This window comes from Coffea eugenioides, chromosome 1 (assembly GCF_003713205.1).
Source record: "Coffea eugenioides isolate CCC68of chromosome 1, Ceug_1.0, whole genome shotgun sequence".
In the NCBI taxonomy this organism is placed as follows: domain Eukaryota; kingdom Viridiplantae; phylum Streptophyta; class Magnoliopsida; order Gentianales; family Rubiaceae; genus Coffea; species Coffea eugenioides.
The window spans coordinates 38,076,433-38,219,296 of NC_040035.1; the positions used below are offsets into that span (position 1 = coordinate 38,076,433).

The window sequence follows — 142,864 nt, forward strand, 5'->3', positions numbered from 1 at the left end:
ATTTGGTATTGTCTTGTGGAATTGGCATTACTTTAGATGTGTTCAATAACCCAAATTAGATTGCATTTAGCATTTCTTTATAATGTTGAATTATTTTGAGTAGACTTTTCAATATCTACATTTTGAATAGATATAATTCAATTAGAATTTATATTTATTACTATTCACATTAACATTTCAACTTATATTTGACAAATTAACTTAAGATTTAATTATTTCTATTCGAGTTTTCAACCTTATCATTAAATAATTAATGTGCTTATTATTGGACTTAAAGTGTATGTTGACAATAATCAAATTATATATAGTTGGTTTCACAGTACATTGATGGTAGGTAAGGAAAATATACATAGACATGATCAATAAAGAGTATCAATAATCTATGAAGGATTATAGTATCAACAATAAAGAGTTCTGTGAAATTTTTTTTTTTTTTTTCATAAAACCAAATGTTTACTAGAGAGTAAGGCATGGTAGTGGTATTTAGTTGCCAACCTGGTTGGATAGGAATAGGATGGTTTCAATTGCGAGATAGATACTAGTGGTGATCTGTGTTTATGGACTTGTGAAGTTCATCATGCATAACTGCTGCATGGCATTATAGGTGCGTGACTTTCACACTTGATTTGCAAAGGTCGAATGCTTCCACACTTGATCTGCAAACATTTTCTAGTCAAAACTTCCTCCAACTCTCCTATGGGAAATAGATAAGATTTTTTTGTAATCTTTTTCCGTAAGGAGCCTTTTGTATAATTTCTTTTTGTTTGTGTGAATAAAATATCTTCTAGTCTTAATAATAATTTCTTTTCTCCTAGGGTTATCTAGTGAGAGTTTTCTTCTCTCCTAAACCTTTTTAGTGAGAATTTTCTTCTCTCCTAGGAATTCCTAGTGAGAGTTTTACATATTTTTAAAAATTTTCTTTTATTAGATTTAAGTTTTTTCAAATTTTAATCATCAGATCAAGAATTAGGTCTATTTGACAGATCTCATCATAATATCTAGACTTGAAGCTATCAAGCAGCAATGGTGATTGAAAATATACATAGATTTTCTTGGAATTACAATTATTTTATCTCATTTTAAAATATTTTTGGAGCTTTACAATATAATTTTTATATGTTCTTCAAATTTGTAGTATCTATTTTTCAGATTTGTTTTTTGATCTGTAGAATCCATTCTACATGTTCTTTGATATCTGTGCATGTTTGATGATATAACTTTTGCCATTAGTATAAACTTTAATGAAATTATGATGTTTTATATAAAAAAAATGCTAAGCAAACAAATAAAGCATAATGTACAAGTGAAAAAGTATGAGTAAATCTTATATATATTGGCAGTACCCTATATATCATCGATCCATAATACATTTGCAAAAATTGGAGTTTAAATTCAAAATTTGCATAGTTGTTATTCATTCAAAATTGACAGCACTATCAATGTAGAAAAGATTAATTTAAAAAGTATAAGTGGCAATAAAACATAACGTTATCTACAAGAGAAGAGATATCCACAATGAACTATCAACTAAATATTGTATGATAAACTCCTTGAGCTGCTATCTCCATCTTGGTAGAGGTTGGCGCCGACCGATCTCTAGTCAGCTAAATATTGTATCAACTAGGAGATGTTCACCGTGCTCGCGCACGGTGGTAAGTTGTAGGTATGCCCAGGTTGAGAGTACAGTAAATATTTATTTTAGAAGAGATTTGTTGTACAGAGAACTTATTAAGCTTGGTTGGAATTTTTTTTAATTCTATAGGTTATTTTATATTTAAAGAGATAGAACATTTAAAATTCCTTGCTTTCCTGGTGTACGCTTAAGTATGCAAAGAAAATGAATATGCTATACTTTAAAATGTACACACGAGAAGTTAATGCTATTCCAATGTAATGCATTCAGTTTCAGTTGGATTGATACAAATTTTTCTTCTTCCCCAAAAACAAAGACACCATAGTGAGTCTACAGGGAGGAGAAACTCTAAAGCATCATCCACTCAATTAAGCTAATAGCAAAAGCTGCTACATATTGACCCAGAGAATCCAGTATAAGCAGCCTGACATCCTATACCCAATTGCAACAGAAGGAAAAAGAACAAGGCAAAGAATCATAAATGCAAGAAACACAACTAAATAGCAACCTAGGCAAGAAGTAAATTATCAAAAGGACACCAAAGCTTTCATAGTACCCTTTAATTTTCCAGTTTTGTGTGTGCATGTGAGAGAGAGGCAATAATTAATAAAAACATTACAATGCAAGTTCCAAATCACCGTGGTAAAGAAAAATTACATAATCAAAATACATTTTCGTTTTCTTATTCTATAACCTGTGATATGCACTCTGGCTGCTTTTTAGCAGTGAGTGCAGAGGCATAGAGGCTAGAAAAACAAAATGTTTGCAGACAACTTTTTCGGTAGGAGAGTTTTTCATTTGTTAAGTTTAAGCTAGTAAAGAAAAAGGAGTTATAGAAGATGGAATGATACATGAGCAAAAATAGTCCTTATACTAAACGTTGAAAAAAGAAACATGGCGCAGGGAAATTTCTTATTTTGATAGATCTAAATTCACTCATTTTTCATGATGGAGTACACATGGAAACTATGATACCACGAGAACTGCTTTTCGACACCATACTCATAAAAAATTAGAACATTGTAGGTGTAAGCTGATTCAGGAAGGAAAGCTAAAATTTCATCCAGTTCCAGTTGATGCTCAGCAGCAAAGACGTCCCAGAGATTATCCTTCTTTTCCTGTGGCACCAATGAAGTAAATAATTCACACACTCCCAAACACAAGTTAGCTATCAGCCAAAAAACGCCAGAACAGCAGCAAGACATGAAGGTGATATATATGGCTACTCTCATACCACATAACATCTATAGTAGACAAACTATCCAAGCAAACTAACAGAAACAAGACCAACAAGAAAGGAATAGCAAATGATAGCAGAAAAAGTAGGAAAACTTGCAAAATAAAAACAGAAGAGGCTAAACGAATTTACCAAAAAAGAATGAATGAGCAAGGAGGTTTAACAATAAAAGTCACATAGTTCGAAGAGTAGAAAGTGGCTACAACTCCAGGAGATGCACATACAATCTGCATGTAAGAAAGGGAAGCAGCACATCTAGTGCAGCAACACTGCGAAACCAAGGAAAAAGGAGCAAACATCTAGTGCAGAGCAGCTAACATAAATTGAAAAGGCATAAATACGTTTTCATTGCTCAACTAACAGCAAATGAGACAAATAACATAAAACACTAACGATTTATATCTATAAAAGCGAGTCCCAGTGAACAAAACACACAACATTTCCTGAAAGAAGCAAGAGAAATAACAAAGAACAGTTCAAAGAGCAACGACATATGCAACGAGCAAATAGAATATCAAGCTAGACGCACCGGAGGAACAACAGTCAGTCAGTCACTCAAAAACATTAGCATATAAAATAAGAGCGTCACGGAGAAACGAAAAAACAAGTCATGAGTTTACAAACGCAATGCATACTATATAACCAGCTAAGCAGTTGACAACCAGCTAATGCAAACCATTTAAAAGCAGTTACCATGGCAAATCAATATAATAATAGCCACTAATCTATTAAGGAAAACTGTTAATTAATAAACAAGTCAAGCTGAATGCAGATTGGTAGAAGAACAACCTCATTGAGCTTTAGAACCTGGATAGCCAAGAAACAAGAAATATAATTTGATTAAAAGAAGTCTAAAGTAGAAACAGGAGGAACACCTCTTCCACCTCATGGCAACAAGGAGTATACCGATGCTGATGCCAAGAGCCAGAAAAAAGGAGCACACGCCTCCAAAGCAAAAGGATCACCAAGAGGAACAGGGACGCCGCAGCCAATAGCTACAGGATTAAAAAAAAGATCAAAACTTCAGCATGCACAGAAGAACAGAAACAAGGCAGAAAAACACGGGCAAAAAGTAAGAAGAAGGAAAGCAGGTCACAGAAGGCACTAACAAGCATTACAGCAAACAAATAAAGCGCAAAAAAAAGGATCCGAAAGAAAGCTGAGGAATGAGCAAAAAAATAAATAAATAAGCAAGAGAAAATGAGAGAAAATCGAAAGAGAAGGAAAAAAACATCTGGAAGCAAAAGAAACGTGAACATGCACAGCATAAGTGCAGGCAACAGGAGACCATCTCACTACAAAAAAACAGAGCGAAAAAAGATTAAGAATCCGGACGCGGGTTCACGGAAAATGGCAATGCAGCAGTAGACTAAAAAGCTAACAAAAGCGGCTAACGAAGAGGTGAAATGAGCTAAAAATCAAGAGAAAAGGTAGGAAAATCTTTGGAAGCAAAAGAAACAGGAACATGCAGAACATCAATGCATCGTAACAAAGCAGAGGAAGAAAGATTAAGAACACGCACCTGTGGTTATGGAAGGCGGCAATGCAACACTGGCCACCTATAAAGCTAACAACCAGAAACAAAAAGAATATAGGATAAACAAAGGTAAAAGACACAACAAAAAAAATGAAAACCAGAAGCAAGCATGAGGATAGACCACACTAACCATAAGCACAGCAAACAGCAAACAAGCGATAGCAGAAACCAGCGAGCAGGAGGCAGAATGAAGAGAAGCAGCCCGAACGGAACCCAAAAAGGAAAATTGTCCAACAGAAAATCGAGGGAATTGTCCAACGGTTACGAGAGATCCTGCCATAGCCGTACAGAGATGAGCTGCTGAACTGTAAAAAAACTGAAAGTCTCAGACAGCGGAAATTTGGCGGCAAAGGTAATTTTACATAGATGGACACACCCCTGCAAAATATTACCAACGAATACAAAAAAACAAAACAAGTCAAAAAAATAAATCTTGGTGGGGAAAGCGTAATTTCACCATTGACCAACAAGTTTGCTATCCCAAAAAAATGACTAACTGATGACTGATGACTAATGACTATGACTAATGACAAACAAAAACGACGACAGCATCACAATTGTCTCTGAGGAAAACAAAAACAAAAGAGGCCCATGAGAAAAAAAAAAAAAAAAAAAACTACCTGGCAGCACCACCGGCCAATTCCCAGTTGCCACATGGGCGGACGACCATCTTAGGTGGCAGGAGGCTTCCCCTCTTTATCTATATGTTTAATAATGAACTCTTTGACAGTGGCATCTATCCCCTAGAGATTAGCATTGACCGATCTCTAATGGGTCCCGTGACATTGCTGCTTGCCAAGGCATTGCGTCATGGTGCTGGTCTCCAAGTTATCTTGTTGGTCACAAGACCCATATAGTGTACGCAAGACCCATGACACTGTAGGATGGTTCATGGAGAGCTAAGTACAATCTCTCATTTTTAAGAATTTTTTACTTAGGATTAATCCAATGCTTACAGTTGTTAGCTTCTACGTTCCATACAAATCTTCAGAAAAATATTTTAGGTTGCAGTACCAACAAAAGTATTGATATGTAAGTGACAAAATTTTGGTATGAACACTTCAAGTGGTAGTAATGTATATAGACACAAGAACTGTCCATTTTGATTTTTTTATTTTCTTTTTACACTTTGATTCCATTGTACAGTAGTAAGGAAGAATTTTAAAATGTGTTTTCATCCTCCAATACTCTCCCCTTTAACACATTAACACATATGTTAGTTTTGTGACTAACCTTGCAGGCATACAAAGACTTTACAAACGGGACCTTTGAGATCTATTTTTTTTTTTTCCAAAATAGAATTAGCAGTTTCTATTGTTAATTCTTTTTTGTGTTCTCAACATACTACATTTTTCTTAGTATCTTTTGAAATTTATAGTACTACAAAATGTTTGACCTCAAATAACGAAAAAAAGAAAGGAATTACGTAAACAATCAACAAAATTTCGTATCAATAAAATTTTCTTGGTAAAGTTTTATCAATAAATATTTTTAAAGCACTTTGTCAAAGTTTACATGCCAAAAGATGATTTTAATTGAAATATAAACATTAAATTAATGATTATGTGGTTTAAATTGAACTGAAAAAACATTTATATGTTCCTAATGCTTAAAGTATTTACTTTGGAATAAGAAATAATGTACTTTTATAACGCAAATTACTCACCAACTGTAACAAAACATGCTATCACACAATTAGCAATTCAATCTAGACATTAGTTATTATTTTCTAACCTTTTATTGAAGTAACAATTATATATAGTAGAAAAAGTTTATTCCTTTGTTGAATTATGAGCATAATTGTTACCAAATTTTAGAGTTTTTCCGGTTAAAACCTCTTATGAAGTTTATGATATTATGATTTTTTTCATCATAACATTTTAGTAGGGAGGCAAAGTTTTTATATCCAAAGTTAAGAGTGATAAGACATGATTATCCCCTAAATTCAGGGGGCAAAGTGTAATCAACCCTTCAAATAACATGGGCAAAGCCCATGGGTTCAAAGCACGACCCGTCAAAAGATGAAAAATCCGGCTAAATGAAACCGGTTGCCCGGGTTATTTAATAAAGAAAACGAAAAAACCTTTCTTAAACCCAGACCTCAAAATTTTCCCATCCCTAATTTCACCATTTCTTCAGTCTTCCCCAGAAACGCCGGCGAATCTACTAATCATCGCCGTCCACTTGAAAATCCGCAGACTTCACCGGAGTAAGCCCCCTGTTATCCCTCTTTTCTTCTGCAATTCTTCTCCCGCCGCTGCTACTTGCTTCTTTATTTATTTATTTATTTTATTTGTAGTGCTTTTCAGAGAAATGAAATTTCTGTTGTTAGAAACTCAAGGTTCAAATTTTTTTTTTTGCAGTTATTGCTTGAATTCTCTGAAGATATTTGTTTAGTGAATTTAAATTTTGTCCTTTCTACAAAATTGGTCTGATTTAAATTTTTTTTTTAATTAAACAGAGGCTTATTCAATTGCTTTCGGCAAATTTAGAAGCTTTTCTTTGCATGCTTAGTTGGGCTGAATCAAATATAGCTTCTTTAGATAAAGATGAATTTTGGTTCTCTCTAAAGTTTACGTTTGCAGTCGTTTAGCTGTATCTGTGTAATTGTTTTGTCTCTGCTGAAGTTGATAAATTTGAATATGTACTTATCACTTCTTTGAAATTGCTAAATTTAGAAGCTTTTCTCTTTTAAGTTCAGAAACTTTTGCTTTTCGTTTGCTCATTTTTACCTTTAAGTCAATGTGTTACATACAATCAACATTGAAACATTGTTTGTGGTAATCAGAAACGTGGTTAATTTGTTTTGTCTGATTTTGGGTTTAATTGTAAATTGAAACGTGATTGTTTTTTATCTATAGGTATGTCAGTTTTATGCCACAAAATTCACTAAACGGAGGATTCGAAGTTAATTTCATCTCGGTAATAGGGATTAGTCACTGTGGATACATGTTTCAGGCTTTCATTGTAGGAAATTTGCTGAAAGTCATTCTTTTTTAGTTCATTGAATTTCTTTAAAGCATTTTGAATTAAAACATGCAGATTGGCATTTAGCAAATTTGTGTTGTTTTCTATATACTTTCATTTGCTTACTTTCCTGATGCTTTCTTGTTGTTTTGTTATTTATAGCTGCTAAGGCGTGCCCTTATTTGTCCCTCATCTCAGCATACGACTGTCTGTGACTGTGATACTCCATCTCCGTTGTATATATATTTTTATAGCCTGATCCAAAACGTTTTGTTGTTTGTTTGCATTGAATTAATTTTTTCCCAGTATTACTCTTTTTTTTAATTTTCTTTTTAGCAACTAGGAAATAGATTCATATTTTATTAGGTGATCAATTTTTTGTCTGTCCAGTAATTAGGCCTGGATTTTTTTTCTGTGAGAAAGGAATGCAAAATATTGCTAGTCATTAAACATGTAGGGGAATTAAGTTCTGAAATCATTTAATTCAGCATCTCAGTGCTGAATATTTTTCAAAAAATCAATAAATAGTACTAATTCCTGAGTTTTGCAGACAACAATTAATGTTTTGGGAATACTGGAAATGTTATTTAGGTTTCTACCATTGAAAGGCTTTGTAAATGAGCAAATATTCTGAAATAACATCAAAATGTCGGTAGTAGTTACATATCAATGAATAATCTTTTCTATGTTGTAAACAAACCATTGTCCCTTTTCATGGAAGGTTTGATTATGGGATTGTAGTATGAAAATGTTTTTTTTTTCCAATGCAATTTTGTGGAGGGATTTATAGTTTATGATTTTTATATTCAAAAATTGCAGCAAGTAATTGGTCACAAATGCTGAGTTAGAGACATATCCAGATAACAAATGGAAATAGTTGAATCCATTTTTGACATTCCTGTGCAAAGTCCTCCTGGGGAAGAATTTTCAGCAGCTGATTTAGATTGGACCAAGTTTGGAACTATAGAACGTCATGATGATGTAGCGCTTATACCTTATGCCCGAGTTGATGCATTTATTATTGGAGAATGCCTGAATGTAGAATGCCCAACTCGGTTTCACATTGAGAGGGGTCGCAAACGAGCAAGAGGCAGTTTACAGGAGTACAAAGATGACGAATATCTGGAGTATAGGCTGTAAGGTTTTTAGTTCTCTCACGATCTTGATTCTTTCTAGCTGAATGATGAAGTTGCACTATTGTATTCCTGTACCTGATAATTTTTTCTAGAACACGAAACATCATCTTAGCCTGGATTAGATGATCTATAGATCTTAGTGCAGTGTTTTGTTCAGGAAAAGAGTATAAAGGTTGAAAAACATGTCTTAACCTCTTTTGTGATTATGGTCATGGCTACAAGCAGATTAGATGATCTATAGATCTCAGTGCAAAGCTTTGTTCAGAAAAATAGTTTAAAGGTTAAACAACGTGTTTAACCGCTTTTTTGATTATGGTCATTGCTAAGCTAGTAAGGTGAATTATTGTCATCCATAACAATCTTTTTGTATTGTCTATCTGCGAATTCTTTACATTTTATTGTCAACAATGTTTTAAATCATGCTTAACTAAGCAATTTTCTTTATTTGGAAAATGGGAAACACTTGATTGTGGCTCACTTGCATCCTGGCTGCATAAGCTTTACAAGATCTAATGAATGTTATACTTTTAAAGCTGCCGTTTTTGGTTCACTCTGGATTTATGCTTTTGCCTTTCTTTCCTTAACCCTCCAGCTCCCCTAAGAACTTTAAGGTCTAATAAAAAAGTGAAAGCAAATACATGGAAAGGTTACACTTGAAAGGGGAAGAAAAGAAGGATGGGGACTATCAATCATCATGATACATGTTTTCTGTAGGTATTGGTGTTCTTTTGGACCAGAAAACTATGGGGAAGGTGGGGGTATATTACCTAGTCGCAGATATCGGCTCAACACTCGAAACCGTGCTGCTAGACCCCAATCCATGAGGGGTTGTACGTGCCATTTTGTAGTAAAGCGCCTCTATGCCCGTCCATCTCTTGCACTTCTCATATATAACAATAGGCGACATGTAAACAAGTCTGGTTCTATCTGTCATGGCCCACTTGACCGAGATGCTATTGGTCCTGGTGCCAAGAAAATCCCATATATATGCAATGAGATTCAACAGCAGACTATGTCTATGATCTATCTTGGTATTCCCGAGGAAAATGTACTAGAGAAGCACATAGAGGGCATTCAGCGCTACTGTGGTTCTAATGCAAAAGTTAACAGCCTTGCTTCTCAATATGTTCACAAACTTGGCCTGATAATCAAGCGTTCCACTCATGAATTGGATCTAGACGACCAAGCTAGTGTTAAATTGTGGGTTGAACGCAACAAAAAATCTGTTTTCTTTTATCAGGACACATCAGAAACAGATCCTTTCATTTTGGGGATCCAAACCGATTGGCAATTACAACAAATGATTAGGTTTGGGCACCGCAGCATTGTTGCAGCAGATTCAACATTTGGGATAAAGAAACTGAAGGTAATATATTCTATTTGTGTGAATGGTCCGAAATGAAAGCTCATTTGATTTATGATTGTTATATGAAATGCAGTATCCCTTGTGCACGCTGCTTGTGTTTGATTCCCGGAAACATGCACTTCCAGTTGCATGGGTAATTACACGTACTGTAGTTAAATCAGATGTGGCTAAATGGATGAAAGCTCTAGTTGATCGAGTTCATACAGTTGATTTAGGATGGAAGGTCAACGCGTTTTTGGTTGATGACGCAGCAGCAGAGATTGATCCAATAAGGCAGAATTCTTTGCTTTGCTTGCCTTTCTGTTTCAGTGTATATATTACTGGTCTGAACACGGTGCTTATGTTTATTGTTGGATTTCAGGGAGATTTTTTCTTGCCCTGTCCTATTTTCGCTGTGGCGTATTCGCAGATCGTGGCTGCGGAATATTTTGAAGAAATGCAATAACATCGAAGTCCAGCGGGAGATATTTAAACGGCTGGGGGAAATTGTCTACAGCATTTGGGGTGGAGTTGATTACATGGTTCCTTTGGAAAAATTTACTCAAGATTTTGTTGATCAAACTGCCTTCCTAAATTATTTCAGAGCTACTTGGCTCCCAAAGATCGGTTGGATAACTTTCCCTTGTTTGTTTTCTCTTATATGTTTCGGTAATTTTTGTTAATCTGTTTGTATGTTTGGAATAGAAATGTGGCTTACCAGTATGAGAACTCTTCCGCTAGCAAGCCAGGAGTCCTCTGGTGCAATTGAAGCATATCATGTGAAGCTGAAAGTTAAACTTTACGATGATTCACATCTTGGTGCATTTCAGCGAGTTGATTGGTTGGTGCACAAGTTGACAACGGAGCTGCATTCTTCCTATTGGCTTGATCGATTTGCAGATGAGAGTGATTCATTTCAAAATGTGAAAGAGGAGTATCTTGCTTCTACATCATGGCATCGGGCATTGCAAATTCCTGATACTGCTGTTACCTTGGATGATAAAGACCATCCTTTTGCAAAGGTTTTGAGCCAAAGAGAAAGCACAAGAACACGAATAGTGTGGAATCCTGGATCTGAATTCTCTCTTTGTGATTGTGAGTGGTCGATGCAGGGAAACCTATGCAAGCATGCTATTAAGGTCAACATGATCTGTGAGAACCTTCGCTCCTACCAACCAACCTTATCATTTCAGTCATTTCAAGACATCTTAATGAACCTACAAGAGAAACCGTTGGATGATTCAATTGCGCTAGATTTATCAACAGCCTGGGCGCACCAGATGCTTGATCAAATTCAGAAGCTTGTTGAGCTTAACAGTTCTGGTGACATTAGTACTGTTGTAAACAACATGCCCTTGAGATGGACTACCAAGAAAGGCAGAACGTCATGTGGCAAGCCATTGACTACTCTTGCTCTGCCTTCAAGTTCTAAGAATGATGCGGCATCACGTAAAAGGAGTAGGAAAAGGAAAAGATTGTCACGAATAAGATGATTTTGCATCATCTGGTGCTTAATCACATTTGAAATTGCTGAAAGAAAGAGTAGTTTGATTTAGCATATCGAGCTATCACAGAGGATACTCAAGTATCTCGATCACATCTTAATCAAGGATAGCTTGTTCAAAAGCTCAGCTTATGACCAGACACCCATCCTGTACAAAAGTGGTATCATTTGTTCCCAATTACTTATATCGCATTTGCAGCTGATGTTTCTATATTGGTGTACAGAACTAAGTTTGGTCTACCTGCCATTTTTTGTGATTCTACCTGCTTTCCTATTTTGTGGATGCTGGTTGATTTGACCAGCAGGTGGAGGGCTGCATCCTTTTGCATTTTTTTTAATGGATATTAACTGTGGCATAGTTCTCGTTTAAGAAATGCATCTGAAGAAATTGTAAATATACTTGATTTTATTTGCAACAGGTGAAGATGCCATCTCTAATAATGAGCATTGTTAACTGATCGTAGAAATGGAAACTTCTTCCAACTAGGTGTATAACTTGTCTATTTCTAGCATCCTGTTCTGCGTTCCCTTTGTTGTTGATTCTTGCTACAGGTTCATGTAACCTTGTTAAAAGAATTCTATTTGACTTGAGTGACATTACAATTGGATTAACGTGCACACAAAATTTTCCTTGTGCTTAAATTTTTATCTCAAACAAGGTTCTTCATTTTTCTTCTATGCTTGTTAATTGCAGAAATAGAAAACTTCTTCCAACTAGATTAAAAACTACTAGTATTCAGCTCTGAGTTCCCTTTCGTTGTTGATTCTTGTTACAGGTTCATGTAACCTTTTTATAAGTACTTTATTTGACTCGGGTGATATCACAATCAGATTAACATGCACAAAATTCATAAAGCTATTGTTTCCTTGTGCTGCTGGAATACTTATCTGACGCAAGTTTCTTGTTCTTCTTCTTTCCTGCTATGTTTTTAAATCACCAAAAGCTCTAAGACTAACATGGCCCGTATCCTACTCATTTAGTACATTTCACTTCTTTAGACAGATCAGTGATTTCATTAGTAGCATAGATTAGACTTTGAAAAGTGGAATACATAGAGAACTTCCAGAATACCATTTAGCCATTTATTCGGTGACTTTAATGTGACCATTTGACAAGTGGCACATATTTGAGAAACTGCATTTCTTTAAAAGATTCTATAGAATTAAAAGTTTGGGTTTTTATGTGCACTTTGGTGACTGGATGAAGGACTTCTGTTCTTTTCTTCTTAGCAATACTGGATAAGTAACTTGATTCTGAAATTTTAAAATCCCATTTAGGCAAGTGCTCACTACTACACATATAACCAATTAGATTGTTTCAGAAAAAACAAAGAACAGCAATTCTTGCTAAAAGTGTTTAGAAAATGTTTGAAGCAACAATGATCAATCCCGTTTGGATTGGAGTTTTTAGGAGTTTATTATACAAAAATATATTGTAATGACGTATACGAGTTAAACATGTAATAGAAAAAATGTGTCTAGAGAATATTCTAAAATTTTTTTCTAGAAAACCCGCAATCCAAACTATATATCTTCCAACTGTTGCGCTGTAACTGTATTTGTATAGGTTCTTGTTCCTCCTTCATACTCTGTTTTATTCTCTTTGATGATGTTTGAGAATCTTCTGTTGTTCTAAGCTCACACCAAAGATTATTCATGTTCCACATTTCCCCTATATTAGTTGCATTCGATATATCAACTTTTCTCCCCTTTTTTATTTTAGAAGCCTACAATTTCTAAGAACTGTAATCGGAGAAGAGACATGCAAAATATGACAAACATAAGTTGATTCCTCCAATTCATTATTGCAGAGTTCAAGTGCCACGTTAAGAATTCGACCTCATAAGATATTCTAAGCTGCCTATCGTTCCTTCCAATTCCTTTTGGACATCTAAGTAGTAGCTTTTAACAATGCTATCAATCCTCAAGTATTCCCTTAAAAGGCAATTAACATTTACCAAAATCCTTTAACAATAATGATCCAAACACTCATAAATTATTGCATTAACAAGGAAAAGGAATGAAGAATAATTCCAATGATGAGATCACAAATAGTCACGAGTTCAAGATAAGAGTCTCAAATGCCAGGGACCCTGCTGGTCTATACTTCCAACTTCCAAAGGGGTTGCTCTTCAAAAGTTATTAATACATCATAATGCAGCAAAGTACATTTTTCACATCTACAAGTGACACAGACGTCACTGACTTGATGGAACACTTCCCGAAGGCTGTTGTGTACACATATCCAAGGGCCCTGCCATACAGGAGTCTTGAATGGGATATGTGTTCAGATGATGCTGAGCTTTGTGCTGGTTTAACTTATCGTAAATCTGCCTAATCTTCTGGAAGTAGAAAAGAAAGCCACAGTAAGGGAAACTGAAATGTTGCTATACACTGCAAAGATGAAAATAGAATATCTAGCCTTGTTAAAGGTGCCCATTGAATAGTTATGCAGCTGCTGTGGGATAATATTCCGCAAGGTGCTACTACAAAAAGAACAACAGGAAGCAGTAGGTGACTAAAGGAGTCAAATGCTACTCTTGGACGAAACCAGAAGGCCTTTGACAGTATTCTTTGGTAAAAAAGAAATGTAAATCTGAACATATTAATAGACTCAACAAGCATATTTAGCTCAGAACCCTAATAGGGTGCCTTTAGTTATTGTCATTCAATAACATGGTACACTATCAAAGCATATAAATGGATATGCCTGATAAAGATTAACTTTACAGGTCTCAAATTGGTGTGTCCATATCTAAGCTCATTGCTTTGCAATGGATACAAAAAATGTTCAAGTTACATGACAGAGAAAACATTAGTTATTCAGAAAAGTGCTAAGAGACCAACCTTTAAAATAGTACCAATTCAATATGGAACTCAATTGATTCTCTATTTCTATGCATTTTCAAAGTTCTTCTGTACTATTATCAATTTCTTATGTGAAAATATTGCTCAAAAGTCACTTCTAGAAATGACATGCTCATATGCTAATGCTTTTTGTACTATTCTCATGCTTGGCCCAAAAAAAAAATTAATAAAATTATTATACCCAAAAGTGCAGATTTGAGCGAACCTCCAATTAGGTCTGAGAATGAACTCTGGAGACCACTTTTCATTGCAAGACTTTCTGCTGCCTACGAACCCATTTATCATAATCTTGCAGCAGTTGTTGTACATGCAACGGTACTAGTCTGTCCACTAGGGCTTGCATCATTCTGCATGCCATATAATTTAATTTTAGGCTTATGTGCAAATAAAGCTGTCTTTGGTAGTTGAGAACAAAGTTTCCATGTGCCCAAAACTAGAGAAATGCAAAACGAGGGACTACAATTTAAGGCAAAATTCTTTGTCTCTACTGACAAAGTCAAGCAGAGATGCTTTGTGAGGTTGGCAAACCTAAAGAAATTCCGTTGACAGATGAAATCATAAGGCAGAGACAGCACAAATAATCATGCTTTAAAATTAACAAAATATTGCAATATTGCTTGTAAAGAAGTAAAAAAACATTTACACAGTATTACTTGTTTATAAGTTAATTGAAAATATTAGTTCTACAAAATTAAGTGCACCATTTGATCAGGCTTTCAAGTAGTGGCCCTTTGGCTCTGGCCTTGTTGAAAGGTTGGTGTCCAAGAGAAGTTTAATAACAATGTCATAATAGTTTATAAATGAATGAACAATACAAAATTTTAGTACGTTACAACAATTTACCAGAGATGTCAAGTAGATGCTATAACATAAGGTAGGTACAGAATATTTCACTAAAACCTTTGATCTTGTTATAACATTGTTTTGCCTGAAGAAAATAAATGAAAAAATACAAACAAAAAAAAACAGAGAAGAAAAAGAATATAAAAAATGGCCTTTTAGATAACATCATATAAGGAGATAGGACAGCCAGTTTGGAAGATTCAAAGTTGCATCGTTTGGAAGATCTATAACGAAGTAAAGAACCAGACCATTATATTGAATATACACATTGTCTTCCTTTATCTTTTCTTTCACAGAAAATCTTTGCCCCTATCAAAATCCTAGTTGCACTCTTTTGGAAGTCTTCTTCACGTTATTGATACAGAAACAAAAGTGGCAATAAGGAGATAGAAGCGCCATTTTGGAAAATCCAGAGTTACATCTTTTTTCTTGTTTTTTCTTGTTTTATACCATTACCACTTGTACATTTTACACTATGTTTTCTCTAACATGCGCAAGGATCTAAGTCTGTATCACTGATACTATTTTGCGTACAACAGTATGAAAATAAAAAAAATAAATTAAACCATTCGATAGTCCAATGCAAGTTCTTAGTCATTCTATCAAGCAAACAATTTCCAAGGATAACATTAGTAACATTTGCAAAGAATTGTGGATTCTAGGATAAAGGAAAACCAAGCACATAGCATGCACAATCGAATAGTTCATCACAAGAATGTGAAGCTCATCGACAGTGAGTGACACTTCAGATGAAAGTGGAGAACTTCACAAAAAGAACAGTTGTAGGATGAACTACTCCAGTTCCCACCAACAACCCCCTTCCCAATGCAAAACTAACAAATTGCCTCCCCTTGCTCAAATTTAGAATTTCATATCCATGATGTCAATAAAGTATATTAGATTGGTGCTTACAAATTTCCTGGACCCTCAACAGTTGATTCTGGAAGCAATATGAATGGGTAAGTATAGATCTGCATTAAAATGGCAGTTTGTCAGTTGCACTCTTGGGATGCAAATGCCGATTATTCTTCAACTCCATCGAATGTCATCAGCAAAAGAGCCAAAACAGAAGTTGCTTAAAACATGACAATAGTAAAGTGGCCAGTCATTTCTACTAAACTTAAAAAGGCTCGAACCAAAGTTTGTCATTTCATCCAGTAGAATTAGAGAGAAACTTCATAACATGTGTGATCCAGCCGTAGAATCACTATCCATGTACAGGCTTAATACATTAGCACATCTTGATTAAATGCACAAAAAGTTACATAACACGTACAAAGTGACTCAGGAGCTTCCACTTATTTGCTGATATAAATATGGGCTAATAAACCAAAAATTCAACATATTCTCCCTCTCCTTTCTTGGGGAAGTCAATATGAAAGTGAATTCCACGTAGTTAGTTCCTTATTGACCAGAGATCAAAACCAAATGTGCCCTAAACCAGAGAAATAAAATCAAAATGTGCCCTAAACCAGAGAAATAAAAACAAAATGTGCCCTAAACCAGAGAGACAAAGTATTAAAGAAGTAAAGCAAGTATAAAGATATGACAACACGTTCACTAGTATGACAGATATCAGAATTGCTAAATATGAGTAGCACCAGCTACAGTTAAATTTCAGCCTTTGATTCAGCTTAGCCCAGACAGTGTTTTGGCCACTGAAAAGGACATAAGCTGGAGCAAGACAAAGCTCACTGAGAAATTTTTCTTGTATAAAAACACTTCATCATACATTTAAGGTACTAAAATTCTTTTTTTCTTTTCAGTTCTAAAAGAGGCAAAAAGAATTTGTATGACCTAAGTCTTAGAAATGAAACTCCCAGGACACTAATATTTCTTCAACATAAGAAAATTAATGGGTCAAATAGACCAAATCTGTGACTACAGACATTGCCTTGTCCATAATTATACTAATGGAAGACTATCTTTAGTCAATAGTCAGAGGCCACATCTTATCAATTAAGAGGATTTTGAAAATGATAAGCCAAAACAAGAAAGCATTCCACTTACAAGTCATTTAAAATTCCAATTAATTACAATTTCAATGCTTCAAAGTACTCAATGTATTAGATTCACCTTTTTACGTCACAACCACCACAAGCCAGGGTCGGTGCCTTCCAGGAAAGTCTTGAAGGATACTTTTAGGTCAGTGCTACCTATTCTTTCATTCCTAGATATGATCCTCTGACTAAAATTTGTCATTTAAAGTAGCGATTAAAACTTTCTGGCATGACACACTAAAATTGTGCTTCCTTTTCAATTGGCAATACAGTTAAGGCAACAATAGCTAACTCAAAAAACATGAACACATTATAGCATTTATCCAAGACTTTAAAAGATGTTGAGGAGGAGAAGTGACCTCAAGAGAGATATTCAACTTCACATCAACATCCAGAAAGGACTTGGAATCCACTGTTTCCCAGGTTATGTGATTTCTCATAGATGCTGCAAGTTACAACAAAGAAAAGTAAAAATTGTTTAGGCACCTTTCTTATTTAAATATAAAAATTTCCTTTAAAAAAAAAAGGAATTTATCCTTTGCAGGCATATATGATATAAGCATCAAAGATCACTTTGGTGCAGTAAATTAGTAGATTAATTGCGCCCATATTACTGGAAGAATATCAAACAAGCCAAACCACAAGTTGTGCCTAAAATGCTTGAACATTATTGATTTAGAAAAGCATTTCAAATCACATGTTGTAACATCTCAGTGAGTGTAGCTAACATGAACATCATGCTTCTCTTACTAGGGCTACATAATTTGTTGGTTTACCTAATTTTGAGCCAAATAAGCATGAGACAATTGGACTTCAACTAATAGTCAAAGATACCTGAAAAGCGATCATTCTGCCTCTCCAAAAGTTCTGAGCCTTCAAACTGCAATTAGTATTAAGTGTATGTCAATGACTAAAATTGAATAAACTATGCATGTAAGACCAAAGATACTCAAAGTTCAATGTCTGCAAGCATGATATTAGAATGTTTACCAACATATGCTGTTCTGGGAAGTGACAAATATACACATGGAACATTTAGAATAGTAAAAAGATGTAGTAAATTATGAGATGTTCTGATAAGACAGAAGAGAACATGGTGAGATACGAAAATCTTAGGTTAGATTTCTTCATTTACAGGAAAAAAGATTTTAACGTGTGCACAAGAAAAAGGAAAGATCTCTAACTTTGCACTTAATAAATTTTAAGATATTGTTTTAGATTCTTTAAACAATCTGCTGAAAGTAACTGTTTGTTTGCTCTGGCTCTAGTTATTAGGTATAGTTTATGCTATTTAAACTCTATTTGGAGTTTAAATTTTCAGACCGTCCAGCAATGACTTGATAAAAAATGAATGACTTCAGTGTGAGAGTGCTTAATGACAAGCACGAGATCAAGCAGACAGAGAGTTCAGAGGCCTGTAACTTTAGCACTCATTTAGCTCCCTAAGAGTAAGATTACACATTCCAAAGCATGTTCCTTGAAAAAGCATAAAAGAACTCAACCAATGGAACAGTCTACTAGGAGTTGTTTTGAGTCTATCTTCAATACCTATCTTGGTCACAACTACAACTTATCTTAGGCTGCAGCAAAGTAGTCTTCAATTTGACTCTTCTGTTCCAATATTTTGTGAATTCAACAGAACAGTGAATAAAACAAAATTTAAGAGTAAGTAAACTATAGATGAAATATGCATCTTTCTCATTCAGAAAGAGTAGAGATCAAAATTTGTCGTGACTCAAACTTAAATCCTGTTTCAAAAACCACAAAAAGATGTCACCTTGATGTACAGAAAGGAATACACCTTGAACAGGCTTTACCAACATTTTTCTCAAAAGAGGAGCACCCAAGACCACCTTGTCACTAACCTCTTGGCTTTAGTGCAACAACTTATACAAAAGATGTTCTACAGCTTAACTATTTTTCAGTAGCGATTCCCAGAAGAATATTTTTGGAATTAATTGTGAAAAAAAAGAAGATGTTACATTCTAATTAAAAAAAGAAAGCAAAAAATTCAGCTACATCAATGGAGCAGGATTCACACAAATATGCTAATTTAAGAAATGTTATCTAGACATCCATGTACTGTTTACATTCTGAAAAGGAATTCTTATTGCCAATATCATAAACATGTTTTCTCAGTTCCACAAACATATTCATCCAATTGTATTTTGTGTTTTCCAAGGAAGCCTAATCTTTTCACTCTTGTGAGATCCTTATCTTCAAATTAATATTACCTTGCAGGACAACAGTTCAACCATGCAATCTTCTTCAGTTGACCTCACTAGTAAGTCCAGCACAGGGGCAACCTCAAAGTTCAGAAGTTGAATTTGTGGCAGGATGCACCTTCAAGGAGTGAGAAATTTTGTCTTAGACGATTGGTTTGCCACTGTTTACGCAATAAAGCACCATATAAAACATCTTGCAGGAAAGGCAGAAGTGGGTATTGCCCCATAGCAGCTGACCCTCAGTTAAGTTAAACATAGTCTTTAAACAACAACATTCAATGAAATACAGAGACAGTCCTATAGATGCTTAATATGGTGCCAAACTACACTTCTAAGTACAGCTCATTTTCTCAGGACATGTTATGCAGTAAGCTAAATTCTAACAAAACTATTAGGAAAAAATTTTTTTGGAAGGTATCTTGGAAGTGTTATTTCAGCAACCAAAAAGAAAAAGAGAAAAAGTAATGGACGTTTATTTTAAGGAAATTCAACGTAACATGTAAAGGAGGACCAAGCCCTACATCCATGCTGACAAGAAAACAAAGGAAAATAGTTGCAATGGGAGCAGAACAAGAGACAATAAAAAGAAAGTGCCATTTCCACTAAAAGTAATATGGTATGCTAGTACATGACAGATGCATTACTGTGAGAAGTTTAAAGGACTTCATCAGGCATTCATAGAAGAAATGGTTAAGTAGACATTCATTTTGGAAAGAAACAATGAGCAGCAACCATGGCATTGAGGAGTTATGTAGTTCTACTGAGGCTGCAGAGAGGAATGGCAACATAGATAAACTTTTTGTGCTGGAGGCAATTGGAATAAATACTAGATATTAGGAGGTATCAATTGGTGCTAGAACCTCTAAAAGGGAATCACCTAATCTTTTAGAATTGCCAGGCTACCGGAGTTATGGCTGGAAGCACGAGGAGAAACAACAGTGGTCTGACATGCAAATGAACTCAACATTTTTTAGGAATTTATGCAGAACTGTGATGGAAGTGATATTATTAATTAAGTTTAAAGTGTCATTGGCATTTTTTCTGTTAAATCCTTCTTTGGCCATCCTTTGAAAGCATCTCTCTAGTCAAAATGTAATTTCTCTTCAACAGGATGCCAAGAACTCACACACCAAAAAGGTGCAGTTATTCTTTGCTTTGGCATGCTTTTAGCAAAAGCATCAGAAGAGGTGACTGCCTCAAAATAACGTGGAGACTGTGAACCATCTACTTGTATGTTGGGAACTCACAACATGTATATAAATTTTGCAATTTGGTATTTGCGCTGCCCAAGTGCTGATGCCTAAAGAAAAGTGCAACCAGCCCAAAATAAAGTGTTTTATGTCTTGTTTATCCAAAATATTTGCTGGGTAGGACAGAGATCTCCTTGGCATTTGCTATGAAGTTTAACAATCACATGTTTCAACTGCACATTCACCAAAAGGAACGTCTTTGACATCAAAGGAGTCCATTAGATCAAGAAGGATCTAGAGATAAATCCAGAAATCCCCAGGTCAAGCCACACTTCCACCCATAGGACATCGTGGCCACCAAAAAAAAGAGAAGAAATGAAGAGCAAAAAAAAAGGTGGATGAGAAGAGCAAAGCCAAGGATTACATTTTACACAATGCCAACGCCTGCCATACAATATAAGCCTTAGACTTGGTAAGAATATAAAATTGAGCCCTATTACGACACGTTCTACTTTGTAAATGAAGATATCGAAGCAAACCTGCAGATGTTAAGTAAATACCAAAAATTATGTATCACTCAGGAACAAGAAGAGGAATTAAGCCAACCTGTACAAATTTGAATCAAGGGATTGAAAACTTTGCAAGGACCTTGTATTCAGTATTGCTTCAACACCAGAAGGATGATTCAGAAATTCACTTATATGGCCCGCACCTATCTTGCTATAACTTGGCACTAGAATCCTTTCTTTCTTTCTGGCAGATAGATTTGCTTTCCTGGCATTTGATTCTGACAACTTTGCTCTACTTGCTCTGACAACTCCAGTTCTCCTACTAAACAAAATCCATTCTTTAAAACAGCTATACCACTAGGAATGACAAATCGAATAGTTTTGTTTTCTGTAAATTCAAAAATTAAACAAAAATCTGAGAACCGTTTTTCTGTTCTGGATTAAAGACTACAAATTTATTGCTATTACAAGTAAAGAAAACAAATTTAAGTTGAATTAGACATCTAACCAACACAATAGCACTTGAGCAAAGCTGCGGAAATTCTCTATACCATCCCGTGAAAAATTCAAGGGATTTATATCCCTTAACCAGCATTGACAAAGCAATGGTTTTTAAACTCTAAACACAGCATTTTGGCCTTATGTATTATCAAACAAGGCCCAAACACAAATATACACAGATAGAATAGATAAAAAAGAATAATCAAATCAACCCAGAAAAGATGATTGCTGCAGAAAGATAGGAGCATAGCACAGTTGAATTGCTAAAGAAGAAAAATGTGAAAGAAATTCTTAAAGGAAGTGGGGAAACCCACAAGAAAAATCAAGTTTATATGGCATGATTTACCTGGAGATAAGGGATTGATGGGGAAAAATGGATGGAAATGAGGATAGTAAAGCTTTTGCTGCAGTCATTGCTGTAGAATAAGTTTATGTGGCCCAAGAAGAACTAAAGTTGGTTGCTTGTAATACAAATTTAAAGAACATGGCTTTCATATCTTGTTGCATGTTAGTTACTAACAACGGTTTCCAGCAAAGATTTTATTGTATTGATTTGTACATTAAAGTGTTCATCACCACAAAAAAGAGAAGATTAGTTAACTGTCTCTATGATATTTGTCCATATACTCTGCCTAATTCCTCTTATTTGTAAAATTACCAAAAATCCCTCTATAAACATAAATAACATATTGCCTATTGTTTTCTCTACTTGACAATTGGGGTGGGACGGTTCAAAAAAAATACACCATGAATTGTTTTTGAAAAAAAAGTATTTGAAAATTTGAAATTCAAAAGAACGTCATTTTATTTTATTTTTTATTTTCTGTAATAGAATTTTGTTAGTAATTTATTTCAAAAAGATTTTTAGTAATTTTGTTATAGTAATTTTATTTATTTTAAGCCCTAAAGAAATAATCAGTAAAAGCATGACAATTAATTAATGAGACAAAACTTTGGTTTAGGCATTAATGACATAACCTATTCAAATTGTTTAAAATTTGAATTGGGTCGAGAATCTGAATTTAAATATCTTTTAGATTTTCAAATTACACATTTTAATTTTTCTAACGTTAAACTATAGTAGCAATTGGAGATCGGTAAATATTGAATTGCATTGAAAAATAAAAAAGAGAGACAACATATTATGTAGGACAAAAAAAAACAAGAATATTGACATTACATAGCTTTATATTGCAAACAAATGATGATTTGCAAATTACACAAACTTTATTGAAAAGGAAATAAAAGAATGCTAAAGCCATAATAATCAAGAACTGAAATGCATGACCAAATGCAATCCTTGCTCAATTCCACAATTTCCATCTTCTGCAGCTTCTTATTCTTTATCCTCAATTGATGTCTTCTGTCCGAGGAGTGGATCAATAGCCTTGTCTTCAGCTTCAGAATTCTTTGAATCTGACTTGTACTTGTACCATGAAGACCAGTAGAGATAGTTAGCAAAGTTGAGAAAACTTAGGATGGCAAGAAACCAGTAGAAAAGCTCCAACTTATTCTGGTTCAGATATGGTGCCTCTAACCAGCCTTGTTTGCTTGGAGTGACCCTCTTGGTAACAGCATTAACAATGCTGACAAAGGCAGTACTCAAGAAATATCCAAATGAGAGAGATAACAATGCAAAAGAAGTAGCAAGAGATCTCATCCCATTGGGAGCTTCCTTGTAAAAGAATTCCATCAGTCCAACCATTGCAAACATGTCTGCAATTCCGAAAACACCATACTGGAAAGCAAGCCAGAAAAGGCTCATTTTCTTAGGCGGAACCAGCAGTGCTTGATCCCTTCTTTTGACCTCAATAACTCCAGCTATTCCCATTGAGATAATTGAGAGCACAAGGCCAACGCCTGCACGCTGAAGTTGTGTGATACCTGATGGATGGCCTGTGATTTTTCGTGCGAGTGGGACGATTAAGAACTCGTAGAGTGGTATAAGAATAGCCATGAAAAGAAGTGGGATCACTGGAATTGAAGCTGTAGGGATCTGTATGGATCCTATATGAGCATCCATGTCGTATCCTTGAAGAACTGAAAATGTCTGCAACTGAGCCAAGCATGTATTCATTATAACTGTGCTCAAAAGTATTGGGAGCATTCTTGTCAGTATTTTTACTTCTTCCACTTGTGTCACTGTGCATACTTTCCAAGGCTGTGGAGACATCTCGTCTTTAAGGACGGCAGCCTTGTCTAAAATCCTGTTAAACAAATGATCTTATTCAAAGAAATTGCCAATGCAATTGAGTTACTTACAGTGTCTAATTAGCGCAGAGCCCATATACTAATTCCAACTGTTTCAACTGAGTGATGAACTACCTGAATTGGCTAGTGTGTGCAATCGCTTCTTCAGATGCATCTCTTTCTTTGTCATCAATCTCATATAACTCATTGGAATTTTCTGGTACTGATAATTTTCTGTTTCGAATGGCTGCAACAATAACCTGGAACACCATGTCATAATGGAGGACAACAATGAGTCAATAAAACGTTAAACTCAAGTATTCAAAGGAGATATGCATAATGCATGTATGGTGGAAAGTAACAGCAAATTAACCTGAGATATCTTTATCAGAGGGCTTGTGGCTAGAGGTTGGTAACAGTAGAAAGGCTTTCCAAGTGCAAGAACTACAAAACCGACAAATGCACCAACCAAACCAATGAAAAATCCCCAGTACCAAGCTTTGTTCATTGCTACCCAGACCACAGCAGTAACACCTATTATTGATCCAATGTTTACACTGAACTGATAATAGTTGAAATAGCTTGCAAGTCCCTTAGCTCCCTTTGGATCTTTTGAATCAAATTGATCAGCACCAAGTGCTGCAACTGATCCCTTAACTCCACCACCACCAAGAGCTAATAGACTAATGGATGCGTAAAACATGACAGCTTGACCACCTTTCACACAAGTTGATTTTTGGCAAGGATCAGGCTGGAACTTATCAGAATACGCTTGGATGGTGAGCAAAACCAACCCCTGAAGCAAAGAACATCATAAGATCAGTGCGAAAAAGGGAGTGAGGAAATGCTCATCAGCTAGCCAGATTTCATGTTTATGTAATTTACCAGGATTTCCAAGAATCCAAACAGTAAGCATGTGTAGAGTCTGTTCAAGTAAGTGTCTGATATGAAACCTCCCAATATTGTGAGCAAGAAAGTTGATCCCAAGAAATTTGTGAGGGTGTTTGCAGAAGTGGATAGATTAAATTGCATCACCAAATGAAAGTAGAGAACAATTGTCGACATGTTGGCGACGAATCCAATATTTTCCAGAGTTGCCAAAACTAACAAGAAGACAGCAAAAAATAGATATTATTTTCATCCATGAGATAAACTTATTCCCCAGTTGTATAAACATGCATTTGAGGAGCAACTTCACACACACACACATGTATATTTTAGTTTGAATTTGGAAGGGTCAAAATCTGAGTTTTATCCTAGCATTGCAAGAAAGATAAACTTTCTAGTCAAGGAAAATATGATGAATTTTTAAGTCTTAGAAGTGACAGGAAAAATCTTAAAAATCTTAAAAGTGTCATGTTACATTACATGCTACTGTCACGTAGTATACCCTGACTCTCTAATATTTCTGTGCAATTGTCTTTCCATTGATACATCATACATCAGCTATTGATAAAAAGGCCTACAAATTTAAACTTACAAACTCACCAAATACAAATATGCAAGCCCTGAATCCACCTTTTTTCTTGTTCCCTGAACTCATTGAAGATTGGATGGTCTTTCCATCCTGCCAAAAAAAAAAAAAACCACTTGATGTCAATGAATAGTAAGTATTTGTTTGCTTTCCTAGTATTAAGCATCATACCATCTTTCTATGGCTCAAATGCACTCCACCTTAATTGTGAAATGCTGAATATACTTCAAATGCTTGATGGAAAAAGACCTCATGGGATTGCCTATTTATGCGTTCAAATTCAGTACCTCATCCAACTCTAGAGAATGATTATCATATTCTCAATTTTGTGCCTTTATGCATCCCTTCATTGCTTGCCTGACTTCTAAAACTAGACGAATTTACGTGAGTCCAAATAAAAGTATAGTTTTCTTCATTCGGTCAGACTGACAAAATATCAGCACAGACATCAATTGATAAATGTCCAAGGCTACTAGAATCAAGCAACAAAATACTTATGTTTCTTAATTGTTTAATGTTTTTGGGTCTTTGTAATATGGTGCAGTTTGATGAAATATATATATATACATATATATATATATATATATATGTATATATATAGGATAGTGTACAAAGGGATTTCCAACTAGATGAAACTTCTTTTATACAAACTACAAAACAAATTAGTGCATCCTCGGTCAAAAAGAAGTACATTGGACTAACAAATTAGCTGGGAATTAACCTTTTTTTTTAATGTATGTTGCATTACCAAATACCAAGATATCACTCCAGTCGCAGTTGGAAACATTGTTCCATTTCGTTGGTTTCAATTCTATCCTTCAAAGAGAGATTTTTTTTAACACTTTTTGTGTGCAATTTTTTTTTAACACTTTGTTTTTACTGTAATTCTATCCTTCAAAGAAAGATTAATTAGCAGCATCTTTTATATATAACTTCAACACTTTTATTTATGATTTAGTATATTTTGCAATTTCTTTAGATAGCTTTCAATTTACTTTGAGATGTTATCTTTTTTTAAAATTTCTTGCATGTATTTCCTAAGTGGAAATTTCGTTTCTAATATGATTTAAATATTTCAAAAAAAAAAACTGCCAATGTTTAAAAGAATTTTTCAAAATATCAAATTTTCTAAACAGTATTGAGAAATGATACAAGTAAGAATGTCCCACTATCTTTAGCATTTGCAGGTAGTGTGTAAACAATAATATGAATCTCCCAATTAATTAAATTAGCTTGTCAATACTTTGAAGCAAAAAACTAGCAATAGTGGTAATTTGTTTTGCCTTTTGTTTTGGCCAAACAGAAGTATGCCTACAAGGAATGGCCTGGCTTCATGAGAAAATACAACAAAAAGGGTTTGGGAGGAATTAGAATTTTTTTAATGAAATTTATCCTGGAAGTCATTTGGAATTCTTCAAAATTGTCAGGTATTTTATGCTAAATCACAATCATCTGCTAATTATGGCTTTTAATTACTCGTCTTATGGCGAAGATTCCATTCTCCTTACCTATTGTTCCTTTCACTTTGTATTTTCCTTCTTCAAAAAAAAAAAAAAAAAAAGATTATGTGCTCATGTTTAGTGTTTATATATGGAAGCATAATAATATTGACCAAAAAAAACTTTTTATCCATCAAAATTAACGTCATTTTTCCGTATCACACTTGAACTTCTTTGCAAACTAAATAAATATATATATTTTCTTGCATAAAAAAAAGGACAAACTCTCATGTATTTCAAAATTTGTCCCACAACAATCTAATATTTTTCAAAAGTATATCTAAAACTTGGGGTCCAATTAAAAAATTCTCATAGAAAGAGAGTATTGAGCCAATTCGGTTTAGGTGTATTGGTTATCAAATAAAGGGTTAATTCCACTTTGTCCCCCCAAACTTTGGATGATTACCCACTTCAGTCCTTAAACTTCAAAATGGGACACTTAAATCCCTAAACTTATAAAATGGGACACTTAAATCCCTAAATCCTTATAAAATGGGACACTTCGACCACCAATGGCATTCAGGATTTGTTAACAATTTTTCTTAAGTGGGAGGTATTTATAAGTTTAAGAACTGAAGTGGGTAATCATCCTCCTTTGAAATGCAGACACTTTGCTGTAGAAAATTTAAAATTTTACCTACAACTAAACACGAGATCCACCTCATTTCCTGTATCGTTAGTGCATAGACAAGAAGAACCCTTCAAAATTATGTATGTAGTGCTTACTACCTAGAGGGACAAAATTATCATGAGATTTTTTATAATATCACTTAGCCTTATTGAGATTTCAAAACTATCACTGATCTCCCTCAGTTTTGCAAAATGATTACACATGCCCTCACTTAAGACTTTATTCACATAACAAATAAACGGACCTCAAAAAACTAAAGGAAAAAATAAACAAAAGTCACTTCTTTATATTCCCCATCTCCCCAACGTTCCCTCTCAATCAATTTTGAATGATTAAGATATATCTTTAGTGATAGTGGCAGTTTAGTCAATTCTATTTTTTATATTAGCGATTGTACTGGATATCTATGTAATCTCTTTGGTGATTTTGTTAGATTTCTTAATTAAGTTTGTTCAACTTGAAGGTTCGAGTCATGGGTTAGGAAGAAAAAGAGAGTTTATGAGGAATTGGTTTTGGACATATAAATTTGGGTTGCTGTTAGCGTATTTATCTACAAACACATTTTTTTTTCAAATAAAGCTATAATTTCCTTTGAAAAAATGTAATGCCTTCCTACATTATAGTTTAGGATTTTCATTTAAAATTTATATTATTCTTAAGCTTTTGTAAGACAAACAATAAAAATAAAGGATGTATGTGATATTTTTAAAATCTCAAGAGTTTAAAGTGATGCTATCGAAAAATTTAGGGGAAGTCTATAAAACTAATTCTTTGTAGGAAGGTAACTTTTTGACAATTTAAGTACTCGCCTAGTTATAAGTCTCTTGTGGGACCTCAAAGGATATCGGCTTTTGGGGTTCCCTCGGGGTTTAGGTTTGTACAAATTGACGTAAGCTCTTTGGGCTTCGAAAGAAAAAAAAAAGTACTCACCTAGTCCCAGATAGGGCCATGCTATGCACACAACTCTTTGCGATGTTTATACAAATACAACATACGAGATATTCATTAGTGCAGCTTCATTGGATTGAATTTACTTTGTTGTTTATTAGGGGGAAAAAAATTAACAAACGATTATCCATGCTGTTAAATATGTCCAAATCAAAGGTTGTCAGAACCATTTTAAATACTTATTAAGTCCTTTAAAATCTGTATTTATGTCAATTGAGCCCAACAAAAACCAATTTCATCAAATCTTAATCGGAATTATTGTTCCATTGTTGCCTCTTGGCTTATAAATTTGTATGAATTTCATCCATAGTAAGTGAAACAAATTTAATATTTGGGGGGCAAATAGCATTAATTATTGTTAAAAAAGTAAAATTAAATAGTGAATGAAAGTTAATAAATTAAAAAGGAATGACCACTAAAATGAGCTAAATTTAGCTCTATTCCACGAGAATTTAAGACATAAACTAGAAGATACTCAAAGTCAGGTATCCAATCCAATTTGATTATACTAGAAATGTAATGAAAATCAGCAATCTTGAAAACATTTGAGACCGGATTCTATATATATTCCTACTCTTATTTCAAAAAGTTGAGTTTACAATTCATAGCAACTCAAAAACTAATCATGGGCTATGCAATAGCATTTTTGGGGAGTGTGAATATTAGGCCTTGCGCAGTAGCCTCCATCAGGGTATCCTCTTTTATCACAAATCTGGAAACTGAGAGCATAAACCTTGTTATATCAGCCTTATGACGTTTGTTTCATCTGCCACAACAATTGCTGTAGTACAAACACATGAGAAAAGAAAATATCAGTAACAAATTTTGGACATACAATTAACAATAAACTCCATGAATACTGTTGGTAGCAATTATTTTGGCCCAAAAAAAAAAGAAAGAAAGAAAGATTTTGTTTAATGAAGCCCTCGTTAAGACAGGTTTCAAATACTTAATTTTTCGAAATAGTGAAGTTAAACGGTAAAGCGTTCAAATGCGAGGGAGGGGTAATGTATGTGCATTCAAATGATAAGTTTAGTGTAAATTAAATGTACTAAGTACTAACGAGTGCATATTGGCGGTCAAGAACTTTTTAAACAGAAAGGAAAAAGAAAAACTCTTTGAAAAATGTCTAATTCTATTTTTCATGTTCCCTTGTCGCTTAATATGGATGAATTTTCACCTGAACTTGAAAGGAGATGAAACAAAGCATTCCCACTAGGGTGAATGCTCTAATAACAATGGAGATGGCACTCACAGCCTTTTCTTTTCTTTTTTTTTTTTATAAATGCTCTAATAGATATTAGAAGAGATGAGATGTTATTGTTTGTTAATTGGAAATGATGTTGCTCTAACGCCTACTTATAGGGCATCAAGCATTTGAAATTTAGAGAAGGTCATAAATTCGTGACTATTGCTGTTCATGTTGTTATGGAATGTGTTTAGTCTAAATATTGCGTTTTTCTGTTTTAGCCAAACACTTGAATAAAACAGGCTTGAAAAGGAAACTATCCAGAAAAGGAAAAAAAATCTAGGATCCTAACACGAAAAAATCAGTAATATTAATAGGACAGGTTTATAAGGATATGGTATAGGCTGGAGATATTGTCAAAGCAATAAGCTTTCTCCTACAGCAAATTTTACTCAAATGTCCAAAATTTCCTCCACCAGTCAATTCCGTATATTTTTCTTGATTTTCCTAAGTCCATTAAGCACTGACTCATTCTTCTCGTCAATCGTTTTTATTACCTTCTTCTCTATCTGTCTCTTTCTGTCATTAATTCATCAATTATTTTTATGATTTACTAACTTGGCTTTGGCTTTAATATTTTTTCATATGCTAATTCCATCTCTCTCCAATTAAGTTTTTTCCTATTCTTTTTTTTTCCTTCTTCTCTATCTCTCTATCTCTCTCACACTACACAGATTAATTCACCAACTATTTTCATGATCCCAACTGAACCGAGAGAACCGACGGGGACTGAATCACCGTCGGATCATACGGGTGCACCACACACTAGTATGGATTGAGAAGAAGCTACGTGGTGACACATTGATGGGAGGTAAGGTTTGAACTCTTGATATCTCATCCCACAATACATGTGGTGGTAACTCCTCTAAAGGAAGTTGGTTAATTATTTTCATGATTTACTAACTTGGTTTTGCGTTTAAGGTTTTTTTATAGGGTTTTCACTTAACACATCTAATATTCACATAACATATCATGTATATATATATATATTTATATAATAATTATTATTACTTTTTCTTGCATTTATATACTTTTTCTATTTAATTTTACCTACTCTTCCTTATATTTATTTATTTTTTTAATTAATCTTATATTCCTAAAAATATAACACCTAAGTACCCGTTAGACGGACCGTTTTCCATGTAGGAAAGGTCAAAGGTCTTTTACCCTAATCGGTGAGTGACCATTTTCCTTAAGGGATAATTGCAGAAACCTCCCTTGAGATTTCTGACATTTGCACTGACCTCCCCTCTAGGTTTAGAAATTGCATTCACCTCCCCTGAACAGTAACAATTCGTTGCAGAAACCTCCTTGACAGCTTTTGTAGAAGTGAGATAAGAATTTTCTTCCAATTTTACCCTTACTTGCTTGACAATTATTATTTCCTTGACAATTGCTTAACTAATTATCTAATTAGTTAATAGTTAAACTAATTATCTAATTATCTAATTAACTATTAACTAATTAACTAATTATCTAATTAACTTATTAACTAATTAACTAATTAACTAAAGCTGTTGTCTGTCCGAAACTAACTAACTATTTGCATGTTAAACTAATTAACTGCTTAACTAATTATCTAATTAATTAATTAACTAATTTTTGTTTATCTAATTAACTAATTATCTAATTAACTAATTAACTAAAACTGTTGTCTATCCGAAACTAACAAACTATTTGCATGTTAAACTAATTAACTAATTAACTAACTAACTAATTAACAAACTATTTGCAAAAATGGCTATCGTTTCCCTTCCCTAAGGATGATCTCTAATTTAATTGCACAAGAATATCCAAATCAACAAATCAAAACATAGTTTAAAAAGTATGCAAAATTAAATTTTCATCCGCTAAAGTTGTATCAAAATAAAAAATTTGCAATTCAGTAGAATAAAATAAAGGGGTGATATTTGTATGTCGCACAGGGCTTATCTAGTGCGTTTTACCCTCTCCGTGTGGTTGGCGGGCTATTGTACAAGATGAAATTTACCGAATGCACATTCTCGAGTAGCGGCTGTGGGTTTGCTTGTCAACAAAATAAATAAATAAATAAATAAAAGGGATGACATAGTAAAATAAATTGCTATTATTCATCAAAATAAGGTTATACATTCCATAGTAACTCAGAATCATCACACGAAGATCACACAATTCCAAGGCTTCTTATTATTCAATGGGCTATGCAATAGCAATTAACGTAGGGTGAATCAATAGAAGGCCTTCTGCAAACGCCTCCATCAGGGTATTTTTCTTTCTTACAAGTTGCAATACACTCTGCAATTGTTGTGCATAGACCCTGGTATATCAGCCATGTCTCATTTGTTACATCGGCCATGACAATTGCTACAAAGTACAAGGAAAAAGAGAAAAGAAATTATCAGATTGTCCAAAAAAAAAAAATCACTTGTGGTAATAGTTGTCATTAAATCTTTTGGAAAAATGTCTAATTTTAACTTTTATATTGAGTTTGTCCTTTAATTTTGAATTGATGAAAAATAAAAAGAAAAGCAGATTAGTAATTCGTTTAAGGTACACTTTTACTTAATTACATTTTTTGTTTTGCATATAACCTTAATCAAAAGGAAAAAGGGTCCTTACCTGGACCAGAAAGCAAACCATAACAAAGCAATCCCATGAGAATGGATGCTCTAAAGATGATACCCATAGCCATTCTTGCAGTTGTTTGGCATGTGAATGCCAGGCAATAGAGCCGAAGAAGAGAAGAATTGTGCTTTTGAGTCCTATTTATGGCAGATGCAGGATTTGAGAGATTCCAATGTCCATAATTACATTTATTGCTATGGTCCATTTCCTTATGGAATTTGTTTATAGACATAATAGATATTAAAGGCATTGATTAACTTTTCAAATTGGAATATCTTGTACTAATGTCTTAATTTATTTTAATTGTGTCATGTACAGATCTTATGATTTTCTTTTTATACTTAATTACCTTCCCAAACCTCTTGTTCAATTGTTAGAAACAGATTTAGGTTGATATATTTTTGGCTATTTTCCGTTGATAAGTCTTCTTTATTGTCCACTCCAAAAGGTCTACCTTTAAGCAATTGTTTTCTTACCAATTAGCACTTCAAAATTTTTATATATACCCAATTTAATTAAAGTTATTATTTATTATTATAAAGAAAATACTATTTGTTACTTTTCTTTCTTGAAAGGCTAAGAAGTTGTCCTTTTTAGTCAATGTTTTACTCGTGAATTTATTTAGGTCCATTTTTTTTTGTATGTGAGATTGAAAGTTTTAATTTCTTTTAGCTTCTTTAAAAGTAGATTGAGCCATCCATCAATAGCATGAATTTTGTTTAGTTCGTCTTGCACTGAGTAATTTCTTAAGATTGGAGACCAAATTAGTTTTAATCAAATCATAAAGAGCCAAATTAATTCATTTCGCTTCCCATCTCTATGGATTGGAGCCTCCCTTGAATAAAAATAAAGAAACGAAAAAATAATTCATTCTCAAGCAACAGCAAGTTAAATTTATTTGACGAAACAATCTCCACCAAATATACAATGCAATTTGAAAAAAAAAAATTTATTTTACTTCTATATTATCTACTTTTCCCCTATAGAGGACATTCTTGAAAATCCGATGAAAAATATAGGAAAGTGAAGGAAAGTTAATTATTTTTTCCCTTTGTGGTTGTCTTGTTAGTAGGAAAGTCAGAAAATTTTCTGTCTTTTTCTCCATTAGATTTTGTAGGAAAATAGTTAGTTAGACACATTACTCAAAATAACTATCACTAATTTTCAAAACTTTCCATTTTCTCTTAATAAAGTGATTTATTAAGTATCACATTCTTACTTATTAGTTTTTTTCTTACTAATGTCATTTAGTTTAGCTAATTTTTCCCTTATTACAACATAAAATAGGGTTCCAAAACTAGGCCTATCATTAGGCTGGGCTTGCCCGAGCCAACCCGCTTGGCCCTAAATTTACTAGGTTAAGATTTATGTAATGTGCGTTGAGTTGGATTTGTGCTAAAATATTTTCTCCAATTTGAACGTGAGTTGCGTTTGGACTGCACTAAGCTTAACCCATTTAAAACTCGACTTGACTAATACATGTGATTAGGCCTGTCAACGGTCCAGGTTTAGACCCGGACCCGGACCGGATCCGTGAAATTTTTGCGGGTACAGGTAAGGATTTAATTCTGTTACCCGGATCCGGATCCGGATCTGTTTTGTCAAACAAAAAAAAAGGTCGGATACAGAATATAGTATTCCGGCCCATATTAGACCCGGATCCGGATATAAATGGATTAATAATTTAAAAAATATATATTTATCAATATAATTAGATTAAGGTGATGTATTTGAGTAAAGTCAATTTGATTTCTTTTCTTATTTGTTTTTTTTTTGTATTAGTTAGAAATTAGTTTACAAATATATTTTTTTCTCATTTTTATTAGAAATTGTAAGTTTTGATAATTTTTCCGGTAGGCCCGACTCGGATCCGAGACCCGTCGGATCCGGATCCGGAACATAGAGTAGAAGACCCGTCGGGTAAACGGGTCGGATCCGGGTCCGATATGATATACAGGGTCCGGGTCCGGAATAATGAATTTCAGCCCGGATCCGGCCCGTTGACAAGCCTACATGTGATGAGACTACTAAAGTACTAAAATGACTGTATTTTAGATGGCTAATTTTATAGTAAATTGGTTTTCCCCATCTCTAGTCAATAAGTTTATGGATGTTATGATAAGTTGTAATACTTCACCTCATGAAATTCAAACTTCTTTTTGATGTTGCAACCTTTTTATTTATATATTATAGAATGTTTATGGGTTTGTTAATAGTTTCGTTTAACTAGATTTCGTTAATGTGAAAAATATATCACTTGAGTTTGGGCCTATCCGAATTAAACTCATTACCCGATCTTTTTTGTGAGCGAGCATGAATTACAAACTTGTGAACCTAATTGAGCTGAAATTAGACTCAAAAGAATGGCAGTTTATATGACTTGAGTTTGAACACGTCAAATCCAACTCACTCACTTGATAGGCCTATTCAAAACATACAGCTTTCAGCTTTTGTGTGATTCAAAATACATTTGAAGGTGTATTTTTTATTGAGTAAATCTTATATACATTGACAGTTCATACACTGTCACCGTTGAATCCATGACACATATGCAAAAATTAAATTTTAAATTCAAATTTTGCATAGTTGTCATTCATCTAACGCTGACAGTGTAGGAAATATTAATCCTTTTTTATTTGGTAGAAATCACAAAATTTAATCACAACTACCATTTGGTATACGTTGAAACGCCACAGTATAGAGCAATAAAAGATTAAAAATGACTAACAGAGCTACAAGGAAATGACCCCATTCCCTTTTTTTTTTCCTTCTATTTTCTCCATTTGATAAAAATCCGAAGCCCCTGATACATGCAAACAGATCTTCCATTCTTTACTAGTTGTTTTAGCAATATACTGTCCTATGGATAAAACAGTATATTGCTTTTTGGAAGCCATCTGAATACGAGCGTTTTAAACTTGATCGTTGTTTTGGTTGTTAAGTGCGCATTTGATGCAGACTATGAATAAACATTTACCATAGAAATATTAATAGTTTGACTACAAATCTTAATACCAACAAATTATGGCATACGACATAACTGCAGTAAAATGTTTGCCAGATAATAGCTATTATGTTCTAGTATCAGGATTGCCATTGTTAGTGTAATTATTAATGCGACAAGGGAGTTTAGTGTAATTTTCGAAACCTGAAAGGAGACCAGTGAAATAGTCAAAAACCTCACGGGAGGTTTCTAAAATTATCCCAAAAGAAAAACATAACTATTTTCTCATTGATACGTGACAATAATAGGTTACATTGTTATTTACCCAAAGAAATTTGCTGTTTGGTTTTGCCAATTGGTATTATGAAACTTCCCCTTTTAGCAGTCTTTAACCACGAGGAAAAAAGCAATTCCATTCTCTGATTTTAGTTGATTAGCTAGTGGCAAGACTTGGAAACTTGAACTAAATTGTTATCGTCCAGTCTTGATCATAAATTACGAGAACAAAGAGAGGGGAAGGAAATTCATTTTGTCATATTTCCATTGGATCACCAAAATGGAAGTGAGCAGAAAACTTGCGATAAGGAAATGCATGTTTAGGCATCATAACTATTCCCTACCCAATTGAGTCACAGATTGCTATTAGGTCGTTTGATGAGTTCTTGTTTTGTACATTGGGTTTTTTTGGCATGCCATTTTTAATTTTTTTTCCCTAACGATTGCTAAAATGGAGAAGTTAGAATCTTGTAGCAGTAAATTTTTTTGTGAAAATATAGAAAAATTACTTGTGGTAAGTGAAGATCATTTAATCATAATTTTGGATGTACCGGCACTACAAAATATTTGGTGCTGTCATGTTCGCTTGATTTGAAGAAGCATTTGTAATTGGGTTTTCAACACACACACACACACACATAAATATGCCTTATGGGCACATGTTAAGATATATTTCATGTGTTATATTTTTAAAAATATAAGATTTATTAGGAAAAGTAAATAAATAGTAATTGTTAAGATTAATTAGGTAAGATTAAATAGGAAAAGTATATAAATACACGAGATAATAATAATTATTAGTATGTGTATACATATAATAGTTTAAATGAATATTAGGCAGAAAAACCTATTTATATGTATATCTGTGTACGCGCGCACGCACACACCGCACACATACACACACACACACATATATATATTCCGACATTTCTCTGAGCTGACTTTAAGTCGAAATACCGTAGTTGATTAAGGTTAATATAAAAAAAAAAAGAAAAAACAAAATACTCCCTAAATTCTTGTTCTCAAACTTATTATTCAGCCATTCCTCCGAGTTGACTTTAAGTCAAAATACCCTTGTTGATTAAGGTTAATATGCAAAAAAAAAAGGAGAAAACAAAATACTCCCTAAATTCTTGTTCTCAAACTTTCAATAATTTGGTATTCCTAAATTCCTAGTCACGGAGCTCATTTTCAATTGTAGAACCCCACCCCGCCTAGTAAAGTCGTTTGTCCAATTAAGCGACGTCCGTATAATGAGAACAACGCCAACCATTCAAGCCACCTCCATTACCTATTACGTACAAAACCAGTCCTCCGAGCATTATCACATGGCATCGAAATCCGCAGCTGTATGCCACCGACAGACAAGTGACACAACCTTTCTTTTTCATAACATCACATAAAATGTAGTAACTCCTTCAAAATTAATCTCAACTCCTCTTGAAAGTGCAAAAATTACAACTTTGATCCTCCAATTTGTTAAACTAATTTCAATTAATTGAAGATAAATTCTTCATCTGCTGTGTTTCTCTTGTTTACAGTCGGTTTATATTGTCTACGTCTATCATTTTAGTCCCCCGCCGACTGCGCATTTAATTCCTTGTGAAATTTGCAATTTTATTACGTTCTCCAAAAGTTGCAGGACCCAAGTAATCTTTGGTAAAACTAAAATTTTTTTTTCAATGGGGATGTGATATGAAAGTATTGAAAATTGAAGGACAAATTGTGGTAAGATTGAAACCTAGGAGACTATATTCAAACTATTTTAGGATGTGACGGACTAAAAATAAAATCTATCTTTTACTCTAATAATTTGGAAGTCATAAACTCCAGCAATTTAACTTCTAATGATCTTCATTATATTGAGAGTGGAGCCATGATACAATCAAATCAAACCCATGTGGAAATTTTCCTTTTATACGTAGGAATACTAAAGACATGCACACTAGAATTGCCCATCATAAAAGTCTGTCACTCTTAATATTTTCTTTTCTTTGGAGCGCAATTGGTTGACATGGTTTCTAATCATTGCCATTTTCCTGCATTACATTTGTTAATAATCTTAGGCTGAGTTTGATAAAAGTAAAGTTTGAAATCGAAAATTTGAAATCGAAAATCTAAATTCGTATAATTATTAAATTGTTAAGTACTAAATTTGATATATTTGAGTATATGTCACATTAAATAATAAGTGAGCAGATTATTATTTATTTTTGGGAGCAATTTTGTTTAGAAAATTTAGTGCCACTTAATTAATGTGGATGTTCAATTTTTAGTTATCAAACACGTTTGAACATGTTAAAATATGAATCCATTAACTTTAAATGTTGAATTAGGTTATCAAATAGAACCTTAGTCTAAGTGACCTGTTAAGGCAAAAAAATAAAAAATAAAAAAGTAGTGTATAACCATTCCCTCCCACAAATGTCTTGGATATAAGATTATTTAGAAAAATTATTTGGAATAATACTATACTACTTTTTCTACAATGTTGTATGTAAAATAAAAAAAGTGATTGAAATTATGTTTATGATATAAGCAGAATAATATTTGTAAACTTTTTTCTCAAATTATATTATCCAAATGAATCCGTTATAACTTCTTGTAAACTGTCTCCGTTTGGATTAGCTATTTTTAAAAAATTTTACTGTAGCAGTGTATATGAAAAATTTTTACTATAAAATTTTTTTGAAATATTTGATATATTGTATAAATGAGATGTTTTTTAAATATTGTGTATTACTGTAGAATTATATTTGAAAATTTTGTTTTTGAAAAAATGGCCAATCTAAACAGATCAATGTTCATTGACATTGAGTACCTTTGACACATATGGTTGATAATCAATCGAGAGAGTATAGATTTGATGGAGGGTATCTTCAATCTTGAGAAGGTTTGGATTAAATATTATTGCTTTTTGATATATTTTTATTTAATGAAACAATTTTTTTATAAGAATTCTGAAGCATCTAAAACATATATCAGTTGTGCATTTCACGAAATTCTCTAAAGTGGTGATATAATTCGAGGTCATGTGGAACCCAACGAACTCCTTCTCTGTCACGTAAAGGATTTTTAAAGTGAAAAAGAGGAAAATGTAGAGGGGCAGCTATTACAAGTAAAAAGAAATAAAGGCAATTCCATTAAATGCACTCAAAATTAGCAATCAAATGAGTGACCTATGAAATGTAAAAGCCAAATAATTTTTTTTGTAATTAAGATTAAACATTGACATCAATTTGTGCTTGACTATGCTTTTCTGCTAATCATTTTGTTTGAAAATGATACGCATATATGTATAAGCCGATGATTTGATTGAATTGTCAAATGAACCAATCAAAATTGAGCAAAACCAAGAAAAATTGAACAATTGTCTAAGCTAAGCACAAAAAAAAAATTTTTTTTTGAACGATTGTCTAAGTTAAGCACCAAAGCCAGGAATTAGAGGTTTGGGCTCAAATCTTTCCATTCGTTCCCTGTTTTTTTAAGTTCTACCCTTCCTTGTCGGAAAAAAATTAAAAAATAAACACAAAAATTTAAAAAGTTAAAAAAAAAGTCTACTATTACCTAATTGGATTAAAAAACATTTTCTCTTGTTAAAACATCACTTGTCAAACTTAACTTCAATTAGCAAAACATAGGCCCACTTTTGTAATTTTCCTTTCCTCTTTAAAAAGCAAGTTTTATTAAATAATTAAAGGGGCTGGCGGCAGCTTATTATAGTATACTCCTACTACCGCTGCTTTTATTCTTCTGTCAAGTTTCGAAAGCTAGCAAAATCTAAAACTACAATTATACTTTTCACAAACTCCCACGCACAAAAATGTACCATTGTGCAACAAGCGGTGGCCTAAGAACCGTCAGCATTTTCTTCTTCTTCTGCTTCTGCTTCAGTATCTGTCTTCTGCCGTCTTTTTCAGGATCTGTTACTGCAACAACTGCGCCAGCGCCAGCACCAGCAGCTTCTGAGTACAAGAACTACACTGTTGGAGATTCTCTGGGCTGGTACGATACTCTTGAAAATCCCAAAGTTGATTACCAAAAATGGGTTGCTGGCAAGAATTTCAGCCTTGGTGATTTCCTCAGTAAGTCCCTTCACTAACTCAACCATGTATAGATTTCTCTTCATTTTCCAGATTGGTTTCTTCCCTTTTTGATTGTAACCAAGATTCCAATAATTTCTCTTCAGCTCTCTTCTGGGATTATGACTTTTTTTATGTATGAGGCTAACGGTAGGAGGAATGGGGGTAATGGAGGGATGAGAATTAATCACTAAGATGTATCATTGTGGTGTATCTAGTTGTACGATTGTGTTCATCTACTTCTTTTTTTAGTAACTAGGATTAATCTTTTATGGAGTAACAATGTAAATACTTTTCTACATAAGTTCAAGAATCCTGTATTCACAAACATAAACTTGTATCCAATCGGGTAGACAGAATCACGAGCCAATTAACAGTGCAAAGAACTGTAATTAGAGCTGCAGATTTGTATATCTTTTACATTTTACCCTACAAGTTAATAGTACACAAATTGGTGGTTAAGTTTAATCATCTTAATATAATTTTGGATCAGGGGATAAATTAGTCTTTGCCAAGAGTCCTGCTAGGGTAAACGGCATGAAATAGCATGACTAGTAGTTATTTCGGACCGACATAAAATTTTTCACCATGTTTGATTTAACCCTATAATCATGGCTTTGAAAGATGCTGTCTTAAGTATAATAGGGATAGATGTTACTGGCATGATTAGCCAATAATGGGATAAATGAGAAGTCAAAATCAAAAAATAATATTTAAAAGTATAAAGATTAAAGAAAAAAGAAGCTTTCATCTATTATTGCCACCCTACAAGTGTCCAGAATAATTTATCCACAGTAATGAATAATAGCTGTCCATTTGATGGCCTTTAGTATCATTTTCCTTGGTACAGTTGAGGTCTTTATTGTCATGGAGAATAAGGCAAGGCAATACATAGACAGGCAGATACCTTTCCCAATTGATAAGTTGGTTTGGTACTTTGCTGGTAACATGGGATTGCAGTTTTGGATGCTGGGATCATGAGACATTTGGGTACTTTCCAAGTGATGACCTGTAAAGTGAGTCAAGCAGCTTATAGTAATTTGGTATCTTGGTAACAAATTAGTAGGGTAGTACCCAAAACATTCTGCTTTTCTATGGAAACTTTTTGAGGTATTATAATTAATTATAAGGCTAAAAATGTCTTGTGATTAATTTACTCTCTCAATATCTATGTTGACTGTACTTTGCTTCAAATGGTGGGCGAATATATCACTTTTTTGGAGATAATTTTACTCTCCAGTGATCCTTGTACTTTTTTGAGGGTCAAGAAAGGTATGGGATAATAATTTTACTCTCCAATCACAAGCTTAAGGGGAATTGTACTATATGAAATTTGGGGCAAAGTGGACAAGAATTGAAAGTCTTAATATTAAGAATTTCACAGTCCTTAGAATTTTAAAGAAAAATCATTCACCTAATAGTTTTCATTTTGTTTCCTTTGACATGGTACAATTGCCTTTTTTATCTCTCTCTTTGTGTATTAAATTATCTATTGCCAAGTGTTTTTCTTGAAAAATTTCACACCTATTCTTCTTATAATCAACTATTTCTATTCATATTACACGTTTTCTTGCATTATTTTTGTGAATGCAGTTTTCAACTCAGACAACAATCATTCAATCATCCAGACCTACAACTTCACAACATACAAAAACTGCGATTATGACAATGCCTCAGACAATGACACAGTCCAATGGGCATCTGCAGATCCATCCTCAACATCTCCTCATCCACTTTCAGTTGCAGTACCCCTTCTCAAAGTTGGAATGACCTACTTTTTCTCAAGTGATTATGATGGTGAGCAATGCAAAAATGGCCAACATTTCAAAATAAACGTAAAATATGGCCATGGCTTGCCACCAAGCCTCAAAAACCCTTCTAATGAAGCCCTAGCACCTAATAATCCTGTCCCCGGTGATGATGATTCTGCACCAGATACGTTAGTTCCTTCCAACTTCGATAATCCACAAACCGTCAGCGATAATGCTGAACCATCAGAGTCTGTAACCCTTTCTGCATTCTCTTATTTGTTTGGTGCCAAATTGTGCTGGACTCTGATTTTGCTGGGAGTATATGGTACTGTATTTAATTAGGTATTCACAGTTTCAGAAAATGATTTTCTTTCATACCTTATAATTCTTGAAGTATTGGTCTTGTGACTTGACACTTGAGCTGTATACCTTTGTTTGTGACAATTTAGTACTTATACTCTTATTTCTTCACAACATTAATCCAATTAGCAGTTGAATGCCAATTCTTGTCAGTTCTTGTATTGATATTGTGCACTTCAATTCGACAAAAAATTTTGTCGAAAAGCTAACATTTATGAATCAATTCGATCAAAGTGATTAAAAATTGAGTGTATAGTCCACGGTAACTAATACTATAAGGGTAAACTTGAAGTTAGTAATTTTTCTTGAGTTTTATATCTGCATTTTATATTAATGTATACATTTTTGAGCTGTCACGCAAACGAATTGATGTGGGACGGTGTGTATTACTAACCAAAATTTATGCTGCATTTCCTCAAAATCTTTCATGCCATGCGTGAGTACTTACGTTATGTGATGTACCAAGAGGAGTGGTTGATGACTAAAATCATCTATACACAGGCACATGAATTGTCTGGCATGAGGGACCAGTTGCTTGTGAAAAATAATGCCCCATGTTTTACAATCACATGAAACAAGTTTTGAGATTAATTTGGGTCTTCTCTCACCTTATTTACATGGAAAATTTGCAATGCCTCAGACTTTAAAAAGTAGATCTATTTAGGGTATAAGTGAGTCTGATCAAGCCAAACACTCTAATGTTCAAACTTGTTTGATTATTTTAACAAATTTGAAATTTTGTTCAAATTTGACTTGTTTATTTGTTAAATCAAAGTTGAATGAATTTTTTATTGAGTTTAAAAGTAATGAACATAAAACGCTATTCAAGTTTAGGCTACAAACCAATCGTGTCAGCTTGTATGTGTTTGCAAGTTAATTCGATTAAAATTCGACACCAAGTTCAAGTTGGTTTTGATGAGCCTATTGAGTTGAAACGAGTATTCCTATACTTGACTCATTGGCTCATCGAGCTAGCTCAAGTTTATGTATATTTAATTTTTATATTATTATTAATGAAATTATATATATGTCTTCATATTTTTGCTATTCATTAGGGTGAAATGTCTATTTTGTCTATTTTAACAATATAATAATCATTTTTTAAAATTATTTTTGACCTTAATTAAACTCAATATCAAATTCAACTAAACTCGGATTTAAGGTTGAACTCAATCTCAAGTTTTACTTTGAGAAGTTTTCAAGTTCAAGATTGGTAAAATTAAATCGAGACCGGCTCAATTAGGTCAAAATTTGATTCAACTCAGCATCTTTACCATCCTAAGTGCTATGTTGTTGGCTTAGTTTTAATAAATTGATATTTTAGTAGGATAATTAGGTGGAATTGACTTCTCCTGTGCAAGATCAAAGTCTTAGATAACATAGCATGAATTATTAAATTATTAATAAATAACTTTCACATAAGTTTTTTTTTTTTCCTTTTTTTCATCTTAGTTTAAGGGACATTTTAATTTTACAAGTGAAAACAGAGAGATGAGGGCTTTGGAGTTGAACCAAATAGCCTCATGCTCCCGGATTAATGTTTCCAATAGCTTTGCTAGTGGGCTAAACTAGTGGGCCTGATTGGACTTGGGCATGTACTAGCCCAGTATATATAAAGCCTGCAAAGCAATTTAAACTTTAAGTTGAAAATGAATGAGAAGAAACCATAGGTTGCGTTTGGATTTGCAATTTTTAAAAAATAGTTTCTGGAGTGTTTTTGGGGGTGTTTTAAAAAAAAAAATCATGTTTTTGTCTTTACACAACACCCTATATGTCTAAGGACAACATATTAGTGCACAGTACATGATAGGCAAAGCTATATCATTTTTTGCCAACAAACAAATGACTTGTGTTTGTGTTTCATTTCTCAACCCTAAAACACAACCTGTTCCTAATTGAGAATAAAAAAAAGCTGCCGCACTCCATACCCTGCTTCGCTATCCTTCTACCATCACCAGTCCACGTTAAGCTCTCTGTTAGTGGGCTTCAAATTTTAGCCAAAGCACAGACATCATTGTTGTGGTTGGGCGTTTCGAAGGCTTCGCTGCAACAGGATTTTGTGTACCGGCGGTAGTATCAGGAAGTACCATTTTCAATCGTTTAAAAAAAAAGGAAGCCACGCTTGATAACCGACACCAGATAGAGAGCAAGTTCCATGGCCGATACATTTCCTTTTCTGGTGAGCTTTCCCCTTTCTTGTCAGTAGATTTCTTGTGCCATTATCTTTGTTGTCTTGACGGTGCAGTAATTCGATTGGGACGGCTTTGTGACAACAATTCAATTGATTTGCAATTGTCATGGAAGCTGTGCTTGCAACATTGTATATGCCCTTCTCTTTCTTTTTTGTTTCATCATGAACCAAAGGTTTTGGCATCTTGGTAAATAATGTACTAATTGTTTTTAGAGGATGCTTAGTGACTTATATTTGGTTTGTTGCTATGCTCGTGGCTTGTAGGAAAATTTTGTGATAGATTACTGGATATGTTTTTCTTTTTAGTTGCACTTTGCAGAATGTTTCTACTCTACCGTGCTTTTTCACGTTTGTTCACCGACGAGGCTTCATAATAAGTAGGATTTGTTTGCCTATTTGTACAAGTTTGACAAAGTCATTTTCAAGCAATAGGGAATCCAATGGACTATTTCATGTTTCCAAATCGTCTTCATGGGCAACTTGGGTTGCTGGCTGTCCTTTTTTTTTTTTTGTGCGAAGAAGCGGCCAGCATTGGATTAACGGTGGTGACATTTTAAATGCTAATCCAGTGTAGGGGGTTACGTGTTACTAATTCAACATTTGTTCCATTAAAAATTTGTGTTGCTTGTTAACTACTATTTCTTTGAATAAATGTCCTTGTTACTTGTTAACTACTCATTCAACACCTTTTACTTCGCTTGTCCTCCTACTTCCTAGGTTTCAATTCGCATTGGTTAAGAACATTGGATTGGATGGTAGCTGGCATTTAAGCCTACATTCCCCCCCTATTACTAGAAGTGCTTCGGTTATTTGGGATTTGTTGAATTCCTGCACCTGTACTAATATCAATTTTTTAAATTATCTTGACAACATTGACACGTGCAAGTGGCCAAAGTACTCAGACGTCCATATATGCTAGGAGGGAAAACGATTTGGGCCAGTGCCTTTCTAACTACTACAAGATAATTCGGAGCTCCTCCTCCCGTTTCTTTCCAGTTGTGAGGAATGTACTCTGCTATTCGCATGCATTTGTTACTATTACAGTTCATTTAATGTTTCTACATTTCTTCATCAATAAATTAAGATGAGAAAAAAAAAGCGCAGGTTTACGAAGCGTGTGCATTTCTTTAAGGAGCACGAAATTTCCTTTGCCCAATACCTTGTCAACATGCATAGGGCTAATAAAATTAAGGACAATAACATCTGTAGCTATATGGTCCCCAAAATACAATGGCAATTGAATGGCCTGACCATAACATCTTCAGCTTTGATGGTATCAGAGGCAAATACTATGCAATGCGGGAATTAATCAAGTTGTATATTTCCTTCAAGAGAAGGGAAGCGAGATTGGGCTGGGATAGTCAATACTATACCTTTCTTATCAACGATGACAAGTGGAGGGAGATGGAGTAGATACAATTGTTCAAGAACTCATGTGCTAGCTGAACATGTTTTTATTTTTTCTTAACTAGACTAATTGATTTAACAAATTAACCCTGTTTTCCTTTTTTGTACAAGGTGAATCCTAAATATATCAAATTCCGAAATGATTGCATTGTTTACTATTTATTGGAGGAAGTGTTTGTCAATCAAGGTGCAATGGGAAACTTCAACTCTGGCTTCAAAAACGACTCTGTAATTCTGGTGACGAGCTAGACATGAAAAATATAGCACGATTTGGGTGGGGAAAGGGCAGGTTGGAAACTGAGGAGTTGGATGCTGATGTGGAGATAGTAGCGGCGAAAAAAGAGAAAAGGAAGAAGGATAAAGGAAAGATAAAAAGTCTGGTGACGCATCAAGTGGAAATCCCATGGCTACTGCGTCCAGTTCAGTTATTGATAGATACTTTCGGACCATTGACACCATTGAGTCATTAGTTAGCCGGAAGATGACTAGCAATATGAATGTGTCAATCAGTTCTCTGACTAAGCATGCATCTAGGTCTAGTTTAAAGAAATCGACCTATGATGTTGCTTTGACTAAATTTTGGGAAATGGCTGACATTGACTATGATGCCAAAATGGCTATGGCAGAAATATTGAAGGACTCTCAAGAGCTAGCTATTGGGGATTTAGCTAGATCGGACGCTGACCGCATCAAGTATGAAGCGTTGAGGCTACCTCCCGTCTGATTTTGGTTTTCAGGAGCCCCCTCCCACCCTGTTTTAGTCATTACATTGTTGTAGGCAGTTCTTTAAGGCTGGCTATTATTGCCTTTGTTATTTTGTTCTTGAAAAGTAGCCTTTGCTACTGGAACATTAAATCTATGTTTTCTGAGTCATTTCTTACCGTTACGACATGCATTGTTTGGCCTTGGCTTTGTTGAGTGTTTTATAATTTGGACAATGCATCTATCTTATTACTTTTCATTCTGAGACTTTTATAACAATATGACGACAAGTTATTAAATAGGTGTGTTAGTTTATTGATAATGTAGGCAGCCGCCTCCGTTGCCCTTCTAGTGGGTTAAATTATTTTTAGTATGATTCAATATCTGCTCTCACTTTGCTTGTCATAACTGTATAGGGCGCCAAGTTGCATAATTGTTAGGTAGGCTACAGAGATTTACCTCGCAACTAGTAGGATTTTGGATTCCGGCTGCCTTCTATCTTTAAGTATTCCAGTGCTCTGTTTTGTTATAAGTTAAGATAACTTTAACCTATATTATTACATTTTGAACTTGCAGATTCACCTTGAAATTGTACCAGGGGAGCCTGATAGATAATGAAAAGCATGCCTGTAGTGGGGACTCCTCTGACAAATTTGACGAGGACGATCTCGTCAAATTTACCTCGCAACTAGTAGGATTTTGGATTTCGGCTGCCTTCTATCTTTAAGTATTCCAGTGCTCTGTTTTGTTATAAGTTAAGATAACTTTAACCTATATTATTACATTTTGAACTTGCAGATTCACCTTGAAATTGTACCAGGGGAGCCTGATAGATAATGAAAAGCATGCCTGTAGTGGGGACTCCTCTGACAAATTTGACGAGGACGATCTCGTATTGACATTTGCCATGTTTGTGCTCTTAGGACTGGCTTTGTTTGACCCGCTCCTAAACCCTTTTATGAGGCGACAAATATGAGATGGTTCACTGTCAGGTGAAACAATGGATTCTGGAATTGATAAACGGGTATCGAAATAGAATATTCGACAACCTTCACATGGAAGCTTCACTTTTCTTGTAATTGTGTGATATGTTGCTGAAGCGTGGTTATTGGGAGCCGCACCCCACACAGAGGATAGGAATTCATGAGTCTGTCGATTACCTTTATGTGCTCGAGTCATAATGAATGGCATATGATTCTAGCAGAGAGATTCCAACATCATTAGAGACAGTGGATCGTCATCTCCGACGCTGCCTTCGATCGCTTATTCGATTGGGTTGTGATTTGGTTAAGCCGATAGATTATCACACAACTCATCCAAGAATAACTCATAGTGTTCTGTTCTGGCCATGGTTCAAGGTAAGGCATTGCATGTTTATGCATCCAATGTCAGGGCCTATTAAATACATAACTCCGACCCATGTTATTAGGATTGTGTTGGAACTATTGACGGAACACACGTATTAGCATGGTGTAGAGCCGAGAACAAGGACCGTTACGGGAACAGGCACGAGGGCTTATCGCAAGATATCCTAACTATGTGTGACCATAACATGAGATTCACTTATGTCAGGGTAGAGTGGGAGGGTAGTGCCCATGATTCTAGGGTCCTACGTAATACCTTATTGGATCCTAATTGTGCCTTTCAAATGCTATTAGCAGGTGTGTGAAATTTGGAAGTTTTGTGGAGCAAATAGGAAAAGAAATCACAAGCTGCTGAGTATTGTTGCAACTAATCACGAGATTAATTTTGAAAGTGCTATCTGTTCATGCTATGCAGGCAAATATTATGTGGTGGGCGTAGCATACACAAATATGTCAGGATTTATGACTCCCTTTAGAAGTGCAAGTGGGACCCTGCAAGTGCGTGTAGTTAAAGCCCATTTCAATAGGTGCCATGCATCATTAAGAAACATTATAGAAAAAATATTTGGTGTGAAAAAACATTTTCCGATACTAGAAGGGCTCATGCAGAGTACTTGATGGCAACACAGAACAACATTGTCCTCGCTTGTTGTGCCTTGCACAGCTTCATGCCAAAGTATGTTCCAAACAATGCGTATTTCAATGAAGAAGAGGCTGCTGGAGCTTGGGTAAATAATTTACAAGACAGCCACCAAGTCCTGGGATCACAACCAGTTGATATGTAGGTACAAGGAGTTACCAAATGGAATGAAGATCGGAGAACAATCGCCAATCACATGTATTATCACCATCATCATTAGGAGTTGGTGATTGCAATCAATTGGTTCGAACTGTAACACTAAGGAAATATGTGCACTTATTGCACTATTACTTTTACCACGGACAAATTAAGTGACCCAATAGTCCTTTAGAGCTATGCATCCAATTTTAGTTAAACGGTACCAGGAATTCAATGTGGTAGCTTTGGCATCCAAATGATTGTATGCTTCTTTCAAAATTCTAATTAACTTTTTTTGATCCTTCCAACAATGTGTACGACATAATTTCTATACGAAAGTGACAAAAGTAATGCAATGCGTAACCTTTCCAAAATTAAATAGCTTTTTTAAAAAGACATTTTTCCAAAAAAGGTGATCTAAACAACACCACTCTGTTTAAAAAATAATTACAAAAATATTTTTCAAAAATATTTCAAAAATAGTTAATCCATACATAGCCATAAATTTAGGAAAAGAAAAAGATAAATAACTACCTAATTGGGCTGGGCCAGGACAAGCGCCGTATATATAGAGGCGGAAAATATCCATTCAAATTGGAAAAACAAACAACAAAAAAAAGAAACCAAAGGACCAAAAAACGGAAAGTAAAATGACCGAATCATCATCGTCGCCGGCGTCGGCGTTGTCGTCGTGGTTATCTTCAATGCTGTCCGGCAAGTCGGACGGCGAGATAGAGGACTTATTGGACCGGATGCTGACTCGGTTGGCTCTTTGCGATGACTCGAAGCTTCAAGACTTGCTCTCCAAGCTACTTCCTCTTTCCATTTCCTCCCTCTCTTCTTCATCGCAGTCCGTCCGAAACAAAGTAATTTGTTGATTATTCCGTTTGTAATTAAGTATTTTGTTGGCTTTTCTTTTTTTCTTTTTTGCTTCTGTTTTTGCCTTTCCAGCTGAATCGGTTTATTTTCGTGAAATTTAAAAGTTAAAGAGGAATTTTTTTTTTTTTCTAGCAAATTTTTTTTAGTAAAATTAAGGTTTCAAAGATGTATAACATGCATAATTGTTGCTTTAGGAGCTACAAAATTTGATGTGACTAGCTCAAAAAGTTAAATTTTAGCAGCTCAGTTGTTAGTTACGGGTTACTTACTCCAAAAAAATGTATGCTGTTAACCTTGAATTGTGCTATGTTATTGGGAAGCAATGAAGATTGGCCATTCTTCTAATGAACTCATCTGCTTAGTATGATCCTACTAACTGAAGATTTGATGTTACTAGCTGTAAACATCCAAATGTTGGTTTTTTTGTTGGACAGGGAGCAATGGAAGATTGATTGTTTTTAACAACTCATTTTTGTCAATTGTGTGTTTTTGAAAAGTGCTATTTTACCCGATCACGTTATTAACTCGAAAAGTGCTATCTTTGTTTCCTGTTGGATAGGTACCAATGGGAGATGGATTGGAGATTTAGAGTTTCTATGAATTTATTTTGTTAATTACCATCTGCATATCATTAACTTGAAAAGTTGATACTTGTTACTTGAAAAGCTATGTTACCCATACCCTTTACTTTGCCTTGCCATACCCAAGTCTGACTCTACATTTTGCACTAGAGTAGCGTGTTGGTGGGACTCCAGTACTCGAGCCTGGGTAACATAGTTGAAAAGTGCTGTTACATACATATATTTATTAAACTTGTTTGTTGATTAAAGAAGTTTACTGCTTGTATTCTAGGTTCTTGAGATTTTAAACCATGTGAACAAGAGAGTAAAGCACCAGCCAGAGATTGGTTTACCATTAGTAGAGTTGTGGCAATTGTATTTGGAATCTGGTAATGCTCCAATGGTTAGGAGCTTTTGTGTTGTTTATGTTGAGATGGCAATTGATCGAGCAAGGAAGGAGGTAGGCCATAATAATTTAGATTCATACTTTTCAATTTAATTGATAAAAGCAAAGTTTGTTTGGCTTTCCTTAGGCACTAGATTGATCTAGTTCTGTGGTTTCAGGATAAAGAAAACTTAGTTCCTACTTTTCTTGCAACCATTTCAAAGCTTCCTTCTCAGCATCAAGAGATATTGTTGAGAATCTCAGTAAAGGTATTTCCGAAGTTTTCTTTTGTTCTTGATAGATAAATTCCTATTTTTCTTCTCTTGATTGTCTCATGGTTTTGTAATTGGGTTATGACTAGAGGACTGTATGTATTCATTTTTCTACTTTTTGTGCTTAAGTAGTTCTTAATAGTAGGTAGCTTCACTCAGCCTCATCATTATTGTTGATTTTCCTTCTCTTCGTGGTTGATTTTTATAAATTTTGGATCGCAGATATTCTATTTGAGGAACTTATTTGCAGGAGGTTGATTTTACCTCATGAGTTACTTTTTGACTTTGTCATGCATTTTGCCTTGCCAAACTAATAGTAATATAGCCCTCTAGTACAGATTTGATTTGAGCTTTGGTGAAGTTCAAGCTTAGCGGCCTGTGATCTTAAAGATTACTCTTTTGTGTTGGGAGGGCTATAGAGTTGACCTCATAAATTTTCTTTTTGAACTTGCTTATCAATCACTAATAGCAGATACACCTCAGTCCATTCCCCACTTTGGTATTCCGTAGCTGCAAGCAACTATTTTGACTAAAGATTAGCTCATACACAAGCAATTGTGCAAGAGAGAGTATGGAGGGAGGGAGAGGGGGAGTGAGATGAAAACTGTGCAAGCAATAAATTGCTGCAGAACTCTTTTGTTATGGGAGTTATGAAAGGTAATATGAATTTGATCTGATGGAATTCAAGAAAAATGGAAGTATGACAAGCTGCCATGCATGCATGATAGCAGTGAGCTGAAAAATATCAAGTGCCAGTGCCTTCTAGTTGGTTTTAGCAAAGTGAAGTCTGAGCCAAAACTTTTGGGCTGAAAATTCAAGGCTGGAAGGGGCATAGTGGTTAAAGAAGATACCAGCACATGCTTGTTTTTGTCTTCTGCTTAATCATCTTGGGAAGCGTATATGAGTGAGGGCTTTGATCTTTCCGTGTAAGGACCAATAAGCTGTTCTAATATTTTGAGAATGAGGACAATTTTACTCTCTATATTTCTGAATGTCAAGTGTGCATACTCTATGCCAATTGAAGAGTATAAAAGTCTGGAGTTGGTGACTAGAATTCTCATTTGGTGTGTAGTTAATAGGCTTAGAGATAGGTGGGATGTGCGATAAAAGTAGTAGAACTCGCCTATAACTTTGCAGTTTCTGTCTTAAAGTTAGCTCTTATCTATGCACTAACCATTCATGCCTACATAACAAATATGAACACTAAGTGTGTAGAATTAATGCATGTGGTAGAATAAGTGAAATACAAGGAACAATGCTTCTGTTGTTGACCAAGAATTCACTGCACTCTGTTGAATCCAGGTTTTGATTAGACTTTGATAAGGATTTTGAGAAAGGGTGTAACAAGACAAGAGTTATTTGAGCAAAGTTAATCAGGAAATTAGACCAATCAGGCACAAGTAGGACTCCCTTTCTCAGGTTGCTTAATTTTTATACAGATTCTGTGCTTGTGAATTTTTCTGAAACCAACACTCTTGAGTGAAACAAATCCATTGAACAAAATCCTGTGTCAGATTAGTTTAATCTGGTCCTTTTCTTGTACTTCAAAGAATATAATGTTCTACCTGGCAATCCTTGAATATACTTAATGTGTTACCTACAACCAATTCGATAGTCCTTGAAGTTGCTTTGAGTTAGAAGAGTAATTATTTGGAGCTCCATTCTTGTTGTTTTTCTAGCAGAATGATCACGAGCTATTTCTCTTTGTAGACTGACTTGGCAATGTTCTCTGAATTCTTCTTCCTTTTTCTTTTTGTACATTATATTTAAAATAGTTTAAGCTCCTATTGGTTAGGTAAACCATGCAGTGAACTTGGCTGGTTAGATCTGAGACCCACCATTGGCAACTTGTCTTAGAAGTTTTTCTTCTTCTATTTTTAGTTTCACCTAAGGTCATTCATATCTGCATTGTTCTTTCGGGGCTAATTTGGTGAGCTACATTATTGGATTAAGTGCCAATGATGGCCATGGAATGGCCTTGTATATTTTAAACTTATATTTTCCAGTTGGTGTCTGCTGACATGTGATGTTGAGTTTATAATTCTTTTCCTGTTTCAGGTGATTGGTGAATGCTATTCAGCTCAAATTGATGATCAAGTTGTGGCAAAATATAAAAGCCTTGGTGGCTCACAGGACAGAGAGATATTTCTTGATTTTGGCCTTCAAACGCTTTTATATCAGCCTACTTCTCAAAGGTTGGATGAACTGACATTTTGCATTGCTAAATGTAAATTAAACAAGCAATTTTCATAAATAAAAAGGCTATAACTCTTCACAGTGGTGGATGCCCAGCAGGGCTTTCAGTTACTCAGAGGGACCGTGTTAGCGGTAAAAAGACCTTGACAATTGAAATGCTTCGTAGTAGAAAGGTAAAAATCTATGGAAGCCTAAATTGATAATATGATAATCAGGTTGATAGGCTTAAATCTAATGCATTGATGTTAGTTATTTTAATTGTTAATGTGCTTTCTAATGTTCTCATCACTGATCACACCATCTGATTTTGTAGTTAGGGATCTTAAACATTGTGGAGGCTATGGAGCTGCCCCCTGAATATGTTTATCCCCTCTATTTAGTTGCCTGTGTTGACAGGTACATATTTCATTTTTTTTTGTGGCATAAGTGATGATGCTTTGTGTTTGACTATACGTGTCTTGTTAAATTAACCATCCAATAACCTTCAGCTTTTTGTTCCTGGTTCAAATCAGGAATTTGTCTGGTTAAATTAATCATTATATGACCTTCAGCTTTTTGGGTTTCCTCATTCAAGTCAGGAATCTGTTACTAGGAGAGGGGATGAGCTTTTGAAGAAGCATGCTAGTGCAGCAAATTTAGAAGATGCAAAACTGATAGGCAGATTACTTCTATTGTTCAATGGTATGAAGCATTATTTCCCCTGAAGATAAGTTGCTTTTAACAGGTGACTTTATCCTAATGTCTGCTTGTGTGCTCATTTAGCCATTCAAGGGAAAGTATGTTTTCAGCTACTTTGGCGAGTGACAAGAACTTTCGGATATATTCAACTTGTTTGCTAAAAGTTTTACTCTTTACTTTACAATGTAGAGGAGATTCAAGAGAAATTTGAAATGTTTATGCTTGTGAGGGTTTAAAATTGCTGTATTAAATTTTATCAATTGCAGCAGTCTTAATGACAATGTTCTGCAAGGGGAAAACATAGTAGATCATATTGGACACAGTAATGTTTATAAGGAATGAAGGATGAACAATCAGGGAGCTGAGAATTTTTGTGAGCCCCTACATAAAAATCTCTTGAAAGTATTGCTCCTGATGGAGATATCTGAAACATTGGTACTTAATTTAGAAACTGGAAAGCCATGTTTGCACTTTACCAATATTCTGGAAGGAATAAATGGCGGGGGTGGGTGGGAATTAAAAGTGGGTGAATGTTATGCTTTTGTCAGATGCAAGCAGTAGTAACGTTCTTTGGGAAAAGGAATTTCCTATTTGCTAACAAGGAAATTGTTTAGTCGGTGTTTCTTTTACACATGCCCAATATTGTCATGGGAAATTGCTTTGAGTAGATGTGAGGTTGAAAAATCTCAGCCCTTCTTAAGCAAATCAGAAACCTTAGCAAGACTAGTCCAAAATACTTAAAAGCTGAGCTAAGCTGCTGGAACAGGTAGTATGAACCCCGCAGTAGTAAACTTTTTGAACGGAACTAAGCATGCTTTTGATGGCATTGAAAAGTAAATTGGACAACATTGTTAGAATACTTTAGCATTTCATACTTCATGAGCACTCTGTTTGAAAGTGTGAAAGTGCTAAAAATTTGTTGATCAGGTCGCTGACCACATCTCTGGAGCCAAACCTTGTCTGAAGAGCTTTTGTACATTGTACATTAGTCTCGAGCACTGCAAGCTCTGTTCTCTAAATATCTTAAAGGGAAAACCTTCCAATGAACTTATAATTTTTTTGGTTGCTTGTGGAAAATCGAATGCTTATTGTGTCACTTCTACCTGTTTTGGCTTCGTTTTCGTGACTCCTACAGTATTGAAATCAGGCCCATCTGGCCAACTAGAAAGGCCTATTCATTGTCCATCTGACATATGCTGCAAAAATTAGTTACGGTGGCTTCATTTTAATGTCCAAAGTATTCACTTAGAAAAAGAAAACAAGCATAGTTTGCTCATGCAATATATTACTAAATGTTTTCAGTTTTTTATCTCTCTTTTTTATTTTATTTTTATCTATAATGTGCAAGAAGTACAGCAGCAGGGTTTTGGTAGTGTTATCTGCCTGGGTTATTGGTATCTTTCTTATTTTATTCACTGCCTCAAGTGGTATGTTACCACTAAGTACTTTTTAGGATCTGTAATCGGCAATTTCCGGCCATCTTTGGCTCCTTAAATGACTTGCCCTTTTTCTTCTCATTCTCGATGTTTCTGCAGAACTTTTAGCTAAAAGAGCTTTCTGAATTCTTCATGTGAAGTTTACCACATGCCAGATGGCAGATATGATACTCATTCACTTCATATGCAGGCAATACTGGACCTGAAAGGATTCCGCAAGAATCCAAAGTCACTCCTGGGACTCCTGCCTTAAGGGTGAAGCTAATGTCCGTATTCTGCCGATCAGTATTGGCAGCAAACAGTTTCCCGTCAACTTTACAGTGCATCTTTGGCTGCATATATGGTAAAATGTGCACTTCAATGGCTTTTTTCCCCTTCAGTTTTCCTATGGTTATTGGTGCCTCAAAGGTTATATTTTATTAGTAATCTTTTGTGGGATAGGTGCCTTGGTTATGTCCAAAATGTGGCATATATTAGTAGTTTTCCTTTATGATATGCTACCTTCTATGGTAGCACCTTATGTGTGTTTATACCATGTCAACGATACCATGAGTGTGAACTTATTAGTATTATTTTGGCTGGTAACGTGGCAAAAGATTTACAATGTGGTTTTTTGTTTCAACAGTTTATATGCATTACTTTGTAAACTTGTATAATATTTCTTTAATTTTGCCAAGATTGACTTATAAACTAATATCCTAGCGAATAGTAGGTGTATATTCTGAGTCAATGATTCCGTGACTGAAATTTTCTCTGTTTCTTGTGTAACCTAATCATGGTTGTATTGCCAAAAAGAAAAAAAGTTTGATCAAATTTGTAAAAAAGGAAACTGGCTTTGGTCTATGCCTTGTTTTTCTGTAATTGAACAATTAATGGGTATTATCTCTGTTGAGGTGCAATTCTTTTGTATTGGGAATTTGTATGTTATAATTGTGTGGTCTCTAAGGTTCCCCTCCCTCAGTGGTGATGGCTTGTCAAGTCTGTAAACAAACATTTCACAAACAACCTTAGGAAGTGATACCACCTCCAGGATTCCCTTGTTAAAGATGGCTTGTAGATGTTGTAATTCTGGTTCATTAGCTGGAGATAAAATTGCTATATTTTTCTGCTCCATCAGGAAGCGATACCATCGCCAGGTTGAAGCAGCTGGGGATGGAATTTACTGTTTGGGTCTTCAAACATGTAAGCACTTTATTTATTTTAATCTATTCAACTTTACCTATTAGTGCTTCTAATAAAATGCTTTAAAAGAGGTAGGTGAGGATCGAAGTTTTTATGTTTGGATAATAGAGATAACATGTTTGTTACTGTACCGACACCTAGTATATTGGTTATACATGATTTACTGTTGAAGAATGACTTTCAAACTGTTATACATATGCTCAAGATAACTCGTACAGTTATAACTCGAAACAAGGGATTTAATGTTAAACTGACGTTTCTTTGATTTAAAACGATTTCAAGGCAAAGTATCTTTTGTCTGACTTAAATTGATCTTCCCTTTTGCATGTTATTGTTCATGAATAATTACAGGCAAGGCCAGATCAGTTAAAGCTTATGGGCCCTGTCATCCTTACTGGAATTCTGAGCTCGCTTGATAATTATTCAACATCAGATTCAGGTGGGCTTGTGTTACCCCTAAATGTAAAGCTCTTTTTCACAGAAACAATTTTCTTTTCTTTGAGGACTGTTACTTAGATTCTGATGCCTCATTCATACAGATGCTATTTTCAGGGAGATAAAAACGTTTGCCTATCAGGCAATTGGGTTGCTTGCAGAACGGATGCCACAACTTTTCAGGTAAGATTATTTGTTCCAATCATGTTTTGCTGTTTCAGTTTCTATCTCAATCACTCATAATTTTGTTATGTTATGTGGTTCTGATAGAGAGAAAACGGATATGGCCATTCGACTTTTTGAGGCACTGAAAATGGAAGCTCAATTTTTGCGTTTAGTCATTCAAGATGCCACTAATTCACTTGCTTTGGCATATAAGGTATCAAGTTTCATCAGCTCAAGCATTTGCACTTGATTTGACTCTTCATTTTCACGGTTTGTTGCTTTGCATCAGGATGCACCCTCCAATGTGTTGAAGAGTTTGGAGTCGCTTCTTCTAATATATTCTCAATTGGTACATTTTCATTAAACTTGGCTCATCCCATATGCTAAGTATTCAGATTGTTTCAAATGTGACAGCTTTGATTACTTATCTGACATGTATTTACCTTTTGTATGAAAGGAACAAAGTGAAGTTCGATTTTGTGCTGTCAGATGGGTGACATCCTTGTTTGACATGCAGCATTGCCCTAGCCGATTCATTTGTATGCTTGCTGCTGCTGATCCTAAATTGGACATTAGGTAGCTCACCATGCCTTTTTAGCCAGTAGTTTTATTTTCCTATATTGTTCTTGTTGCAACATGCAGTAACTAGTTTAGGTCTTTTTATCCTTTGACAATTTTGTTAAGTTTGGGAATATGTTTGTTGTCAGGTAGTCACTGTACTATTTGTCCTTTGAATTAACCTGCCATCTTTAGTTTTTGCGGTCCATCCTGGGTGATGTATGTGGAAAGGTGCCTTTTGGATAACGGCTTCTTATGAAACATCACCCAGATTAGGCTTCACGTGAAACAGCTTTTCATTAAAAATAGCTGAAAAAGATTTTATATGTTGCCAAGCATTTTCAATGGCAGCTTATTTTTCATTTAAATCTAGAATACCTTTATGCTTTTGCACTGCGTTCCTAAACAGGCTTGTATTCTTAAACCTTCTTTAGTTCTATTTTCAACATCACATTTTGCATCACTTGCACTTGTGTAAGCTCATATATCAGTTTGAATTTCTTAGTTGCTTCTTGTATCATTTAAGCCTTACATCCAAATTGACATGCATTCTGGCTCTAAGTGGTTAAAACCAAGTTTCTTGCCTCCCATTTTGAATGAATACCGATAGACAAGAATGCTTCTCTTTATTAATTTCTCCAGCCAATCGGAGATTAGTGCATCTCCTCTACTTTTTCTATAGTTTTTACAACGTAGATCTGCTTTGGTAAGTGCATATAATTGTGTTATAATTGTGTATCGTATTAGAAACCAAGTAAGACTTTAGATTTAATTGAGGAGGGACAAATTTCTTAGGAGAAATGGAAAAAGCATATGAATGAAGTGTATTCTCGCAAGTAGATATAGGATCTGCAATTCATTAAGCGACTGAAAGCAAATTTTCTACTGTCACGTTACAATTTTGAATTAACACCAATAGAAAAAATGCTTTTCTTTGTTCATTTCTCCAATCTCCTCTACTTTTTATATAGTTTTTACAATGTATGTTCTGCTTTGGATAATTGCATATCGTTGTCTATTATATCAAAAAGCAAGTAAGACTTTAGATTTAATTAAGGAGGGACTAATTTCTTAGGAGAAACGGAACAAGCAAATGAATAAATTGTTATCTGGAAAGAAGATCTAGGAACTGTAATTCAGTGAGTGATTGAAAGCAAATTTTCTACTGTCTCTCCCTAAATTTCTCTGTTTCGTCTTCAGTTGTATAGTGTTTCATCATGCTTGTCATAGTTCTTAGGAAAGTTACCAAAGGGCCCTGTGATGATGATAACTGATTTTTTAGGTCAGCTTTATTCTGAAAGTTATTTTTTAAATACATTTTAGTTAGTTCCACTGCTACAGATGTATGTCCAGGAAACTTGTGTATTCTGGTATAGTTCAAATTCCTCTGGTTCTTGGAGTGATATTTGAAGCTGTTAAAGTGGGACTGTTATTAGCTATTCACAATGTTGAGATTTCAGTTTTATGTTTTTGTTGTCATTTTTTTTATAGAACTAAACACTTTGATATTCATAAAGGGAGATGGCATTAGAAGGTTTGTTTCCTGGAGAAGATCAAAGAAAGACTCTTAGCACTGAATTGAGTATCCAATACCCAAAACTAGTAGACATGCTAGATTATATTCTGGAACAGCAGCCAGCATTGACAGATTCAGCTGGTCTGGGGCAAAGCAAGCTACTTTTCCATTCAGCGACCTATGTAGCTATGATCAAATTTTTGTTGAAGTGCTTTGAATCAGATGTAAAGCAAAATACCATACTGGAAGATTCAAAGTTTGTATATTCTGTGGATAAACTATGTTCACTTCTAGAGCATGCCATGGCATACGAAGGCTCTATTGAGCTGCATGCTGATGCCTCCAAGGCATTGATAACTGTTGCAACACATGTTCCACAGGTACATTATATTGAATTTCAGGAGTCAAAATGTTAAAAACAAGTGCATTGGTTATCACTTCAATAGTGCCATTCCCTCCCTCTTGTCTGAGCAAATGGCATTTTTGGATGTCCTTTTCTTAGTTATGCTTCTGTTCAATAGGTAATATCATCTCGCTATGCGAATAAAGTGTTGTGGCTAAAGCAATTACTGGGTCATCTGGACTTTGGTACACGTGAATCAATAGCGCAGTTACTTGGAGTTGCCTCCTCTGCGCTTCCTGTCTCTGCATCCTCTGATCTGATTTCTGAACTGATATCCTCAGTTGGCGGGATGCTGAAGCCAAGGTTCTTAGTTTTAACAGCAAGTTTTCCTTCAGCACTCATCACAAATTATGATTGAGTTTTTCACTCCAGTTATGGTGTCATAAGTTGGCATTTGCTTTCTCTAGGTTTGAGATGCAGCATGGTGTGCTTTGTGCTTTAGGATATGTTACAGCAAATTGCTTGTTGAAGGCACCTACTGTAAGTTCTGTGATTCTGTTTATCTGTGAAAGTTGATAATGCTGTCTGAAATGACTAGAACCATGGTATACATATTGCTTTGGCTGTGCTTCTTTAATGCAATACTGATATGGCCACAACTACTATCAAGTAGGAATAGCATTTGAAGAGAAGGGGAGGTGGTTTATTAAATTGGGTCTCTTCTTATTTTTTGGTATGGGTTAAAAAATTGAACAAGGATGAGATATTGGTTTTGTCAGACTGAAAAACATTAGTCTTCCTGTTAGAGGCAAGGGCCAGCTGACAAAGCCCTTTTTAATATTGTAGGCTGGACAGGAGCATGTTAATTGGATAGATGTCATGTATGTTGCATGCTCTGTGGGATGATAATGTAATTAAGAAAGACTGAGATGGTTACGATGAGACAAAAGTTGCTAATGGTTCCAGTCTTGGGTTGCCAGTTGGGATGCATTCTGTTTACCCAAGATATCCTCCGTAGGATCAACCACAAACCTAAAAGCGTCTGAAATCCCAGTCTGGAAAAATTGACTGGCCCAGGAAACCGAAAGCCTTACGACAGGGAGAAAAAAATCTCTCATAAGAAACACTCTTGCCTGTCCACCATGCTTCTAATTCATGTCTCTCTTGGCAAGTCCTTTTCCTTTTCCATTTTTCCTTTCATTTTGGATACTGGGGTGATCTTTTGCATCACTTTGTGTGATTTGTGGTGGTAGTGGTAGCTCTGCGTAAGTGTGCAGCTGATTTTGTCTGACAATAATGCAGGAAGAAGAGTATGAGATGTTACTGTTGTGGACCTGGCGGTTTAGCGTTCTTGATTTGTAGTAGTAGTGGTAGTTCTGTTGGGTCTTGTTTGACAAATATGAAGGAAGAAGAGAAAGGATGAGTTACTGTTGTGGACCTGGTGGCCTGTTTGTTTTGAATCTTGTGCAGCCCCCTTCAGTCATTTTGATGATTTGGGAAATAGAATTACCTTTGAAGGGGTGGCTAACCATGACTTTTAGTTTCAAGAAAAGACAATTATGCTGGAATATTCTATTATTGATAATATGGAATTTTATTCGCATCAATGAAGCAATTTGTTTGATTTAATTTATTTGTAAGCAACTGAATGGTTTTCAAAGATGTGACTAAACCAAGTGAGGTAGTACATTATTACAAAAAAAAAAATAGCCAAAGCTGTATTTGCTAGTGTCAAGAGGACGTATGAATTGTGGAGGGTGTATATGTGGAAGAAAGACCATTAACCAGTAGGTTGTAAGAATACATATGACTCTGTCTAAGATGTGGTTTAGAATTTCAGGACTTAAAAGAATACAAAAAAGTTTGATGGAAATTTTTTTTCTTTTTTATTTGATTTTTCCTGTTTATATTATTTTAAGCCTCTTTTCAATGCCTTGCATTACTTTGCCTTCTTCATTAAGAACGATTAATTCTCTCCTTGCCAACAGATATCAGATTCCTTGCTTCAGAATACGGTTAAATGTCTGGTTGATGTAGTTAATTCAGAGAGTGCTTCTCTAGCTTCTGCTGCAATGCAAGCTCTAGGACATATTGGACTAAGTGTTCCACTTCCTCTGCTGCCTCATGATTCTGGTTTAGGTAATGTTTGTATTTGCCTTTTAAGCTCAATAGAGGCTGCATAAAAGCTTTACATTATGGTAAAGCTGACAATTTGATGTACATGCATCATCCAATTGCAGCCAATGTTTTAACGCTGTTGCATGGAACATTAAGCAAGCTTCTATTTCGTGAAGAAATTAAAGCAATCCAGAGGATTGTTATTGCTTTGGGTCATATGTCTGTTAAAGAGACATCCTCTTCGTTCCTGACTACAACCCTTGATTTGATTTTCAGTCTATGCCGCTCTAAGGTGGGAATCCTCATTGAAATTTTCAGTTCTTTCTTGAAAATTATTCTGTCGATGAATGGTCAAGGCATATAAAAATTGAAAAGATTTCATGTGCTCTTTTACACATTATTCCCCAATTGTGTTTGGGCAGGCTGAGGATATCTTGTTTGCTGCTGGTGAGGCGCTTGCATTTTTATGGGGTGGTGTTCCTGTGACTACTGACATGATTCTCAAAACGAACTATTCTTCACTTTCTGCTACATCAAACTTCCTGATGGCTGATGTTGTGTCATCTTTGTCAACTTCTCGGAACATACATTCTGAAGTTGATGAGAACTACCATAGTGCAGTTAGAGATGCAATTACTAGGAAATTATTTGATGGACTTTTGTATAGCAACAAAAAGGAGGAGCTGTGTGCTGGAACTGTCTGGCTACTGTCGCTGACAATGTACTGTGGCCACCATCCAACAATTCAGCAGTTGCTTCCTGACATCCAGGTTTGTCACAAGCATTACAACTACGACTGTAAAGCGTCTAACCATACTTCCAGTAGTTGAAGTTCAAGATATATGTAGTTAGTACACCCATTGGTGTGAAGCACGAGTTTCCAGCTGTCACAGTTAATGGTGGAATATGGATGGAGTGATCTAAACAATGCAGTTCCAAAAGTGTTTTCTTTGCACTCAGAATAGTTTAGTGACTAAAATGAAATACTTGAAATAGCTTAGTGACCATTGGGGCACTTAGCTCAACGTTTGCAGGATGTAATAAGTTTAACTAGGCAGATATGCTGTACACTTTATATGATTATTCATTACACAGGATTTCCATTTGTTTAAAATGATAATTCTCCATCTAATACACTGCTGGAATGGATGCAGGAAGCTTTTTCACACCTTCTGGGAGAACAGAATGAACTCACACAAGAACTTGCATCTCAGGGCCTCAGTATTGTATATGAACTTGGTGATGCTTCGATGAAGAAAAACTTGGTGAATGCCCTAGTTGGCACACTAACTGGTTCAGGGAAGAGGAAAAGAGCTGTAAAGGTCAGGATGACTATCTTATATGCTCATCATCTTTCTTGTGTGTATACTCTTTTTCTAAGTTACATCTCTCATTTTTGCAGCTGTTAGAAAACACTGAAGTGTTTCAAGATGGTGCAATTGGTGAAAGTCCTACGGGAGGAAAATTGAGCACTTACAAGGAACTTTGCAACCTCGCAAATGAGATGGGGCAACCTGACTTGATTTACAAGTTCATGGACTTGGCTAATTATCAGGCTTCACTAAATTCCAAAAGAGGTGCTGCGTTTGGGTTCTCTAAGATAGCCAAGCATGCTGGAGATGCCCTACAGCCATACTTGCGTTCATTGATTCCAAGACTTGTTCGCTACCAGTATGACCCTGAGAAAAATGTTCAGGTAGATATCCTATACTTAAGAATGTTTTCTTTGAGTGCCGTTGCTCTTTTCTAATAAAGCATTTTTACATCCATTTTGGCTCATTAGATCTCAAACTTTCTTCACATCAAGTAGACATTGGCTACTTCTGTACCCCATTCTATCTTTTCTTAGTTGTGATATTGGTTTGACTTCTGTACCTATCCATTGATTGTTGTCTATAGGAGTGGAAAAGCATGAGAGGCTTTATTGCTTCATCTTTCTCATTGTTGTTGCTCTACCATTTTGCTCTAGGATGCTATGGCACATATCTGGAAGTCACTGGTGGTTGACTCCAAGAGGACAATCGATGAACACTTGGATCTCATTATTGATGATCTTCTGATGCAGTGCGGATCAAGGCTCTGGCGCTCACGTGAAGCTTCTTGCCTTGCTATTGCAGATATAATTCAAGGACGTAAATTTGACCAGGTAATTGGATTAACGCATCAAGACTTAGTAGCTGGAATGGCTTATCTTTTCTCTTTGGATATATAGACGGTCAAACTTAGCACTGAACCATTATATAACCATCCATTTATGCTGTTCATTATGCTTGATAAAAATTTTTTTTGTGGCTTTTTTTAATATCAGTTTGAATTTCTCTAGTTAGTTTAAGGAAATTGCAATTGCAGCTGACTTTGAATAGCTGTACTTTCTTGATATTTGGCGTTTTCAACATATTTCATCAGATTTTAACAACTCTAGTAACTTGTTTTAGAAAATTAAAATTACAATTGCAATTGACTTTCTGGACTTCTTGAAGCATTATCAACAGTGACCTTGTCTTTACCATTCTTTTCAACATATTTCATCAGTTTTTAGGCTTCAGCGAGTCTAGTAACTTGTTTTAGACAATTAAAATTGCAATTGCAATTGATTTTCTGGACTTCTTATAGAATTATCAACGGTGACCTTGTGTTTACCATTGTGATAAAATCTGTATCCATAACTATGCAAGTCATTTGTAGCTGTGAGCTTATGCACGTGGTCAAATTGAAGCCTGGTTCCTGACTTGGTGCGGTACAGCCCTAAATCTGGAATTAATGATTGCCTACGAAATTATGTATGTTCTAGAAACAACACCTGAATCATGAGTCTAAGAGAGCAGCAAGGAGTAGAAAACAGTAGAAATTGGGGTAGAAGGTAGCAAATCTTTGAAATTCCCATAGTCCTTCAAGGAGTCACCTAATTGAGGAACCTAATGATGTCTGACGTTTGGAGATCCAAGGCTTCGTTATCCCAAATATAGCTTACAAGTGCCACAAGTCCTGCGAAGGATCACCTGATGTATTCTGATCATTCTGAATCCTGATAACCAAAGGACTTGTAAAACCATAGAGGGAAACATCAATAGAATAAAACTACTATCAATTATGCAAAGATTACTTAAAAAAGCCCCTCTGCCTAAATTGTTGAAATACTCATCAGAGCCTCAAGCCACTCTATCTTACATGGATTGGGGTGTGGGGTGTTGGGTACGCATGCGTGTTGAAGTGTTGGGTTTGCATATTTGAAAATCATAGGATCTTGGGATATGTGTCCAAATTGGAATGGGGTGCAAGGATACATTTCCTATAGTCATATGTGCATAAGATACTTAAAAATAAATCATTCCAAAATTTATCCATTATCATGTTTGAAGTCTATGCTAATAAAAGGTTCAATTATGTTGAAAAAAAACATAAATTGGGTTAGAAACGTGAATTTTTAAGTATGAGGTGCTGAATTAATAGTTCAAAAGGGAAAAATTGTAAATAGATTAAGTATTGTAAAAGAAATAAAAGTTAAAATACAGGGCTTTAGTTGCAAAAAAGATATTATGATCAAACCCCATCTCTATCTTGGAAATTGATATCCATTATTAGTGTATGTAATTAATTCTTTTAGATCATGAGATGGGCTACTTTTCAAGTGTTAAAGTCACCCATAGATGACCGGTAACCATGCAATAGCAGCTAGAAATAAAATGTGTGTAACTTATTTTATCCAATGAATGCACTATTAACAACTAAAGGGTAACCAAAAGTTTACTTTAGACAAAACTTTGTTCTTATCCCTTGTTTGCTTTGTCATCTTAAGTCCAACTGTTACCCCGAGACTCAACTCCTTATCTTCCTCTTTTAAAATCCTATCTACTTTTTCCCCAAAAAGTGTCAACTTCCTCTCATTCAGCGTAGCATCTCATGACCTCTTATCTTCCTCCTTTTCACCATACCATGTCATCACCTCTCATCTATTGTAGATGCAGCCAGTCAATGCACCCAATTTTTGTTGACCACATCAGACACATATCTTGCACCACTGTCCTTTTCATGTCATGTCGATGCGGGTGCAGCAGGGCTGGAAGGAGATCCATGTAAAATAGGCCTCTGTTCTTTGACTCCAGTCTATGTTACTTGGACTTGCCTTGCAGCCCTGCTGCACCCATGTCGAAACTATACGACATGGACATTGTTGTGCAATGTGTCTGATGTGGTAAAAAAAAAAAAAGAAAAAAAATTGGGTGCGTTGACTATGCAGAGGCGTGGCTGCAAGAGGAAGATGAAGATGAAAATGAGATGTCATACTAATGAGATACTATGGTGAGGACTTAGAGTCTCAGGGTAATAGTTGGACTCAAGATTCAGGAAAGAGCAAGTGATAAGATAAAATGTTTGTCTAAAGTAACTTTTGATGACCCTTTAGTTGTTGCTAATACCTTGATTGGATATTAATAAATTCCACATATGTTGTAATCTAAAAGAATTAATTACATACACTAATAATGGATGTCAATTTCCAAGATGGAGTTTGAACATGACTTTTTTTTGCAGCTAAACCCCTATATTTTAACTTTTATTTCTTTATCAATACTTAACTTATTTCTTTAGAATTTTGCTCTTTTTTAATATTAATTTAGCCCCTCACACTTCAAAATTCAAGTTTCTAACGAAGCTTATGGTTCTTTTCAACCTGACTGCAGATTAAATGAACTTTTATTTGCCTATACTTCAAACATGATCGTAGATAAATTTTGGAATAATTTATTTTAAAAAATTGTATGCACTGATGAGTGAGAAATCATATCCCCACGTTTGTTTCCAAATTTTGACACATATACCCGGATCCTATAATTCCAAATACGACAATTTGATGCTTCGACACACACCCATAACTGACAAGTGCACCTGAGTCCATGTAAAATAGCCTTAAGTACTATGGGCTTTGATCAACTTTATATTGAGCTCACCTTGTGTATGACTACAATATTTTGGACTCATCCCTGTGAAGCTTGCTCTTTAATTGTCTTAGAGAGATTATTCTGTATGATGATCAAACACCAACTATTTCTGATCTCAGGGTTAGATAAATATTTGCTCGTATAGCATGTCTCTATACATATTCCAATGAATCTTTTGAGGAGATTTCTTTGATGCTTAGAAATCTTTAACCTTCAAGATTAAGTTTTGAATATGATATTGGATCAAATTACTGGGTCGACGTATGTGGGCTAAATTCATGCAGATGCTTCTAAGCCTCAAACTCAAGCAATCTTAAGTAGTGTAGTTCCCATGTCTGCAAACCAAGATAGGATTGGTGTCTGAGTAGCCGAAACATATGACGTGTGTAGCTCCAAATATGAGTTTTCATTTGCTGAGGATTGAAAATCATGCAGCCTCATTTAAACTGTGGCCTATTGTATAAAAAGATGTTTTCTACCACATTGACATACCTTACCGTAATGTGTAAAATATCATGCATCCTTTTTTCTTTTGTGTTTATTTACCAGCAAGTAAACATGACATATTGACATTAATCTTATTATGTTACAAAGTTATTTTAAATCGATGATCATAGGAGTTCATAAGCTTATTAGTTACTTTAATACCAATGATTCAATCTGTCATATGAGATGGTTATCAACTAAAATATTAGAAACTTGATCTCTATTCCTGCTGCCAACCATTGGTCTGCATGTGCTTGGGCAAATTGAAAAGAACTCAACTTGTATGTGCATTAGCTGTTAACTGGTATTTTGGGAGGAAAACATCTAGTCACAGTATTATGAGTGACCAACTAGTATTTATAGGACTACAAACCTAACAAACTATTTACAAGAATATCCTTACTAATTTATTATCTACAAGAATACTTATATTCTCTTAACACTCCCCCTCAAGTTGGAGCATATATATCATAAGCACCCAACTTGTTACAAATGTATTTCACCCTAGAGCCCCCTAAACTCTTGGTAAACACATCAGCCAATTGATCTACAGACGGTACATGAGATGTCTTGATGACCCCGTCAAGCAATTTCTCTCGAATGAAATGACAATCAACTTCAATATGTTTTGTCCTTTCATGAAACACTGGATTAGACGCAATATGAACAGCCGCCTGATTATCACACACTAAATTCATAGGCTGTTTATGCTCAAACCCAAGTTCAAGTAACATGCTCTTCAACCAAACCAACTCACACAGTGTGAGCCATAGCGCGGTATTCAGATTCTGCACTTGATCTGGATACAACTGTTTGCTTCTTACTCTTCCACGACACTAAATTACCACCAACAAACACACAATATCCTGTAGTCGATCTTCGATCTGAGGCAGAACCAGCCCAATCTGCATCACTATATCCTTCAATATCAGTGTGTCCATGATTTTGATACAGCAACCCTTTTCCAGGTGCACTCTTAAGATACTTGAAAATCCTTGAAAATCCGTATAACAGCATCCCAATGACTAGTACGAGGGGTATCAAGAAATTAACTCACAACACTCGCTGCAAACGAAATGTCAGGTCTCGTTACAGTGAGATAATTTAATTTACCCACAAGTCTTCGATATTGCTTAGGATCATCAAGTAATGCACCTTGATCTCCTGCTAATTTCACATTGGGATCCATAGGAGTATCTACAGGTCGGCAACCTAACATCCCAATTTCACTCAACATATCGAGTACATATTTCCTTTGACATAAATAAATCCCATATTTAGACCGAGCTACCTCAATACCCAGAAAATACTGTAGATGACCTAAATCCTTTGTCTGAAAGTTTGCCTGCAGATTGGATTTAAGTTTCTGGATCCCCACAACATCATCACCTGTAATCACAATCAGTTTGTTTGGATTGAGCATTATTTATCCAGTTTTATTTGCTTACATCATCATTACAATTTCCAATACACCTTTTTATCTTCCCAATTACCTTTTTATCTCACATACATCACATCATAAAAAGTGCTACAGTAAAAATATCTCAAATAATCCCAAATAACTTACAATCCAAACAAACCCAATATCATTCACATAAACAACTAATAATTTTACCAGCATTAGAATGTCGATAAAATACAGAGTGATCTACTCCACATCTTGTCAGACCGAACTCCATGACAACACTACTAAACCGGCCAAACCAAGCCCTCGGAGACTGTTTCAATCCATATAAGGATTTTTTCAAACGACAAACCAACCGCGGATTCTCTCCCTGAACAACAAATCCAGGAGGTTGTTCCATATATACCTCTTCTTCCAAATCTCCATGCAGAAATGCATTTTTCACATCCAACTGATGCAATGGCCAATTATAAGTTGCTGCCAAAGAGATAAGAAGACGAACAGAGGTAATCTTTGCAACAGGAGAAAATGTTTCTAAGTAGTCTATTCCATACACCTGAGTAAATCCTCTAGCTACCAGACGAGCCTTCAATCTATCAATAGAACCATTAGGCTGCACTTTTATAGTGTACACCCATTTACAACCAACAACAGGCTTACCTGAAGGACGAGGGACAAGATCCCAAGTATCATTTTGTTCCAAAGCAGACATATCTTCTTGCATAGCTAATCTCCAACCAGGATGATTAAGAGCATAGGTAATAGATTTAGGAATGGAGATAGAATCAAGGGAAGCAACAAAAGAAGAATATGACATAGAGAAACGAGAATAAGAAACAAAATTAGAAATAGGATGGGAAGTACAATGTCTCTTACCTTTGCGTAAAGCAATAGGAAGATCTAACTCACAGGAGGGCGTCATACTTGAATTTGAAGATTGAGAGTTAATTGGTGAAGTGCGTGGCATATCAGGAACTTTCTCAACCATGAAACGACGAGAGTAAACTTGAAGATGAGGACGAGATAATCGAGCTATGGAATCTGGTGGACTAGATGACTCAGATAATAAAGGGGAAGGGACTGGTAAAACAGGAGAGGAAAAAGAGGGACACTGGTCTAACTCACAAGGCATACTTTGTTTGATAAAATATGGAGTGGATTCAAAGAAAGTAACATCAGCACAAGTAAAAAATCGATTTAAAACTGGACTGTAACATCTATACCCTTTTTGCGCTCGTACGTATCCTAAGAAAATACACTTAATGGCAGGAGAATCCAATTTATCCACCCCGGGAGTAAGCTGATGAACAAAGCACACACATCCAAAAATACGAGGAGGTAATTTAAACACAGGTTCATGAGGAAAAAGAATGGAGTGAGGTAATTGACCTCCAAGAATATTAGATGGCATGCGATTAATTAAATAACATGCAGTTAGAACTGCATCACTCCAAAATTGTTTGGGCACATTCATGTGCAACAACATTGTTCGAGCAATTTCGATTAAATGTCCAATTTTTCTTTCAGCAACTCCATTCTGTTGTGGAGTGTGAGGACAAGAGGACTGATGAATAATACCAGACTTACTCATAAAGGTATTAAAAGGAGTGGAAAAATATTCTTTCGCATTATCACTGCGAAGTATACGTACCGGCACACCAAATTGATTCTTTATTTCTACAACAAATGCACAAAAAATGGAATATAGTTCTGAACGATCTTTCATTAAATAAAGCCATGTAACTCTTGAAAAATCATCAACAAAGATTACAAAATATTTAAAACCTAACTTTGAAGTGACTCGACTAGAACCCCAAACATCAGAATGAACTAACAAAAACGGTTCAGAAACCCGTTTATTGACTCTAGGAGCAAAAGAAACACGATGATACTTTCCTAACTGACAAGACTCACATTCTAACGAAGATAATTGACTCAAAGTAGGAACCAACTTTTTCAAATTTTGTAAAGACGGATGACCTAAACGACAGTGAATTTCAAGAGGAGAAACAGTAGCAGGACATGCTATCGGACCATTGAAATTGAGAAAGTAAAGACCATTATGCTCATGCCCTCCACCAATTGTCCTCTTTGTCTTCAAATCCTGAATGACAACAGAATCAGGAGAAAAAGTAACTGTACACTGTAGAAATTTAGTGAGTTTACTAACAGACATTAGATTAAAGGGCAAATTGGGTACGTAAAGAACAGAAGACAGCGGAAGTAATGGATTAATTTCTACAGTGCCTAGTCTTTTAACTTTAGTGGTAGATCCATCAGCTAAAGTAACATGAGGATATAGAGTAGACTCTTGAAAATTAGAAAAAATTTTAGAGGTACCTGACATATGATCAATAGCTCCGGAGTCAATAATTCATGAGTCATTACCTTTTTGTGTTAAAGAAGCAGAGGGAAGAGATGTGTGATTTGTAGCTTGGTACTGTAGGAATTTAACATAATGTTCCTCAGATATAGTAACAGTCTTCTGGGACCCATGTGCTGAAAAACTCGATTCAATGTGGTCATTGGTAACCGCATTAACAAACCTTTCAACCATGGCGAATGGCACATCAAACCAAAGAAAAGGTCAAAACTCGAGATGACAGTGACGTGTGAACAGTACGCCGTGAACAGTGCCGTGATGAACAGTGCGTCTGAACAGTACTTTTGACTAGATGTTTAACCCTAATCCTAGGACTTTTGCTCTGATACCATGTTAACTGGTATTTTGGGAGGAAAACATCTAGTCACAGTATTATGAGTGACCAACTAGTATTTATAGGAGTACAAACCTAACAAACTATTTACAAGAATATCTTTACTAATTTATTATCTACAAGAATACTTATATTCTCTTAACATTAGCCTATTGTGGTCTACAAACTTACAAAAGTAATTTACTGGAAATAATCTATGTTAACTAGAGAAAATTATTAGACCGTTCAAAATTTTGCATACTGTATTTGTTTGAATTGTAAATTTGATAATAAAGTGCTATGTGAATAGATGTGCGCATATTGATGATTATTGAACATTTAAAGAAGGATAAAGGTTATCGGGAGACTTTTCACTGGGAAACGAAAACACTCCAAGAACCAGGAAAACTGAAAATGGGTTGTTTAGTTTTCTCAAGCCTGACATCTAATCCAATGAATGGTATCTAAATGTTGGATCGGTGCTTGGATTCACTCGTGTATCTAATTTCATTGTGATTTGTTATGATTAAGGCTCCAGATGTGTGTCACTGGTTTTGTTCAGTTCTCAATTTGAGTAGAAAAAAATTGAAATCCAAATTTACGAAGTTCCATTGTACCATATAAATTGGAGAGTTTATATATCTGGTGAACAGGGAAGTCTAACTGCTGTCTCTTTCTTTAAGCCACCGGCCAAACTAGGATTTCTATTTTTTTTGGAGGGGGGGGGGGGGGGGGGAGGGAGTACATAACTTTGGAATGTAAGGATTTAATATAGAAACATTTTCTTAATGAAAATATTTAAAGCTTCCAAATAAGGTTTTTTGAAACTTTTTGGGGAAGTAAAATGTATAAAAATTAGGTCCACTGAATTCCACGTTCTTAAGTGTTTTTTTGGGGAAAGTAAAATGTATAAAAATATTCTTTTCCTTGTGTGTGTTGGGGGGGGGGGGTGGGTGTGGTGCCCCTCCCTGCCCCCTCTGTTTCTGTCCATACTTTAAGCTCTCAGACTGTTCTTGCTAAGTCAAATTTAATCAGGTATATTTTGTGGGATTAAGTAGCTGCAATCTTCAAGATAGTTATATTGTCAAAATGCAAGATAGTGGTCATTATCCTGCTCTTCAGCTAAATCGACTTGCATAAGTACATTTTGAGTGGAATAGTATACAGATTGAACATTTTGATGCGCTTTGGCCTATAGGTTGAGAAGCATTTGGGGAGAATATGGAAAGCTGCTTTTCGTGCCATGGATGACATAAAGGAGACTGTCCGTAATTCTGGTGACAAATTATGCCGTGCCGTCACTTCATTGACTGTGAGGTTGTGTGATGTCTCTCTTACACCTATGTCAGAGGCAAGACAGGCAATGACTATTGTACTGCCTTTATTGCTAACGGAAGGAATAATGAGTAAAGTTGACAGTATTCGCAAGGCATCCATTGGAGTAGTCACAAAGCTTGCGAAGGTACACGCATCCACATGTTTCTTGTGTATTGTATTTGCATTCTTCTGCTTATACTAACTTCCAGTTTTATAAAATTCACATTTCAAGGCTGTTAATTGGCTTATGACTTTGTTTTGGTTGCATTTTTGTTATCTATACATACTTTAGTTTCTGTCTTAGATGCTTTTATGATATAAGCATCATCTTGTTTCATTAGGTGGTCTTATTGACTGCTTCCTGATGTCTGCTTCTTTCCATTGTTTTTTGACATTGGAATGAATTTTGCAATTAACTTTTGGATAGCATATCTTCAAACTTGATTATGCTCCAACTATACAACATATTTTTTAGACTTGAGTCTAAGCACTGTAAATTTTAATTTGTTGCAGGAAATTTAAACTCCAATTCCTTTCTTATTTTCTTGTCCCTTTTTAGATTAGATCAAGGTATTTGAATAGTTAAGTTCTTTCATATCAATCAAGGTAATATCTGTTGTTCTGCAGTGTTCTTTAGTTGCTCCCTTTTTTTTTAGGTGTATTTTCATGTGAAAGATATGGAGTTGATTTTGGGGACCAGCTTATGTTGATCTGTTCCTTGTGAGAGTGTTTTTTTCACATCTGCTTGTGGTTTAGCGTGCTGATAATAACTATTGTATGATTTTTTAATTAATTGATGTGGAATCCTTAAGACCTTTATGTTGATTAAACTGCGTTGAGTTATCTATTTGTGCATTTTGTAGGGTTCTGGTGTTGCAATTCGTCCACATTTACCTGACCTTGTTTGCTGCATGCTGGAAAGTTTGTCCAGCCTCGAAGATCAAGGGCTAAATTATGTTGAGGTTTGTTATAATATAGAGCTTCCTGAACTATTCTTAAAATTTTGTATTCTACAGAGATGATGCCTGTCTCGAATATTTCTGCTTTTGACATTACTGTTTAAGTTTGTCTGGAGCATACAATAAAGTTTTCTCCCCTCAGCTGCATGCAGCAAATGTTGGAATTCAGGCTGATAAGCTTGAAAACTTGCGTATTTCAATAGCCAAAGGTTCTCCAATGTGGGAAACTCTGGACTTCTGCATAGAGGTTGTTGATACACAATCACTGGAATTATTGATACCTCGCCTTGCTCAGCTGGTTCGTTCTGGTGTTGGCTTAAACACTAGGTATACGCTTGTGTTCCCTTAAACTTAAGGGGTAATGTGAAAGCTGCTTATAACTGTTATGTGTCATCAGTCTTTCACTGATTTTCTTCAATTATCTATTCTCTGCTTCATTAATTTGTTACTGGTCTGTTTTTAAATAACTTGTGCTATTTTGTAAAGAAATTTCCTTTCACACACCACCCTGCAGCATGAACTTACATTTTCTCCGTTGCTGTTTGGTTATTCCCAAAAATGTTGTTAATCTGTTAAGTTGGATTTGCAAAGTAGCACATGCTCAAATGTGCTAGACATGGTAAAAGTTAGTTTGCTTAATTGTGACCGTACATGAAACTGTGTCCTGATTGATCCTTTTTTATTTTTAAATTTTTGGGTCATGTTCACAGGGTGGGGGTTGCCAATTTTATAAGCTTGTTAGTTCAAAAAGTTGGACTTGGTATCAAACCATTCACAAGCATGTTACTGAAGCTTCTATTTCCAGTTGTTAAGGAGGAGAAGAGCACAGCATCTAAACGTGCCTTTGCAAATGCTTGTGCAACAATCTTAAAGTTTGCAGCTCCTTCTCAAGCAGAGAAGGTAATTGAAGACACAGCAGCTCTGCATGCTGGCGACAGGAATGATCAAATTTCTGGGGCAATTCTTTTAAAAAGCTATTCTTCTTTGGCCAATGATGCATTGAGTGGCTACAAAGTTGTAATTGTACCAGTTATTTTTGTTTCAAGGTTAAGTCGCAATCTCACTTTCAATTACAATATTCAGATTCATGCCTTGCATGTAAAGTAAAGTATCTCTTCCTGTTTGCTGTCGTCATTCTTCATTTTGTGTCAGTTGGGCATGTAAATATGGCTTTTTTTTTTTAATTTAACCTTCTTATTTATGCAAACACCTTTGTAATAGAGAGGGTGGTGATATGTGTTATTTTGATCTAGCTGTTATAATAGGTGTTTGCTTTCTCCATACGTGCCTGCAATTCCTGCACCATGATCTTTAGTTTAGGTTCTCTTTAGCCAAAAGCCTAAAACCCTGCACCTGGCTTCTCCCCTTCCCCGAATAAAGGAAAGGAAATGAGTTATATGGCTGTTTTGATACTCCAGTGAGCCCTCTTCCAACAAGAATTGTGTGGTCATGGTGCATAATGTGGCAATTTGCTAAAACGGTTTCCTTCACTTAAACATTATTCTTCCTAGGTATATGTCTAGCTTATTAGATACCGTCAAGTGTGATGACCAGATTATTGCTTATGCAGATTTGAGGATGACAAGACTGTATCTAATCTATATGAGGAACTGTGGGAAGAAAACATGGGCAGTGAACGAATAAGTCTCCAATTATACTTGGGAGAAATAGTTAATCTAATTAGTGAGGGGATTATGGCATCCTCATGGGCAAGTAAAAGAAAAGTACGTTTTCTGTTTCCATGCATTCCTCCTCCCTATCTCATCTTTGTTCCCCCTTCCTCCTCCTCCCCCTCCCCCCCCCTCCCCCGGCGCTAGCCCAATCAGTATGTTTCTCTGTTATTTGACTTGTGAATTCTGTGGAATAATTTGTCTAAGCAGGCAGCACAGGCAATTACTAGGCTAAGCGAAGTGCTGGGTGAATCATTATCTCCTCATCATCCTGTGTTGCTCACATGTCTCTTGAAGGAAGTTCCTGGCCGTTTGTGGGAGGTATATGGCTTTTCAAATAAGTGAAACTGCATGAAATCTGCTAAGATTGTGTTGCATAATAGCTAGTGTTTGCATAGGAATTCTCTACTTGCCAAAGTATGTCCAATTGTTGAAGGATATGATCCAAACTGAATAATTTATTTGGTGCTCTAGGAGTTCACAAGTCAAGTCAGAATTCGGTCATTTCATTGCTTACGGTCTGATTTTATCTTTGAAAATCAGTTCTATCATTGTCCCCTGTAAACTCTCTGATCTCTGATGCCTTGGAACTTGTTCTTCTCCTGAATGGCTTGGCCATATATTGACCTTTACTCTGTTTCTCACAGTTTTTTGTTGGTTTTTGTTAATTGTACTTGGTGTTGGCTTGCTATCTCTTGCTCTTCATTTTTATAGGTAAGGTACTTAGCTCAGTCTTGTATGTCAACAAACAGATTGTTTATCTTTGTCCAGAGCTTCACCTTTTGAGATCTTTATATGGTAATGGTTGTGATTGTACAACAGTATAACCTGTGTTGAAGATAATGTGCTTTTCTATACAAGATGTATGGTTTGGTTCTTTGGTTCTTTAGCTGTTGACCTTGTTCAGAAGGTATTTGTATTAATTTTGACAATCATGGTTATTATTTCTAAATAGATTGCAGTCGAGTTTTCTGTGAATAAGTTTTTCAGAATGATTTCTTAATTGTATGTTGGTGTATGACAGGGAAAGGATGTAATATTACATGCTTTGTCTGCTCTCTGCACATCATGCCATGCAGCAATTTCTGCCACAGATCCTGATGCACCAAATGCCATTCTGAGCCTTATTTTGTCAGCCTGCATGAAGAAAGTCAAGAAATATCGTGAGGCAGCCTTTTCCTCTCTTGAGCAGGTAAATAAGCCTAGCTGCTGTTTTATGGCCGTAATCAATTTCCTTAATAACTTCATGCTAGTGGATTCGAAACTAGTTTGGCTTAGTCTTTCTAGGGTTTTCCCTTAAAGTGGATGGAAATGTGTCTTTCAAGATGGTTTTTCATGGATGCTTGATGGTTTAAAGAATGAGAAATCCACCAGCATACACTACTAGGAGATTGAGTGAGCTAGCTTGTTTGCATTCTACAGAACAATCTCAGATGGAACAGTATAAAAAGCTCTTGGACAGAGTTTTAGGCATTCCGGGGTTGCTTGGATGATCTAGTTATGGGCTTAAGAAGTACCTGTAACATTAGTCCTTGCTAAGAATATTAAAGGAGAGTTTTTCCAGGAATTACTCCTCCTGGACCTTCATACTAGGGTTATATGAGTGTCCATTGAAGCTTCTGCAGTCAATGGAAGTTGTGAAGAGCAAGAGTGAAAGAAATCATAAAGGCTTCATACGATTCTGATCCCATCTATTGTAATTAGCTAGTTTTTTTTATAGACTCATAAGTATTTTTTCGAAACCTACACCAACTGCCTGAGTAGGTGTATGAGAAAAATCTGGCTGAAAGTGATATGAAAACTAAATCAATTTGTTTGGCACTAAATTAAGACTGATATATACCCTGTGATCTTTGTAGCAATTGCATGGTAAGGGTTAACATATTGAAGCCTGAAGCCATGGCTTTTCTGTAGTTCTAATGGTTTCTCCAACTTGTTTCATCAGCCTTTTTTTTTTTGGTCATTGTTAGCAAGGAGACAGGGAGACACTAAGTGACGTGGAAAAGGTTAGATCTAGGATGAAATTCAACCTGTTTTTCATAGTACATGTCGGGGAGCTAGTAAGAGGGGACAACAACTACTAGCCACAATAATGTCCTCATTACTCTTAGAACTTCTAGCTCTTACTAACCATTTGAGGCACAATCATTTGGGTGTGGACTAATTTCGTTTGTTGTGCTTCCATGAATATCATTTTTGACCCTAAAGTTTTCAACAGTTACCAATAGAGGTTGTTTGAGAAAATGCACTATGTGTTGATGATTTTGGGGAAATGTCTTTGATTGAGTTGGATGAAATTAGGTTTCTTGTGCTTACAATCTAAAAATAGCATTTAATATGCATTTTTATTCTGTATCCACTAGAATAATATAAAGTTCTGTCAAATGTGCTCTACTTAATTGGTCAAAATTTTAATTTGACGGACTAAACTAGTGTTTTTGAGAACTTAAGCAAATTTGTTGAAACCGAAAACATAAGGGGCTAAATTCATTTTACATGAAAACATTAGGATCAAATCAGTTCACATCCAAATGATTGAGGACTAAATAAATGTTATTTATCCCTTATTCCATAATCACCATTTTATGGTAGACACTTCCCCTTATATAGTTAGTGGCTATGATTAAGGAACATGCTTTGTGATTATTCAGAAGTTATTGAAGGCTTTGTATTGGCCGTGAATTGTATCCTTCTAACTATCCGATAAGAGTTTATTTGGATGATTTATTTGAGATAATTACTGTAGCATTTTTTGTGATGTGATGTATGTGAGATAAAAAGGTGATTGGGATTTGTGAGGCAAATTATTTTTTTTTATCTCTATCCAAACACACTCATTGTTTCTCTTTAACTTGTTTTGTCTTCAGATTATAAAAGCATTCAGGAACCCAGACTTCTTCAACATTGTGTTTCCATCACTATTTGAGATGTGTAACATGGATACCAGTAGCAAGACAGAACAGATTCCTTCCACAACTGGGACCAAAACAGGTATTGCAGATTTTTTTTAAGTCAAATCATTTTTGGCATTCTGAATGTAATCATTTTGTCCCAAGCAAGCAGTATTAGAACTTATGTTTGGATTTAACAGTTAATATGTCTGAAATTTGGTGCAGTCAAATGCTTATCTTTTCCCAAATATTTATGGTAAATGTGCCAGAAATTGTAGATCCTGTCTGTGTTTAGTTTGGCAACTAGTAAACGCTATTGAAGGTTATACTTGGTATGCATTATGAGGAAAACCAAACTGATGAATAGCTTCTCTTTGTTGGGAAAAAAAAAGAAAGAAAATATGAATGTTTTATGAAGTCTAAACTAATTTTGTGCTTTAGTTTGCAAGGAGTTCTCTACTTATTTTTACGTTTCTGATTTATTAGGCCTTCCTGATTGTTTATTTGAAGTATAATAAGTTGTTAGTCAGTTGACTAGCTTTGAGGGTAAGTTGAATGAATGGTTTCTTGTATATTTTGTTTAGTCTCACTTTCATCTGTGATCGTAACAAACATAAAACTTGACATTTTGTCAACTATTCCAATTAAATTTGTTCAATATGGCAATAGATTATACTGGAAACAGTCATGTGCCATGCAATTTTTGATATTGGTACTAAATATATGTCTTCAACTAGCCTTCCAGAGCTTACTCCTGTCAGACAATTATAACTTTGTCCGCTGCCAAGCTACGTAGCTGCTTTACTGTTCAATACCTTAGCCCGAAAGTGTGTTTCCTTAATTCTTCTTCCTTCTTTCTTTCTTTTTTAATTTATTTTTCCTGGCATGGTAGCTTCTTGCCAATGTGGTTGTGGGCTAATAACCTGCATTTGTTCAGCTGATATTGGTCACAAATAATTCTGCTAGTGTTAGGCATTGGCTGACTACATGCGTATGACCCATAGACTTCAATTAATGTGTTTAAGAATTTATATTTAAAGAACCCCACATTTGGCAAACGTGTGGACTTCAGAGCTGCCCACCAAATCAGCTGATGATGTGATGATTTTTGGTTAAGTTATACTTTCTTAAATGTGTAGGTAACGCTAAAAAATATGTTTATAGCCACTGATTGAAGAACTCTGGATGGGCTTTTATATTGTTCCAAATATCTAGTGCAACAAGTGTTCTTTTATTATGAAATTGGAATTTGAGTGTCCTCAATGGTGAGCCATGTGCATTGCACAATAGTCCATCCAAAAGAGCGATGGTGAAAAGAAAATGGACTTGGTGCGAAGAATTAATGAAATTTTGATGTTCCTATCTATATTTCACAGGCTAAACTGAGACTAACCCTAAGTTCCCTTCTTAGTATCTGTCTCAACAAGTGCATGTTAGTTCATGTTCCACCAACTCTCAACTATTGCAAATTGTTTCCACCACGTGTTCAGGATAATCACAGTATTATCTGGTCCATGTAGGAAAAGTTTACTAAGAACTGATTGATTAATTCCTTCTATAAGATCCATGATGTGAGGGAATATGCATGTAATTTCCAGTCATTTCTTCAATTTTGGGGGGTTTGTAGCCCTATCTGTGTCACTTTTCCACTGATAATAATTTGTTTTTTCATTTTGTATTCATTTTTTAAAAATAAATTTAAAAGTGGTCTACCAATTAGCCAAGTGTCTTTGGAAACTATTGTGTCTACATACTGTGACTCGTCTTTTACATCAAAAAGTGAATGTGTGGGAACTTTCCTTATTGCCGCGTGATGGTTTCCTTACTTATATAGGTTTTTGAATCTCTTTTCTCCACTTTCCTTTGAGCTTTTCAGGAGAAGAAGATTTATAGGCTGACAATGTTTACGGACTTTTATAGCACAAAGCAGTAATGTCTTGAATTGCCTGATATTAATTTCTTCATGGAAAGTCAGTCAAAAGTTGCCTTTTCCTATGCTTTTTTTGCATGGAACTTCAATTCTAATCAGCCATATCTACATGGGGAACAAGAGATCACTCAATCCCATAATTAAAGAATAAATTGATATCTGAATGGAATCTTGTGTGGGGAATGTCATTTGGAACATATGTTGGTTCTAATAGAGTATTTTGTCTGTGGACTATTAGAATACGCATTAATGTACTCATTCATTGATACTGCAGATACCTGTGCATAAATTATGATGCTAGGATTTGCATATATATACACCAAAGTTATTAATAATATGCACATACAGAAAATTGAAAAAAACTGTGTGACTTTTGTACATTGCTTTTAAATTCCTCAATGCAAAAGATATCTGACCTGAAGATGATTGAGCTATGATATATTGGTTGCAGAAGAGGCTGAGCTGGAAAATTTTTCTGATGTACATGGTAATATAGTGAATTGTATAACATCACTCATTCATGTGGCACGGGTCACTGATATTGTTGAACAGAAGACAAAGTTGATAGATGTGTTTTCAATCTCTCTCACACCTAAATTCCCATGGACCGGTATTACACTTTTCACATTTTAAGTCCTTTATAAATTAATTATGGTTCATCTCCACTAATAAAATTGTCCTTTGGCAGTTAAAATGTCAGTGTTTTCATCATTAAAAGAGCTTTCCTCGAGGCTTGGTGACATTCCATTCAACTCTGAAGATCCTTCTTTACCTGCCAGCTCAACTGCTTTCTTTCATGAGGTAATTCAATATATCTGAGTAATTCCACATCCCTTAGATTAACATGTGTCTGAGTAAGACATCGGCTAACCATCTGGCTTCTTCCAGTTATTCCATAAGGTGTCTCCAGGGGTGGTTGAATGTATAAGGACAATCAAGATTGGCCAGGTATCCCCTGTTCTTTTAGTTGCTTCACTGAGTCTGGAGTAAAGTTTATATTCAGTTTTTTCATCTCTTCAACATTTTTCAGTAGTTTTCTGATATATCTCTTTGTACTTTTTTGTTGTTTTTGCTTTCTTCCTTTTTCCTACTTCGGTCATCTCAACAATGTCTTTCCTGTTAGAGAAGACTTCTTGGGTACTCCAGTAGTTTGATTTGAAAGTCCCCGTCTTAGTAAATCTCAGGATCAAGTCCCTCAACAAGGACCTTGATATTTTTTGAACATTTAGTTTACATTTTTTTTTATATCCATGTTAAGAATTCCTGTCTAAGTTGAATCTATATTCTGTCTTTCTAAAACGTATATGTCAGTCCTTCCTCCTTACGCCGTAGATATTTTGATTTACACCATTGTTACAATCATGCAATGCCAACAGATACTGGAGGCTTTTTCCTAATTGGACTTTGTTGTAAATCCCGTCCATGACATTCAAATACTAGTTCCATATTTGTACTTTCTGAAGTTACATGTCTAATTTTAAGCACTCATATGCACATATCTGTTTTCATCGTGTATTGGTGATTGTTTGATTCCTTATGCATCAGCACTCCTGCCTGTTTTCATTGTATTTTGGTGATTTTTTTGGTTCCCTATGCATCGTCTTCCTATCCGATGAGTAGCTTATCCTTCTGGATTAAATTCAGGTTCATGTAGCAGCATCTGAGTGCCTCCTGGATTTGTTAACTATGTACCGAGATACTCATCCAGTGCATCCACCAGAAATAGGGTTTAAGGATGAGCTTCTTCATCTGTCCGAAATAGAAAAGAGTGAAGAGGCGAAGTTTTCATTGAGGAAATGTGTTGACATCCTGGAAACTCTTGAAAGAGACAGCAATACTCTTCCTGAATGTAGCTAGTTACAAGCTAGGCGCTGGTATCGTCTCCTATATACGAAAAAGATGCACTTATTTTTGGATGTAGTCGCCAAAATTCAGTTCTGGACTAATCTTTTTACCTGCTTCCGACCGCCGGAGGATGTAGGCAAAAGGAAAGCATCGGAAAGTAGAGGACCATGATGGTTACAGAAGTTAAATTTGAATATTGAGTCTATAAAATGGTCAATATGAAATTATTCATTCATACTTCTTACGAATCTATTTCCCAAATATGGAAAATTTTTTGAAATTTTTGCATTATTTCCTTAAGTTTTGATGTAGTTTTTGTTGGTACTGCAAAAGACATCTTGTTTATATTTCCTACTGTAAACTAAGAAAAAAGGGAGAGAAAATACTCTTCTTCGTCTCTTTGGACTACACAATATATAAATATATATACACAAGTGTAACCTAATTTAGATACTAAAATCATACTAATCTAAATAATCTACTACCTAATTAATATATGATACTATAATCAAATCTTTCCTAATATTTACAATAGCAAATATTTTCATAATATCAGATCACATATCTTCAACACTCCCCCTCAAGATGGAGCATAGATGTTAATCATGCCCATCTTGTCACAAATGTAATCAATTCTCGGATCATTTAGAGGTTTAGTGAAAATATCAGCTAATTGTTCTCCAGTTTTCACATGACTAGTTGAGATCAAGTTTTGTTGGATTTTTTTTCACGAACAAAGTGGCAATCAATTTCTATATGCTTTGTTCTCTCCACTTGAAAAATAGTTTTGCATCTTCCCTTAGCCAAATCTTCTTTTCTTCCCCGTCAACGGGTGGGTCATCAGTGAGATGATCATTTCTATCGATGCTGCGCAGATATATCCGAATAGTTTTACCCCAATCCAAAAAAAATTTTTTCCACTCAATTTGTGTTCAGTAATTTCTGGCATCATAAATTTGTAGGAATAACATCAGAAATTACTGTTTTCATCTCTCTACTACTACCTTTCATATCTGCCATTATAATTCACACAAGAAAGACCTAAAAGTGACTCAATATGGTCACATCAAACTCAATAGGGACACAAGAAAGACCTAAAAGTGATAACAGACCTAAAGTGACTCAATAGGGTCACGTCAAACTCAATAGGGACACAAGAAAGACCTAAAAGTAACTCAATAGGGTCACGTCAAAAGACAAACTGATAACAGAAGCTGAAGCTCTGATACTATGAAAACTAAGAAAAAAGGGAGAGAAAATACTCTTCTTTATATTTTTGGACTACACAATATACAAATATATATACACAAGTGTAACTTAATTTAGATCCTAAAATCATGCTAATTTAAATCAATCTACTACCTAATTAATATATGATACTATAATCATATGATACCTAATTAATATATAATACTATAATCAAATCTTTCCTAATATTTACAATAGCAAATATTTCCATAATATCATATCACATATCTTCAACACCTACGATCTTCTGTTAGGTCCAGGATTGAATTAATTCTCACATATTTTTTTAATATTGCGAACACAGTTTTTTTTTTTTTGGTTAAAATATCATTTAATATCGTAATTTTCCTCAAATAGTCAAGTCTCAGAAAGAGCAGGCTGAGAAGTCCCAAAATTGGTCCAAGAAATAAGAGAAAAAAAATGGTCCGAAGGTAAGGCCTGTTGTTGTTTTTTGCTTGGTTGACAACAATGCCCCAATTCAAGTTCCAAATACTTGTGTAATGCCAATCTCAAAAAAAGTATACTAACCAGACAAGCAAACAAGCAATTTTGTATATTTCTGCCTGTTTTTGGTGAACAAATGCTGTGCGGGCCCTTCCCTGGAGACACCATACCGACAATGAAGAAATGCTTCGTAGTCACCAAAGTCTTCTGTTTAATCATTCAGCCTAAGTAATATATGGGAATCTGACATCAAATTAAAATACAGAAGCATGAAGCCTTCATGTACGATGACACAAAATGGCAAAACTTAATTTTCTAAAGCCAGAATTCTGTTTTTTTCTTGCTAATTTTCGTACAGGTCTGACAATTGGCATATGGACACCACTCCACAAATGATGCCTGATACAATAAATCCCTTTGACGGCATTCGGAGCTAAAACAGTGCTTTATAATATCTTGGATAGGACAAATTCAAACACGTATTAGATTCTTATACTTACAATTTCAAACAAATCCCGTGATGTTCTCTGCTTGTGTTTTAGTGTTTACCTCATGCATGGTTAGCCATCTCGACCGAATACGATGCCACTCGGTCAAGTCATAATCGAAATGGAGAGGATCAATACGATACCGATCCCTGAATCGTGGATAATTTCATATCCGCGGCGACTCGCTATGACTTGGTCGATTCGAATCCATAATGCACGGAATCGGCCAAAATATCAATCAATTCGGAATCGACTCAAATATTTTTTTTTTCATATTTTACTTTTTATAGTATTTTCCATTTTTAGTAATTTTTTGGATTTTTTTAAAAACTTTTATGTACTATAATGTGCGTATCACTTGATATTCAACCAATATACCACAACAAATATGAAACAACTGTGACCGCAACGCAACCGCGACCTGCAATGGCGAATCATGACCTCATGCTTTCAGGTCCAGCCGTCTGGAGAGGGGTTATAAAGACCAAGGTATCTATTCTCATTCTTAAAAGGCTAAAAACACATGCACACACAAAGAAAGAGATGGAAATCCAAGAAGCACAAGGACATGGCCATTTGGTTCTAGTCCCATACCCATTACAGGGGCACATGACCCCAACACTTCAGCTTGCAAGTATCCTTCACTCCAAGGGCTTCTCTATCACCATTGCGCATGCCAAGTTCAAGTCTCCTAAAGCTTTTGATCACCCTGATTTCAACTTTTTACCCGTAGCAGAAAACCTATCTGAACATCATATAGCCAATAAAGATCGTATAGCTCAAGTGTCAATTATCAACACCAAATGTGAAGCACCACTACAGGAAAGTTTGACAAATCTAATCAAGCAAAAGCCTCAATCTCGAGTAAACTGCATCATATATGACACAGTCATGTACTGTGCAGAAGCAGTGGCTTCCAATATGAAGCTTCCAAGCATTATACTGCGCACCAGCAGTGCCTCTTCTTTCATTGCTTACTGTGCAATTCTAAACCTTCCCCTAGAAGACTGCATTCCGCTTAAAGGTACTTACTTCCAAACTCTACTGGCCCCCGATTTGGCAAATGAGTTTTTTGAGTATTTGTCTAAAACTTTATTGTAACTCACTATAGAAGTCGTAGGAAAAATTTTTGAAGTGTATAAATTTTTGGATATTTTGAAGTGTATAGTTTAAAAATTTTGAGAAGTTTTTTGAGATTGTTGTAGTTAAAAGTGTTAAATAATTTGTAGTAGACAAACTTGGTAAAAACCTTGTTTGCCAAATAGGCCCTATATACATACACACGACTAATACTTTCACATGCTTTGCACGTGATTTTGTCATTACAAAATGTAATATTCTCAATCACCAACTCAATACTGTTTGGTGGAAAGCACATGTGCTGTGGATTTGAAGGTTTTTGGCCTACCATGCTTTACTTTAATTACTGCATATATTGTTGGTTGAATAATTTCTTTTCTTCTTCAAATAGTGATGCATACCAACTCCCTTTCCAATCTCCTTCATTAGATTGGATCTCTTTTGAAATAGTTAATAAATTAGCAATTTTATGTTTTTTTTTCTATTAAAAGAGAGAAATTTTACACAATTTGCATAATTGACCTCAGAATTTGCCATCAAATAACAGTTGTAGGGAAAAAATGAAACTGCTATACCTTGGGGCCTAGCCTGTACCACCATAAGGCTGTGATTTTGAGTTTTTTCTAGAACATTTTGCCATAGTGCGTTGTTTGTTGAACAATTTTTTTTTTTTCCTTTTTTGGATAGTGAAGCATACCAACTCATTTTCCGATCTCCTACGCTAGATTGGGCCTCTCTTTAAAAGTAAATAAAATCGCCATTTTATGTATGAGATTTGACTTTTTAGACATTTTAAAAGGGACAAGTTTTCACTTATATACTTTATAATTAACTGCAAATTTTGTAATCGAATAATAATTGTACACAAAAGTTGTCAACCTTGTGATTCGGCTTGTATTGTTGGGTTTGCAATGGCAACTTTTTGTGTCTTCTTTGACTGTGTCCATCTTTCATTATACTACTTCCATTGCTTGTCAATTAATGAACCAAACCAACAGTTGCAACAAGAGAGATTTATTTGTGTTAGATTTTTTTTTTATTGGGACTTGTAGAAATTGATTGTATGTATTCAGAAATAATGAAACAAAATCATGGTTAGAAACTTTGGTGAATGATAAGCATATAAAGAGTAGTGTAAATTATGTGACAATAATCCCAAATGCTTGTGATTTAAAATTTGGTGATTGTGATTATTTCTAAAATTATCATGTGCTTGTCATTTGCTTTCCCTGATTCTCACATACCGTAATTACTATTTCCATTGTTAGCTACAGATTGTGAGTTCTATTTTTGTCTACTTCTTTCTCTTTGGTTATTTTTAATATTCAATATTCCTAATCTAATCCTACTTAGGGGGTCTTTTTTCCTTTAAATTGTAGCGAAATGGCTTTCTATAGTTTACCTACAATGCCATTGTGCACCTATTTCTGCATGCTAAATTAAGCAGAAGTTCAGCTATAATAAAACTACATACACAAGAGAGTAGTATATGTTTTTACTTTTTTTTTTCCTTCTTCTTTTTCTCCTCCATTAGATATGGCGTGGGAATTGGTTGCTGAATGGATTTTGTCTGCTCAAATTGATTCCAAGCTTGACTTTCCATATACGATCTTCTCATTCTACTCTCTATTTTTTTTTTCCATTAAAAGTACTCTTATGTTTTTTTGTAATTCCTTTTAAAGTATAAGTAGGAGGGTTAGAACCCAAAATGTCTTCTTTTTTCGAACTACTCAACTAAGACGGTCAATAGAGTCGGGTCAGTCCAATTTAGACCTTAGAAAAAATCTGATGTGCTTAACTTTTCATTGAGTTTGACTGAATTTGGGTCTGAATATTATGCCGAATCAAATGTGAGCCCAATTTGGAATTTATTATATACAAATCCGATATAGGCTCGGAACTTTAATCTACAATTAACCCGAATTGGGCTATCTTTTCAGACTTTAGTTTGTTTCATTGTTTTGTTTACGTGACTTTATGATTAGTATTCAACTTTTAGTCAGTTTTTCTTTTTTTTTTTTTAAGTTGATGATAATAATGGGTTATAAATATTTTGGTAGTGCTATTTCAGTTTTCATATTTATATAAAGTATATACAACTATGAGAGGGATTTCTATCTTAATTGCTCACATTATTAAATCAATTGGTAATGGTTCAGTTTTAATTCTAATGACTCACCTTAGTGATTCATTTGGTAATCGAAATGAAATGGCTCGAATTACTGCATAAAAGGGTACTTTGATCATAGCAAAAACTAAGACAAAATAATGCTTACACTCCAAGTTAGTTACACTCCACTTGCCTAAACTATCCATACTTTTACAAGGAGTATAGATAGATATAGATATAGATAGATAGATAGATGGATGGATGGATGGATATAGAAGAGAGTGTGTGTGCATATATAAGCAATAGAACCGCCTATAGTAGAAATCATCACAGAATATTGTGAAAATCTTGCAAGAAGAAAAGAAAAATGGAAGCATGATCACCAATGTATAGTTCAATATGATTTGCAATCTACTTCAAATTAGGAACTGTCAGATGTCAATTATAAATGAAGCAAAAAAATTGTGGTGAAGAGTTTCTGAATTGATTATCAGTATCATCTAACCAGTAAACAAACACAACAATAAAAAGACAGCAATAGTAGCTGATGTACAATATCGTATATGGCAGAATCTATATCGCAGGAGCTAGTGCCAGGCCTTCATTCCATCAGGTTTAAAGACTTACCAGCTTCCAACTATTTTGGAGATCTTAAAGACCTACTAAATCTGTTAGGCCACGTCAGCAAAACAAAAACTTCCTCAGCTGTGCTCTGGAACAGCGTCGACTATCTTGAGCATGATTCGCTAGCACAATTTCAGCAGCAGAACGAAGGAAAGCACTGTTTCTCAATAGGTCCGCTCCACGGGATGGCCCCAACTGCATCGACTAGCTTATTAACAGAGGATACCGATTGCATAACATGGCTCGATAAGCAAGCTACCAACTCAGTCATCTATGTTAGCTTGGGAAGCGTAGCAACCATGGAAGAACGTGAACTTGTAGAGATGGCCTGGGGGCTAGCCAACAGTGAACAACCATTTCTGTGGGTGGTTCGACCTGGACTGGTCAGGGGATCAGCAGAATGGATTGAGCACTTACCAGAAGGCTACCTGGAAACTATTCAAGGGAGGGGATGCATAGTAAAATGGGCTCCTCAAAAGGAGGTTTTGGCACATGGTGCGGTGGGAGGATTCCTGAGCCACTGCGGTTGGAACTCAACCCTGGAAAGCATTTGTGAAGGAGTTCCAATGATATGTAGGCCTGCATTTGGAGACCAAAAGGTGAACTCGAGGTATATTAGCTATGTATGGAAGATGGGGATTGCATTGGAGAATGGCTTCAACCGGAACATTGAGACAGCCATAAGAAGACTGATGCAGGATCCGGAGGGGCAGCAGATGAGGCAGAAAGCAGCTGCATTGAAGGAAAAGGTCAAGCTCTCCATAGACAAAGGTGGTACTTCATACAACTCAGTGAACAACTTGGTGGAGCTCATCTTGTCATTGTGATTAAGATCACTATTAAATCACGGGATGATCGACTTCATCAACTTCTGCTCATGGCACAATGACCTAACTAATTTGAGGTTTCAACTAATGATGGGAATTTTGCTATGTTTCTTTAGATCATTTGATCAAAGGACTAATGACATTTTAAGTGAATTATACTATACAAAAAAATGTCCCTTGATTGTGTTGTTTATTCCAACAAGAAGATTGGTGATTTTAAAAGAAGGGATAATATCAGAAACCTCCCCTGTGGTTTCTCTTAATATCACCTCATGCCCCTAAGATTTTAAAAATATCTCTTACCTTCCTTATTTTTGTTTTTTGTGTAACAAAATTTTTAAAAATCCTAAACTACCCTTCTACTTGCTAAATAAAAATACTCCTAAATCACTTTGTTTACTTCAAGAAAACTATCATCTTAAAAAACAATATCTAATAGAACTACCACATCATAATGCTATAGTCCATAAAAATATATATTTTAAAAATAAAAAAGATATTTGCAAAGAAATACACTTGACCAATTTAACTGTATATGTTCAAAACTGATTTCTTATGAACTTTATATTCTTTTTCCAGCTTCTTTCCAATCCTTCCCCAAACCTTTAAATTGTACTGATCATTATAAAAATCAATCCAAAATAAGCAAATAAATCATATCCCACTCTATTACAATCATAAAATTAAAGTAAAAGATAAATAAAATTGAATTTATTATAATTTACAAACAAAAATCGCACAATCATCCAAAAAATGAGTAAGAGAGAATGTAAGAGAAAAGGGAAAAAGAAGAAAGTGATTTTTGCTTCTTTTTTTTTTGAGCTCCACTTTTTTTATATGTGAATTATTTATCAAGTGAGGGTTAATATAGTCTTTTGGCAATTACTAGGGGAGGTAAGTGATATTTTTAAAATCTCAGAGGTGCTAAGTGATATTAGGAGAAACCTCAAGGGAGGTTTTTGATATTATTAGAGATAAAAAAGAATGTGATTCAAGTCATTTAATACTATAAATGGGATCAGATTTTCATCCCAAAAAATTACTTCATATGAGTCACGTGGTAGATTCAAACTAAAAAGTAGTCTGAGATCTAAGTTGGGACTAAATTTTACTAACTTAATATTGTAAGGATGTAAAATTAATATTTTAAAAGTGAGAAACGAAAAAATTCATTCATGAAATGTTAGAGACATTTTAAATAATTTTTCCTTTCATTTTCAATGAAATAACTGAGTAAATATTTTGAAACTATTTAGTTTTGGTGTCGAAGCCCATATCGGCAGCTCCATAAAGTACTCGACTTCTGACTCATGTGTAGAGACTCATGTAGAGATAAAAATAGAAGAATCATCTAGTTTCCCATTACGAAGAAGATCCTTGTATGCAGCCATAAAATTAACATTTTTTCATCGCTAATTAGACTTGCAACATTTGGGAGGTAGAATCCACGAAAACATAGAAATACTACAAAAAAATTTTGGTACCTATTAGGCACCGTAAAAGCAAAATCTACAAATTCAGCAGTAATATACGGTCCTTTATTAAATTGATCCAAAGCAAACTGGCTCAGGACCTATAGGCCATGCGGTTGGGAGACTAATTTGGGTAAATTTCACATATGGATCAAAGGCAAATATATGAGGAATGAAAAACAAAATGACAAAAATGAGAAGCATTGCTACTATTCTTCAACTCAAAACAATTGTTATATTTCAATGGCAAGATAACGTAGTTGGAACATTGCCATTTATAGCAATCAATAACGGTATCAGACTTTCCAATTTGGGGCACAGGGGGAGAGGGGTGAAAACTAATTAATACTTAAGTTTAGAGGGCACAAACTTAATAACAAGAGAGTTTTTTATATTAAAAGTTTATATTTGCAAATATAATTGGAACCAAACTACTCAATATTTGAATTAAGCTCGAGATTGCTAACAGTTCATTTGAGTTTTGTTTCCCAACTAATCAAATCAAACATGAATAACGTTTTGTATTAGACAAAATTTTAAATATAGATCAAACTTGTTCCACTTAGCATGATATTTGAAATTTATATGTATCAAATTCAGCCAAACTTGGCTCGATTAAAAAATGAGCCAAATTTAAGCATAATTTTAAACTTTTTTGGGATATACAGATAATCTTGAACATTAGATTATTAGATTCAATTTGGCTCATTTACACCCTTATTTCCAAGTAAGATTTTTGAAATTTTTGTGGGGGCAAAAGTAAAATATAAAAACAATTTCCACACAATATAAATTCTCAAGTTATGGAGAAGGAAAGTAATTTATATCATAATAATTTCTTGGAAAAATAAAAAATGAGGTAATGGGAAGAACGGATATTCATAAGTAGGGTTCAACTTTTACTTAATTTGATTTTATGGCATGGGTTAAGGTTCATAAATAGCAAAAAAAAATTATTTTGTGGGTAAAATTACAGAATTATCATTAGTGCAGGCATTACCACTTGTACATGCATATACATCATATGTGCACAAATGTGCATATTCAAATGTAATGTATGTATTAGCACTCGTGCGTGACCATACATCATACCAACACATTTGAACCGGTTATAGCTCTGGTCCGATTCATACCTCGGGTTGACTGGACTTAAAAACCAGTAAGAACCATTTGAACCTTGCGAACCGAATTGAACCGTTGAATCGTTGAACCGACGGTTTTTTTGTTTTTATCTATTAAATTGAAAAAAATATATAACAAAATAATATGTTTTCCTTAACCCTAAAGACTAATTATTAAGTGCCACATTCACTCACTTTCTTCTCATTTTTTGCCTCTTATCATGTTTGCATCTCTATTTTCTATTTTCCTGACTTTCTCCATACTCCAAACTTCTTCTTTTTTTAAAAAGTTGCAATCTCTAAATCCCAAAAACGTGAATTAAAAATTTAAACTCAGAATGTCTAATTTTCATGGACGTAAATTTTGTAAAATTTTAGAATAGTGTGGTATTTTTTGGTTGGATTTAAGATTATTTTTTGGTAGATACAATTGAGATTGAGATGAAATTTATTTCTTGCAACTTATAATTTAAAATTTTTATTTGTGAAAAATCCAAGTTCTTTGAAAATATTAAACTTTTCATCATATAAAGTTTTAAATTAGTCCATTGCATGTCTTATTTTGTACATATATATATTTTTATAAATTAATTTTTTAAAAAGTCATTGAACCGGGATTGAACCGATCCGACCCGTTGAATCTCGACCCGAACATTTCGCTTGTTCAATTAACGGTCCGAATTTCAAAACATTGATTGTAAGTAAGAGATTTTGGATTCAAGACCTCTCGCTAATAAAAAAATAAAAATACAAAAAATTCATTTAAGTAAATATTACAATTCAACAAAGAGCATAGAAATTTAGTGGAACACATAACATCAAATTATTTTGGCACATAATGAATGAATAGAAATATAGGAGAAAAGTTGAGCATCAAAACAATTAAAATTGACAAATGTTATTTGAACTCTCATTTTTATTCATCACACTTTCACCATTATTTTTTATCATGTAGTTTTTATTTATTGTAGGAATACAATTAACAAATATAAAGTATAAATAAAATTTCTCTCAAAATTTGTTGTGAAGAGAAATTGCATCTACGAAGTTAACTCCCCTATATATTGTGATTTGAATAAAGATTTTTGAACCACTATTATGGTGATACACAAAAAAAAAAAAAGAGAATTAATACACTATAAATGCATTAATGTATTAATAAAAGCATAGTTTTAGTTGTAACTAAACCAAAAGTAGTCATAATGCTTCCTATACTTTAATAATGAAAAAAGTTTAGAAAGCCACTAAGATATGGCACAATCTTCAACATCAATATAGTTTACTATAAACTTTCACATTTTTCTTTCTTTTGAAAGAAGAAGCTAGTTCATTTATTTAAATCTATTCTAAATGTGACAACAATATCCTGCAGCTCCAGAATATAAATAGCAAGGTTAGATAAAAATATGAATTACTACGTTTCCAGATCTGCATGTACAAATTAGAACTGAACCATTTTCTTGATTGCAAAAAACATCTTCCTAATCAAAATTGAATTTTCTAACAAATTTTTATCAAGTCACACTCTAGGCTAAAAGCCTCAATTGTGACCTCCATCACCAACTACAATCCTTGTATGCCAACCCAATTGATACTACGGCACTAACTAATTATAAAAACAAACAAAAATTAACATTAGTTTAAATACATACAAAATCTTATTGGATCCTTCAATTAAATTGAATAGACCGTAAAGTAATTGCAAAAGGGCGGTGTGGGGAAAAGAAAGAAACAGAGAAAAACAGAGGTAGAGGAATGCCTAACTAGATTTATCTTGGTGCAAACATCACATGATATATCTTTTCTCCTAAAAAAATACATAAAATTGTAGATAATTACAAAATGTAACCAAAAAACAAAGAAAAGGAAAAAATGTGAAGTAAGAAATCAAATCCTAGGAGGAGAAAAGAACAGAATGAATTTTTGTTTTATTCTTCGTAGAAGATGATTACTGGTATAAAATGAATTCTAACATCTTTTTACATATTTTAATATTTCATCTTTTATCTATGAAGAAATACCAAGTAACAATGTCATCCTATAAATTCAACAAACAAATGCCAATTAGTTATAACGTTATGATTGAAAAATAGAGCAAACATGAGAGATTAGAGATGAAGAAAAAAAAAGGAAGAAAAGAAAATGTAAAATGGGATCAAAAAAATAATAAAGACTTCTCTTTGTTAAGTAGCTAATCATCTCGCCAAAAAAAAAAAAGGAACATGGCAATAATCTTAGGTAGATTAGTTTTAAAAAAATAAAAAATAAAAAAGGTGAGGGATGACAGCAGTTGCCGCAAGAAGAAGAAGAAGAGATGGAGTTAATTTTTTGAAGGAGAAAAAATATTTTAATCCTTTTGGCCCAATTGAATCAAAAAAGGGAAGGAAAAATTTAGTTAAAATGACCAAGATTCCATTTGTAAAAAATATATGCAATACATGTGTCAAAAAAATGGACTGATACAGTAATATGGTTTTCTTCTTATATATAAGGTAGATAGATTTGAAGATAATTTAGTCATTTAGAGATATTTTATTTTTACCTATTTTACTTGATAAATAGTAACCATACCCAAAAAATCAAATTACCAAAGAGTTACACCCTACTTACGAAATTCATTTCCCCCCATTCCCATTTCCAATTTTTATTTTAATTTTTAAGATTAAATTCGTAATATAAGTAAAAAATTTTGAGACTCATAGATGAAAAATTCTTGGGCGGCTGCCGCTCCCTACCCCACTGGTTCCGTGACTTCCGTCCCTAGACAATTGTCCTTGCTATCTACCAATCCCTTCCCAATTTCCGCCAACCCTTTCCCGCTAGCAGCAATCAATTAATTTATATTCTAATTGTAGACCTTGTAGCCCCAAAATAGATCCTCACCATGTTTAGCTCCATGCTGGTATTTAATTAAGGATGGCAATGGGGCGGGGTTGGGGCGGGGACCCCTCCCCTGCCCCCGTCCCAGTGTCTACAAATTCCCCCCGCTCCCGCCTCGTTACCTGCCCCCCGCTTCCCTTGCCCCGTCCCACTTTCCTCGCGGGTGCCCCGATGGGACTAACAAGAATTTGTTACATAATTTTATTCTAATTAAATTTTAGTAAATAATCAAATACTAAAACATCAACACATCACCAAATTATTATTCATTATAATTTCATAATTGAAACTTATAAAAATAATCAAACAAAAGTTATTTGAATACAATCCAATATGATGAAATAAATACAACTAAAATAGTCAAGTTTTCACTTTTGGCACAAATACAATCACTAATTCATTATTGTGTTTGTGCTTTTTTTTTTTGAGAAAAAAATCTTATTGTATTAGGTGTAATTAGGGATTTAGTATAAATGTATTAGCAAATTTAGTATAACTAATTAATAATTTCTATTGTTTGACAAAAAAAATTAATAATTTCTATTAGTAGACATATATAATTATTAGTATAATTGATAATATCAATTATATTACATATACTAATATACATTATATAATACATATAACTAATAATATCATTATCATAAATTTGTAACTAATTAAATTAAATATTATATATATAATTATATACATATATATTTGTTTTTTTTAAACGAGTGGCTGGGCAAGGGTACACTCCCCCGCCCCCGCCCTGTTTCTAAACGGGGGGAAAAAATTCCCCCGGCCCCATTAGCCCCCCGCGGGGTGGGTTGCCACGCCATCCTTATATTTAATAGCATGTTGTTGTACAGGGGTAATTTCAGAACCTCCCTTGAGGTCTCTAACAATTTCAGAAGCTTCCCGTAGGTTCCAAAATTACACTCACCTCACTTGTTTTCACTGTTAATGCTTCAAAATAGGTCTAATAGGCTACCAATTCCTTCAAATATCATAAACTACCCTTTTGTCAAAAAGGTAAAAAGGAAAAATAAAAAGAGCTTTGCTGATCGCCTTTCTTCCAACACCAAAGCCAACAAACTCTTTTTTGCCAAAAATAAAAGTTTGGAAAAAATTTCAACTATGATGAAGCAACACCACCACAAAAGCCAAGCAAACACCCCAAATTAAATCAAAATAAATTCCGATAATTCTAACACTCAAAACACCGCAACCTAATTTATGTCCAGCAACCCCAATCCCTACATTTCCTACACAAATCAATTAAATCCATCACTTGGTGCTAAATGGATAAAACTCAATCTCAAATTTTATAAAAAACTAACACTTCATCAACAACTAATAACGCAACTCTTTTATCTTCCTCTCTTTATAGCTTCCTTTATTTTTTTTTTTAACCACCCATTTCTAAAACCCATCCATCCCTCAAATTCTTGACATTTGACATCACTAAGTTTTATCGCCCACAATTAACCAAAATTGGATAAAACAAATAGGGGCAGAAAAATTAAACTCGTTACACTTAGAATTAAAAGAAAAATAAGGATGAACCTAATCATATTTGCAAAAAGGATATGACAATAGAGAGAAAAGAAAAGAAGGAGGAAAAGGAGAGGGATAAATACGGGCAAGGGATGATAGATAGAATTTGATTTTGAATAGGAGGAAGAATATTAGGCAAAGTGAAATGGGTGACAGGAATTTGGACAAAAGAGGAAGTGGAAGCAAAAGTAAGGTAGAAAAGAGAAAGCATGAGAGAGAGAGAGGGACAATTTTGGTTTTCCCTGAAATTTTTTAAATTTTCCAAAAAATATGTCATTAAGTATCCTATATAAGGGTAGTCAAGTACTTTTGCACCAATAGGGGAGGTATGTGTAATTTTGAAATATTAAGGGAAGTTTTGTGAAATTATTAGAAACCTTAGGGGAGGTTTCTAAAATTATCCCTTAAACGAATGACATACAATTCATCATCTGAAGATGTCAGAATTATAGTAAAAACATCAAAAAGCAATGCATTCCGGCAATTTAGGCCCGCCTAGTCTAACTAACGCAGCCCTTTTAGACCTAAGGAAGTCATAAGAGTTCAGAAAGTGAAAATCTTGGAACTTGTCCAAGAAAAAAGAAAAATTAGATTTACTAATGATTCATTGTGTTTTAACCAGCCACTTAAAACCCCGAACTAATTACCAGATGCAATTATTCTGGTTTGGAGTTAAAATTTTATGGAAAGAGAAATAGGTTTAATATGTTATGGTGGCTGGCGGCAGTTAAACGTTGAAGGATGGGGAAGAAGATATGTCTTAAATATTGCATTTTGACCCACAAAGAAAAAGAAAACGAAATTGCAAATCTCTAGGTAAATGAAAATCCTCTAATCTCCTGTAAGGTTGCAAATGAATCAAACTGCTCGCAAGTCAATCGCGAGCGACACAAGTCCGAACTCGACTCGAATTCTATCAACATTGAGCTCGAATTCGAATTCAAAAATACTAAATTCGTTAACTCGTCAGTCAGTTTGAACTCGATTATATATATATTATTTATATTTTAATAGTAAAATTATATACATTCATAATATTTTATTATTTATTAAAAAAAATTATTATTTTATTTATTTTTTAAAAATAAAATAATTATTTTTTTAATTTTTTTAAGCTCGAACTTGAATTCGAGTTCGAACTTCATAAAATTATAAAACTATATTGAGATTCAACTCGATTGCACCTAGTTTCCCAGTTAACATGTGACAATTCAAGTTCACAGCCTCTTCTTCTTTGCATATGCTGAAACATGTTTTCCAACCTTGATTCCATTTCTACCAGCAATCTAGAACTTTTCCAATAGACTCCCATCAATGAACTAGCAACAAAGTCTCCTTCAGTAGAGTGTAAACTCCGCTGCCCATGACCTGTCTGTCAGGTCAGGTTAGTGACTGGTTATATCTTTTAAGTCAAAGATATATATATTTAACCAAAACAAACCAATAAACTGCAGCCCCATAAAAATGACTTAAGAAAATGATCGATTAAAATACGTTAGTCATATGCAGGAAGAATAGTCTGGCCAATGCTGGGATACTTCCTGTCGACAAAAAACAAAAAAAAAAAAAACGTTAGTCATATGCAGCCCAATTCAAAAGTGCATCACAAAATAGAATAATGCGGGTGATATCTTGGATGAAATCACGAAATGATTCAGCTAGTAGTTTTATATATGTGAAATGTAGCCAGCCTTATTGGACTACCTCTTACTATATTGTTTTGTATGTTGTTTACTGCCATTTTGCCAAAACACCTTCTTAAGTTCCAGACATCTGCCTCCATCCACCAGATTTGTAGGATCTACAGAGGAGCGATATGGCAGAATGCAGAGCTCGAAAACGTGCGGTAGTGTTGGTTCCAATGCCCCTTCAAGGGCACATGACTCCAATGCTTCAGCTGGGGAGCATTCTTTATTCTAAAGGGTTCTCCATTGTAGTTGCACATTCTGAATTCAGGCCTCCCAATCCTTTAAACCATCCTGAATTCATCTTTCACCCCTTGTCGGACGATTCATCTGGCTATAAGACTTCTTTAGTGAATTTGATGGATCTCATATCGGCTATCAACAGCAATTGCAGAGCACCTTTGCAGGAGTACTTGGGTCAACTCATGAAAGATCAGAAGCTGGAGGGTTGCCAGGTTGCTTGTGTAATATATGATTCAGTCTTGTTCTTTGTTGATTCAGTGGCTACTCAGATGAAGATTCCAGGCATTGTTTTGAGGACTAACATGGCTTCTTACATGCTGCTTTATCGCTGCATCTTTCAACTTCAAGCACAAAATCTTCTTCCTTTTCCAGGTAAACTGCAAACTATGGTTTAATAACTGAAGGAAAAATGAAATCTTTATACTACGAGTTTGAGAATTTTAAGCTATAAGTCAGTCATTGTATACTTTTGGTAACTAAATTTCGATATTTTTCTAAATTTACAGAATCTAGGCTGCAGGAACCTGTGTCAGAGCTCTATCCTCTGAGGTTTAAGGATTTACCCTTTTCAATTAATGCTGAAATCTCAGAAGAGCTTATGGATTTCTTCGATTCTATGGTCAATATACGCTCTTCCGTGGCCGTGATTTTTAACACAACAGATTGTCTTGAGCATTCATCCTTGTCACTGCTTCAGAAACAGTACCAAGTTCCATTCTTTCCTATAGGGCCTTTCCACAAAATGGCTCCAGCAGCATCAACTAGCTTCCTAGAAGAGGACCAAACCTGCATTGCTTGGCTCGAGAAGCAAGCTCCAAATTCAGTGCTCTATGTCAGCTTGGGCAGCATAGCGAGCATAAATGAACAAGAGCTGACAGAAACAGCCTGGGGACTGGCCAACAGCGGCATACCATTCCTGTGGGTGGTTAGATGCGATTCTCTAAATGAAGCTCAATCAGTTGATCACTTTCTTGATGGTCATTTCAAAGAATCAGTTGGAGAAAGAGGCCTAATAGTCAAATGGGCACCCCAGAAAAAAGTTTTGGCACATAGAGCTGTTGGGGGATTTTGGAGCCACTGTGGCTGGAATTCAACAATAGAAAGTATCTGCGAAGGAGTTCCAATGATTTGTAGACCACTTTTTGGTGATCAAAGACTGAATGCAAGATACTTGACTTGTGTATGGAAGGTAGGCCTTGAAATGGAGAATGTGTTGGACAGAGGAAGCATTGAGAAAGCCATAAGAAGACTAATGATTGATACGGAAGGCAAAGAAATGAGGCAAGACATGCTGTTAATGAAAGACAAGATAGAAGCTAGTCTGCAGAAAGGTGGTTCTTCTTATGAGTCCTTAAATGACTTGACACAGTTCATCAATTCATTCTCAACAGCAGCAAGGGAATGAACAGGCTGGGGAGTGCTTCTCAACGATTGTGGAAACAATTAGTTGTAGACGTATTTCTGCTTGAATTTCGTGTGGTAAAGATGGAAAGTTGTAGTACATTTGAGAATTCGAGAGATTGATAGGTCCATAGAGGAACAGTAATTTGTTATACTTCTGTCTTTTTGGCCACATAAAAATAAAATTGATTTGGTATCTGCACTTACTATTATTATTTCAGTGTCTATACTATTTAGCAATTGCTATTGACAATTGGCGGGGTCTAATCCAACAGTCATATTGTATACTACTAATAAGGTGTCTAAAGTTAGCATGTATTTGCCATATCACAAAGTTGTCCAGCATTATGGCAAGAAATGTATCATTTCCACTTTTGAACAAAGCATTCAAATGTTGTGAACTAGTACTATTGTCTTGCAAAAGCTAGGGTGGACGCGGGTCGGGTGTCCGTCTCGTCCACCATTTGACTGACCTGATCGCACCTTACGGGTTAGTTATTTTCTGACATTTACTCGCCCTGCATATCAACGGGTATCCGGTTATAGAGTATCCGCTGAAATAAGATCGGGTCAACGGATATCCGTCCCATCCCACTTATCATTTAATTTTTTAAAAATTAATTTATACTAATTTAATTTTACATTTAACACATTCATCTAAGATTTAAAAAAGAAATTTTTTTCTCAAAAAAAATCTCCCACCAAGAAACAGGCATGTGAAGAGAATACAAAATAAAGGAAAAAAATTAAAAGAATTCAAAATCAATAAAAGTTTGAAATACGTAGCACATTTTTTAAAATATATGTTCCACATTAACGAAACTCTTTTCTATAAAACATAAGATCGTGACCTCCACAAATGAATCTTGTAAATAAACTATAGTCTCTTATATTTGTAATGTAATTTGTTCAATTAAATTACTTATTTAGCTCTAAATTATTATTTTATAGTATGTATATAAAAATAAAATAAAAATAAAAAATATATACATGCCGGCGCGGGGACTCGCTAGTTTTTAATTATGTGACCCTAACCCGCCCCGCATCTTAGCGGGTACCCGATCCTCTTTTGACCCGATCAAATAATACAAATCAGGTATCCTAATTTTCGGATCAGATTGGATATGGCGGATTATCGGATTATTGGATAATTTTGCCCACCCCTAGCAAAAGCCCTCAAATGAGTCCCAATCACTGTTGTGCATCTATGATTTACTAATATATTAGTCACTTTAATAATCAAGTTATTAGTGTAAAAGGCTGGGAATTTTGAACCATATGATTGTTTGTTTTATCATTTGCGTGTTATTTTGAAGTTAAAATAAGAAAAATTATGTGCTGATAAAGGCTGCTCTACAAGTGTTGGTGCTCAATTTGTTTTGTGTGACTTTTGACCAATAAACAAAAAAAGTTTTCTGTGAAAGACATGAAAGAGTAAATGGTGCCGGAGAAGTTAATCACATAAATCTTGGCATAGAAATTCCAATATTCCATGTGGAGTTTTTAACGAACCAAGCTATTTGCAAACATGTTTGTATTCGCCTCACTCGAACTCGAATAAAGCTCGATTGCTTAATAAACAAATCGAGTTCAAACACAATATTAGCCTCATTTAATAATTGAGGTGAACACAAGTCTATTCGCGAACTATTCGAATAGTTCATGAACACATATATATTTCTAAAAATAAACATAAATATGCTTGATATTATTAAATATATATTGTATTTTACTAAAAATAATTATACATAAGTTAGCATTATTTTTTTAAAAATGAACAAATACAATTAAACTTATTCTAAATAATGTATTATTTATTAAAAATATAATTAAATCATTTTCAAAATCAAATTCGAGCTTGAGTTCGATCTCAAATTCGGTTATATAGTTTAACAAGCTGAGTTCGAGATTGAACTTGAATATTTATACAAATAAACGAATCGAATTCAAACAATATTTATAATTCATTAATATTGGAGCCAAACTCGAACCCTATTTGTATATTATACGAATAGAACCTGACCACCAAGTATTCGACTCGTTAAAAGCTCTAATTCCACGTGTGTGAGGATATTCTTATTTGAGAATATCTATTGATGAGAGTATTTTGCAAAAACTAGTTACAAATGTAGATCATATGGAGATCATAATGTTTAGCCAGTATATATCGTTTACTTGAGAAAGTAGAGGTAATTTGAACTTGCAATTTTTTTTTTTTTTTTTTTAAAAAGCTAATAATCCCAACACTTATTGTAAAAATATCTTTCTATAAATGAAGCTTGAGCAGGGTTTGGTGTTAACAAAATATGTCATTTTTTGAATTGTCAATTTTACCCTTAATATCAAGGCCAAAATGATCACAGTATAGTTACAATTAAAAACTTAAAATCGCATCTTCCTTTTTCCACATTAATGTAGTTGCTCAGATTTGATTTCTCCATGTCTATTTAAACCTCCATATCTATCTGATGGCATTCGAAATACTCTAAAATTACTATATATCTGATACAACACTTTTTACACTTTTTTCTCTGTTTTGATTTGCTAATTGTTGTAGTTTAGATTTTTGATGATGATAAATTGTGGGCTGGCTAAGCTGAGAGCTCTTTCCATACGTTATAATGAGTTTGATAGAAGAGGTTTCGAGTTGTACTAACAATTTTGATGATCATTTGCTCAAAAGATGATGAATTTCTTGACAGGTTGAATACCATTACTAGGTAAGTTTTGTGCTTTCAGTGATGGGATAATAGATGTTAAGTGATCACGCTTTGTAACAAGGTCATGGTGAAGAACTACAGCAGCCTTTGTATACTAGTGGTTTTTGAGTTGTACTAGCAATTTTCTTGATGATTTGCTCCAACAATGGATTTTCTTAACGGATTGAATACGATTACTTGATTTTTTTGATACGATAGATGTCATCAAGTGATCATGTTTTATAATGCTGTCATGAGAGAAGCATCCTCTGGCAAACCCATGGGATCTTCAAGAAACCCTGTATGCAAGTGATTTTGAGTTGTATAGCAATTTTCTTGATCATTTGCTCCAAAAATGGATTTTCTTGATGAATTGAATACCAATATTACTTTTTTTTTCCCTGTATGATTTTGTGGTTGTTATGTTTGAAAATGTAGTGTCAGCGGTTGAAGTTGCTAAAGATTCCTCTTACAGATTACATAAAATTTTGCAAGCTAAAATTGGTTTTGTGCTTATAATAGATGTTGTAAAGTAGTAATGTGTAAAATTAGGTTACGAGTGAAGAACTACAGCAGCCTCCAATAAGTCCATGGAAGCTTCAGCAAAGTATGAAAATTTATTGATAGGAGAAGAAAATGGAAAAGAAAAAGCTCAGTTATTAGAACACCTGATTACCGTACCTAATTTATTCGTAATGTATACCTTTTTATATGCACAAGCTCATATCTGTTACCCCTTTGCATGTACACAATTTTCTAATTCAATTTTCAATTCTCAAAAAAAAAAAAGCACTTGATGCCCCTCTTAACAAGTTCACTTGTTAAACAAATCCACCCTAAAATAAATGATGAAGAGGTGGTCGTAGGGGCAAGAAAAGGGTAGGTTTTGAAGAGAAGTTATCCTTAAACCAAATTACTCTAGATGTCGTACATAACCATGCTCTTTAAGTTGCACACTGGGTACGTATGGGGTCCTATCTTTTACATTTATAAATTTCAAACTTACCTCCCCCACCCCACCAGTGCACTTCCTCCTCCCTCCCCACTGCTGGCCGCCTTTGCCGACACCAGCGGCCTTTTTTTGTTCTCCTTTTTCTCTCTCTCTCCTCCTCCTCTCCTCTCCCTTTTTCCCCTTCCTCTTCCCTCCTCCCCTCTCCTTTTGTCCCAGTCTCCTCCTATCCCCTCCCTTTCCTCGTCACCTTCCCTTTCCTCCTAGGTTTTTGGTTCCTACAACTAGATTTGGTCCTATGATTGGCTCTGGTCGTGACGACCAAAGGCCGCAGGAGGAGGGAGAGGGTGGCAGGGGGAGAGAGAAGGAAGGGGAAAGAGGAAGGAAGAGGAGGTGGGGGAAAAAAGAGGTTGCTAGTCAATGGTGGTGGGTTAAGGTGGGAGAAAAAAGAGGAAGAAAAAGATGAATAGAAAATAAAAAACCTAGGAGGGAAGGGTAGGTGGCCTAATCGCTCTTCTATTGTGGCTTGAAATAAGAAATTAAAGTCACATGATGTTCCTGATACAATAATAAGTACTCATTTGAGCTTTACACCAAACATAGAATACAAAATAACTTTTTATAGAGCTTCATTCCTTTTTTCTTACCAAATTCCAACTTCAAAACACTACCTGAGAACCTCCCGCCAAAAACAAGGAACCCTCAAAATCATGAATTCTCCAAAATAGAATGAGATGTACATACACAGCAGGTAAGATCGCGGTTCAGGTTCTCCATCGCCGTATCATTTTCTTTCTACAATTCCATAAAAAAAAGGGATAAATTTCCATAAAATTAAATCCAAAACCAAACAGCTAAATTAGGAACCAGTACTTTTAGGCCATATTGCCAAAAAATGACCAAAAAGAAAGAGCTATCAAAATGCAATTTAAATTCATCTCTAACTAGAAAATAAGTTAGAGACAGTGTAAATTACAGACGGAAATCCTAGAAATTTAAAATTCAAACTCACCGGGCCAAATATACGAGTAAAAATGGAATAATAATCCTTCAATCACGCAAAAATGATAAATTAGAGAGTATAAATTACAGACGGAAATCCTAGAAATTTAAAATTCAAACTCATCGAGCCAAATAAACGAGTAAAAATGGAATAATAATCCTTCAATCACGAAAAAATGAGCCTCCGGCGCCTTGGTGGAAGATGTGTGTGTGCGCGTGAGTGTGAGTTTTTATGTGTGTGTGTCTGTTTGTGTCTGTGTGAGAGAGACAGAGAATGAGACTAAAAGAGTGTTGAGGGTTTGGGTGGGAGTTTGTGGTAGGGGTGCAAACCTCTGTTCTTAAACTCGGACCGGACCGCCAGTCCGATCGGTCGAACCGAGAATCGGCCAGTTGTCCGGTCTGAGTTAATCCTAAAAACCGGAAAATCAAAAACTCGGTCAAACCTGGTCAAAAACCGGGTTTGATCGGGTTTTGACCCGATTTGACCGGAAAAATGAACCCGGTCTTTTTTTTTTTTTTTTGAAATGTCAAAATATTTTTAATATGATGTTTTGCCCCCTAAGTTGTTAAAATTTATTAATATCCCTCAAATATTTCATACTTTATAAATGTTGTCTTAAAGTTTGGTGTTATTTTTCAATTAAGTCCATAATTTTAATTCTAAACTTGTTAATGCTTATTAAATAATATAAATTGATACTTGATTGTTTTAATTTATTTGTATTTTCTTGTTAAATATATTTGAAACATTAAATATATATAAATATACCTTTATTAATATTAACATACTATTAAGTATTGTACATATAATATTTTAATTTTTAAATAATTTTTATTTATGACGTCATTCGGTTCAACCCCTATCGAACCCGGTTGAACCCATTGACCCCTGACCCCTAAGCTCGACCGAGTCGATATCCGGTCCGGTTCTGAAAACATAGGTGCAAACGAATGGAGTCGAGCCAAATTTTGGCCTAATCGAGCCGAATCTCAAGTCAATTTTGTGAAGCTCGAGCTCGACGAGTTCAAAATGTCAAGCTCGACTCAAATTCTAGTCGAGCTCAAGCTTAAAAAATAAAATAATAAAAATAATAAATTTATTTTTAAAAAATAAAAAATAATTATTTATTTTTAAAAATGAATAAAATAATAATTTTTTAAAAATAATAAAATATTAAAAATATATGTGTAATTTTACTATTAAAATAAAAAATAAAAAATATATATAATTGAACTCGCAAGTCAACGAGTTTAATGTTTTTTACCTCGAGCTCGAGTTCGACTTAATTAGCTCGAATTCGACTCGAGCTCGCACTCGAGCCCGCACTCGAGCCGCTCGCGAACCGATTCGTGAACACTCCTTTGTGGGGAAGAAAACAAAATAAAATAATATTTGATGGAATTTTTGGAAGGGGCCAGCGGCAAGGCAAAATGGCAGCTAACCCCTTGCAATACAGGCTAGTATTACAATACCCCATCCATAATATTTTAATATATTTTCATTGTTGTCATCTTTATTCTTGCTATATATACCTGGCTCGCTCTTTCTTAAATTGCTTATTCATACTGATAGTTTATTGAATCATATAAACTATACGTAAAGGAAGAACATTTTGTTTGGTGTAAACCATTTTTTTATCACTTTTTATAATTCTAATTCTATCCTCGCAATCACTTAATTATACCTTTATCATTTGATTACATGTTACCCATATTGTCAACCAATGTAATTACAACTACAACTAATTTTCACCCATAAGCAATATATTCACCAAGTAATTAAAATTCTATTCAAAAAATTTTTAAAAGATCAAAGTTTTTTTTTGTTTACAAAAATTTTATACTAAATTCATCCATATAAAAAGTGATTGTTTCTACATCGCACATACATCGAGTGTACCTTTATTATTAGTTTGAAGAATTCTTTGTATTTAATTACATATATAATAATTTTTTTATAAAGAGTAAACTATAATCAATTGCATGCAACCAAATTTCTTATCGATGAAATTTAATCATATAAAACATATATTATCTATGCAATGATATATATTTAGGTGGATAACTAAGTTGGTTAAAAAAATTATTATATAAAATTATCTATATTTAGAGATTTGACAATATAATAGATCCAAGATATGCTCAAGTCCAACCAATTTTCTAATAAAATTATCTATGATTGATGATTAACTTATACGCTTGTATATCCAAAACAATTCCCTCCTTACTCGTGGGTTAGTTTGTTTTAATATATAATCAGTTGAAAATTCCATATATTGGTATTCTAGCACCATGATAGATTTGACAAAAAAAAAAAAACCCGTAAAACTTTTTAATAACTTTTAAGGTAAGTTGATAAATTTTAGAGCCATGGTAGAATTTTTAATAAATTTTAAGGTAAGTTGATAAATTTTAGTGCACTAGGAGGATTTAAACATTGCATCTCTAAATATATAGGGACTGCTACGTAATTTAATTCATTATTGCACTTTTGCTACCATTTTTTTCAATCCCATAGCCCTAACTTTTTCACGGTACCACGCATTCGACTCTCTACTCGGAGGCCCTCCGCCACCGCCACCGCCGCCGCCTCCGCCGCCGCCTCTTCACCTATCGCTCCAATCCGTTAAACTTCGCTGCTTTGGAAAATAAGAACACTGGGTTAATATCTCCCTTGGCAAATCAAGGTGGATTCTTGATATCAGGTGAATTTTTTTCCTTATCTTTCAATTTTACCCGGATTCTTGATGACGTGTGAATTTTTTTGGGTAAGTATATCAGTTGAATTTTTGGTTTTTTAATCTTTCAAATTTTCCATTTTTTCCCTCGATTTTTTGCCATTCTAATCTTGTAAGTTTGAATGTACAGATATCCACACACAAGCTCACATTTTCTAAGTGCATTAGTGCGTTTTGCGTGTGAGTTCTGTTACACACACACACACATACATAGTCCTCTGGGTTTCTTTACTTTGTTTTTTTGTTTAGTACATATTAACTGGGATTGTTCTGGAAAACTTTTTTCATTGCCTTAATGAATTCTTTTAAAGTAAATAAATCTTTTATTCTTAGAGTTGTTCATAAGTATTGATTTTGATTTAAAGAGTATTCATTCATGTAGTATTTAACGAATTTTATAAGGTGATTAAGCGGGATTTGGTAATGCTATAGAGGGCAATGTAATAAAACAAGAAATACGTTTTTGAAATAATAGTTTTCCAGAAAGAATGGCTGCTTATGGAATTGATTAAGATTTTTGGTATATAATTTCACAAAGAACAAATGGAAAATTTGAACTTGTTATGGTAAACCAGTCCTTTCCAAGTAGGTGTCTGCTATCCAAAATGATGAATGATTAAATTATAGAAAATTGCTCTGCCTCCAAGTACGGGTACCATTTTTCTATGGAAGAAATGAGGTGTAAGAGAGTCTAAAGGAGGATTTGTTAGAGTATGATGTTTTTGGCTGAAATTGAGTAGAGAAGTAACTGCTTGCAGCATCAATTTTGCACATACTATATGATATAAAGAGGGTGATCTAATTCATTGAAGCTGCAATTCCACGGAAAAATTGTGAAGCTGTACAGTTTTATTGGGATTTAGCTTTAAAGCGGCTCTCTCTTCAGTTTGCATGTACCACACATCCCTTGCTCTGTTTTCCACCTCTTGTTAAAACTTTGGTGTTGTTGAAATCATTCTTGACATAGACCAGTGATGCTGTTCTTTATCTTCTCAAGCAAAAGCCCTTTCAAACTTGATCCTGAAAGTGTTGATTGGCCATTGGGAGAAGGCTTGCCAAATGGTATGATAGTAAATGAATCACCAAGCATTGTTCTCAGCTCAATCTGGAAGATGATGCAGCTTGCAATTCTTTTAATATGAATTGCTTACACCAACTCCTTTAATTTACTTTGTAACTGCTATTTATATCTTTTTGTTGACCTACCATTTACAAATTACAGCCAGACATCTCTATCTTTAGCATGCTACATTTTTCAAACTGTTACTGACTGATCACAACCATAGGCTGGTTCAGGACTTCATTAAAGGTTTGAATGAAAATCAAAGTTATACAATTACTTTTTCCGTTATCCCAATTTCCCCAACTCTGCAAATTGGGTTTTACCTTATTAGGGTTCATCAATTCAAACGCTCATCTCTTCCGCCTTCCAGGGTGGCAATGCCCAAAAACAAAAAGAATGCTACAAAATCAGCTGTAGAATCATCAGTTTCAGCTGCTGGTGCTGCCGCTGATGTGGAAGTACAAGAGCAGAAAAAGCAGCATCCCACGAAAAGAACCAGGGATGAGATTGATGAGATTTTCGCTTCAAAGAAGAAGCAAAGCAAGAAATCAGATAATCAGAAGCCCACATCCAAGAAGCCAGCTAAAGAGTCGGATCACGATAAAATGATGACAAAGAAGAATAATACTGGTAAGAGGAATACAAGCAAAAATGGTTCTAGAAGGGAAAATGGTGGGAGTGACCCACCAGCAGCTGCAACAGGAGGAGCTGGGCGGAGGCTGAGGAAGAAGACCGGAGATGGTCTAGCTATATATACTGAAGAGGAGTTGGGGATTGGGAGGGCGGATGCTGGAGGTACTCCTTTGTGCCCGTTTGATTGTGACTGTTGCTTTTGAAGGCAAGGCATCATCTGCCAGAAATTTTTTTTTTTTTTTACTTTTTTTCTCCGTTTTGATTTGCTAATTGTTGTAGTTTAGATGAGTGGTTTTTGAGCTGTACTAGCAATTTTCTTGATGATTTGCTCCAACAATGGATTTTCTTGACGGATTGAATATAATTTCTAGATTTTTTTTCATACGATAGATGTCAAGTGATCATGTTTTATAACACGTCATGAGTGAAGAATCCTCTGGTAAGCCCATGGAATCTTCAACAAACCCTGTATACAAGTGATTTTGAGTTGTATAGCAATTTTCTTGATCATTTGCTCCAAAAATGGATTTTCTTGACGAATTGAATGCAATTACTACATTTTTTTCCCTGTATTTTTTTTGTGGTTGTTATGTTTGAAAATGTAGTGTCAGCGGTTGAAGTTACTAAAGATTTCTCTTACAGATTACATAAAAGTTTTGCAAGCAAGAATTGGTTTTGTGCTTATAATAGATGTTGTAAAGTGGTCATGCGTAGAATTAGGTTATGAGTGAAGAACTACAGCAGCCTCCAAGAAGTCCATGGAAGCTTCAGCAAAGTATGAAAATTTGTTGGCAGGAGAAGAAAATGGAAAAGAAAAAGCTCAGTTATTAGAACGCCTGATTACTATACCTAATTTATTTGTAATGTACCTTTTTATATGCACAAGCTCATATCTATTACCCGTTTGCATTTACACGATTTTCTAATTCAATTTTCACTTCTCCAAAAAAAAAAAAAAACACTCGATGCCTCTCTTAACAAGTGCACTTGTTAAACAAATCCACCCTAAAATAAATGATGAAGATGTGGTCCTGGGGGGCAAGAAAAGGATAGGTTTTGAAGAGAAGTTAACCTTAAACCAAATTACTCTAGATGTCGTAGCTAACCATGCTCTTTAATTTGCATACCGATCTTTTACATTCATAAATTTCAAACTTACCTCGTGTAATTGTCTCTTCATTAAAGATTGACCACAATAAGAATCTGGCTTTTATTTATTATTGTTTTGTGAACTTTGGGATCCATTTTGTACCTAACTTGTATTCAGGAACTAGTGCAACATTATTTGTGAACCTTGGAATCATTTGTATAAAGAGTAAAAACTAGCATGACTAACATCACCTGTAAAGTTACGAGGGTTACAATTAGCGTTACAACAATATTCTAACCTCTTTTAAGCATATCCATGTACTACTAATGATTGATTATGCTTATTAATGTTTTAGGAGATGAAAACCCCATTTCGATAGCGAGTTTTTTGAATGTTAAATTTTACTGTAAATCTTGTAAAAAAAAAATTTTAGGTTGTGTAAATATTTCATTTTATTTTCTTTCCTTTCCCCTCCTCTTCTTCTCCCTTACTCTACCACTATTCTTTCTCTTCCCTCCCCCACCCCACCAGTGCTCTTCTTCCTCCCTCCCCACTACGGGCCGCCGTCACCAACACCAGCAGCCTTTTTTTTTCTGCTTTTTCTCTCCCTCTTCTCCTCCTCCCTCTTTCCCCTTCCTCTTCCCTCCTCCCCTCTCCCTTTGTCCCCCTCTCCTCCTATCCCCTCCCTTTCCTCGCCAACTTCCCCGCCGTCCTGGGCTTTTGGTTGCTACGACCAGATCTCTGGTTGCAATGACTAGATTCGATCTCGTGATTGGCTTTGGTCATGACGACCAAAGGCCGTAGAAGGAGGGAGAGGGTGGCGGGGGAGAGAAGGAAGGGGAAAGAGGGAGGAAGAGGAGGGGAGGGAAAAAGGAGGTTGCTTGTCGATGGTGGTGGGTTGAGGTGAGAGAAAAAAGATGAAGAAAAAGATGGAAAGAAAATAAAAAATTTGTGTATTTTTGAATATTTTGATACGTGTATATTAAAAACTTTGTGGTATTTTTAGAGAGTTACTATGAACAAGTAATAAGAAAAACTTGTCCATTAAAAATTAGGCTAAAAACTCACGTGCCAACTACCAATTTAAAGTGCCCTTTGAGACTAATAATGTCGAAAATTAGAGAAAAATATTATAAAAGAGCTATTATTTGATTGGTCAATATTAAAGACAGAAATAACAGTTATTAGGAAAACATTTTATTTCGCATGCAGTGTAAAGATTACAAGTAAACCAAAATTATTCATTCATCATCACCTCTCCTAACTAACAAAAACCAGAAATTACTACCTTTTGTAAAAAATTACATCATCAAGTTTTAAAGAATGCTCAAAGCTGACTAGTTAACCCTTTTCTCTTTTTTTCAAGTTTAAGCAATAAAGGTTTCTATGATGTTTGGCATTCCAAAGTCGAATTTGACTATAAAATTCAGCAAGAAGAAAAGTCAAACCAAAGTCAAGCTTGCTAAAGTAAGCTCAACTCAACTTCAGATGCAACACTAGGCTGGAAAAAGCCAGCTTCCATGATGATACGTCCAAGTTTCAACAACAGGCAAGACGTATACCCTTCCACCAAGGAAGAACCTGTTGCATCCCATCACCATCGCTTGAGAGATCTATTCGGCAAAAGCCAACCCCAACCCTGGACCTTGCATACAAGGGCTAGTATTACAAAGATTTTAAGCCAGTAACTGAATTCTAACTTAACTCTGTTGACTCCATTAGATCATGCACCACAATTAAATGTCCAAGTAGCAAATGAAAATGACACATCTTACATTACAAACAGAGACAGAAACAGAAAGTGACAAGGCTTGGAAGGAATTTCAGAAGCATTCCAGAATCCAAGCCACAAAAGACCTGTAAAACAAGAAATGAAAGCAAAGACCAATGATAAGAACGCTAACAATCTTGCAAGGAAAGTTCCACCTCTTATTAGACAGAGGATGAAGGTTTCTCCTTCCATGTTAATTGTAAGAATGGTATGCTTCTTCCATGCACACAGCAAAGAGGACAAAAAGCAGCTACGAATGCAAAAGGCAGTTTCACTTTTACCTTATTTTTATTGGCAAAAGATGGGAAGGTGGGGGGATGGGGTGAAAGGGAGGTCGGAAGATAAGAGGTCTGACAACTGAAGGTACAGCATAATAGGTACACAAGGTGGTTTATACCCCTCTAGAACCAGAAGATCCATCAATATTAAGAATCATATTACAAACTCAAAGAAAACACGCTCACCTTCTGCAGGTCCCATTGCCACAGTGATGAAGCCATTTACATAAAGTCACCAATTACAAATAGCTCAATTTACAACAGCAGAAAAGCAAGTACTGTAAATATTACCGGAATAGGTTTGAACCTGCCCAATCTGACTTCATCCAAAGACATCACCGCATCAGATATAAAGGTATAGATCCATTTGTGGGAGTAGATCAATATAACAAACGATCAACAAAAGCATCACCCATTTGTTAGAAATCTTTCCAGGACAGAAGGATGATCACATCCACGCTTCTCCAGTTAGAACCAGAAAAGAAGCTAAAAGTTGTCAGTGATTGAGCTGTATAACTCGGGATACCCTATGAAAGAAGGTAGGGCACATACTCATGCTGAACATCAAGACATCTCTCATCCACTCCGGTGCCACTCTTTCAAAGGTCCCAAGTGCTAAAACATGATAGAGCAACTCTGGTTCACCCTTTGAGTTGTTTACCCATGTCAGAGTGAAAGAGTAACCTAAATGAACAAAAGTTAAGGAATGTAATTTTATAGTCTGTGCTTAAATAAGGACAATTTGCTAGAAAAGATCCCCTAAAGTTTTGTCTAAACGTCAGATTATTCACCCATCTTTACTGATAATTGTTAAATATGGTAATGGCCTAGACAAGGTTTCCTCAATTTGAGCAATCTATACAGTAGATAAACTTAAGATCTGTTGTACCAGATATTCTACTAGCTTAAAAAGTAAAAGCAACGAACTACTATTTCTTAAGTATCTTCAAGAAGCCTAGTATTTCCAATCCACCTTTGTATATAGCAATCATTCAGAAGATATCTACAAAATTGCAGAAAAAAATTATTGAACAGTCACATAACACCATGAACTCAAATCAGAATATAAAGGATAATTTATTGAGGCAAGGATGCCCTGTCAGAAACAGCAATATGGAGAAAATGGTGTATTGCAGCTTTGTAAAGCTGAATTTTCAGACATGAATTGAAATAACATTCCAAAAAGAAGCAAACAAGGGGCAGAATCTCGAGCTTCAAATTCATAAAAAACAATCTATCCAAAGGTATAAATGTTGAGCAAATGATAATCAAATTCTCAAACAAGAGCGTGATGTACAAGTAGAGACCTTGAATAGAAACTCAAAAGAAAGCTTACCACTTGATGGATGCAGAGCTGAAATGCAGAAGTCTTTACTCTGAGGAATAATGGACAACTTCAAGCCAACAACCCATTCCACTAGTTCTTGAAACATGCAACTGGCAGCCACATCACTGCCTAAAAGACAGCATCAAAAGAGTTGTGATACATATGATGAAAAGAAAGTTGGAAATAACTTGTGAATATTTTGACTGGTTACCTGGATTATTCATCTTCCTTTTGCAGATTGCAGGCTGCAAAACCTACATTAATTATCAACACAGAAAACCATGAAATGAAGGGAAAAATGGTTCCAAAATTTAGTTTTCATGATGTCTTACATCATAATGGTCTGAAGGAGTATCACTGGCTTCAGTTTCCTTGCAGGATCTATTTGATAACACATTCAACTGTTCATGCTCATGTTCCTTGGTGGCAGATGGTGTAATTGTATCTCCTCTACCATGCAGAGATTGTCTACTGCGTTTCCTTGTCTTTCTAACACTCATGCCATCTGAAGAATAGGACTCCACCTGAGAACTCACAGGCATGTCAACAGGTTCATCACCAACTTTGTCATCCCTAGCTTGGCAGCAGCGTCCCTCACGTTGAAGGTTACGAAGCCTCTCAATTTCTTCTTGAAGTTTTTTATCTGCAATATTCTAGAGGCTAAGTGAACGAAGAGTAACACAATTAAAATAAGATCCATTTAAAATTCAGTTGACGAGTACATCCGCAAAGTACCGTTTCCATAGGGAAAGAAATATGGAGCAGATCTTCAAGGATCTCATGAATATGTAAACATTTCACTCTGATATGCATGTGGATCAGGTAATGAGACTCCAGAACGTTAATCAACTATTACCTAGCACTGTCTATTCTGTATGCCAAGTATAAAATGCATCAAGAATCATGGACGGGGGATGCGTATGCAAGAAAAACAGAAACATAATCTTCCATGGAAAGATCACCTTCTCAGCTGGGCCATAGTTTTTTTTTTTTTTTGGTTTTTCATTAAACAAAATAAACAAAAGTTTAAATTAAGTTCTTAATTCTGAACTTTGAAGTTACATAGCCAATGCTGCCACAACCAACTTTGAAATGAAATGGACATAACGAAGCATTAAGCCCAGGATCATCTACGCTCAAGAGAACTTCAATCACATGACTAATATATCGATTTAGATCTTACTATTTAGGTTTTCTTCCATCAACAGTTTGTTGTACTGAATACATTCTTCATCTTTGGTAGATCTGCAGCTAAGAATGAGGTCAACTTCATCATATAGCTTTATGAAGATACTACAAAATAAAAGAGGCAGATATACATGCCTGAGCAAAGCCATTTCACTTCTTAACTCACTGACTTGGTTGCCTAGTCTTTCATTTTCACTTCTTAAGAACTCTATCATTTCGTCTGAAGCTGCATCAAGATGACCACTTGAGTCAATCACTTTGATTATAACGTTACAGGTATATGGAAAGAAAATCAGATATTACAATAGCTGGAAAGAAGAATTAAATGAGATAATTGCAACAAAAACGCTGAAGCTAGGTTTTCCTCAATATCAATGAATTAAGAATGACAGGTAATAGAATTTGATGAGGCTATATTCTTCATCCTTTGCTTATCTGGAAGGATTTAACTAGATATCCTATTTCCTGAGAAAGGACTGAGGAATGAACTGTGTTGGTTAAAAGAGTACATGAAAGTGCAAGAAGCATGTTAAGTGCTTCTGATCCCAAAAGAAGCTATAACTACTTTCTCTTATGCTAAGTTCTAAAATTCAAATCCTCAGTAGAAGAAGCCTAGAGGATCAAGGAGATGAACAAGATTAAAACCTTCAAAAGTAGGTCTTTTGTCTACGCAAAATTGTGTAAATTGAATCTCATATAATTAAATTACATTGCTGCGAATATCTAAAAAATTCTTTTACCACAATGCGCAGACTGACTCTCTCTCTCAATGTGTGTGTGCGCGCAACAGCTTTATTTTCATAGTTTTGTGTAAACTACCAAAATCCAGAGTCTCTCTCCTCTCTCCCTGCAACAGCTTCATTTCCATAACTTCTGCATAAAACTGCTGTAGTCCAAAGGGGAACAGTAAAAATGTACAGTTCTTAAGCAGACCAACTTATGTCCCCACGTTTTTCACTCTTCTATTGTGGCTTGAAATAAGAAATTAAAGCCACATGATGTTCCCGATACAATAATTACTCATTTGAGCTTTACACCAAATATAAAATACAAAATAACTTTTTATAGAACGTTCCTTTTTTCTTACCAATTTCCAACTTCAAAACACTACTTGAGAACCTCCCGCCAAAAACAAGGAACCCTCAAAATCATGAATTCCCCAAAATAGAATAAGATGTGCATACATAGCAGGTAAGATCAAGATAAAGAAATACTACATACATACCAATCACATAATTCATAAACTTTTTTTCTTGATCGCGGTTCAGGTTCTCCATCGCCGTATCCTTTTCTTTCTACAATTCCATAAAAAAAGGGATAAATTTCCATAAAATTAAATCCAAAAACAAAATCAAAATAAAAAAAAATTACCTTGAGTTTAATGTACTTGTTGTATAACTTTGTGTAAAGTGTCTCCATCTCAAACGGCCAAATTAGCAACCAGTACTTTTAGGCCATATTGCCAAAAATGACAAAAAAAAGAGCTATCAAAATGCAATTTAAATTCATCTCTAACTAGAAAATAAGCAAGAAACAGGGTAAATTACGGACGGAAACCCTAGAAATTTAAAATTCGAACTCACCGGGCCGAATAAAGGAGTAAAAATGGAATAATAATCCTTCAATCACGCAGAAATGAGCCTCCGGCGTCTTGGTGGAACATGTGTGTGCGCGTGAGTGAGTGTGAGTTTGTGTGTGTGTGTGTGTCTATGTCCGGTCTGTGTCTGTGCGAGAGAGACAGGGAATGAGTGAACGAGACTGAAAGAGTGTTGAGGGTTTGGGCGGGAGTTTGTGGGGAAGAAAACAAAATAAAATAATATTTGATGAAATTCTTTGAGGCGAAATTGCAGTTAACCCCTTGCAATACAGGCTAGTATTACAATACCCCACCCATAATATATTAATATATTTTCATTGTTGTCATCTTTATTCTTGCTCATATAAATATATATTTATTTATTTTTCTCGCTCTTTCTTAAATTGCTTATTCATACTAATAGTTTATTGAATCATATATACTATATATGCCACCTGGGAGAATATTATGTTTGATGTAAACATTTTTTTATCACTTTTTATAATTTTAATTCTATCATCGTAATCACTTAATTATACTTTTATTATCTGATTGCATGTTACCCATATTGTCAACCAATGTAATTACAACTAATTTTCACCCATAACCACCCATAAACAATATATTCACCAAGTAATTAAAATTCTATTCAAAAAATTTTTAAAAGATCAAAGTTTTTTTTGTTTACGAATATTTTATACTAAATTCATCCATATAAAAAGTGATTGTTCCTACATCGCACACACATCGAGTATACCTTTATCATTAGTTTGAAGAATTCTTTGTATTTAATTACATATATAATAATTTTTTTTATAAAGAGTAAACTATAATCAATTGCGTGCAGCCAAAATTCTCATCGATAAAATTTAATTCATATAAAATATATATTATCTATGCAAGGATATATATTTGGGTGGATAACTAAGTTGGTTAAAAAAATTATTACAGAATTATCTATATTTAGAGATTTGGCAATAGAATAGATTCAAGGTATGTTCAAGTCCAACTAATTTTCTAATAAAATTATATATGATTGATGATTAACTTATACGCTTGTATGTGCAAAATAATTCCCTCCCTATTGGAGGTTTAGTTTGTTTTAATATATAATCAGTTGAAAATTCCATATTTGGTATCCTAGCACTATGATAGATTTGACCCCAAAATAAATCCCTGGTAAAACTTTTTAATAACTTTTAAGGTAAGTTTAACAATTTTAGAGCCATTGTAGAACTTTTAATAAAATTTAAGGTAAGTTGATAAATTTTAGTGCAATAGGAGGATTTAAAGTATCTCTAAAATATTTAGGGACTGTTACGTAATTTAATTCATTATTGCACATTTTTCAACCATTGTTAGCCCTAACTTTTTCACACTTCCAAGTAGTCGACTCTCTACTCGGAGGCCCTCCACCACCACCGCCGCCGCTGCCCCCGCCGCCGCCGCTTCACCCATCGCTCCAACCCGTTGAACTTCGCTGCTTTGGAATAAAAACATTGGGTTAATATCTCCCTTGGCAAATCAAGGCGGATTCTTGATATCAGGTGTATTTTTTTTCCTTATCTTTCAATTTTACCCGGATTCTTGATATCAGGTGAATTTTTTTTGGGTAAGTATATCAGGTGATTTTTTGTTTTTTTAATCTTTCAATTTTTCCATTTTTTTCCTCGATATTTTGCCATTCTAATCTTGTAAGTTTGAATGTACAGATATCCACACACAAGCTCACATTTTCTAAGTGCATTAGTGTGTTTTGCGTGTGAGTTCTGTTACACACGCCCGCGCATACATAGTCCTCTGGGTTTCTTTACTTTGTTTTTTTGGTAACTTTTAGTATATATTAACTGAGATTATTCTGGAAAACCTTTTTCATTGCCTTAATGAATTCTTTATTTTTTTAAAGTAAATAAATCTTTTATTCTTAGAGTTGTTCATAAGTATTGATTTTGATTTAAAGAGTGTTCATTGATGTAGTATTTAATGAATTTTATAAGGTGATTAAGCCGGATTTGGTAATGCTATAGAGGGCAATGTTATAAAACAAGAAATAAGTTTTTGAAATCATAGTTTTCCAGAAAGAATGCTGCTTAAGGAATTGATTAAGATTTTTGGCATATAATTTGACAAAGAACAAATGGAAAATTTGAACTTGTTACGGTAAACGAGTCCTTTTCAAGTAGGGGTCTGCTATCCGAAATGATGAGTGATTAAATTATAGAAAATTGCTCTGCCTCCAAGTATTGGCACCATTTTTCTATGGAAGAAATGAGTTGTATCAGAGTCTAAAGGAGGATTTGTTAGAGTATGATGTTTTTGGCTGAAATTGAGTTGAGAAGTAGCTGCTTGCAGCATCAATTTTGAACATTCTATATGATATAAAGAGGGTGATCTAATTCATTGAAGCTGCAATTCCACAGAATAATTGTCAAGCTGTACAGTTTTATTGGGATTTAGCTTTAAAGCAGCTCTCTCTTCAGTTTGCATGTACCACACATCCCTTGCTCTGTTTTTCACCTCTTGTTAAAACTTTTGTGCCGTTGAAATCGTTCTTGACATTGACCAGTGATGCTGTTCTTTATCTTCTCAAGTAAAAACCTATTCAAACTTGATCCTGAAAGTGTTGATTGGCCATTGGGAGAAGGCTTGCCAAATGGTATGATAGTAAATGAATCACCAAGCATTGTTCTCAGCTCAACGTAGAAGATGATGCAGCTTGCAATTCTTTTAATATGAATTACATTGCACCAACTTCTTTAATTCACTTTATAACTGCTATTTGTAGCATTTTGTTGACCTACCATTTACAAATTACAGCCAGACATCTCAATCCTTAGCATGCCACATTTTTCAAATTGTTACTGACTGTCACGACCATAGGCTGGTTCAAGATTTCATTAAAGGGTAGTCTGGGGTTGAGGCAATATCTCGAAATCTGAAGTAGGGAAAGGGTGCTAGCTGTGCAGAAGGTAATGGAGGGTGGTTGCAGAATGATGTATTCCAGGCATCTTGGGAGTTGCAAGGGATTGAATAGTGGTTTTTGGTACCATTTCAGTTGAATTTCTGAATCAAGATGCCAAGATTTCATATTGGAGCTGCATGCTCTGCAGATAATGATTAATCTTTACAATGTTAGAATATATTCAATTCCATTCGGGCGCAGATACAACTTACTTGAGGCATGGATATGACTTGAGAAAATCAGTATTAATTCGCATAGACTTGTTTTGGAGCTTCTTTGTGTTACTTCACATGGACCTCATTTTGATAATTTGTGAACTTAATCTTTAATTGCCTTTTATAGATGAAAGTGAAGATTCTATTTGTTTTGGCTTATGATTAAGTGTGAATTTCCCATTCAGGTTGTAACTTAAATAACTGTGTATTTGATTTGAATTTTCTTCCCTTTTGTGTTATTAGCAGGTGGATTCATCTTTTCTACAAGTTCTGTGGCATGGCAACTTTCGCCAACCCAGATAACACATTGATTCGTGATGAAGGTTAGTCAGTATGGACTATTGAATTGCATTTTGTCTCTTTGAAGATTAAATTAACACTTTATGTGTTTCTGTTGACTTTGTCGACAGTCTTCATCTTTTTCTTCTTGTTATATTGTTCCTTGGTCTCCTTTGGTTCAATTCTTCCAGTTTAGTTGGAAGAATTGACTGAGTGATATTTGGAATCGTGTCTGCAAGATGATAGGCCCCTTCATGTGCTGTGCCAGATACTACATTGATATAATGAAGTTGAGAACATATATATAGGCTTATCTAGGCACATTCCTGAAAAAGTGCATCTTCCTGCTTTATGTATCCTTATGTTTCATATATGTGTGTATGTCTGTGTGTGAGAGAGAGAGAGAGCGCTAGCAAGCGAGCAGTATGTATGTTTGGATGTATTTATGTCTCTACAGCAATCCATATATTCCCTGTTTAGTCTAATTGGTAAGTTTGTATGTAGTAAATAGTAATATCTCGGATCATGTGAGTAATTCTGTTGCTTAATGTTCAACCATATTATTCGCTGGAAAAGTGATTAACTTAAATTTGCAGAGATCAAGAGTGACAAAGGATCTTTGCCTGCGAAAAGAAATCCTGAACTTGCCTCTCTGGACGAGGAAAACATACACGAGGACACAGTTGATCCAAACAAAAAGCTAAAGCTTGGCAATGACCTCTCCGTTGAAAACAATGACCGCTCCATTGGAAATGACCCTCTGATTCCAGATGTTGAAGAGAATAAAGATGTTAATGGAACTAAAAACCACAGTGCCCATGTGGAACAGGTACTGGAAAATGAGGATAATGAAGTCGAAGATCAAGATGGAGAAGACTATGAAGATGAAGGGGAGGAAGAGGAAGAGGAAGAGGAAGAGGAGGAGGACAAGGATGGTGAGGAAGATAGCGATGATGACGACTCGGATGCCAATGCTGAGATAGTTGACCGAAAGGGCAAGGGAATTATGAGGGATGACAAGGGTAAAGGAAAATTAGTTGAGGTGTCACGGGATTCAAGTGATTCTGGAAGTGAATCTGATGCTGACAGTGATCTCTCAGACGATCCACTTGCTGAGATTGATTTGGATAACATTCTACCATCTAGGACGCGGCGGCGCGTGGTTCAGCCCGGAGTTCATATTTCCAAGGATCAAGGCGCTAAGGAGGATGAAGATGACAGTGATTAATAGCACCTCCTTGTGGCATTTTTGGGTCAGTGAAGAGCTTCTGCTAGTTTCTTCAATTCAAGAAACAAGTGTAATTCTAGTTTCTGCTAGTGTCTTGTTCGAAGAAAAGGAGAATACAGCAGTGAAGTGAATGCTGTGGTAGCATTTTAGTTAATGACATATTGAATTGATTAGGAAACAGCACCCGCCCGAAAGTTTTGGCCTGCTCATGGTGGTTTATACAATGGCCTTTCATTTTGTTGTTCTTGTAGCTCTCGCACCATTAACACTCTTGTGATTTCAAGTTCCTAGTTCTGTTTGGGCCTGGGGTGGGCAGCTAGTACCAGTTTCTTTCTTTAGTTATATAACAGACAAATGAAATTTGAGTACAATCTTTAGGAAAATTACTACCGGTGGAAATATTCAGGTTGTCTAGATATTTACCATTGTACTGTGGTGTATATTTCGGTCTTTCGAGTCTCAACCATAGATTCAGACTTTCAAGAGGCAAAGTTTATTATTTCAATGCAGCCGAAATTCACTTTGCCATTTGAACTTCTTTTCATTTCCACTTCGCCATCTAAAACCAATACGTTCTGCAGTTGACATCCACAGTGCAGAACTTATGTACACTTTTACCATCTCAGTTCATGCTGTCATCAATCAAGTTTGCTAGTACAAACAAATACATAAGATAGATTGTACATTGTTCTCCCTTCTGTGATCCTCTACATCACTTTCTTTTACCAGCCAAAGAATACGCAAGAATAATGTCCTAAACTCAAAATTTGTCGGCTTCCGACAAAAAGAAAAAATAGAAATTGACTGTACTTTCCAGATATTCCATCCTTATATTCCATCATCGAGGGTCTAAATCACTGATTGATGCCTCATTGACAGACTGACTGGCAACAGCAGGTTGTGATGGACTTGCAGTACTTATAGTTTTAGAATCTTCAGATAACAATGGTGTATCAGACTTGTCTGAACCAATGCTGCGACTGTGTGCAAAAAAAGCAGGCTCAGAAGGCTTTGGAAGACTGACGGAAAAGCTCTGGAGCATGAGAACAACTGAAGCACTAGTTGGTCTCTTAGTTATATCATCTTGAACGCATAACAACCCGATGTGGATGCATCTGATTATGTTCTGTATTGAACCCGAACTAGCCGTGATAGCGGGATCAATTATCTTCAAGGCTGTTCCTCCAAGCCAGTTTTTCCAAGCCTGTTAAGAGGTTATAATTGTTAGACGTAAGGAAAAGCAAGAGAACTACAAACAGGAGACAGTAGAACATTGCAAATATTGTGTGTTCTGATTAGGCTTGAAATGTTTTGCATACTTACAAAACTTAGAAGGTCCTCCACAGTTTGGCCATCCCGGAAATAGGAGTTCTTCAGCCCACTTATTATTTCGAGAACTAACACCCCATAGCTGAAGACATCAGATTTGATTGAAAATAGTCCATGCAATGCATACTCTGGTGCCATGTATCCACTGCATAGTTATTCTTGTCAGAGATAATGAATAGCTATTTATAAAATTTTTGACTCAATGGTCAAAAAATTGTTCATAGGTTCATAAATAACAACATTTTAGCACTTACTAGGTCCCTGCAATTCTATTGGTGTTGGCTACACTCTCGTCTGCATGGAACAACCTGGCCATGCCAAAATCTGAGATTTTAGCATTCATATCTTCATCTAAGAGAATATTACTAGCCTTCAGATCACGATGAATAATCTTCAATCGAGAATCTTCATGCAGATAAAGAAGTCCCTTTGCAACACTCTCTACGATTCTGTAGCGCCGATCCCAGTCCAGTTCTGAGCTCTTCAGAGGATCTAAATTGGACCCAAAAAGAGAAATCAAGAAAAGATTTTTATCATAGACAAATAAGATGGATTAAACAAGAAGTAATTAACCCCTCAAACTATCTTAAAATCTTAGACTACCCTCTTAAAAAGAAAAAAAAATGATGACTATAGTCTATAGCAGCAATAGGAGGAAAACTACATACCAAAAAGTAGTTTATCAAGGCTCCCATTTGACAGGAATTCATAAATCAACAGTCTTTCTGTTTTTTCCAGACAAAAACCCAACAATCTAACCAGACTTTTGTGTTGGAGCTTTGCCACCAGCAAGACTTCATTCCTAAATTCTTGTTCACCTTGTCCTGACTCCTTAGACAATCTTTTTGCAGCTATCATTTGTCCATCCGAAAGAGTTCCCTGACACAAATTTGGCAATGTTACATGATAACAAAGTATTTAAATTTCATCAAGGGCAATTCACTAAACTAATCCATTGTAAAGCAGCAGAACATTGAAGAAATTCTTTAGTGGCCATGTTGGTCTTTTGGCCTTTGTGTTCAGTTTGAAATTTTAAAGATCTGGTGCAGGTATGTACCTTGTAAACAGCACCAAATCCTCCTTTTCCCAGCAAATCATTAGCAGAAAAATTATTTGTTGCTGCTCTAATTGTGCTAAAGTCGTACTGTACTGTTTCTGCCCCATCAATTTCTTCCAATTCTTCACCAAGATAAAACAAAGAATGCTAGAATCAACATGAATTGTTCGCTAAATGATCAATAATATCTTAGTCTGGGAGACACACAGAACAGACTAATGAACTCCTTTTTCATTTCTTTATACTTAAATAGGTCATTTTCAAGCAGACAACTATGAACATAGATGTAACAGAAGTAACTACTTCGCATCTATAACTTTGATTGCCCTCAGACCTTGGCACTGCTAATTTTACTATGGAAAATTCATAACAATGTTGCAAGCTGTAATACATTTACAAAGTTGCAGACACTTCATAACGCTTGATTGAACTTTTCATTATTTAAACTAAAGCTCTTGTCCTTATCTCTTCCTTCAATTTTCCTGAACGTACGATCCCACATTTTATAGACACTTACCCTGTCTCTAAAATTAATCTCATGCGCTCGAGTGAAAATTTAAAGTTATGTAAATGCCTGTGACTTTCAAAAACACAATGTTGTGATGCTACTTTTACTCTTCTACCAACACTGAACATTTTCAATCTGCACCAGAGTAGATACAGGTTAATGTGGAGGAGATAAAAGTCTCACTACCTTCAAGCTTTGCTGCTTTCTTCCTCTTCTGCCATTTTCTTGTGAAGATGAAAATGCAAACACTAAGTATTACAAGTACCACTGCAACGATGACACAAACGATGACAATCCATGTCTTGTTACCTTTGTTTCCTGCAGAAACAAGTTTTTGTCAAGCTTGAGCAATAAGCAAAAGTTTTTTAGTCCAAAATGCACGTTGTTGAGATTATAAGAAAGTGGCAATACAACTTAAGAAAAGGTGGAAACACGAGTAAACTTGAAAACCAAACACCAATGAACCTCTTCTGGGATTGACCACTCCTCATAAGAAGACACATAAGGAAGAAAAGCAAGTTAATATTGAGATTGATCACTTTGCTGATTGTTTTTTACCTCTCAAGTTAAACAGCTCAATAGCATTGCTAGAAAAGCTAGTTCTAAATCTTCTATCATTTTGTCATTGTGTAATTAGCTTACTCAACAAATAAAATAGCTCAATAATAATTCTAGAAATCTAGTTCTAACTCTTCTACTTATTGTAATAGTGTTCTTAGCCAGCATTAATAGTATGGGATTTGCATAATTTGATAATTAAAAGAAAAAGTTATTGAAGTAGGCGAGGCTGAGGATGGAAAGACAGAACTTAGGTTTAAAGTTCACATTTGTCAGATTATCTGCAAAATAACCTTATTGTCCACAAGTCCATGTTCTCCTAGGCATGACAATATTTCGAATAATTTACCACAAGATCAAAAACTTAGTTTTCTTAGCTAAGTAGTGACAAGAGAAAATATTTCCATCTGATTACCTTGTGGGGATGGCGGTGGACCTGGTGGTGATGGAATGGCACTCTCATTATAAAAGGGGATCAACTCATACCAAAAACTACAACTTGGTCCAACAACTCTTGCCCCTTGACTCCAAGAACAGCACTGAGACATCACATTTGAAGTCAACCTAAGGCAAAAATTACAAGTTCCTGGATCTATATCAGGTGTGCACTGCATCAAAGCATATATGGTCTCAACATTGCTGTTATTGCTTTTCCCTACAGCAAATTTCCGGTCTGGATTCCCTGAAAAGATTCTGTTTTCTAAGCTAGTTGCTAAATTGCTAACCTCCTGACTAAACAGAATGGGATTTGTAGAATTCAATGGGTTCTGAAGAGTGAAAGGTGGAAGATTAGACATAACTCCGAAAATCGACTTATTCGAATATCTTAACATGCATTGATCATACCAACCAACTGCCTCCTTTTGATTAGGACAGACCTGTGTGAGCTTTCCAGCAGAGTTTTGTACACAAACACGACAAGTTTCCTGATCAACATCGCCTCTACATAGCACGATTGCATTAACTGTATCGAGACCTTGGCCAAAAGAGGAATTGTAGAATCCATACGGGTTGATGTTGTATGAAAGGGAGGAAAGAAGAGAGTTGAGATTAGCCTGGTATGTGCTGTTCTGCGTGTAGTTGCCTACTCCTTTTGAACAGAAGAAATCTGTGAAGCTTGGTTGTGAAACAGATAGGAAAACAAGGTTTGTAAGCATGTAAAAGACTGAAAGAAACCATCCCTGATAGCCCATTTCTATGATCTATGATCTAAAACTGGGAAGAAAAAAAATGTCTTAGGTCTAGCCAAAATGGAAGAAGAATCATCACTCGTGATCCCTTGACAAAACTTCCAAATTTAGTTGACTAGTGAACATCATAATCTGAAATCAAGCAGGGCTAGCTGATTTTTTTTGGATCAATTACAAAACTGAGATGATCAATCTTGACCATGCAGGATATTTGGAAGATTGAAATCTATATTTCCTTTAATTTAATAATTATTGTGCTTATCAGATTACCAACCTGTGACAGCAGCTTACATTTTCACAAAATATAAAAACTAGGAATCTGTTTCAGTTTTGTAGTCAATCACTAGTTAAAGAACAAACAAAACAGAAGACTGACTTCCTCAAAATTGAACGCATTCAAGGGGAAGGTATTAATTTACTCCGAAATGGCCAGGAAACATTGGCTCATTATTTGACATTCTTGAATTTTGCTACAAAATATTAACCTTTTGATAGGACTACTTAGGACTGTACCGTGTTGAACTTTCAATGAAATTTAGTAGTTTTATTCAGATACATTAATCAATGGATACCCTCATTATTTAAACAGAAGATTACATGAACACAAATTTGCTGAGTACAACGAGGCCGGCAATGTGGAAGATGTTTCCTGGCACTGACATTGTTTACCTCAATTTTTAACTTCTTGCACTAGTTGGTTAAGTTTTTAATCCAGCTGATTAATGTTGCATGTTTTCATGTGGGAATTGGATTCAAAATTTGACTTTGAAATCTGCAGAGCGAAGATTAAGAATGATCATCATAGAGAGAATAATATTGAAGCACACTGCCTTGAAGTGCCCATTAAACCATTGGTTAAAACAAGGGTAAACTACTCTTTATCCCCTTTGGTTTGATTTATTAAGTATTATATAATCTCTGAATTTTTTGAAAACGGCCATTTAACGCCCCTGTGGTTTCATTTCATGTGAAGTGAAAAATGACGGAAATGACATCTATTTTTGTAATTTTTGAAATTTTTAAAAAAAAAAAGCCAAGATGTCCAAAACTTATGGTTCAGTAGAAAAAAAGAATTTCTTAATCGAAAAGCTGTTTAGATACTATAAGGGATTGCTTAAGTGATAAAGCAACTCTTTCCTAAGCAATATATCAGGATTTGACTATCATATCTGCGCTGATGTAGCACCTCATTCTCTTGTAAATAAACCAAAAATGAATTCAAAATTTAGGATCGCCAAACATGAACCCTAGGATAAGCTGAAACTTTGTTATAGTGTTTTTCAAACGGTATAAAATGCACCACTTTCAACTAAAAGTCATAAGAAACTTTCACGAATTTTTAGACCAAATTGGAATGATATTACTATAACATTGAGTTGGAAATCATCACAAATCCACGTTGTTTATGTGGAAATAAATGCACTGTTAGATGGTTTGTACATGGATTTTTTTCTTTTTGTTTGAGCCTTCTATCAAACTACTTCTGTCCTAATAAAAAAAACAAAAAACATGTACTACCAAATACACCAGAACAATATCCTAAGTTCCCATGCAGCCGTTTGCAGATTCCATCCTCTAATATAATATCATCGAGGATCAAACTCACTTATTGATGCTTCATTTAAGGAATAGTTAGTAGCAGCTCCTCCTGCAGGTTGAATTTGACCTGATCTTTTTGCTTTCGAATCTTCAAGAGCCTGCTGAGGCTGATTGTTTGAAGCAATGCTGGTGCTACGTGAAAAATATGCAGGCTCAGAAGGCATTGGCAGACTAGGAGATAAGCTATGGAGCATGAATACAACTGAAGCCATGGTTGGTCTACTAGCTACACCATCTTGAACACACAACAAGCCAATGTGTATGCACCTCACTATAGCTTCTATCGGAGCTGAGCCAGCCTTGAGAGTTGAATCTATTATATTTGAAGCTGTTCCTTTAATCCAGTTTTTCCAAACCTAAATGGCATAATATGGTATACAAAAAGTGGAAAATTTAGTCCTTGTATTTGACCATACTTCTTGTACAATAATATTTTTTCGCAGTTTTTGTCCCTAGTTATTTCGTCTACACTTAATTAATTAGTCTTGGATGAAACAAGAAAAGCTAGACTTGCATGAGTCCAAAGAACAAATGAGAAAATTTAGTGAAAATAAAGAGAGGTGAAGGGGGAGGGGGTTTAAAACGAAAATTTACATTGTATTCTATGTATTTTCGAGTATCAATAAGTTTAATCTTGTACAATTATTGGTCGCTTCATGCTTATGCAACATACACAACTTTTTTAGATGTTAATTGCTCAAATTTAACTTGATCTACAAATGTAAAAATCAATTAAGTTGAAATTGAGACTTAAAATACTAGGATAATAGTCTGATACTAAGTAAGACAAGTTGAAACCGTTAGAAGGACCAATACTGCAGCTTTTTTTTTTTAAGTTTGTTTAGGCTTTAGAACTATTTTTCTAGTCATACTTACAATGCTGAGAAGGTCCTCCACATTCTGGCCTTGTTGGACATAACGGTTCTTTTGACCACTTATGATTTCCAAAACCAGCACTCCATGGCTGAAGACATCTGCCTTGTCTGAACATATGCCTTGCAGTGCATACTCCGGTGCCATATACCCACTGCAAATGATCATTGTAATAGCTATCAAAATACAAACTCAAAGCACAATCACAAAACTGATACATATCAGAATATGAACTTGATAAGATTGGTTACATGTTTATTTAGGGGCAAAATTTGTACGGGATGATTAAAGTTTTTAATCTATGTCATTCATCATTTGGAAATTTTTTGTATTACTTCTTACGACTTTTTTCCGTCATCTTTTTTTCTTACAGACACCGCAACTCATAAGTATTACAATAAAGATATAACATCAAACAATTTTCCGATTAATCTTCAATCAAACGGAATAGAGTAACGCTCTCTCAATGAGACAATTGATTTCAATTTTGTTAAGTGAGAATACCCGTTAACTAATTTTCATTTAGTCGTTTAAGAACTTAATAATTAACCCAAAAATTATAGTGGTTACCCCTTATATTGTATTACCTGTTTAAGTACACATATATACAAAAGTACTTACTAGGTCCCCACAACTCTATTGGTTTCGGCTACACTCTCATGGAGCTGGAACAACTTGGCCATACCAAAATCTGAAATTTTGGCATTCATGTCTTCATCCAAGAGAATATTACTGGCTTTTAGGTCACGATGAATAATCTTTAGTCGTGAATCTTCATGGAGATAAAGAAGTCCCTTTGCAACACTCTCTATGATTTTGTAGCGTTGATCCCAATCCAACAATGACCTCTTTGCTGAATCTAAAATTGACTCAACAAAGCAAATCACAGAACAACTTGTTATCACATGACACCAAAAGAAAAAAAAAAAGAAAAAGAGAGGAAATGGTTAGCTTCTCAAATTTCCTTTGATCCCAAATGATATTTTTTTTGTTAAATTTTGTCAATCAATAGTTCTTTGGGATTATATATGCATGTATACCCAAAAAGGCAAAAATGGTTTATGTGAAGAAGGGTCTTTGCCCTTTTTGATGTTTCAGACAAGGCCATTTTTGTCTACTTGATGTACAGATAGTCTATTATCTACCATTTGATCTTGACAAACAATATAGTGACTGATGTAGCTAGGCAGTGGATGCACTTAATGCAACCAAAAAAGAGAGGAAAAAAAAAAGACAGATTGAGAAATAAAGAAAAGTTTAGGCAGCAGAAAAACATACCAAAGAGGAATTTGTCAAGGCTCCCATTTGACATGAATTCATAGACCAGCAGTCTTTCTTCATATTTCAGGCTGAAACCCAACAATCTAACTAAACTTTTGTGTTGGAGCTTTGCCACTAACAAGACCTCATTCCTGAATTCTTGGTCACCTTGTCCTGATCCCTTGGACAGCCTTTTTACAGCAATCTCCTTTCCATCTGAGAGAGTACCCTGAAGCATATATTGGATAAATTGACATGACAACAATTAACAAAAATCTTTTCAGTTTTAAGAGCTTTCTAACGAGTGACCGTGAGGCACCTATTAAGACACCCGATGTGTCATATAACATTTGCATTTATTATCATTCTTGTTCAGCCTGTTTCTCAAGTTGCTTCATTTTATAAAAAAAAAAAAAAAAAAATAGCACTTGTGCTTCAATTAACGAGCGTCCAACGAACTCTACAGTGATTGCAACCATGACTCAATGCAATCTGGCAGGAAAAAATTTAATTTAAGCAGTATTTACAACACCAATTTTACAGCATGTCCATAGGGCAACAACTCTATCTAGAATTATATCTTCCTAGTGAATTACTCTTCTACTGTCTGTACTTTGGAACTGTAGAGTGTTATGATGACTGTTTAGGACAGAATTAGCCAATGGTTTTGATATATACTTCTGTCTGGGCAAAATCTTCTACACCATCACCAGAATAAGTCCATCCCAAAGTTTTTGACCGCTGAAAATAACTGTCTAAGCTCCTAAAAAGTGTAGACATGTAGCAGTCTGAAAATTTTCTGCATAAATTGGGGCAAAAGAGCCAAACCAGCATAAGTGAATTCAAACTTCGAATCAATAAGATGGTCATATTGGCTGTTTTGATTGCTCACAAGTAGAGGTGGCAAATCAACCCATTTAATTAAATTTACCCATATCCGCCCATGAATAGATGGGTATGGGTATCTTAAATTTTTGTATATGGGTATAAATGGGTTACCCAATAATACCCATTTAATAAATGGGTATTATTGGGTAACCCATCAAACCCAATTAACCCATTTAGAATTCTCTTCCCCCCAAGTCTCTTCTTTTCCCCCACCCATTTTTTTTTTCTATTTTTTCATTTTGTCATGATGTTAACTACTTTTGTTTCATTATTATTATTATTATTATTTATTGGTTTTATCTTATTATTTTATTTTCTCTTAGTTTGTTAACTTACTCATTTTTCTGCATTATTAATTTATAATAAATTTTAGCCTATTTTCTTATCTTTCTAAAATGAAATTTTAAATTTATATATGAAAAAAATGTTAGGGTTCAAAATTTTTGGATTAAGTTTTTATATTAATTTTTATAGCACTTAGTTCAAATTTTTATATTCTTATTACTCAATTATTAAATAATAGGTAATTTTGTGACATAGAGTATAAATGAAAAAAAATTGGTAATTAAGTTTATTGAATATTATAAATAAATATTTAAAACTAATGATGGGTACAAAGAGTGGTATAAATTGATAACTTAGTTTGTAAAAATGAATTTAAATGAGTTTACAAAAAGTTAAAATAAATGGGTTATAAATGGATAATTGGGTTACCCAATTCATTTTTTGACTTACCCATTTATACCCATCTAATTAATTGGGTATAAATGAGTTGACTCACTTATACCCATTACCCATTTTACCCAACCCAAACCCGCCCAAGTCACCCATTTTGACACCTCTACTCACAAGTAATGATCAGATCTTTTGATTATTCACCTTGTAAACAGCACCAAATCCTCCTTTCCCCAGCAAGTTAGTACTTGAAAAGTTATTTGTTGCTGCACTAATTACGCCAAAATCATACTGCATTGCTTTTACCCCGTCACCTTCTTCCAAACCTTCACAATCGAAAACCAGAGAATACTGAAATTAGCTTCGGCGTTGCCCAATGGACGCACTTATACAAATCTGTAATATACTGTACAATGGATGCATCATGATGCCCAAGAAAATAAGTCAATATTTTACTTTGAATATTCTTGTTTCTGATTTCCTTGGATTCACGCAGATAAAATTCAATCATGATGGATCTTGAAGATTGAATGTTCAAGCAGAGACAGCATGGAAAAATATAGCCAAAAACTAAGTACTTTACAGCTATGAACTTTGAATGTCCAAAGCAAATAATAGTAGTTTGCAGCTGGTGACAAAAATCTTTACTTGAATTTACCCTGAAATTTCTCTCCTTTCCTTCTGCTTCGCCATTTTCTTCTGAAGGAGAAAATGCAAAAACTGAGTAGTCCCAGAGCTATTCCACCTACAACACCAATGATAATAAGGGTTGTGCTGTTGCCATGCTTTCCTGCAGAAGCAAGATTTTGCCATTCTTAGACAAGCAATGAGCATCAAAAAAGTATTATATGATTTGTTTGTGGTATGTAAGAAATGCCTCATTCTCTAGTTAAATCCTCAATACCCACTCCACCACATCTTTACACACAATAAGAGAATCAGTTGAAAAATGAGCTAGAAAGAGCTGATATTTTTGTAGATAAGTAGCTAGGTGACAGTTTTTGATACCTTTTGTGGCTGGTTTGGGTGGAGGTGGTACTAGGGAGGGCGGCAATGATGGCGGTGGCGGTGGCCTTGAAAGAATCACCCGTTCATTGTAGAAGGGGAATACCTCATACCAAAAACTACAGCTTGGCCCAACGACCCTGGCCCCCTCTGTACCATAACAGCATTGTGACAGAACCTGTAAAGCCCATCCAAGGCAAAGATTGCAATCTCCACCATCTATGTCAGGTGTGCATTGCATCAATGCATAGATGGTGATATTGCTATCACTCTTTCTTGTCCCTGCAGCAAACTTGAGTGAAAAACCTCCAACCGTTTGATCTCTAAGGCTGTTTGTCAAATTACTCAGGTCCTGATTGAATATACTCAGGTTTGGAGGAACCACTGAGCTCTGAAGATTGAAATTCGGTCTAGTACTCATGTTACCAAAAAAGTTCTTGTTTGAGTACCTTATCATGCAAATAGTATACCATCCAATTGCCTCCTTTTGATTGGGACACAATTGTAGGATCATATTAGCAGAATCATTAACACAGGTTTCACAATCTTGGAAACTAGCATCTCCTCTGCAGAGCACAAGTGCATATGTTCTGTCAGGATCTTCGCCGACCGAGGAATTGTAGAATCCATCGGGACTGACATTAGTAGAAAGGGATGAAAGAAGGGTGTTCAAATTGGCCTGGTATTTGCTGTTCTTTGTGTAATTGCCTATGTTATTTGAACAGAAAAACTGTGTGAAATCTGGTGCCGAAAAAGTTAGGCCAAACAGAGTTGTGAGCACAAAAAAGACTGACAAAATTGTACTACAATTTTTTGAAAGATGCTCCATGATCCATTACCAAAGCTTCAGATTTCAGAAACAAAGAAGGAGATGCATAGCTGAGCATAAATGAATTGATTGACTTGACTTTTACTTTAATGCATCTTTATTTATCAAAAAAAAAAAAATTTTGAGTTGATTGACTCTGATGCTCAGTCTTCTATCATTAGAATGGCCACTGTCCCACTTCGGTTCACAAAAACTTATACAACTAGAAATTACCCTTTGCACCCTTCGGAATTTCATTAATTTGCATATTGCATTCTGAACTTTTATTGCGACACTTAGGACCATAAATTTATCCAAATGAGATGACCCTCTTTTTTTTTTATATATATTCAAACTTGGGAGGATTTATGACAATTTTCAGCATTGAGAAAGTAATGTAGTTGTCACATTCTTTCACTCATTATAGTAATTTGGGATGAAGTGAAAAACATTAATGTTCAAAAGATAAAGTTGAGATGCAATATGACAGCATTCAATTTGAAATATAACATGTACTGTGAAAAACTTAAAACTTAACGACGCAAGAAAATCCTTGAAAATATTAGGAGAGTAAGTGGATTAATCCAAATATTTAGGTGCCAAGACAATCCAAATTTATATTCTTCTTCTTCTTATTATTATTATTAACTATTAAATATCCAATGCTATATTTAAGTATTCAACCATTAGGAATGGAAAAAAAAGAAAAAGAAAAGAGGAACTAATCACAGCATATTTACTATATGGTAGCTCTATTGCGCGTGGGATGGGAAATGATTTGTCGGAATTGTCTAACAAATTTCTTACTGGATGAACTTAATTCGATCAGATTGGTCTAAAGGGATAGGAACCCCCAAAGTCAGGTCAATGCATTGGGTTCACATGGATTCATCAGACTTATCTTGTGCAAAATAATATCATATTGTTTTACAGTAAATAATATGTAATTATATACTCAATAAAAAAAAAACTTAATCTGCAATACAATACGTTGATAGGTATGAGGCAGCATTGCAAAAAGAATGCTTTGCATGTAATTTAACTTGAAGTAATATACTCAAAATAAAGGTGAAACGAGCCAAATTGACAGCTAATTCCGTAGAATATTACTCAAAAATATATATAAAAAAAAATCTGGCAAACGTAGAGCTGACAAAGTTCAGTATGCCTAGGGTTACAAACGAGTCAAACCGAATCGAGTTTTGGTCTAATCGAATCGAATCTTGACTTAGTTTTATTGAACTCGAACTCGAGCTCGAGTTCGACGAGCTGACAATTTAAAACTCGAGTTCGAGTTCGAAAAAATAAAAAAAATATTTATTTTATTTTTTAAAAAATAAATAAAATAATATTTTTTTCTTAATAAATAATAAAATATTAAGGATATATGGTAATTTTACTATTAAAATATAATATATATATATATATATATATATATATATATATACTCGAGCTCGCGAGCCTAACGAGCTTAATATTTTGAGTTCGAGTCGACTCGAGCTCGATCAACGAGCCGCTCACGTTTGCAGCCCTAATTATGCCTGCCGCGCTGACACAGCAGGCAACAATGTTTTTTTTTTTAATTCCGGGGGCAGCCACTCTTCTTTAATATATAAATGCTCAAGGGCTATTTTTTTTTTTCAAAAGAAAATTTCTAAGCCTGCAGGCTCTCTTAAGTTAGAAACCTTTCATTTGCAAATCGAAGAGGACTTGATGGTGTTGGTCTCCGCGGGCGGGTCCAAAGTACACAAAAGTACCATAACCTCATTCATGGACTCATGGTGTGCTTTTTCCGGATGAATTCTCTGAAATTTTCTATTCTTTCCAAAAGAAAACCAGTCCTCCAATCATAGTTATTAAACCCAACCCGGGAGGGAACCCGGTAAACGAGGTGGGTCAACAGGTTACTGGTTCGACCAGTGGGTGAGTGATTGAACCGGTGGTTCATTAAATATATTTAAATATTATATTTCATAATTTTAAATATAAGATATATGATATAAATTGTAATAAATAATGTCATAGCAAATGCTCATATAATTTAATTTGCTATAAAATAATTAATTCATATAAGAATCAATAAAATATAAAGTTATTTAGTAATATACCAAACTTCAAGTATAAAATTTTAGGGATAATTTCAGAAACCTCCCCTGAGGTTTCTGACATTTACACTCACCTCCCCTGTGGTTTGAACAATTACACTAACCTCCCCTGAGGTTACTAATCCTTTACAAATTCAGTCCAAATGATTAAAATATTGTTTTAGAGAGTGAAATTAGAATTTTGTAACTGATTTGCCCTTTGTGCTACATATCCAATGAATGACAAAGTATTACAAATTAATTATTAATTAATAAACTTTAAGGAGCGTAGTTTATAGGCAAAAACATATTACTTATTTAAAGTACCAGCTCTTTACGAGTATTTTACTTTCAAATATTTACTTTATTACAAATATTTATTCTTAAATACAGATTTGTATTACTCTCAAATATTTAATTTTTGTTAAATTAAAAACCTACCAGTTTTTCTTCCGTAGAAATATTAATATAACACTTTTTCAATTTTAGTTATAAATATTTATGTATTTAGCATAAATTAAATGATTCAGGATTAAATACTCATAAAGAGCTAATACTTTACTCATGTAATGGATGAAAACCATAAAAAATTAATACTTTATGGGCCATTTCTTTTTTAAAAAAATATTTAATTTATGTTAAATAGATAACCTACTGATTTTCTTTTTGCGAGAATATTACTGTAACACTTTTTAATTTTTAATTACAAACATTAATATATTTATCATAAATTAAATATTTGAAAATAAAATATCTGTAAAGAGTCGTTACTTTAAATAGGTTATGTGTATTTGCCTATAAACTATACTCTTTAAAGTAAAGAGTATAGTTTATTGATTTAAGTTAAGGAGTGTAGTTTATTAATTTAAGTAAGGAGTGTAGTTGATAAAATAAATGGTCTCGAAATTAAAGTTTTCTTTCATTTTCACCCATCTTTTTTGAAAATGTTTCAAAGAACAATAATATTTATATGTTTCTTTTCCTTTTGCCTGGCGTCTTTAGAAGGTGCGAGATTCAGGCACAAATATTTCATTTAGACACAAGTACCATAACAGCTACTATACCAATAGTTTACATAATACTACGTTGATCCAGCGTGGTCCCTCTCTCTCTCTCTGAAGTTTCGTCGAAAGCTTACCAAAGATTATTGATTGTGCATACAGTTAAATAGACCCAACCACTTTTGTGTGCATGCTCGTACTTACACGTATAAACTAATCGTTTTACCAAAAGCATACCCATTTTTGTCTCTTAAGAGGACTAACCCCGCCACCTACAAAAGATTCTCTACTAGCTAAATCAATAAACTATACTCCTTACTTTAAAGAGTATAGTTTATAGGCAAATACACATAACCTATTTAAAGTAACGACTCTTTACAGATATTTTATTTTCAAATATTTAATTTATGATAAATATATTAACGTTTGTAATTAAAAATTAAAAAGTGTTACAGTAATATTCTCGCAAAAAGAAAATCAGTAGGTTATCTATTTAACATAAATTAAATATTTTTTTAAAAAAGAAATGGCCCATAAAGTATTAATTTTTTATGGTTTTCATCCATTACATGAGTAAAGTATTAGCTCTTTATGAGTATTTAATCCTGAATCATTTAATTTATGCTAAATACATAAATATTTATAACTAAAATTGAAAAAGTGTTATATTAATATTTCTACGGAAGAAAAACTGGTAGGTTTTTTATTTAACAAAAATTAAATATTTGAGAGTAATACAAATCTGTATTTGAGAATAAATATTTGTAATAAAGTAAATGTTTGAAAGTAAAATACTCGTAAAGAGCTGGTACTTTAAATAAGTAATACGTTTTTGCCTATAAACTACGCTCCTTAAAGTTTATTAATTATTAATTAATTTGTAATACTTTGTCATTCATTGGATATGTAGCACAAAGGGCAAATCAGGTACAAAATTCTAATTTCACTCTCTAAAACAATATTTTAATCATTTGGACTGAATTTGTAAAGGATTAGTAACCTCAGGGGAGGTTAGTGTAATTGTTCAAACCACAGGGGAGGTGAGTGTAAATGTCAGAAACCTCAGGGGAGGTTTCTGAAATTATCCCAAAATTTTATCTATGTTTAGTGTAATTATCAAACATATTTATAAATTCTAAGTGCACAAAATTATTAAAAATAATATTTGTTTTTAAAATGAATTATGTAATATGTTATTTTTGAAGTTCATTTTATAACTTATAGAGTTTGGGGGTCATGAATTTTTATTAAAAGATTCCAAATAAATTTGTTTTAGAGAAATAAAAAAAAAGATAAAATTGATATCATGTTTATATATTATAAGTAAGCAACCTTATCATCATATCGTGAAGTAGCCTGGCGGTATCCTTGTTGTTGCAATGGCCAGTTGTCCAAGGTTGATTCCCAGCTAGCGCATAAGTTTTTTCTGCCTCTTAAACCCGGCCGGGTTCTGATTTTATCCAGTCATTGATTAGTCAACGGCTTGATGATTTTATCCGATCATTGATTAGTCAATGGCTTGATTGCTTAAACGATCGAATGTAAAACCCAGTCCGATCCAATGATCGATTCACCGGTTTAATCGATTCGACCGTTCAATCGGACCGAATTTAATAACTATGCCTCCAATGCCATGCTAATTCTTTAAGTCAACGGAAAAAAATATTGTAGACTAGATTCATGCTGTAATTTACTGTATCTAATTTGTCATAGTCAATGTTTATTTTCAAAAAAGAAAAAGAAGAAATAGATGTTCTTGAAACATGCTTGAATATTTAGTAAATTTCATTTGGATTTTTACGTTCTTGAAATTTTTTGTGTACCGAAAAAACGAACTATTCCTTGTTATCAGTTTTTTTTTCTCATTTTCTTGGTCTAATTCTTCGCTAGGAGGCTTGTGTAAAATTTTCATTATCAAGATTAAAATCTGTAAATTTCCCTCATTTCTCATGTCCACGTTGTCTGTCAATTGCCAATTTCATAATATGAAAATCTTACCCTTCATATTGAATAATTAAAGCCCATTAGTTGGTAAACATGTTCAACAAATTACAGGTCAATAAAAGCCAAGTATGACCGAAACAATTATGTATTCTTTGTTTGTTTGGATTGCGGTTTTTCGCAGAAAATTTTTTACATTTTTCGTGAATAAAATTTTCAATTATCTTTTTAGTTTTATCTCACATATATCAAATCGTTATAGTATATTTTTCTATAAAAACTTCTAAAAATAACAATCTAAATAGAAGTATTTAATATTGAAATATTTTCAGGCTGTATTTAGTTAAAAATTGAATTGACTCAATAAAAAGTGCTCCAATTCATCAAGTAATTCGAGTCGGCTGCCAATCACGAGTCCGCTGCAATTCATCAAGTTTCCACCGATTTTTCATGCATGTGGGTCGATGTGGGCACGCTGACTCTTCTCTCTCTTTAGTGAAAATCTTTTCTTGAGCTTTTCTGTCTTTGAAACAGATGGGATGGTTTACAGCCCAACGATCTTTTCTTGCCAGCGGAGACCAACACCATCAAATCCTCGTCAATTTGCAAATGCAAGTTTTCTAACTTGAGATAACCCGCAGGCTCAGAAATTTTCTTTTGAAAAAAAGGGCTGAGGAACTTTTATAAAAAAAAAAAAAAAGTGGCTGCCCCGGCAATTAAAAAAAAATTAAAAACATTGTTGCCTGTCGTTAACACAGCAGGCATAGTTTTAGAGATGGACTTTGTCAGCGTTACATTTGCCAGATTTTTTAATTTTTAGGTAATATTCTAAGGAATTAGCCCAAATTTGTAGAGGACAAGCCCTCAAGCAATTACCTAAGTTTTTTTTTTTTAATTATACTTGACTAGGCATGTCAATAGATATGGTTTGGGTTCGATCCCGTTAATGTAGATCTAGACCCATTAAATTTAATTGGATCTAGACCAAACCCGAACCCTTATGTGTCTGAAAAAATAAATCCAAACCTAAACCCTCTTGTATCTAGGTATTCAATGCGTACCTGCTGTATTTTTCCAAAATATTAAAAATATATAAATTTCAAAAAGTATAAACACCATCTAATTTTTATTTTTACATAATAAAATTAATATTCAAGAAGTTGAATGCAATATTATGAACTCAAAAAATAACTATTACCGATTGCTTAGATTTATTTTTAAAACTTTAACTATATTTACGTCCAATCTTTAATTTATTTGCCTTTACTTTTTCTCCTTTTTCTGAAAAAATTTGTACTGATTACAATCTGGACAAGTACATTGGATCTATATTGTATCTGAATAAAATCCATCTATTGACATGTCTATACTTGACCATGTCTTATGGACCTTAGAAAAGCAGAAAGCTGAAAGATGTTTCTGACTATAGAGTTTGTTTGGATAAGAGTTTATTTGGATGATTTATTTGAGATATTTACTGTAGCAATTTTTGTGATGTGATGTATGTGAGATATAAAGGTGATTGGGAAGATAAAAAGGTGATTGGAATTTGTGAGAATAAATTTTGCAAATCAAATTATCTTTGTCCAAACAAACTCATTGAGTTTCTTTGTGGAATATTTGGTCACGCTGTCAATTTTAACAACATGGATCTGTCAAAAAAATATTTAACAACATGGAGACAGAATCTTCTGGCAACTATTTGCGAAGATTTTGAACATATATTACAGTATTGTTTGTAGAACAAGTCATAACTTTGAGTAACAGAATCTTTTGGCAACTATTTGCGAAGATTTTGAACATATATTTTTGTTTTTAGAACAAGTCAAAACTTTGAGTAACTATGTGAGAAAATCAAGAATTTACGTCTCAAAATGCATTTTTTAGGATGCTAGGATAGGAGAAATTGTAAATAAGAGTTCCTATGTTGAAATTAAAAAAAAAAAAAAAAAAACCTATCTAAGAAAAGATTAATTGCACTTTGCACCTCTCAACTATAAGTTTATAACAAATTTGGACTCTGCATCCCAAACTTTCAATTTTCACAACTCACTACCTTCAACTTCTAATTTTTTGCACCATTTGAATTCAAGGTAACCCCCAAAGTCAGAAAAGAGCAATTGTCTGACCGATTTATTCTCAATTTCTTACTGAACTTTCAAAAGTATCCCACAGTCCACAGAGGCAAGTTTCTAGAAAAACTTGGTTCATGTTTAGGAATCGGAATTGTAATTGGAATCATTTACAAAAAATTAGTATGGGTTTTGGACAAAGGTATGATTACAAATGGAGGTGCTTGGTAAATATTGGTAAGGAATGGGTATCAAATTTAATATTCAATTTTTTACCTTTAATTTCTTTTTTCTTTTCATATCTTTCTTCTTCCTCGTTCAAATGCTTATCCCACATACCCATCCACCATATATATATTCATATATAAATATTAATTTTCTGTTTAAAATATATTTATAAATATTTATAAATATATTTATATTTATATAAATATATAAATATATTTATTTCAATTTTGTTTTATAATATGTATATTAATATATATTAATATGTATATTTCAATTATGTATATTATATATATAAATTATAGTAATATTAATATGTATATTTCAATTATGTATATTATATATATTATATCAATTGAAATAAATAATATATATTTATATATAAATATTTTTGTTTAAAATATATTTATATATATTTATAAATTTATTTATATAAATATATAAATATATTTATTTCAATTTTGTTTTATAATATGTATATTTCAATTAATATTTATATTTTATTATATATATAAATTATATTAATATTAATATGTATATTAGATATATATAAATATATTTATTTCAATTTTGTTTTATAATATGTATATTTCAATTAATATTTATATTTTATTATATATATAAATTATATTAATATTAATATGTATATTAGATATATTATATCAATTGAAATAAATATATATATATTTATATATAAGTATAAATATTTATAAATATATATTTCAATTTTTTTATAATATGTATATTAATATACATATTATAAAACAAAATTGAAAAAAAAATATTATATATATAAATAAATAAATATTAATATATAGAAACAGAGCCAGTATATATTTAAAAAAAATCCCAAAAATAATATTTAAGATTTTGGAATCAAATGTGGGATTCATCAAAACCCTCCAATCTACTTGGGTATGGAGAGTGGCTGATTTTTCATGAATCATTCCAAGATTTCAAAACCTATACCCATTAGCCAAGCAACAATTTTGGGACTCAATCCAATTCTTGATTCCTATACCCTCCAACCAAGCACCCCCTTAATTCATTTACAATCAAAACCTTCATTTTCATCTTCATCTTCTTAATGAACAAACAAGGGTTATTAAACAAAAAAAAAAAAAAAAAGGGGCCCAACAATGAATAATTTAAACACTTTAGAAGTTAATATATGATTGAAAAATAGTGAAATAACCAATTTACATCATTTTACTTTTGAGTTTTAACAGAAAACCTTCATACATTTACAGTCACAATTTTTTGCAATTTACCACAGATAGCTTAATATCATCATTCCTTAAAATTAACTAAAAAATTCGTTCCCTCAAATTAAAAAGACTTTATCTTCTTATTCCCAAAACAAGATCTCTGACGTTAGCTGAAACAGAGAGAGAGCCAAATCCATATATCCAAATTAGCCTAATCATCTTACATATGCACGTTGCTGTTGACTTTTTTTTTTTTTTTTGGGTATAAATTATCTCCCTTAAATCCAACGGCACCATAGGTGACCAATACTTAAAGACTCTCTGACTTCGAAGGTGGTGGGGGGGGGGGGTGGTTAATTATCTAGATTCTAGTGCTATTTTCATTATATTCAACTGTTAGGAATATAAAATAATTAATTAACCAAAGCTGTATTAGGTGTTAACGGCAACTGATTAGTAGGAATTCGTCAACTATATTCTAATAGCATGAACATAATTCTAAACATTTTTTTTTTAAAAGATTGTATTAGGGATTGTGTTGACTTGCACTCATCAAATTTATCTTGTAGAAAAGAATTTCACATACTTTTACAGTTAGTAAAATCTATCCTTATTCTACTAGATAAAAAGCTTAATCTAAAATATATTAGGTCACAGATATAAAGTAGCCTATTCATTTTTCTATTTTGGTTGCCAAAAAGATGCATTTAATTTAAGAGTAAATCTTATATACACTGACTGACAGTGCATACACTATCACTGTTGAAGCCATAACACATGTGCAAAACTTGGATTTCAAACATTAAAGCTTAATTTGCACCTTACATCTGCAATTTTAATAGCCAAACTAAAAGGTTAAATGAGGCAAAAATTGGTAAAGCACAAGCCAGCAATGTCTAAGATGTGTTTCCAAATCAATGTCCTATGCTTGTAAATTGATCTAATACACATGCTGTTCTTTTAATTACATTTGTCCAATCCTTCAAATGTTTATGTTTTTGTGCCTGCCCCTGTAAGATGGACACCACCTTTTGAGTAGAAGTACTAGGTAAAGTCTGCTGAACAATAATTATGAATAGTGTTATACATGCTCAATAACCCACACTTAAAAAAGAGTCTTCGACTTCAAAGAGCAGAAACTTTCCAAGTATTGGAAAGACTTTGCCAAGAAAGAGCATGAAATTTCAGATACTTTATAACAGGGAAGGGGTAAAATTTCCTTTTACAACTAAAAAAAGTAAAGCACAAAGATGATAGAGGTAGGCACTGCCACACTTGTATTCTGCACAACATGGAACAAACACAGCAGACAAATCAGGCAATTTATCCACTTTCACATTGCAACAAATTGTAGAACTTGTATAAACTTATCAGATGCTATACTGACATCAAAAATAGAATTACAACAATCTTTAAATATTATCCAACTTGGTCAAGAATAATAAGGGTGTACTACAAGTAAGAGGTGCATATTTTCTCTTTTCTCTATGAAGTAAAACAATAGTAAAACAGAATGAGGGGATCCCTAGTTCACGGTTACAGCGAGATTTCATGCTACAGCATCCTCAGCAGCTCTTGGAACCAGGTGCATCCTTTCTTTGTGGTTCACTAACATTTCTCTTACAGTTTCCCTAAACACCTCTTCATCATCATATTGCCATGCCAATAAAGCACTGTTGTCATCAACATCTTCATCACCTGCAGAGGGCTCTTCTTTAGGCTTGAAAATCAAAAGAATAACACCCTTCAAGAGGTATCCTAATGCAGGCAAACGTACAACAGGCACATAGCCAACCTTAAATATATGAGGTATCTTGACTTCTTCAAATATCTGCTCCAAGTCTTTATTTCTAAAGCTATTTTTTAACTCAAGAAGCTGTTCATCTTGTATGCACAACCGCCCCTGTTTCTCAGAGTCTGTTATTGTCACACTATGAAGCATTGAGTGATGCTCAACTAACATATATAGAATAGTTTGTCTTACAACAGTCTCTTGGCAACAGCCATATGCCCTGTATAGACTATGCTCCAACTCACTTTCGGTAAGACTCCATGTAACATCTCCAACTTCTTGATCTTGACTAAGTTCCTGCTTGGTTTTCTTCTCAATTGAAGTAGGTAAAAGAGCCACGACATATTCCAGTTCAGGTCCAAACTTTGTCTTCCACTCAAGCGGCGTGGATGATGATGTTTCCACATATGAGAACTTGATGTGGACAGATTTTAGATCTTTAAATTTCCTGAGGCAATTGATAAACTTCAGTGTCTGGCGCAAGCATGTTATGTCCATTTTTGGAGTTATTTGGTTTTGAGGGGACATTTTCTTATCAAAAGCATTCTGGATGTGTGCGAGATCTTCAGATACCTCACATTCTTTGCTAATAAAAGTCACCGTAACATTGTGCACAAGGGTGATCACAGATGCAAAGCGCTTGCAGACTAATGAGCATTGACAAACATATTTGAAATCTGGCATCTTGGTGAAGATGGAGAGAAGCAGCTCATCTGGGAGGCGCTGAAACTCATCCACTTTTACTTCGGACTTGGATTTCCTATTTCTCTTCGGTGTTGGCACAACCTTGTCACAGCATCTATCTTTCCTTTTCATTTTTCTGCAACCAAATTCTCATCTGTAATGAACAATAGTACTGCCATAGAGGAGCAATATGCGTTGATTCTATGTTTTGCCTTCCAAGGTGTCAAGGCTTCAATCAATGTGCATATCAGAAAAAAAAGAAAACTAAAGCACATTAAATTACCAAAAGAATCTCCTTCTTTTCAGACACCAGGTTGTGTCTTCTTCTTTTCTTTGTTCCAGCAATTCAATTGTCTTTTGACTTCTAAAGAAAGGTTATGAGCTAGAGAGAACTCAACTCTAAAACATGGTAGGTCCATATACTTGATGTCATCATAAAAGTATATACACACAAGGCAGCTTGTAGTATACGTACATAAACAAGCTTGAATATAGGGAAGGAAAAAGGAGCAACCAGAAAGGAGAAATCCTCATTCCTCTAAATGCTAGGCGAAGAATCATGTCATGTTCTAATTTTCATACATGACAAACAAATTATTTCATTTTGTCTTCTTTAATTACATCTTGATCATCCAAAAATTTCACTTCATCCCCAAATGGAACCAAACACAAAGTCACACAAATGAAAAGCATTAAGCTTTCAGGACACTCACAAGAAATCACTTGCATGATAATCAGCCTACCATACAATTTTTTATTAGATTTTAATATTCTTTTACAACTCAGTCAAATCATTTTTGAGCTTCCTATGGTGTGAAAGTGGTCGAAAATCAGATTGATAACAATATTAGCATTAATGTAAGATCTTTAACTCAAGGACCAAAGCTTTGGACACATTGATGCATCACCAAAAATGAGTGTGAACACGATGGAGTCAACAACAAAAAAGAGTGATAGGAAAAGGAAGCAATAGAGATGCTAGAAAAAGAAAATGAGAAAGGGAGACTGGAAGAATTTTCATTATTCTATACATATATACATCTCAGCACAGCAGAGCAAAATATTCATGCCATTTGAACATGGGACTCTATAAATCATCCATACAGAAGAAAAAATATGGAGTCGAACACTAAATAGGGATTA

At 34.5% G+C, this 142,864-nt stretch overlaps 12 protein-coding genes and 1 long non-coding RNA gene across 27 annotated transcripts in view; 8 read left to right on the plus strand and 5 right to left on the minus strand.

The window, feature by feature from the left end:
• Nucleotides 1-6,500: 6,500 nt before the first annotated feature.
• On the plus strand, nucleotides 6,501-11,967 carry LOC113781149. Of its 2 annotated transcripts, XM_027327027.1 has the most exons (7): nucleotides 6,501-6,616; nucleotides 7,269-7,329; nucleotides 8,194-8,510; nucleotides 9,225-9,876; nucleotides 9,950-10,149; nucleotides 10,238-10,482; nucleotides 10,561-11,967. In XM_027327027.1, the coding sequence occupies exons 3-7, from the start codon at nucleotides 8,242-8,244 to the stop codon at nucleotides 11,346-11,348; spliced, it is 2,154 nt and encodes a 717-aa protein (XP_027182828.1). In that variant the 5' UTR covers nucleotides 6,501-6,616; nucleotides 7,269-7,329; nucleotides 8,194-8,241; the 3' UTR covers nucleotides 11,349-11,967. The 2 variants fall into 2 exon arrangements, with proteins under 2 accessions (XP_027182828.1, XP_027182819.1); XM_027327018.1 differs by lacking the exon at nucleotides 7,269-7,329.
• Nucleotides 11,968-13,336: 1,369 nt separating this feature from the next.
• On the minus strand, nucleotides 13,337-22,064 carry LOC113749386. Of its 8 annotated transcripts, none has more exons than XR_003464521.1 (8): nucleotides 21,842-22,064; nucleotides 21,092-21,316; nucleotides 19,305-19,413; nucleotides 17,905-17,950; nucleotides 17,430-17,515; nucleotides 15,983-16,041; nucleotides 14,409-14,574; nucleotides 13,337-13,701 (listed from the first exon to the last, which is right to left on the minus strand). XR_003464521.1 is itself a non-coding variant. In XM_027293141.1 (8 exons), exons 1-7 carry the CDS (start codon nucleotides 21,907-21,909, stop codon nucleotides 14,472-14,474), a joined length of 693 nt encoding a protein of 230 aa, XP_027148942.1. In that variant the 5' UTR covers nucleotides 21,910-22,064; the 3' UTR covers nucleotides 13,337-13,845; nucleotides 14,433-14,471. The 8 variants fall into 8 exon arrangements, 4 of the variants coding, with proteins under 4 accessions (XP_027148942.1, XP_027148930.1, XP_027148915.1 ...); XR_003464520.1 differs by having other exon boundaries at nucleotides 13,337-13,753; XR_003464519.1 differs by having other exon boundaries at nucleotides 13,337-13,842.
• Nucleotides 22,065-22,831: 767 nt separating this feature from the next.
• LOC113771936 (protein NRT1/ PTR FAMILY 4.6-like) lies at nucleotides 22,832-32,295 on the minus strand. The gene is made up of 7 exons (XM_027316485.1): nucleotides 32,085-32,295; nucleotides 31,684-31,829; nucleotides 25,174-25,252; nucleotides 24,571-24,788; nucleotides 24,059-24,481; nucleotides 23,821-23,945; nucleotides 22,832-23,702 (listed from the first exon to the last, which is right to left on the minus strand). Exons 1-7 carry the CDS (start codon nucleotides 32,293-32,295, stop codon nucleotides 22,832-22,834), a joined length of 2,073 nt encoding a protein of 690 aa, XP_027172286.1.
• Nucleotides 32,296-39,033: 6,738 nt separating this feature from the next.
• LOC113761616 (blue copper protein-like) lies at nucleotides 39,034-41,623 on the plus strand. The gene is made up of 2 exons (XM_027304688.1): nucleotides 39,034-39,395; nucleotides 40,986-41,623. Exons 1-2 carry the CDS (start codon nucleotides 39,134-39,136, stop codon nucleotides 41,483-41,485), a joined length of 762 nt encoding a protein of 253 aa, XP_027160489.1. The 5' UTR covers nucleotides 39,034-39,133; the 3' UTR covers nucleotides 41,486-41,623.
• A 1,936-nt stretch (nucleotides 41,624-43,559) lies between these two features.
• On the plus strand, nucleotides 43,560-46,930 carry LOC113774982. The gene is made up of 3 exons (XR_003468853.1): nucleotides 43,560-43,682; nucleotides 46,380-46,494; nucleotides 46,602-46,930. It is a non-coding gene; the product is annotated as an uncharacterized LOC113774982 (long non-coding RNA).
• Nucleotides 46,931-48,570: 1,640 nt separating this feature from the next.
• Nucleotides 48,571-81,102, plus strand: LOC113765123 (proteasome adapter and scaffold protein ECM29). Its single transcript, XM_027309190.1, has 35 exons — nucleotides 48,571-48,811; nucleotides 49,677-49,844; nucleotides 49,949-50,038; nucleotides 52,100-52,236; nucleotides 52,320-52,410; nucleotides 52,551-52,633; nucleotides 52,812-52,918; nucleotides 54,542-54,694; nucleotides 55,469-55,533; nucleotides 55,885-55,972; nucleotides 56,073-56,151; nucleotides 56,239-56,347; nucleotides 56,423-56,482; nucleotides 56,591-56,709; nucleotides 58,209-58,587; nucleotides 58,729-58,913; nucleotides 59,018-59,090; nucleotides 60,539-60,689; nucleotides 60,791-60,960; nucleotides 61,091-61,438; nucleotides 61,823-61,990; nucleotides 62,071-62,364; nucleotides 62,638-62,814; nucleotides 71,391-71,654; nucleotides 72,373-72,471; nucleotides 72,611-72,795; nucleotides 73,179-73,514; nucleotides 74,039-74,192; nucleotides 74,349-74,459; nucleotides 75,163-75,330; nucleotides 77,006-77,129; nucleotides 79,411-79,569; nucleotides 79,648-79,760; nucleotides 79,848-79,907; nucleotides 80,604-81,102. The coding sequence occupies exons 1-35, from the start codon at nucleotides 48,596-48,598 to the stop codon at nucleotides 80,814-80,816; spliced, it is 5,496 nt and encodes a 1,831-aa protein (XP_027164991.1). The 5' UTR covers nucleotides 48,571-48,595; the 3' UTR covers nucleotides 80,817-81,102.
• A 2,308-nt stretch (nucleotides 81,103-83,410) lies between these two features.
• LOC113771947 (UDP-glucose iridoid glucosyltransferase-like) lies at nucleotides 83,411-87,625 on the plus strand. Its single transcript, XM_027316495.1, has 2 exons — nucleotides 83,411-84,008; nucleotides 86,745-87,625. The coding sequence occupies exons 1-2, from the start codon at nucleotides 83,411-83,413 to the stop codon at nucleotides 87,623-87,625; spliced, it is 1,479 nt and encodes a 492-aa protein (XP_027172296.1).
• An 8,828-nt stretch (nucleotides 87,626-96,453) lies between these two features.
• On the plus strand, nucleotides 96,454-97,970 carry LOC113771958 (UDP-glucose iridoid glucosyltransferase-like). Its single transcript, XM_027316505.1, has 2 exons — nucleotides 96,454-96,937; nucleotides 97,072-97,970. Exons 1-2 carry the CDS (start codon nucleotides 96,454-96,456, stop codon nucleotides 97,968-97,970), a joined length of 1,383 nt encoding a protein of 460 aa, XP_027172306.1.
• A 7,151-nt stretch (nucleotides 97,971-105,121) lies between these two features.
• LOC113778099 (uncharacterized protein C6G9.01c) lies at nucleotides 105,122-107,434 on the plus strand. Its single transcript, XM_027323376.1, has 2 exons — nucleotides 105,122-105,321; nucleotides 106,788-107,434. Exon 2 carries the CDS (start codon nucleotides 106,795-106,797, stop codon nucleotides 107,251-107,253), a length of 459 nt encoding a protein of 152 aa, XP_027179177.1. The 5' UTR covers nucleotides 105,122-105,321; nucleotides 106,788-106,794; the 3' UTR covers nucleotides 107,254-107,434.
• Nucleotides 107,435-110,275: 2,841 nt separating this feature from the next.
• LOC113777203 lies at nucleotides 110,276-114,467 on the minus strand. 2 transcript variants are annotated; one of them, XM_027322245.1, is made up of 9 exons: nucleotides 114,288-114,467; nucleotides 114,076-114,150; nucleotides 113,930-113,999; nucleotides 112,840-112,930; nucleotides 112,700-112,761; nucleotides 111,849-112,159; nucleotides 111,728-111,761; nucleotides 111,526-111,645; nucleotides 110,276-110,873 (listed from the first exon to the last, which is right to left on the minus strand). In XM_027322245.1, the coding sequence occupies exons 2-9, from the start codon at nucleotides 114,121-114,123 to the stop codon at nucleotides 110,686-110,688; spliced, it is 924 nt and encodes a 307-aa protein (XP_027178046.1). In that variant the 5' UTR covers nucleotides 114,124-114,150; nucleotides 114,288-114,467; the 3' UTR covers nucleotides 110,276-110,685. The 2 variants fall into 2 exon arrangements, with proteins under 2 accessions (XP_027178046.1, XP_027178040.1); XM_027322239.1 differs by having other exon boundaries at nucleotides 111,728-111,770.
• Nucleotides 114,468-115,653: 1,186 nt separating this feature from the next.
• Nucleotides 115,654-119,492, plus strand: LOC113776026 (transcription initiation factor TFIID subunit 11-like). 4 transcript variants are annotated; one of them, XM_027321099.1, is made up of 4 exons: nucleotides 115,654-115,827; nucleotides 115,878-115,892; nucleotides 117,701-117,780; nucleotides 118,333-119,492. In XM_027321099.1, exons 3-4 carry the CDS (start codon nucleotides 117,735-117,737, stop codon nucleotides 118,962-118,964), a joined length of 678 nt encoding a protein of 225 aa, XP_027176900.1. In that variant the 5' UTR covers nucleotides 115,654-115,827; nucleotides 115,878-115,892; nucleotides 117,701-117,734; the 3' UTR covers nucleotides 118,965-119,492. The 4 variants fall into 4 exon arrangements, with proteins under 4 accessions (XP_027176900.1, XP_027176909.1, XP_027176894.1 ...); XM_027321108.1 differs by having other exon boundaries at nucleotides 117,704-117,780; XM_027321093.1 differs by lacking the exon at nucleotides 115,878-115,892.
• Nucleotides 119,493-119,802: 310 nt separating this feature from the next.
• On the minus strand, nucleotides 119,803-130,735 carry LOC113771969. Its single transcript, XM_027316513.1, has 14 exons — nucleotides 129,910-130,735; nucleotides 129,560-129,691; nucleotides 129,106-129,227; nucleotides 127,357-127,567; nucleotides 126,700-126,937; nucleotides 126,082-126,232; nucleotides 125,196-125,561; nucleotides 122,832-123,597; nucleotides 122,045-122,176; nucleotides 121,351-121,472; nucleotides 120,962-121,172; nucleotides 120,548-120,785; nucleotides 120,288-120,438; nucleotides 119,803-120,168 (listed from the first exon to the last, which is right to left on the minus strand). The coding sequence occupies exons 1-14, from the start codon at nucleotides 130,733-130,735 to the stop codon at nucleotides 119,803-119,805; spliced, it is 4,032 nt and encodes a 1,343-aa protein (XP_027172314.1).
• A 9,848-nt stretch (nucleotides 130,736-140,583) lies between these two features.
• The window catches only part of LOC113780971, a 5,877-nt gene continuing 3,596 nt past the window's right edge, over nucleotides 140,584-142,864 (minus strand). For 2 of the 3 annotated variants that reach the window (XM_027326791.1, XM_027326773.1), the window contains one exon: nucleotides 140,584-141,857. In XM_027326791.1, the coding sequence (XP_027182592.1) occupies nucleotides 140,795-141,853 (1,059 nt within the window). In that variant the 5' untranslated portion in view covers nucleotides 141,854-141,857 and the 3' untranslated portion in view covers nucleotides 140,584-140,794. Of the gene's footprint in view, nucleotides 141,858-142,004; nucleotides 142,086-142,864 lie in introns of all 3 variants that reach the window. The other variant, XM_027326783.1, reaches the window with a different exon arrangement.

Coding starts and splice junctions, on each gene's coding strand:
- LOC113749386 (XM_027293129.1), bottom strand. CDS start 21,909: ATGACTGCAGCAAAAGCTTTACTATCCTCATTTCCATCCATTTTTCCC. Junction 21,317..21,841: donor CATCAATCCCTTATCTCCAG/GTAAATCATGCC, acceptor GATTTTGTTTAG/TAGGAGAACTGGAGTTGTCA. Junction 16,042..17,429: donor AGTTGAATATCTCTCTTGAG/GTCACTTCTCCT, acceptor ATTTTAATGCAG/ATCTATACTTACCCATTCAT.
- LOC113777203 (XM_027322239.1), bottom strand. CDS start 114,123: ATGGAGACACTTTACACAAAGTTATACAACAAGTACATTAAACTCAAG. Junction 114,000..114,075: donor ACAAGTACATTAAACTCAAG/GTAATTTTTTTT, acceptor ATGGAATTGTAG/AAAGAAAAGGATACGGCGAT. Junction 112,160..112,699: donor GATGGAAGAAAACCTAAATA/GTAAGATCTAAA, acceptor AGAATATTGCAG/ATAAAAAACTTCAAGAAGAA.
- LOC113765123 (XM_027309190.1), top strand. CDS start 48,596: ATGACCGAATCATCATCGTCGCCGGCGTCGGCGTTGTCGTCGTGGTTA. Junction 56,348..56,422: donor CACTTGCTTTGGCATATAAG/GTATCAAGTTTC, acceptor GCTTTGCATCAG/GATGCACCCTCCAATGTGTT. Junction 77,130..79,410: donor CACAACTGGGACCAAAACAG/GTATTGCAGATT, acceptor TATTGGTTGCAG/AAGAGGCTGAGCTGGAAAAT.
- LOC113761616 (XM_027304688.1), top strand. CDS start 39,134: ATGTACCATTGTGCAACAAGCGGTGGCCTAAGAACCGTCAGCATTTTC. Junction 39,396..40,985: donor CAGCCTTGGTGATTTCCTCA/GTAAGTCCCTTC, acceptor TTGTGAATGCAG/TTTTCAACTCAGACAACAAT.
- LOC113771969 (XM_027316513.1), bottom strand. CDS start 130,735: ATGGAGCATCTTTCAAAAAATTGTAGTACAATTTTGTCAGTCTTTTTT. Junction 129,692..129,909: donor ACCCAAACCAGCCACAAAAG/GTATCAAAAACT, acceptor TTGCTTCTGCAG/GAAAGCATGGCAACAGCACA. Junction 126,233..126,699: donor AATAGAGTTGTGGGGACCTA/GTAAGTACTTTT, acceptor GATCATTTGCAG/TGGGTATATGGCACCGGAGT.
- LOC113771947 (XM_027316495.1), top strand. CDS start 83,411: ATGGCGAATCATGACCTCATGCTTTCAGGTCCAGCCGTCTGGAGAGGG. Junction 84,009..86,744: donor AGACTGCATTCCGCTTAAAG/GTACTTACTTCC, acceptor CGTATATGGCAG/AATCTATATCGCAGGAGCTA.
- LOC113776026 (XM_027321099.1), top strand. CDS start 117,735: ATGGCAACTTTCGCCAACCCAGATAACACATTGATTCGTGATGAAG. Junction 117,781..118,332: donor CACATTGATTCGTGATGAAG/GTTAGTCAGTAT, acceptor TTAAATTTGCAG/AGATCAAGAGTGACAAAGGA.
- LOC113771958 (XM_027316505.1), top strand. CDS start 96,454: ATGGCAGAATGCAGAGCTCGAAAACGTGCGGTAGTGTTGGTTCCAATG. Junction 96,938..97,071: donor AAATCTTCTTCCTTTTCCAG/GTAAACTGCAAA, acceptor CTAAATTTACAG/AATCTAGGCTGCAGGAACCT.
- LOC113778099 (XM_027323376.1), top strand. CDS start 106,795: ATGCCCAAAAACAAAAAGAATGCTACAAAATCAGCTGTAGAATCATCA.
- LOC113781149 (XM_027327027.1), top strand. CDS start 8,242: ATGGAAATAGTTGAATCCATTTTTGACATTCCTGTGCAAAGTCCTCCT. Junction 9,877..9,949: donor TTGGGATAAAGAAACTGAAG/GTAATATATTCT, acceptor TATGAAATGCAG/TATCCCTTGTGCACGCTGCT. Junction 10,483..10,560: donor TACTTGGCTCCCAAAGATCG/GTTGGATAACTT, acceptor TGTTTGGAATAG/AAATGTGGCTTACCAGTATG.
- LOC113771936 (XM_027316485.1), bottom strand. CDS start 32,295: ATGGACCATAGCAATAAATGTAATTATGGACATTGGAATCTCTCAAAT. Junction 24,482..24,570: donor TTGGATTCTTGGAAATCCTG/GTAAATTACATA, acceptor TCTTTGCTTCAG/GGGTTGGTTTTGCTCACCAT. Junction 23,703..23,820: donor GCACACACTAGCCAATTCAG/GTAGTTCATCAC, acceptor TTTGTTTAACAG/GATTTTAGACAAGGCTGCCG.